General features: G+C 45.3%; 1 protein-coding gene across 1 annotated transcript; it reads left to right on the top strand.

Annotated features, from left to right (window-relative positions):
- The first annotated feature begins 22663 nt into the window (after window positions 1-22663).
- On the top strand, window positions 22664-136337 carry LOC144768085 (uncharacterized). The gene is made up of 6 exons (XM_078651472.1): window positions 22664-22929; window positions 113496-113614; window positions 114731-115096; window positions 118999-119150; window positions 121120-121229; window positions 133522-136337. Exons 1-6 carry the CDS (start codon window positions 22784-22786, stop codon window positions 133682-133684), a joined length of 1056 nt encoding a protein of 351 aa, XP_078507598.1. The 5' UTR covers window positions 22664-22783; the 3' UTR covers window positions 133685-136337.
- Window positions 136338-144179: the final 7842 nt, after the last annotated feature.

Here is a 144179-nt window from a genome sequence, read left to right as displayed (position 1 = left end):
TGTCCTGCGGAGCGCTCCGATGTTTGCTGTCGACCATTCTGCGGAGGTGCGAGGTGACGGAGAGTGCTCATTGCGAACCGTTCTGGTCGCCATTGGGGACTTGTGCTCCTCCGTGGCCGCTCTGTCCCACGAGACGATCGCGGATGACACCGAAACTGCCCGATCGCGCAAGGACTCAGTTCTGTTGGGCCCCCCTACGCTGGCCGTTTTTCCCGCTTTGCCCCAGGACTCTGTGGACCGTGGCCCATCCAGTGTCGTAGCCTGGAGGACACTATCTGGATCGCAGTGCGCGACGGAACCCGCCGCCATGGCGCGTCGCCCGCCAACGTTGGCGAGTTCGCCTGTGAATGTGCTCATATGCCCGTCCCCTACTGACTTGGCTGGAATTGTGACCCGACGGAGACAGCACGTATTTCTCGACCGTGTGAGCTGTGTGGCGACGTGGAACCTGAGGTGGACGGGGACTGGTCGAGCTGGGGCGAGTGTCATGGCGGCGTTGGATTGTGGTGGTTTGCGCTTTTCTGTTGTGCTCGCCGTGCAGATTTGTGGACTGGCTGGACTTATGATTTGTCCTGTGGATGGGCTGGTGCGATATGAGGGACCCGGAGTTACTGTTCGTAGAGGTCAAGGATGAGACTTATGTCCATTGCTTATGCTGGGGACTTGTGAGGTACCGGGGTCCGCCATTTTCTTGCATTGGGGGATGGGGCGGGATTAGGCGTTCTCCCTGACTACCGCCGTCTATGACTTGCTTTGTTGCTGATTGGTCAGTGTCTAGGGTTTCACGTCGCGGGGGGGGGCGGCTGAGGGAATGTGCAACTCTCCTCCTCCCTTCATTTTCTTTTCTTGCCTTTTTCTTTTCTCCCCTTTTTATAGCTCTCTTTCTCCTATATTTCGGGTTTTTGGTTGCTGGGCGACAGGCACGCTGCTGGGGGGTGGGCCGTAGCCGTTTGCAGAGGTGCAGGGTGGGGGGTTGGGGTTGGGGTGCTTTTTGTTCCGTTTTCTGTTTCTATGGCCCTTTTCGTTTTTCTCTATTTTTCGGTTGCACTTGATTCCCTTTCCTTTTTCTCCTTCTGGGTTAGGGACCAGTATGTCGGGTTATTGTTTGGACTTTTTGGACGGGGCTGGGACTGTTGCCGTTTCGTTTCTCCTGTTACTGGATTCGTCGGGGGGTGTGGGGGAGCGTCAGTCGGGAGTACCTAGGGTTGGTCTGCCTGCTTCTACTGGTTCCTCCTACTTGCTGTCGTCTCTGGCTTTGTACTTGCTTCTCTGCCGGCCCGACGACCGAATCTACCTCAGATCCCGTACCCGGTCCCCTCCCGTTTCCTTTTCTCTTTTCTTGTTAATGTACTGCACTGTGTCACGTCTTTATTGTGTATATCCTGGTTTATTTTCAACAAAAAAGAAAATTTAACCCTTTTCATCCTGTATTGTTCTCCTGTGTGTGCCGTATCAGTTTGGTTCTCGATTCTGCTGCCATGCCTCCGGGATGTTTGGCTGATTAGCTGTGTGCACCTTTTCGTAAAAAAGGTTTAAAAAAAAAAAAAAAAAAAAGTCTCCACATATCCACCAGTCCCAGTGCTTCCAGGAAGTCTTTAAATATGCGGTTAGACCTAGTAGTATCACGAGGAGGCTGTCGGTCTACAGTTGTGTTCAGTACTGCGTTGAAGTCGCCTCCAACTATCAGTTCTCCCTCTGGGAGTTCGAGCATTAGTTTACCCAGGTCCTGGAGAGCCTCTTGGTGTAGTGCTGGGGGAATGTAGACCGATAATATATTGTAAGGCTTGCCCTCCCATTGACAACTGATCACCGCAAAGCGCCCCCTGTCATCAGTCCAGGTGTGGTTGATCAGTAACGGAGCGCTTTTTTGGATGAGAATACCCACCCCGCGGGAGCCAGAGGAGAGCTCCGCGTGGGCGATCATCTTGAAGCCCCATCGATTAAGCACCCTGCAAGCTGTTCCTACTAGGTGTGTTTCTTGAAACAACGCCAAGGTGGGTGCTTTCCTCATTACATATTGGAGGACGAGTCCCCGTTTAATTTTATGTCCCAGCCCGTTTACATTCCACGAAACGATCGTTAGTGGGGGGATATCAGTGGTTGTGATTGGGGGTCGAGTGTCGAAGGGTCATGTTCAGCCATAGTTTCCGGGAAGTAAGTGTATTAGTGTCTTCTGGGTGAACCCTCGGACCGGGGTCTGGTACCTGTCAGAGCCTAGAGTGCCTTTTGAGGCTTGTATTGGTTTGTAGTTATGGCTTGTGTCATGTCGTGTTGACCGTGTTTGGGCATTCTTGTATGTTCGCTCCAGTCCGGTCTGTGTGTCTGAGTGTGTGATGCAGAACCAGTGCGTATATGGTGTGTGGAGAGGAAAAGCCAACCAAGTTAGGAACAAGAAACTAAAACTAGGTAAACTCAAAACATATAAATCCCAAACCCCGCACCCTGCCTCCCTGCCCGGCGGACAATAAACCTTCCACCTCCCCAACTGAGCAGAGTGCTTGTAGTCCCAACTGAGGAAAATTGTTCTTGGGGGTGAGACTTCTGTGTCCATTGCCGAGCCCTCCCCTCCGAGAGCGAACATGCAGTGTCAGTTGTAGCTAAAAGTCCTACATGCATGGATCTTTTCGTGCGTGACCAGAGTCTCACCATAGTTGGCCAGCCGCGATCCGCGGCTAAGCGTTTCATCCTGTCCCTGCGTGCCTTATAGATCGTATCTTATATAAAGAGGAGCGGGCGAATGACGTATTCCAAGAGAGCGGCTCCAAAGGGATGGGTAGTGGTACCAGTGTCCATACTGTGTCGTACTGTACTTATTCCGTATCTTCTGTTAGCTGGGGGCTTCTGTCCCCGTGGTTCCGGCGCATGTCGCGATTCCTGGGCCCTCTTGCTGGCCTCCATCCCTCCAGCCATTCCTGGGTCTCCTGCGGTGAGTCAAAGAACCATGTTTTACCTTCAGATTCCACACGCAATTTCGCTGGAAAAATCATCGAGTACTTGAGTTCCCGAGCACGTAATTCTTTCTTAACCTCCGTGAAGCTCAGTCGCTGCTGGGCTACTGCCGCCGTGTACTTGGGATAGAAGTGGATTGCCGAGTTACCGATTTTGAGCGGTGGGCGAGTGCGTGCTGCTTGTAAAATGGCGTCCCGGTCCCTAAAGTTGAAAATGCGGACTAGTATTGGGCGGGGTGGGGACCCGGGTTTTGGCTGTCCTCCAGGTACGCGGTGGGCCCGTTCCACCGAGAAATAGTTTGAGAGACCCTTGGGTTGTAGCTGTTTGTAGATGAGGTCCTCAACATAGAGGTCTAGGGCAGGGCCGCGTTCGGATTCCGGTACGCCAATCAGGCGTATATTATTACATCTCGAGCGACCTTCTTGATCGTCCAGCTTCGCTTTTAGCATGAGGTTGTCGGCTTCTAGTTTTTGGACTCTACGCTGCAGGTCAGATGTGTCCCCCACGAGGTCGGTAGTTGTTTTTTTGACCTCCACCATACGGTCCGACATTTTCGCAAAATCAGCTCTGATCAGGGAGACCTGTGTTGAGATCGTGCCCATTGAGGATTGCATTGTCTTCAGGGCCGCCATGATGTCATGAAGGGTGCCTTTTTCTGTGGTATTCGCGTCCCCCGTGGGTTGGGGAGGTGTCCGAGTAGGATCTCCCCTCCCAGTGTCCGGCGGATCCTTATGGTAGGCGTATTTCTCTAGTTTCGAGGCCTGCTGGCCTCTTGTTACCCTGCCACTCATCACGAAAGGCGCGTTGTTTGGAGTGTATATCTCCGTGTTCCCCAACACACCCCTGGCAAGCCTCTATCCTTCCTGTGGTCGGGAGCGCTGTGTGGAACGGCCGCAGTCTGCGTTACGCTGTTACTTATGCCCTTTGATTAGGCCCTCGAGGCAGGTAAATCCCGGTGCTTGTTAGGGCCTCCGGATAAAGTTCGAACCGTGTCGAGGTCGGTAGGGGCCCGAGACAAGGAGCTGCCGGCGGGACAATCTCTGGTCTGGCTTTTCCGGCCGGTGCCGTACGTTATTACCCCCCTCTGCCGCGCTCCCGTGCACTCGCTGGGGTTGCGCCGGTACCTTCAAGCGTTCTCCTGGCGTGCTTTGGAGCTCGTGTGAGTGAGGGCTCAGCCTGGGTAGAGTGCCCTGTTGGGAATTAGGCGACAAACACCTCCGCTCGCTTTTCTCTGGGTGCCGCTTACTTGCGGGAGATGACGGCCGTTGCAGTGCCGGAGTGTTGCTGGGTTCGTCCCGCACTCGAGTCCCCTGCCTCAGGTGCCAAATCAGGCCACGATGTTCCGCACGATGCGCTCCGGAGCTCGTGTGAGTGAGGGCTCAGCCTGGGTAGAGTGCCCGTTGGGAATTAGGCGATAGACACCTCCGCTCGCTTTTCTCTGGGTGCCGCTTACTTGCGGGAGATGACTGCCGCTGCAGTGCCGGAGCGTTGCTGGGTTCGTCCCGCACTCGAGTCCCCTGCTTCAGGCGCCAAATCAGGCCGCGGCGTTCTGCACGGTGTAGCGCCTCGGGAGAAGCACGCCGGGAGATGCGGATAACTGCCGAGTGTACAGGAGAGCTAAACGCTTTTGTTCATGCCGGGTGGCAACTGCAAAAAATGCGGATGAGTAGTCTGATTTGGAGAGGAAGGCTCTTTAGTCACAGAGATCTCTCAGAGTGCGGCCATCTTGGCTGTTGGCTAGCCACGCCCCCCCCATTGATTATAATTAAAAACATTTCTAGGTTGAGCAGTTTTATGCAAATAGTGATGACCAAAATGGTTATAGCAATACATTTCTTCATAATTTGATGAACCCTGTAAATAATCATGTTCTGTAAATGTTGCTGACTTAACTAAATCTGACATCATATCATTAATACTTTCAAAGTCCCAATCATCAGAGAATGTACTTGGTTTTACAAAGTCACTTAATGAAACCTTGAACTGATGTGGATATTTCAAGAGCTCAATCGGGCCATAGATTTCATAATCCGTTTTGTCCCATGCTACCCCACCGGGTATTGGATTGGCTGTGACATTCACTGATGATAGTTCTCTTTTCTCGATGTGAGATGACTTGTGTGGCTTTAGGACCAAGTTGATGTTCTGACTTGCTGTGTCCATTGTACTGTATTTTCCTTCAATGAATTTTCCCAAACAAAGAACCATGATGAGCCAAAGTAAGAGGAAAAGTACACCTAACACAATCCAAAATTCAATCCATGGAGAAATCAGATAGGTTTCTTTGTGTTGATGAAAGAGTTCAGTTACTTTGTTTTTTAAAGTTTTTGTCGCTGGCGTTTCTTCAGGTTCGCTTGGATCTTCAGAAAAGTTAACGAAATTGATGAAGTAGCCAGATGCAGTTCTGTCAATTGTTGGAATCGCTTCCGGATTTTCATTTGCTTTTAGATTTTTCGTTTCATTAGCATAGTCTGAGGCTACATCGTTGTAGACTGGTGTTTCTTGACGAACTGTTGCAATTTAGGTTTCAAGAGGCATAAGTTCCATGGCTTTGTTGCATAGTCCTTTTTTATTCACTGCAGGTTTATCAAATGTGATTAGTCTCTCAGTTTGAACCTCTTGTATTGTAGCAAATTTTGGTACTCTGCTATTTCTTGGGAGTCCACTGGGCCTACTACTTAGTATTGGCCACATGATTGTGGTTTTACCAGGTCGATGGATACAACTCGGTTCTCCTTTTTACCAGCAAGGGGCGGTAGTACAACTGATCTTGTTCCGCTGACAGCTAAGACAGGTACTGCTTTTCTGTAAGAAGGCCCAAATTCCTTCTTCACCGCGATCTTCTCTCTGACCAGATCCCCAATCTTTGGAATCCAGACAGGCCTTGCTGGGACAGGTGGTTTATCTTCAGTGGCTGTTGGCTGCTGTTTTAACTTTACGTTGCTCAGGCCTTTTCTTGTTTCATTTAAGTCCTGTAAAACAGCCAAACGATCTTTGATATCAAAGCATTTTTCTTCTACCACTGAAGTCTGACTATCAAGGTCCTGAATATGCATTCTAGTCCCGAACAATAGTTCGTACGGACTGAAACCTTTCAGAGAATATCTTGGCAGATTATTAAGACTACGTTGGACACTTGTTAAATGTTGCACCCACCCATTACCCGAACCTAATACCCTCGCCGTTATAGATTGCTTTATGTCCCGTTTTTTTCTTTCCACTACCGCATTTCCCTCAGGATGGAAGGGACAAGAGTACCGCAATGCAATGCCCATGCTGGTCATGGCCTCCTTGTAAGCCCTAGAGCTAAACGCAGGACCCTGGTCAGAATGTAGCATGCCAATTGCGTATGTGCCGATAAAGGCTCGCAAATCTTTTATAACAGATCTGGCGTCAGCCGAGCGCTGGTGTCTGCATTTTAAGTGAATCTAGTCTGAAATATTATTAATGGGACGCAATTTTCCTGTTGGATTTTTGCGTATAGATAGCCTTATGCTAACTACAAGAAGGGCCATGGCAATTCTCCGGTCGGTTCGCCACTGCGATCTCTGTTGCAGTTTGGACAGCTCATTGCAAATTTGTAATGTTGCAGGCTCATCCCGGGCCACCAGTATTCTGATTGTAATTCTTTCAGAGATTCCTTGATCACTTGGTGCCTTAGACCCAATCCCATGTGTGCGTCTGCTATTAAAAAGACTCTCCTGTTCGTGTTTGGAATTACTCTATCCCCCACTCCAGGGATTCGAGCAAAAGGAACGGAGTTTGCATCAATTATGTATGTATAATTGAGTGGATAGTTCACAGGTAGTGCTGCACAGTCGCCTTTTGAAGACGTTTTTACCGCCAGCATGGTTTCCCCGTCTATGTATTTTTCTGAACGCTTTTTTGTGGCTACGGAAGCCGGATTAGTTGCTTCCGCTGTGGCTGTGTCAGCCAATGAATTCCCTGCAACGTGAACGCCATCACGCTGATGACTCAGTGAATGTATCACGTGAGTCTTTCGTAGTTCTTTCTGCAAAAGAACTACCTGTTCCCAAAGCCTCTTATGCTTTATTGTGGCACCTGTGTCATCTTTGTAATCGTTTTGAACCCAGTTCTGCATGTCATTATTGTAACACTTGACGCAGTAATGCGAATTGCACACTATTAGTGTGGGGAATTCGCGATCGGCATATTCAAGCGCCATCTTTAAAGATCTTATTTCAGCTCGCTGAGTTGAGCAGTTTCTGAGTGATTCAGTTTTGGTGACTATTGGTCTGAATTTACCAAAGCACCAGCGACCTTTAACGATCGCGCACGCAGCGTTGTAGGATTTTTTTCTCTACATCGTAATGTTGTGCAAATCTGTCCATGTAGATTACACATGTGTACTGTTCGAGAGGCAGAATTTCGATTGGCAGAGGATATTCTTCTTCATATGTTAGATCTTTCAGTTTTTTCATTTTCGGGTCAAAATAGTATTTCACGTCTTCTGCAGCAAGAGAATTTTCCCATTGTATGCATTTTGGATCTAATGCCACAGCAGTTAAATTGCGTGGGCTTGTTAATGCCTCAAAGGCTGATTCTGCTGTTAAAACAGTTATCCTTCTCCCTTGGGCTTGGCTCTTTCTTTTGCTACAGCAGTTTGAACCGCATTTACAATATTTTCCGTAAGACTGAATGTCTTTTCAGCTTTTGTGTACAAATGTGATTTGTAAGCTATTGGTACTGTTTCTCCCTCATTAGAGGTCAGGTACGTGAATCCGCATCTTCCTGGGATGACTCGGATAACAAGGTTGCGTAAGTTTTCGCGAGTTTGTAATTTTGTTTTAGCTAACATGTCTGTTTGCAATGATCTCAAAATTTTTGTGTGTTTCTGAGTCCAATTGATTGGTTTAAATCAGGTTTTATTAATTCATAGAGAGGTTTAACCCTCTCTGCATAATTTAGAATGTAAGTTCTTCCGAAATTCAGGAAACCTAGTATTGATTGTAAGTTCTTCAGCGTTTTTGGTGCTTGGAGTACAGCGAACTTGTCTTTGGACTTGACGTGCTCTTCCCTGTGTTCTGACCGTCCTCTTCTTTCCGATTTCTGCGAGGAAGTCTGAAAAGATCGAGAGGGGCGTGTATCAATATCTTGATATCTATCAGGTTTTTTCATATTATCCCTATTTCTAAGGTTGTATCTTTTCTCAGAGGGCTCCCTCTGGGGAGACTTGTTTCCTCGGTCAGGAGATCTTTCTCTTCGTTGAGGAGACCTTCCTCTGGACTGGAATCTTTTCTCTTTGGGAGTGGATTGTTTATTACCATCCCAACTCTTTTTTGGAGTATTTAGATTATTTTTAATAAATATCTTTTCAGGATTTTCAGTTAGTTGGGGTTTTACTGGTTTCCCACCCAAACTATCTCTATCTAGTTCTTCATAGGATTTTTCTATGATTCTGGCAAGTTCAAATGGCTGTTCTGCTATATCTGTTTCTTTCAATTTCTGGAGGTAAGTTATATCCTCCGTTGCCAATTGAACTAACTCTCTATATCCCTTTGTTAATTCTTTTATTTTAACTAAGAGTTCTTCGCTCAACATTTTATCAATGTCTGGATGTGATGTGTAGCTGGCTAGAACCGGCCACGTTGCTCCTGGTCTACCTTGTGGACCGAGCCTGGTGATGTGATTTTGATGTTTTAGGGCGCCTCTAAACCAGAGCAGGTGCTCTTGGTAATTTAATGGGATTTCAACATCCTCGAAAGGAGTGTATACATCCGGAGGATCCTCTATTTTGTAATAGTGGAATTCGTGTGTTACAGCGTTTGCTGCTGGAAAGTTTATCCATGAATAGAATACCTCTGTCTGCCGATATTCATGGGCCTCTACCACGAGCATGACTGTACCACCTCGTGATGTCAGTCCATTTTCTATAAGTTTGAAAGTTATAGTTTTTCTTATGTTGACCAGAATGAGTATAGCATTCGGGTCATTCTGTTGGAGACTTGTGTCATCCGCTAGGAGTTGAGCTGCTATTCTAGCTTCCTCCCTTTCGTCTTCACTTTCCGTCATTTTTACTAACAGAAAGGATTTTGTTGCAGATCAAGTTTCAAGGAAACAAAGATTAGGTGCACAATATTTTGGAACACTGTATCCTTCAACGTTGACTAAACCAAAAACTATACATAGGAATCTCTTCCTACCAAGTTCCGGCGGATTTTAACCTTTTACCCACTCCAGACGTCTATTGGAGTTTTTACGGGAAAAGGGTCTGTGTGAAAAAGCACGACTGAGTTACTCTAACGTCTTGCGTTAGATTTATCGCCTTACCAAACGTTGGGCGCCATGTAGTGTAGTTCCTATATTCCCAATAGGCTCTGCGCATTGAATAATATAAACAGCAGTGTAGACGAAGGACTGAGGTCATCTAGGTCTCTACTGACTATATTAGACCTAAGGTTTGCCAGCTAGCTCAGAGGTCACTAGAAACTTTCTCGAATAAACAAGGAGGAGTTTAACTTCCCTGGATAGACAAGAAGGGATTAGCTTCTGACAACCATAAAACATGACAACTTTGCTCCCTGAGAATAAGAGTGTATCTCTAGAGTCGTGTGAAAACAATAGACAGTTATTTCACTCAGTCAAGTGTGCATACTTAGTTTCACCAGATTGCAGAGAATAGAGAGACAGGCGTTTTCAATAAAAGGTGTTATTTATTGAGCAGTCTTCTTTCTCATGCAAGAGAAATGAATTGCCACAATTGCAATACTTAGTATAAAGTAAAGTGCGTACAGTAAAAGGAGTATTATAAAATAATACTGTAAAAGCATGGATATGGTTTCTTAGCCATATGATACTTTAAAATAGATAAAATATATACATACAAATATACATTGACTAACGTACTCAACTGGTGCTTCTAAATACGCCTACCCCGGTGTACCTGACCTAAGCCTAATACGTGGGAAGGAGTAAGTAAGTAGCAGTTTAAGTTAAGTTGGTTTTGCCAAGAATCTGAATCAAGCTTTCTCTTAAAGGGTCTAGTCAGCTCCGTACCTGGGTAATAGAAAGCAGGAGGTCTGGTATCTCTCTCTCAGGACTCGATATCCCAGTAACCCGCGAGGGTATCTGGAAACACCAGAGCTGGATTTCTCGGCAGGAGAAAAGACAGCGTCTCTCTCAGTGCGTCAAAAGGGAGGGGCGGCGGCCGTGGGCTCTCGCATCAGCTGGGCTCTCGGGCAAGTAGATAGCCGCTCTGCTCCAAAACCACCGTGTGTTTGCTAAAGGCAACGTTGGTATATTTATACCTGAAAGGTACCGGGTTTGATGTAAGGTTGGACATAAGACGTCAATAAAGATGTCACTAAGAACTGGCCGTTCTTACAGTGCTCACAGGAGTTCTAGGACGAATCAAAACAAAAGCAATGGAGATTTCCCAGGTTGCTGGAGGCTTGGTTTGTTTAGAGAACTCGTTGTACTTTCTAGGAGTCCGGGGAAGTAGCCTTGCTTAATGTGGACTGCATGGGCTACGACTAAATATGGATATGATTCTTATGCCTTTATAAGGATATTATTTATTATAACCGTACAAGGGCATAAAATAGAAATATCGAAATAGGTTCCTAGATAGAAACACAATACCATGAGGCACAGGGTCAAGGCTGATTTGTATATGGCCAAGTCTAAATGGGGGTGGCATGGTGGGCAAAAGAATGATGGATTTAACCCAAATCTCTTGACTGGGGTGAATGCTTTGATTTGTTCAGCATTCCGTCCATCAATTGTTTGTCTTTTGCTTATTTAGGGTCTGCATGAAATATTTGACTTCTCTATTCACTTGAGGCCACTAGGGTGTGATGTGTCGATGTGTGATACCTAGTCATTCCATCAGATCTTTGAATTCCGACCCCTGAAATGGTGATCCATTGTCCGTTTTTATTTCCTCAGGCAGTCTGAAGAGAGTGCAAGCACTTTTTCCATCACTGGGGCCACATTTGTGAATGTCTTGAATTCCACCAATTCAACCACTGGGTACCTCGAATGGCTATCTACAATGGCCATTCTGATTCAACCCATCAGGGAAGCTCTAGGAGTCTATACGCACCTTGGCCCATGGCAGGGTGCATGCTTCTTCAGTGATGGCAGGCGCCGATGTTTCTTGGCTGTTGGTTATTTGACCAGCAGAACATTGTCGCACCAGGTCATCTACCACAGCTTCCAGACCTGGCAACCATATCTTTTCCAGCATCCGCGACTTCTTTTGGACTATTGGCCTGAGAAAATGGTCTGCGAACTGTGAAAGTGGCTCCAAAATGGAGTTAATACCTGAGACTCCTGGGCGATCTGGTGGAGCATCTCTGTTCTAGTCCTCAATACAGTCATATTTCTTCAGGCCTCTCCTGGAGATACAGTGTTGCCAACACTGAAACAGAACCACACCACGACACGCCACGCGCTCATGCCCCTCCTTTGGATTTGATTTCCCATTGGGTGGACCACCTTGATGATCGTTGCTGTTTCAGGCCTCTAGCGGGTTGCTAAAGCCTCACTGGGCTGTGTGTTGCAGTAGGGGGTGAGGCCGGCACTGACGCCGGCTGCTCCACAGTTGTCGAGAGCACCTTTGTTGCAGCACCGCACTCCGCTCTATCGGTGCTCAGCTACAAAGGCAGGAGTGTAGAATTTAACAAAATATCTACTTGTCCATGGGGCAGGTTGCTTAATAAATCTATTTGTCCTGTAACAATCTCATTTTATAAGAGCTCTGATATAGCCCCTCTGATTATGCCAGCGCTCATACCATAGTAATGTTTGAATACTTACAATCCCCTTATATTGCCACGTTTTTGCAGATCCACATACTGGGGCTGATGGTAGTGGTAAGCAATAGTACCAGGGTTAGAATGCCCTTTCGAGTCTGTGCAAACCTACTAACTTGCATGTTTTAAGGGTTTTCAACAACTCTTCACTGATCTTTTCCCATACTGAGAAATGTTGGAAATTTACTCCTGACAATGGCAGACATAAACCTTCAACCAGAGTTGGGGAAAAAGTGGTTGGAGAGAAAGTGAAATTGCAAACACTCAGATTTTCGCATAAGCAAAACTACACATGCATACTTGCTCATGCTAAAATGCAGTTCACAAATATTTTCTAGTACTATTTCTTGCCCTACTTCTGTAAATTCTTGGGAATTCACGATACCCATGTAGCTGCACTGAATGCAAGGACATATACCATGGGTGCACTTTTGAGACGTTCTATATTAATTGGGCCCCTAATTTGGTCTGGCGTTCACCAAGATCTTTTTAAAAAACAAATCTGTGTCTCTCTGTGTATTGGCTGGCTTCTGTGAGTGACAGCATTCTGCTCTTTCATAAGCAGCATATCGGCACACAAAGTAATTTTATTCAGTGCCAGTAACTACTATGGCAATGTGTGCTTTTTGAGACCAAAAGCTATTTTTGATTTTGTTTATGTTTGTTATAATGGTGAGGGCCCAGCAGCTCCTACACAAATATGGTTTTACAAAAACCATGGCAAAACAATTCAGACAGTGACAAAACTGAAAAGCTGACCACCAATTTCAGACCTACTGGCTTTGCCAATGCTTGTTTATTTTTGTTTCCCATAATCTTATTGAAACAGATTTTCATTATGGATTTTTGGGGGAAATACTGGCATGCATCAACACATGTTGTTAAATGATGCTGCAAAGAAATGGTACCTGAAATTTTACAGTAGTTTAGGGAAATGTTTTTTTTCCTGCTTTCATTTTTTTACGAACATTTTATTTTGAAAGAAAGATTTATCAATCTTGCTTTCAAGCTTCTGCAAATATCTGCATCAAATCAGAGAGCATTCTGGGAGCATTATACGTAGCCTCATATTGCTAAACACTTTTTTACTGGAACCACTGTCAGTAGTGCAGTCTGAGCTTACAACATTTACTTAGAGCGCTCACCCTAATAATAAAGGCTTTCAGTTAATGAACCATTAATACGAGTTTGAACAGCATTAACATTTGGACAAAAATATTACCTTAACTGCAGACAATGCCTTTCCCAAAATGTGGTACTGCAAACTGGCAGCCAAAGGGTGTGTGCTGCAGGGGGTTGGGCCTATTTGTCCCAAGGATAAAATACACATGAAAACGTGTTGCTCTTGACCCCCAAAAATATGTCCTGGGCGTTGGGCTATAGGAATTACACATCCTTGCAGGTTTGTGGTGAGTGACCCCTTTCCGCTCAGCCAAGCTGGCCGCACGATGTAGGGGATCAGTGGAGGCACAGACTTCCCGTCTTCCTGCAGTATGTTCCGGCAGGATTGTGGAGTCCAGTATCAAAAAATGTGGTCGCGGCAGCAAGCAAAACTTTTCATACAATTATAATAGCACAAAAACACAACACAAATTGAAATGTGGTAGTACATCCACTTCTGTGACTTTGTATTGTTCAAGGCTATCTGATGCAGTTCATTTCAAAGCATTTACAGATATGAGCGTTGCATTTGCTCAATGAGACAAAAGTGCAATATTTATACAGTGCTCTGGGTGACATAGGAAATAGGGATTGGTGATAGTGAGTTGACGTGTGGGAGGGGGACAAGGAAAGGTAGTGGTGACATATATACATCAACGTTGTTCGTTGTATACGCTTCCATTCATGATAAGAATGTTCCCAATAAAATACATAACTCAACAGGACCCAAACATTATTTTATGTGATGTCGCTAGAGTTTGTATTTCAAATGTAGTCGACGTTTCGACCCCTATGTTCAGGATAGATAGTGGTCCTTGAGGTGGGGTCTTCATCAGGACTGGGGGAGCACCTGTGGAAGGCAAACGCTGTGTGAGGGGGTATATTTGCAAAGGTGTGCGTGCTACTAGATAGATCAGGTATGAATACCTACGTTTAGGGATGACGGGGGACCAAATCCGCCATATTCAGTAAAGGTGTAGGGCTTGGAATCCCTGCAGGATTGTGGAGTCAGCAAATTAGCTCCGCACAGTTATCTGTCACCATTCAGGCACAGGAACTGCACCTCTACACCTAGGGTGATCGTTGCTTTCTCTAGAGCTACTTTAATTCTGCCCTCGTCGCCAATGTGATGGACAGACCATATTACTACATCGCCTGGGCCGTACCATACACTTGCGACATATAATGAACTTGCCAGCACTGCAGTGTACGGGTCAAGACCACGTGCGGTCTAGGTCCCTAGCCAGAGGATGTACATGCATATTGCATCCGGGGCATGGCAGCCACCGTGTAGGAAGTCCGGGTGGCTCACTACACATGGTAGAACAGGGTGGAGGGAGAAGAGACATTGAGATGTTACACATTCTGTAGGGTAAAGTCTTTGCCGAAAGTGGCGATGTAGGGGCTTGGGCAGGAGTAAGGCTGATGAGAGCACACACAGAAGTGAAAGCTGGGTGCAGTGTGAGCATGGCAGTGCAGTGGAATGGGGAGCAGGTTTGTGTATATAGTCACATGACAGTAAGCACTATATAAATCCAATGACAAATACAATTTAAGGTAGCCAAGAATCCCCAAGAAGGGGAGGGAGCTGTTCTTGGAGGTCAAACCCCGATGCCCCCTCTTTGCCCCCAGACTTAGCGACCTTCAAGGTAAACAAAGACGAAGGCCTTGCAATTTACATACAGCAAGTGCATAACTGCACTAACCTGTTACATAATTTGTGACCTATAGGTCACACGATCCCTGCAACATATTAACCCATGGTACCCGGTTCTCTATATGCAAAGCTGTGATCTGAAAATTACACACTTTGCCCTGCAGCCGGTGCATTATCCTTCTAAGCTGTTGATGTAAACCTGTGACCCAAGATTACACTTAAATGTCTTCGGGGCAGGGGGCCAATGGAAAAGGCCCCAAATTAAAAGGGATGTTGCAAGCCAGCATGTACAAGAGGGGGAGAGTGTGGGGGCAAAACAATACTGGCAAATACGGGCGAAGGAGGGACAGGGGGTTGCAGCGAGCCAACATGGACAACGAATGGAGGGATGCGGGAGGGTAGAGGGAAGCCACTCGGGAAAACAAACGGGGAAGGCAGGGTGGGGCAACAAACACAGGCAACAAAGAAAAGTGGGCAAGCTGACACAGGCAAGGGAGGGAGTCACGAACGGTGTTGGCAAGCCAACTCAGAAATTCAGTGGTGGGTGGAGGGCAAACCAACATGGACAACAGAAGGAAGGAGGGTGGGGGCAGGTCAACAGAGGGGGGTACACGGAGTGGGGAGAAGTACACAAGGGAGCCAGCTGAAAAAGACACACTGATAGTTGAATAGTTGGGGTTTGGTCTGTTTGGGCACCAGAGAGAACCCTACTACACTCTGGGTCTGGGATTGTTGAATAGACCGGGCCTATGACATGGGCTGTATGAATAAATAAAGGTTGGGCATCTGTGACATTTATTAAAAATGCAGTTATCCACTGAACTAGTGTCTGACTGACCGCAGTCTCCACAGCCTAACCACAAACATAACAGCAGAGTGATTAAATCCAGAGAAAAAATGCAGTGCCTATACTAATGAGACGAGGAAGGACACAAGTAATGCACCCATGGTCCAGTTTTATTTTTTTTATTTTTTGCAGAGTTTTATATAGCGCGACCTTCACCCGAATCGGATATCAGAGCGCTTTACATAGCACCAATAACATTACATGAGGACACACATTCATTTTTGTTAGGCACTGAGAGAGTAAGTGATTTGCCCAGAATCACATAATGTTTTAGCGTCATTAACGTCATTACCCAGTTCCCCCAGGTCCGAGGTCGAGCGCCCTAGCCGTTAGGCCAACTCCTCTCCCAGTTGAGGTACAAACACACAAAGAGGAAGGTAGCCTACAGCAGCTGACCAATAGGAAGCAAGAAAATGAGACTGACAAGGAAGCCAACGAATGGTAAGCAATAGGTGGTCTCTCAGCTCACTGATAGAAAACAAAATGTCTTGAAAGAGACGCACATGCACTGTCCAGGCAAGACCTAAAAAAACAAGAGAGCTGCTCTAGTAAACTTTCAATTAACGCCCCTATAGTCATTGACACTAAAACTTACTCCAGGATCCTACGGAATGAATTAGAAGAGTGGGTGGATGAAATGCAACCAATCCCCTTTGATCAAACTGGATTTACACATAAATGCTTTATTGTGGACAATATCGTTAACCTGCTTTCTAGCTTTTTAGGTAAGGCATCGGCCAAGGGGCAAGGTGAATGTGTGCTATAAAGAGTATTCACCACCTTCAACAGGGTGGATTGATATCTTCTGTGGGGATTTCAAACACTTTCTTAACCCCTTCCGTGCTGACGAGCTCGCTCACACGCGGGGCTAATTTCCCTGCTGTGCTGAGCGTTCTTAAAAACAGGCATGGTCATGACGAACGCAGCTCATCATGAGCACAGCACCACTGTGCAGCGTGACGAGCCGAGCTCATCACGAGCACCGTGGCACGACGCGCGCCCCCCAGCGCTGCGGAGGAATTAGCCCCGCTGCGAAGGTGCTAAGAGGCATTGGTTCTCTCACTCAGATGCTGGGTCAGAGTAAGGGTGGGGAATGGGACACATTTAGTGTATGGGCTTCAAGAAAAGAGGCCTACTTGTGCCCCAACTGTTCAGTTTCTATACTGCAGATTTCTGAAGTGCTCAACATATGACAAGAGCGTTACCACCCAAAATGTGGCCACCGGAAGTGGAGAACAAGTTTGAGGACAATCCATGGCTCAGCAGATTATATGATGATGTAGACAATTTTGAACTTGTTGCAACAGCAGGACACATCCTTTCATGATCTGTATTTAAAGCAATAATGACAACCCAGTTACTTTTAAGCTCCCGGGCCGTAGATTTGACAGAGCAGCAACATACGACACACACTGATTCATTAATCGGCTCATACAATATACTGACAAAACAACATCATTTAAAAGAGTCATTGAACGAAGAGTGAGGGCAAAAAATGTCCAGATGAGACTTCCTAGTGGTAAGCAGGGTAATAAGTAGAGTAACTGTAGGTTGTGCAGCAGTAAACTGAATCACTTGTGCGCTTCATTTGCTGCTGCCCGGTAATGTTAAATAAAACAAATGTATATGTCATCAATCAATTAGGGTTCTTAACCCGTTAACCGCAGCGAAAAATACGCTGCGGTGCGGGCGTTCTATTGCACGGACAGGGCTGCGTCAACCAACAGACGTGCGCAGCACTACGGAGGTAGTGCTTGTGACGGCCGTTGGCCGACGCGCTCAGCGAACGGGTTATAGAGCGCGGCTCATCACCTGCTAGAGTCTCAAGGACCCAGGGGGTGGGGGCAGAGGGGGGTTTTCTGCAGTTCAGTCGAAGAGCCAGGTGTTGAGGTCCTTCCTGAAGTGAGGCAGTGAGGGTAACTGCCTGAGATGTAGCGGTAGAGAGTTCCAGGACACGGCAGCGCGGTAGGAGAAGGATCTTCATCCAGCCTCGGTCTTGTGGGTCAGTGAGATGGTGGCCAGGGCCAGTCGGGCGGAGCGGAGATGTCTGGTGGGTGTGTAGAAGGAGAGGCGGTGGTGGAGGTATGCAGGTCCAGTGTTGTAGAGGGTTTTGTAGGTGTGCGAGGTAGGGTGACCAACCGTCCGTAGTCACGGACTGCCCATTATTTGGGCCTCTTGTCCGTTGTCCGCCAGGAAGTCTTTCACGGACGCCTTTTGTCTGTAATTCTGGCGCCTTTTGTCCGTAATTCTGGCGCCTTTTGTCCGTAATTCTGGCGTTGGTGCAAGCTGCCCCCCTGCAAGCAGCCTGAGAGTTCTCTAACTCTCACTGCAGGGGCCCAGCTCGCACTGCTGTGAACTGATAGGCCTGCAACAGCCCCTCTCTGCACTGATTGCTATCAGCCATTTTCATTCTGTTGTCTGCCTGATTGTCAAACACAGAATGATAATGGGACCCTCTGTATAGATACAGCATTTGCTGGGCTTCATCCTGCCAGAGTTCTTCATACAGTGAGGCGCGCCCCCCTTGGGGTCCGTGACTGCATTCCCAGAGGGTTGCAAATGCCTTAGCAAAGAAGTGTAAATGAAGACGGCCTGGAAGTGTGGCCTTTTTTATTGGCGCAATTCCAGGCGGTTTTCATTTACAGACTTGAAGTGTAAAATATACAACTAGTGCTATGGGGGCTGGGGTCATTTGGAGTGGTGGCAGGGTCAAAGAGGTGGCTGAGAAGAACAAACTATTTTGTAAGGACTTTATTTCATATGCAGTTATGTATGCAAAAAAGTAGCAAACACACAATGAAAGAAAAAATAAATTCAGGTTTAAACATCGTGTTATTCTGGCAAATCCCTTAATCTCCAGTGCCTGCAAACTAATGTGACCTTGTGTAATGTAATAGGTGCTCATGGCATTCGACGTCTGATATTAATCAGAAAATATTTCTACTATGTCACACCTGTAGGTACACTAAAAAAACCTGGAAGGGTCCAGAAATATACAAATGAAAAAAAATCCAAATTGGTATAACATACTTATATTTGTGAACAGTGTGGAAAATTCCACAAATGCATATGCTGGGGTCAGTTCCCCAAACTGATTTAAGTGTTCCTGAGCGTGTGTATGATGCAGGTGTCTCATCTCTCACACAAGGGACAGGATTCCTCTCCGTTAATAACAAGCTGTGCAGCCTGCAATAGATTTACTCAAAACACAGCTTTGATAGAACTGGCTCTGGTCTAATACCACGGAGGTAGTTCCTGTGGATGAGTGTTCTCAAGAAAATTTAAGAAACATAGAATCTTCGGTCAATTTTTCATTATTCGCCATAGTCCTTTCCCGATGCTGCAAAAGTGCTCCATTTTCCAAAGTCTTTTCCTTTCATTTTATTAGGGACTTTTGCAGAAGTGTACACCACACCCAGAGCGGGGACGGTGTCTTATTTTTTTGTTTTTAGACTAGGTGGGCTGCTTGCTCTTCTGCCACTGTAAAATGCTGACTCAGCAAATATAGAAGTCAATAGCAAAAGTTTTCCAAATATTTGCCCATTTTCACATGTTTTAAGCATATCTGATTTTAATTTATGATTTGCGACAGTGAGAGGTATGTGTGTTTGTGTTATTTTAGCAACTTGTGATGTCATTGCATTTATGTGACTTCCTACTCTGCATATGACGCGGGATGTGTGCGTGATGGTCTGTGTGTGTACGTGAGGGTGCATCTTTATGTGATTATGCATGATGTAGGGTGACTAACCATCCATAAATGTCATGGTCCGTCGTAATTTGGACCTCACGTCTGTTGTCCGCGAGGATCCCTTTTACGGACGCCTTTTGTATGCAATTTTGGGCATTGCAGAGAACAGCACTGTTCCCTGCATGAAGCCTCAACTCCCTGATGGGGCCTCCTCGCACCCCTCCTTGGAGCACAAGAGCAGCCCCACCCGCCCGTTGTCATTCTGTATGCGGCTGATTGGCACATACAGAATGACAATGGTCCAGTCTAGGTTGGTAAAGCATGGGGTGGCCTCCCCCAGGCTCTGTCTAGGGCAGAACATTCTGTCAGTCAGAAGAAATGTGCAAAAACGCCAATGTTGCTACTTGAGAACCCAGCTCAACAAAAGGAGCAGGTGAAAGAAGTTAAAAAGAAGGGGCTAGAGTTATTTCACAGTCTCGTCATTTTAGAACTAATGCATTTTCAATATTATATTCAAGGAAGCCAGATTGCTACTTTTTTATTTTATGCAACTAACAACCAATGACAAAGCCAATAGTTCTGGGATGTTGCAGGTGTAGCATTACTTGTTGTTATATATCTGGATACAATGACAGAAGAGGCGAAATACCAGTAAGCACAGATTTTTAGCTTACATGTTTTAAGCCACGGCCTTAATCACATCGAACACCCCCTTTGGAGAAACCCCAGGTATTTTCATCCCACTTAAAACCCTGGAAACAACACCATGTCACAGTCACCTCAGGTCCTGGCACTGAGCATCATGCATGACCCATGAATTTCATGTTTTCAGATTTCCTATGTACAGGGGCATAGGGAACCCTACCCCCACCCATTGCTTTAGAACTACAGCATGGGTGAAATTCTTGATGGTCCTCTTCTGTATGCATTTCTGCAGACAAAGGCTCAGCTCATAATTAATATGAAAAGGGTGGCTGGTGAGTAAATGGAGGGATGGGTGGATGGCTGGATAGATTAGTGAAAGGGTGAATGGATGAACAAAAGGGTGAATGGATGGATAATGAGAGAAAGGATGTATGGATGAGTGAGTGGAAAGATGGATGAGAGAAACAGTAAAAAGATGTAAGTATGGGTAGAAGGGTAGATCGATGGGTAGAAGGGTGGATGGATGGATGGATGAGTGAACGGGTGGGTGATGGGTGAGTTAATGGGTGGATGGAGGAGTGATGATGGATGGATTGATAAATTGATAAGTACAAGGGTGAATGGCTGAATAGATGAGTGAGCGGGTGGATGTAAGGATGGATGAGGGAGTGAAAGGGAGGGTAGATGGACAAATGGATGGATAGATGAGTGAAGGAGTAAAAGGGTGGATGGATGAATGATAGGGTCAATGGATGGATTCATGAATGGATGAGTAGATGGATGTGTGGAAGGAAGGATGGCTAAGTGAAAGGGCCGATAGAGGGAGAAAGGGAGGATAGATTGGCGACTGAAAGGGTGGAAGGATTAGTGACTGGGTGGATGGATGAGTGAGTGAAAGGATGGCTGGATGGGTGAAAGGATAAAAGGCTGGATGGATGAGTGAATGGATTGGTGGAAGAGTGGATGGATGAGTGTACTGATGAATAGAGTGATAGGATGGATGAATGGATTATGGATGGATGAGTGAAAGGGTGGATAGAGGGATGGATGGGTGAAATTATGGATAGAAGAATACATGATGGATAGGTTTACAAATGATTGAATATGTTTGGATATGGATAGGCTTACTTATAGTCTATCGCGCGACCTCCTCTGATGTGTCTGTAAAACTTACTTTTTGTCCCGAAGTTTTGTCCTGAATTTTGACCTCCTGTCCTGAATTTTTGTCCTGAATTTTGACCCTTTGTCCTGAATTTTTACTCTCACCGTCCTGAATTTGCACCCATGTCAGTTGGTCACCCTAGTGCGAGGGCACCTTGAAGGTGAATATTTTCTCATGAAATGTGTAAGGATGCCGCTAAGAAATGTTCTAAGTATCATATCAGAGTAAAGCTGTGAAGAAAAAAAATCTTCATTTAACTTTTTTCTAAATGTGTCAGAAATGTGAACTGATTGCTTTGCTTTTAATAAAATAAGTGTCAGCATTTTTAATGAAAAAGGACATAATGCACTTTTTGATAAAAACTACAATGGGCCTGTAGTAATGTACCTCTCTTGCGTAGCAGCTTGACTACCGAATTGTGGGGCATATTATCAAGGGGGTTTATCTCCGCTTTTTTGGCTTTAAAAGCCAAGAAAGCGGAGATAAAATTATCTCCCTATTACCTAGCTGTCGCTAACACCAGTTAGTGACAGCTAGAAGGAGATAGCGACGATCTTGGGCCCCACTTTGCATGTCAGTGATATTTATCACTAATGACATGCAAAGTGGGCGTGCCAAGATGTTAGCGACTGGAAACAGTCGCTAACATCGCTATCTCCTATTACCAACTTTTGGAGATATTCGCGCTAAGCGCGAATATCTCCAAAAGCTAACACCTGCCCTGAGCAGTTCTTAGCCATGTTATCCAATGGGAGGTGGATAACATGGCTAAGAGCATTAGCTCGGTAATGCATGAATATCGCTGACTTTTCAGCGATATTCATGCATTGCGGCCGTTTTTTATCGCATTTGCGATAAACCTTGTTAATACCAAGGTTTATCTGCGATAATTTCTGGCGATGCTTAGCGTTAAAAAATTCGTTGCTAAGCATCGTTAGCGATAAATATCGCTTAACATTGGTAATATGCCCCTGTATTTTTAGTACTAATATGGCCTGCCACTGCATGGGGATTCATGTAAATTAGCCAAGGTTTTATATATATGAAACATGCTGATGTACGGATGGTTTTAATTAATTACTGCACTGATTAATCTACAGCAGGTGCTTTAGCCCCCTAAGCTATTTTACTAGTTGTACTCCCGGTGATCGACGGGTGCACAGATACCTCTGCGGTTTGTGATTTAAGTCCCAGACTTTTTCGCTTGCTGTCGGTTTAGTTAGGGTCAGAGTGCACACATAGTGCACACGCACTCTCAGATAGGCGGGTTCTCACAGACTCCCTGCAGCGCATGGCACCGCAGCCCCCCCCCTGACTGAGGGCCTCTGATTCCACCCCTTTTCTGCCCACAAAGTTGTCGGTTCCCGGAGCATCATTTTTCCCATTTCCAGCACCGACGAGGAGAGGCAAACAACAAGCAAAGAAAATGTAACTTTAGGAGAGAAAGGCGGGAGGGGGAAATATTCAAAGAAACTTTCAGAGGGCAAATGGGACGTGATGGAAAAAGAAAGGAAGAAAGCAAATTAGGGGCATGAAAGAGAAGCAAGCATCGAGGGTGGGAAAAGAAAGGAAGAGAAGGAAAAAATAAGCATTACAAAAAATAGAAACGAGGGAGAAAGAAGAAACATGCAGACAAGGACAGAAGCGAAAGAGGCGGGGGGGGGGGTAAAGTGCCAGAAAGTAACCACTTTAGCAGGCAGCCGGAGGAAGCGCCTAACCTTGGGATGTTTGGACAACAGCGAGAAGACAAAAGCGCTCAGTGCGGGGACCATCGTGTCCCCGACTAAGTGTCAATCCGCTGCGGGCGGGCAGGGGGGGGCCTGGAGCCCCGCGCCCTCAGGGCGGGCCGGCAGCAGAGCAGCGGGCACAGGCTGGCACTGCGCGCAGGGCCTCCATGGAGTGGCGCGAGAAGAGCGAGCCCCGCACCGGCAAGCTGGACACCGACATCACCTACGCCGAGCTCAACTTCCTGCGGGCCTCGCGGCTCAACGTGGGGAGCATGAGCACCGACACCCCCGCCGTGCCGGCCAAGCCCACCATGTGAGTAGCAGCGCCCTCCCGCGGCGTGGGGGGCCCCGGGCCTACGGGCATAGGTGGGCACTGCTGTCTGCAGGGGAAGGGGGCAGAGTGCAGATGGGGAAGTTCAAAGTGCCTTTGGTGAGAGAAGTCAAAAGTGCTTGCAGTGAGAGAAGCAAGAGTGCCTGCAGTGAGTGAAGCCTAAGTGCTTACAGTGAGAAGTCAAAGTGCCTGCAATGAGAGAAGCAAGTGTGCCTGCAGCGAGAGAAGCCTAAGTGCTTACAGTGAGAAGTCAAAGTGCCTGTGGTGAGAGAAGTCAAAAGTCCCTGCAGTGAGACAAACCTAGGTGCTTCAAGTGGAAAGTCAAAGTGCCTGCAATGAGAGAAGTCAAAAGTGCCTGCAGTGAGACAAGCCTAAGTGCTTACAGTGAGAAGTCAAAGTGCTTGCAGTGAGAGTATTCAAAAGTGCCTGTGTTGAGAGAAGTCACTCTAAGTGCATGCAGTGAGAGAAGCCTAAGCTATTATAGTAAGTAGTCAAAATGCCTGCAGTGAGGAAAGTTACGTGCTTACTGTGACAGAAGTTTAAGTGCTTGCAGTGAGAACGATTACAGGTAGAGGGGGTTAAAAAGTGTTTATCTAGAGCGTCGAAGTGAAGTACGAAGAGTCAATGAGAAAAGAGAGGGGTCAAGGTGTTTACAGTGAGAAATGGCCAAAATGCAGCGAGAAAGAGTCCAGGAGAAAAGAGAGGTCGAAGTGCAGGGAGAGGGTTCACAGGGCTTCTAGTAGGAGGGGTGACCATGCTCACAGTGATAATGATTACCGTGCTCTCAGTTAGGAGTTAGAGTGTTCAGAGTGCAGAAGGGAGAGGAAAATAAGAGAAGGTTTAACGTGCTTCAAGTGACAGCGGGCGAAGTGCTGTGAGAAGGGGTAACGAGGAAAGACAAGGGTCAAAAAGTGGTACAGTGAGAAGAGGCAACGAGGAAAGATAGGGGGCACAGTGTTTACAGTGAGATGGCTCAGCGACAAAAGAGATAGTGCAAAGTGCTATAGTAAGAATGCTTATAGTGCCTCCAGTTAGAAGGGATCATAGTGTTCATCTTTAGAGTGCCGAAGTGAGAGGTGTGAAAGTGGCGTGAGAAGGGTCAACGAGAGAAGACGGTCAAAGTGTTTACAGTGAGACGGGTCAGCGAGAAAGAGAGGGATCAAAGTGTTTACAATTGAAGTCTCAAAGTGCAGTGAAAGTGCTTAAAAGGCCAACAGTAAAAGGGGTGCAAGAGGAGGCCAAAGTGAAGTGAGGGGTCAAAGTGCTCCCCTTGAGAGTGTCGAAGTCAGAGGTGTCAGGGTGCAGTGAGAAGGATCAGTCAGAAAAGAGAGGGGGGTTTACAGTGAGAGGGGTCGACGAGAAAAGAGAGGGGTTAGAGAGGAGAGAAGGGCAAAGTGTTAACAGTGAGAGAGTGAAAGTGACGTGAGAGGGGTTACAGCACTTACAGTTAGAGAGGGGGTCAAAGTGTTTTCTGCGAGAGTGTCAAAGTAAAATGAGGGGTAATAGTGCTTAGAGTGAGAGGCGTTAGAGTACTCCATATCCCCAACCCACTCGACGGTTTGTTTTTAATATTTCTTAAAAAAGCACATTAGCGCTATCTAGAACCATTTTACACAGCGCTGCATTCACTAATCCATCTCTGACTGATAAAAAGAATAACAGTGTTCGCCTCATTTTGCATGTACACACCTCTGTTGTGCCACACTACTACAAAATGACGTAACAGACGCATCATAGCGCTTCTTTTTTTACAGTATAGCATAGCCAGAAATCTATGCAAAAGGCAATACATCTCCTAAGTGAGACCTATTGCCTTTGCCAATGCTTGTTCCTTTATGCCTCCGAGGTCTTTCGCCGGGTTTATGGTACTGGCTCCTTGTAGGGCCACTTTGTGGCAGTGGTGGCTGCAGTAAGAGGCTGGTAGGTGGTAGGTGGCGGCTGTAGTGTGAGGGCAGTGGTGGTTGTGGTGAGAAGAGCTGTGGTCTGTGCACTGGGAGGTGGTTTTGTTGGTTACAGAGAGGAGAGATTCAGGTGTCTTGAGGCCTCAGCAGTATGTTTTTAAAATAAACTCCATAATTTCTTTGCCTGTATGTTGATGAATTATGTTATGTAAAACCAAAGGGGATGATGGACGGTGTGTTAAACACTCACCCCCAGTCACAGATCTGGGTTTAATCCATCATCGTTCTTTAGCTCACTCCGCCACCCCAGTTCAGACATGGCCATATGCAAATCAGTCTTGACCCTGTGCCTCATGGGAACAGTCCAGCCCGAACTGCCAAACCATGTCTTCCCTGCACCAGAAACAAGCATCCTGGGACCGGTTTCTGGCTAACGAGCCGCCATCAGCCAGGCTAGCTTGAATCCAGTGACAAAGTGAGCAAGGGACCCACACCTGAGCATACCCTGCCAACTTAGGGCGAACATACCCAGATCAGTTGACTGGGGGTGGGTGCTTGCAATGTTCAACACTCCGTCCATCATCCCCTTTGGTTTTGTTTGCCCTAAGTTGGCCGGGTATGCCCAGACGTGGGTCCCTTGCTCACTTTGCCACTGGATTCAAGCTAGCCTGGCTGATGACGGCTGATTAGCCAGAAACCGGTCCCAGGATGCTTGTTTCCAGTCCAGGGAAGACATGGCTTGGCAGTTCGGGCTGGACTGTTCCCATGAGGCACAGGGTCAGACTGATTTGCATATGGCCATGTCTGAACTGGGGTGGTGGAGTGGGCTAAAGAATGATGATGGATTCAACCCAGATCAGTTGACTGGGGGGCAAGCTTAAATAAAAAATGGTGAGGCGTGAAGGCGAACGACTCATTATAAATTCATGTGTGGGAGCATGACTGGTGCAGCACTTCTCTTTGCTGCCTACGAGCAGGAAAAGGAAGTACTTCCTTCCTGCTTGTGGAAGGCAACTCCAACCAATCCTGGAGCTGCTCTCATGCTGTGACAGTAGCTCCAGGATTGGTGGGAGCAGGCTCACCCAGGGCTTATTTTGCGGCTGGGTGCCTGTGCCAGCAATCCTAGACAGGCTGTTTCACAGCCTTTGGATTGCAGGGTACACAGAGAGCATGTCAGGCTGGCCGTCGCAAGCCGGTCGGCCAATCCGACATGCTCACTGTTGACCACAGTGCTGTCATCCTGCCTTTGCAGGATTCAGCCCCGCCCCCACCTTCGCGCTGTACACAGCACGAGCCGGTGCGGTGGCACATAAATGAAATGGCACTGACATGTCAGTTTATTTATTTGTGTTTGCCTGCTGTGTTCGCAGCAGGCGGGGTAACACTCCTCCACTCCTGAGGAGAAGCCTCCCATGTGTGTTTAGCCCTCTCCCAGAGCATGGACCAAGTACTTGTAAACATCCACTGCTCCTGTTTTTAAGACCATTTTAGGACCTACTTTTTTGTTTCTTTTTCTGCACTCTACATAGTTCTTATGCTTTTACCAGCTCAGTGTACTCCCAACAGCCCTCATGCCCCACCGAAAGATCACCCTCTCCCTTGTCACTGCTTTTCCCATTGTTGCTGCTTGTCCCCCCCCCTTCCTCTTCCCTTCCATCGCTGCTTGCACCCTTGCACCTCCTGGTGCTTGCCCCATACTCAGATCACTTCTCCCCTCTGCCGTCACAGCTTTCCCTTCGTTGCTGCTTTCTGTTTCCCCCACTCCACCTTCGGTCAGTCAGTCAGTCAGTCAGTCAGTCAAAAGCTTTTATTCGATATGCAAGATATCTTATAAGCACACTTACAATATATAATCATTTTCAATTTTACAAAAAGCATCACTTAAAGAAGTCAGTATAAAACACATTTAAAAGGGATAAAAGGACATGAAGTGTCCGCTAATAAATTAGCTAAACAGAATTAAATCGCTACTGACAATCTCTTACAACGAATAAGCCAAAACTGTTTTAAAAATTTTGCAATTCCACATACAATCGGGGGGGATGTGTCCGTGGTTAAGATGCGTAAAGCTGTTAAGTGACTACGTGTGCCCATATTTTGGCAAAGGGGCTTCAACCAAGTACCCCTAGGCCTTGCATAATCCGGGCATTCAAACAAGACATGCGCAACGGACTCTATCTTGCTCGGGCAACAAGCACAATTAGGGGACTTACGGGCCGGGGAGCTCCAGTTTGATACCAGTGCACCCAGATGAAGGGAACCAACTCTAAATTTAAAATAAAGTGCACGATCAAAGGGAAGGGTAATTAAATCCAAATAGGGTTCAAATGCCACAATGTCTTTAACAAGTAAAAAGGCGGCAGTAGACTTACAATGGTTCGAGTTTCTAATGAGGTGCTCGGCAGACCATTTCCAGAAAAGGGCCTTTACAACATCTTTCGGTGGGGCTGAACGTGATGACCAGTAGTCCCCCAAACCAATTTTCTCCATGAGATTTTTGGTGTCTATTAGCCATCTTATTTTTGCCCAGCCCCCCAGGCTCATAATTTCCCTCAGGCCGTCAGCGTAGGTTTTTAACTCTTCACCTCTCCAGATTCGGGTCCATAAAAGGAGAGGGCGAAGCAGAGCTTGATCTTTTATGCTTCTGCAGCCTGTGTCCAACAGCACTGGTACAGATGGAGTGCTCGGGGGGATGGCAATGATTGATTTCAGAAGCTTACTCTCAGCTGTCACCAGAGCGTCCAATAGGGAGTGGCCCCACAATTCTGCCCCGTACAAGGCTGATGTCACTACCTTGGTCTTGTAAATTTCAATTACCGGGGTAAGCGATCTCCTCGGTGAGGCCCGGTACTCCCTCATAAGAGCCCCTCCTACTCTCTTATGGTTAAGGACCATTTTGTCTATATGGTTTGCCCAGGACATTCTATCCGTAATCCGAATTCCGAGATAATCGAATTCGGATACTTTCTCTAGGGCAACAGAGTTAAGCATAGGTGGACGGCCCAGTTTCCGTGGAGGGTTTAAGACTAGATATTTGGTTTTGTCCACATTTATTATTAGCCCTTTAGCAGCACAAAACTCCTGGAAACGCGTTAACAATTTCTGGAGGCCTTGAGGAGTCTTCGAGATCAAAAGCGTGTCATCCGCAAAAAGCAGGGTGGGGATCCGGACTCCTCCGAGACAGGGGGCGTCGGCTGGTTCTTGTTGGAGATATTCCACCACCCCATTTACGTAAAGTGAAAATAGGGTGGGCGCCAGGACGCAGCCCTGTCTTACACCCCTAGACACCGGTATTTTTTCAGTGACCTCTCCGTTTTTACCCCAACGGACCTGTGCATAGGTATTGGTATGTAGGCTAATGAGGAGGGACAAGATATAAGGGGGTAATCCCAATTTGTGAAGTACCCTCCATAGTTCTTCCCGGGGGACTAGGTCAAAGGCAGTCTTCAGGTCTATAAAGGCCAAGTAAAGACTACCCTTGCCTAGATCCACCACCTTCCACCCCAAAAGTGCCAACCTAAACACCTGCTCTATTGTCCCCATTCCTGCCCGAAAGCCTGCCTGGAAATCTGATAGGATTTTATTCTCCTCCACCCAATGGAGGATCCTTCCAAGTATAGCTTTACCGGCTATCTTTTGGGTGGAGTCTATCAAACTAATTGGGCGGTAGTTCCCCGGGGTTTCCCTACACCCTTTTTTATAAATCGGGACCACCACTGCCCCTTTCCAAGATTCTGGTACTGCTCCTCCCTTCATGATGTCATTGAGGAGAGCAGAAATCACCCTTCCCCATTCTACTGGATATGCCCTCATAAGGTCCCCCGGGAGGCCATCTGGGCCCGCTGCCTTGCGGGGGGCTACCCACCCTATGACCCCCTCAATTTCTACAGGAGTGAAAAGATCATAGGCCTGGGGTTCAATTACTAATGAGAGGTTCGCCCCCATATTCAGGTCCCCGTCTGGAGAGAGGTATAACGCCCCAAAATGATTTACCCAATTTTGGGGCGGGATATTGCAGGGTCTCATAGTTACAGCGGGTTTATTCCGTGAACCTATAAGGTTCCAGAAAGCCCTTGTATCCCTACTTTTGCTCGCTAAGGGCAGATCTTCCCAGAACTTGTCTTCCCACTCCCTCCTAGCAGTTTTAAGGGCTTTGTTATAGGCCTTCCTTGCGTCCTGTATCTCACTGGGGGATTTATACTTTACTGCCTCAACTAATTTTGCCTTATAAACCCTACATGATTGGGTATACCATCCATCAGCGAGTTTTATAGATCTTTTATTACCCGGCTTACTAGAGTGTAGGGTGAACACATTAGTCAAGGCCTCTACCAGGGAGACAAAGAGCCCACTCGCTCTACCCACCCCTTCAAATGGGGACCCAAGGGTTGCCACTGCAAGGTTTAGGAGAGATGAAATTTCCCCTACCCTTGCCTCAGAGAGGACCAATTTCGCCCATTTTATTCTTCTACCGCAGCGGGAGACTTCGGACTCATCGGGGGGAGCAGGTACCGGGGTAATATATCCCATTCCTCTAGGGCGCCACCACTGGTCCATGTTTAGGGAAAGCGAGTTATGGTCGCTTTCAGTCGCAGGGACCATCAACATATCCCTTACATGGGTCCATAGGTGTACGTCTATTAACAAATAATCGATCCTTGAGGTGTGTCCAGGTCTATTATAAGTGTGGGCCCCCGCCCTGTCTGAGTTTGTCCTCCCGTTAGCTGCCCGTAAGTTTAAATCAAGACACAGGGAATATAGCTGGAGCGCCACTTCTGACCACCTCCTGATCGGAGAAATTTCCAATACAGGAATCCCCATCCTAGCATCCTCCTCATCTTGGTCATGGGCTACGTCCGAGCCCAAGGGCTCGAAAGTACAGTTCATGTCTCCTGCAACCAATGTACGCATCTTGTGAGGGGTATTTTTTAGGATGGTCTCAAGAAGAGATATTACAGAGGACTTCCGTCCACCCTTGGTCCCACGAGCATAGACATTATAGATATTTAGAACCAATCTCCCCCTTAGGTCTGTTAAGGTGATGTTTTGAATATCCGGGCAGCCAGTAGGAGACTCCTCTACTCTGCAATCTAGAGAGGCAGCAACCCAAATAAGGAGGCCGCCCAAGGGACGCCCTCTCCCTGATTCCGAAATTTGAGCGGGGACAGAATGAGAAGAGTATCCCACCCTATGGACCGGGGCCATACTCCATGTCTCTTGAAAAATACACACAGAGTGCTCATCAACCCAAGCAGCAAAATCCGGAAGAGCCAACTTTCTTGCAATCCCTGCGACATTCCAGCTGAAAACCTTGAAAGCTAGGTCCGTCACAGCTGGAATGTCTCTGGGTGCAAGAGTATTCCCGTCTATGGGCCTCGTCAAAGATAATTTAGGGGAGCAGGGGCAATGAATAAACTCCACCTTCTCCCTCCTATCTCTCCTTGCTCCCTCGCACTTCCTGTTGCTTGCTCCGTCCACAAATCACCCCCTTTCCCTACCTGCTTTAAACCCCCATTGTAGTCAGTTTTGTTCTAGTGAATGGTGATGTTCTGAATTTTAATGCCCTGTTAGTGTATAACTGACTTGCTGATTGGAGGATGTGTGCACGGCTGCTACTACTTGGCACTCGTGTAGTCTCTGTTTATTTTCTGCACATGTGGGTACTAGGTGTGTGCATGGTTACACGAAATGCCATCTTTCGGCAATGGTGTTTATAGCTGGAAAATCTGACCTCAAGGGAATTCGTTATGCATTAGCACAGGGCATGTCAGAGCTTCTAAAGTACCCGAGCCTTCTGCTGTCGTTGCATAGCCACATTTCTCCGGTGTGAAACCATTGAACTGTTCTTGTCTCAACTTGTTTCTTATTTCATAGGGTGGGACTTTATTTCTTCAAATTTCTCCCGCCAGGACACTTTTTTACTTTTTTTCACATTCACCAGTAGTGTTTCCATGCACCATTGTTGCTTAACTTGAATTCCCTCCAATTGAGCCAGCCTGAGTCTTATTGTCATGAAGGCCTGCCTGCCCCTCAGTTTCCCTGGCAAAAGTAGTCCTTTTAATGTGGTTGCCAATGCAATGTATTTCCTCATTTTCACTACTGTAAACCAGCCTAACACTGATTCTTTCTGTGTTTTTTGTGTACAGTTTTATGTAGCACCAACACCACCTGAAGGTATTGGAATGCTTTTAATTAGCACCAGTTCCTTTACACAAGGATACATTCATTTTTGTAGGCGCGGGGAGATTAAGGGATTTTTCCAGAATCAAGGATGTTAAACTGACGCTGAAACTCAAACCCGGTTTCCCAGCGCCATAGTTTGCAGCTCTGGCCCTTATGCCACATCATCTCTCTAGCCTCGGCCTCAGTTCCACATTTTGTGATTATGGGCAAATCACTTAATCTCTCCGTGGCTGCCTGCATTTGCTGTTGGTTACCCGTCCACCTCCTGCCCGTCACTGCTTGACCGTACTTAACTCGGTTGCACATATCCTCTCCTCCACTGACTCTGTTTTTCAAATTTTTGTGTGCAGTTTTATGTAGCGCCACCACCACCCATAGGTATTGGAGCTTTTTACATAAGCACCAGTTACTTCTTTTCTGCAGTTTCGTATAGCACCAACACCACCGGAAAGCATTGGAGAGCTTTACATTAGCACCAGTTACTTTACACAATGATGCATTTGTTTTTGTAGGTACAGCGAGATTGTGATTTTCCCAAAAGCAAGGATGTTAAGCCGACCCCAAACCGGATACCAGTTTCCTGGCTCCATACTTGGCATCTCTGGCCCTTACACTACATCCACTCCCGAAAGGATGCCATATCATCTCTCTAGTCTCGGCCTGAGCTCCACATTTTGTGATTACAGTTAAATAACTTAGGGCCATATTATCAACAAATAGCGATAATTATCACTAAATGAGCTTAGTGCATTTTTTTTTTCGCGGTGCATCGCCGGATATTATCGCAGAGATAACGTGCTATTAGCAACGTTTATCTCTAAAGCGATTACATTTCCAGCGATAGCGGCTCAATGCGTGAATATCGCTGGAAATCCAGCGATATTCAGGCATTATCGCTAATGGGGAGTTAACCTGAATATCCACCTCCCGCTGGATATACAGGTTAAGTCCGGGTCTGAGCAGGCGTTAGTTGCTAGCGATATTCGCGCTTAGCGCAAATTTTTTAATCGCTTCGCCTGCCTAGCTAATAGGCGATAGCTGTGTTAGCGACTGCTTTCAGTCGCTAACAGGTTGGGTACGCCCACTTTGCATGTCATTAGCGATAAATATTACTGACATGCAAAGCGGGCCCCAAACCTGTAGCTATCGCGTATAAGCTGTCGCTAACTGCTGTTAGCGATAGCTTGCTAATAGAGCGATAAAAATATTGCCACTTTAGCGGGAAAAAGTCCCTCTAAAGCGGCGATATGGCCCTTGAAAATATGCCCCCTTGTTTCTAAACACAAATAGCATTGGCAAAGTGAGTTGGTTTCGCCTTTGCGAAATCTATTGTTTCTAGGTCTCAACTAGACAGCACATACGCTGTCTCGAAGAGACGTGTTGTGTTCTATCTGTGGGCTTACAGCCCACCCCTTACCATTGGTAAACTTCAGCATCATTCTCATTTTCTTTTATTCCAATTGTCATGGCATGCAGGCGTCTTTCCCTCTGCTTGTGTTTGGCCCTGCCATAGCACATCCCAGTTTGCAGATCCATTTTTTTCTTTGTTTTCAAGCACTCCATAGGAGTACTTGTGTTTTCAGGCTGTCTCCCTTGTACACATGCCCACATGCAACTAAAATGCATTCACTTGTACATAAACAAATGCATTTCTTAAAAAGTTTTTAAAACACGAACAGCCCTTGTTTATTTGTAATTTTTTGCATGAGCTGATGGTAGCAGAGTGCTTAAGTGCTCGCCAGTTACATTCTACAAGGACACATCCATTTTTGTTGCTGATCCTGCTACAATTAAGGATTTTTTTTTACACTTTCATTGCTGCTTTTTCTTGCCCTCTCCTATCATTGCTTGCCCACCTCGCCATCTCCTCCTGCTTCCCTGCTTTACCCGTTCACCCACTACCTCCCTCGTCGCTGCTGCTTTTATAAATGTTATTTTTTTACACGATCCAATGGTATTGGAGCGCTTGTTCCGTCCTCCATCTTGCCATAGTGCTAACACCAGCAGATGCTTTTGGAGCACTTTAAGTGCTCACCAGTTGCAATACACAATGACGCATTCATTCTCGTACGCTGGTGGTAGCGTAAGTGATTTGTCCAGAATCACAAACTGTTAAGTCGACCCCGAAATTTGAACCAGGTCCCTCAGTTCCCCTGTCAATAGCTCTAACCGTTACGCCACACCCCCCCACTTCACTTCAAAGCTCCTCAACTGTTTCTCACTATCACTTCCACATTTGTTCGGTAAGATCCTGTCAACACAGAACAAGCATTGGCAAAGCCAATAGATCTAAGTGATGCTTGAGCTATTGGCCTTGACCTTATGAATGTCCTTTAGCCATGTTGTCTAGCAGCACATCTGCTGTTCAGCATGGCTGAAAGTCATGGAAAACAGTGCTATGAACTGGTCAGTGCAGGCCACGTTATAGCTCATTTTTGTGTTAGGAGGGGCAGGACAATAAACTCAACATGAGGGACAAAGAGTCTCAGCATTGGCTCAACATCCTATGATTCTGGGCCTTCAGTGACTTTTAGCCATGCTGAACAGCAGATGGGTGGATAGAAAGGCATTCACATTGACAAGGCCAATAGCTCGGGAATTGCAGAGACCTGTTGGCTTTGCCAATGCTTGTTTCATTTTGTTACCACCAACCTTTCAAGGGCAGGGATCTCGCTCACTCTCGTGAGCTTATTCAAGCCGGGAGCGTATGAGTGTGAGGGGCTTTCGTAGCGTAACTTCTCCCGAGCCATCCAGCTTTCCTGCCCCGCTGCTCTATATTTTAAATTATTTTTTTCAAATGTTCGTAAACATTGGTAACAGATGATTATCGATTGCCACTGCACATGCGTAAAACAGCAGATTTTTCATTTCCCATACGTCACCATGAGTTGCGCTGTTTTTCCCTAGTGAATGTGAACAATTATGGATATGTATGTAGTGGGAGCATGAAAACTGTACACTCTCCGTTTGGTTTATAGCTCCATATAGTTTAGATGAATATTTCACCAAACCAAGAAAGGGCCCGAATGACAGTCATACCATTACAATTGTGGGAATTTCAATTGAGCACTTTCACAACTGTGTGTGGACAAACTTTCCTGTTAGAAAACCCATAACATGAAAAACTAACTTTTTTAGGGACCCCACATAACCTTTGATCTATTTCGGCAATCTACTTCACATTGAACGTGCTTAAATTACACATTTTTAAAAAATACCTTTACAACGCATTCCATTACATTACATTGCATGTATGGTACGTATTGGATAGTGTAGGAGTAAAAATTACTATTCTTACTCCAGGGGGTGCAACAGTAGAGTAAGTGTTGGATAGTGTAGGGATAAAAATTACTATTCTAACTCCAGGGGGTGCAACAGTAGGGTAAGTGTTGGATGGTAATGGTATGCATTGTAATGGTATGCGTTGTAAATGACTGCGTTGTAATGAAATGAGTTGTAATGGATGTTGCGTTGTAAATTGCCCACTGAGCACCTTCTGTCTTCGGTTTGGTGAAAACTGCCCGTGGGGGCATGGAGCACAGTTATTATAGATGCAAAAAGTGAGGAATGAGCCTTAACTGGAGAAGTTTTACTTGGGTTAGTAAGAGTATGGGAAAGCATAGTATAGTGGAAAGAGAAGGGTGGTATCTGTTCTGTTATGATCAAATACCAGATATCCTTCCTATATTACTTCTGATAGAATTTGAGAGCCTATCAGAAGTGGTACACAATATTTTTCTAACCTGACTTACAGTACCCTTTCCATGCAAGACTGGGGGTGTCTCATTCCATGCAAATCATGGCCCTGTTGCGTCATGTGTTTTCCTGTTAGCTCCACTTGTTCTGTATTTGCAATAGTTACCAAAGGGCGTGTGTGCAACATGATACATGTCATTTGGTAAATGTTGCAATTCTAGAACAAGCTGTTCTATTGTTGTTGGAAGCTTTGAGCCAGAAAAAGCTTTTTAACCAAAAGCACTTTGCAAGCTGGAATGTATTTACCCCCAAATTATCAGTATGAAAATCCAAACTACAAGTTCCAGAAAGTAACATTTTGTTGTTGAAAAGCCATGTCTGGTTGAAGGTGTCACTCAGCGTGTATTACCTCTTGGTATTAGGAAACAGCAGTATCCAAGGGTGGAAATATCCCCTGGCCAGAGTACAACTTTTAAAGAAATATAAAAGGTTTTATGAAGGGTACATTGGCTGTGCCCAGTGCTGGCCTGCTGCTCAAGTGCTCATGGCTCCAGTAAGCTGGTGCCATTATCAGCCATGTCCCTGCTTCCTGCTTCAGCTCACGTCCTGTTGTGCTGCTGCGGACTCTCATGTGAGGCTGGGCTATGATGTGATTCTCAATGAGAAGAAAGACATAGTAAAGTTAAAGTACACTCACTAAGGCTGAAGCCCTCACTCTGGAGTTTGTGAGGGGAAAGGTGTGCGGACAGCCAAGCACAGTCCCTCTGTGACAGAAGAGGAACAAGTTTGCCCCATTACCTGCTTTTCTTTTCAGGCCTGGCATTAGCCAACACCTTTTGATTTTACTAAAATGATATGTATAATATACTTACGTACAGGGGCTTTAATCCATCTCTGTTCATCCATTGGTCTATTGTTGTGTCATTCAAATTTTGATTCCTCCCCCTACAGCATAGAGCATGGGGCAGTGGGTCAGCCTACTTCAGCAACTGTTAACTTCACATTGAGGGATTGCATTTTGCCCTTTCACAATGAACACATCCGTACTCATGGTAGTTGCAATCATCAGTGCCTGTGTTTTATTTTTACTTTATAATTACTTTAGTGTTGCCCTCTGTGTTTAGAGCCTGTGGTGATAGTAGGATGCGTTCTACCAGATGGGAGCACAGGCCACATTCCAGCTTTATCAGTCTCATGTTTCCTGCCAATGATGCTGTAAATTATTTTTAAGTCGAGCCTGAGCAGCACATGCGTTGCTCTGCGAGGCATGCTGTATTTGAGTATGGAATTAAAGCCCCACCCACTCTCTGCCCGTATTTGTCATTGGCTTGTGTCTTTGCCCTTTGTAAATGCTGGCTTCCGATTAGTTAATAGGCTTGTTAGTCCCTCCTTAGTACAGCCTTGTCTTCAATTGTAACCTCCCATGAGGACTCGCCCTTTTACTTCGGTTGTTACTCAGTATGTCTTTTTGAGTCTGTAAGCACTATTTTCTTAAATGAGTTTCTCCCACTGGAGGCACGACATGCTTTCCTGCGGCATTTAGTGTGCCATGCGCGCTTTAACTTTCCGAGCATCCCGGAACAATGGCGGCCACTTCTTTGAATAGGCCTCGCAGTTACAATAGTATGAGCTATTGGCATTGTAAATGACAATGCCTTTTATTTATGTGTTAAATGGCAAAACAGATAAACAAAAAGCATTGTCATTTACAATTCCAATAGCTTAAATTATCGCAAATGCGAGACCTATTGCACTGCAAATGCTTGTTAGGTTGAGCATTCGAGACCTCTTGTATATACTTTAGTATATACTTCTCTTGGGCTTAAAGCCATTCCCCCTGCTTTTCATTTGTCTGTATCAGTTTCCTTTATAAATCCATGCTTTCTAGTGGTCAGTCCTGTCTCTTTGTACCCTCCTTTTGCTCTTTCGTTCCTCCCACAGAGCAGGGACTGATTACGGTATGTTTACGCTTTGGTTCTATGTCAGTTCCTTGGGGGACTATTTTCTTCTTTCCTTCCTGCTCCTGATACACTGTGGGTGCTTGTTCAGCTCCAGGCTTGCAGCTGCATGCATTTTATTGCAGTATTCGTCCCTCCCACCTCCTCCCATGTCCCTGATATTCTTCAGCAGCCATACTGGTGTTGTTCTTCTTGCCCTGTGGCTCCTCAAACATCTGCTCCCACATTAAACCCTAACAAAAGACAGCTCCCAGGCTCGGCTTGTTTTCTTTTCTTTCTGGCCAGCCCAGCCCAGGCTGTTTTTGGAAGCCAGCACTCTGTATTTTCACTTTTCTGTAAAAAGGGCTGTAAATCTCATCTCATAGCTCACTGAAACTAGCAGAGGAGCCCAGTTGCCTCCGTCTGTGTCCGGCAGAGCGTGCTTCCAAGAGGGCAGATGGTCTGGAGAGCACCTCTCCTTGCCTCTTTCTACCATCTCTGTTGACGAAACTTGCAGGCACGCCGTGTTGGCATGCAGGCCTTTTAAATAACTGCAAAATAATTGGAAGGCTGGGGATTTTTTTAACGAAATGCATGCGTGTATTTTGTAGGGGTGGGCGGAATTTGCGTAATTGTGTTACGCACCTCTCAGCGAAACGCTAAAAAATCTCCTCGAACATGCAGAAATTCCGCGAACACGCGGGATTGCTTGTTCGCGATGCTTTTTTCGAATCAGTTGGGTCTGCATTTACATCTTGCTATTGGCCCTCTTCTACACGGCACAAGCGGGCTAATAGTTCTTATAGAGCTGTAAAGCCATGAATTTCTAGACACAGGCGGCGTGAGAACCTGTGAGGGGGGAGCAGGGGCGGCTCCAGGCCAATGGCGGCCCTGGGCGGGGAGCGTAGGTAGGGAGCCCTCGGAGGAACACACCAGTGCAGCACCAGCACAGCACCAGCTCCGAATCAGTGCACCACCACCAGTGCAGCACCAGCACAGCACAGCACCAGCTCCGAATCAGTGCACCACCACCAGTGCAGCACCAGCACACCACCACCTCAGCACCAGCACACCACCACCTCTGCATCAGTGCACCATCACCAGTGCAGTCCACCTCCCCACTAGCATAACACTACCTCAGCAGCAAACTCAGCATTAATGCAGCACCACTTCAGCATCAGCGCAGCACCACCTGAGCACCTGTGCAGCACCACCACCTCAGCAGGACTCAGAATCACTCAGCACCAGCACAGCATCCCTCAGCGCCACCACAGCATCAATCAGCACCAGAGTAGCATCACTCAACACCACCGCAGCACCACCACAGTGCCACCTCAGAATCAACACAGCGCCACTCTGCATCAGTGCACCACCACCAGTACAACACCAATTCAGCACCAGAACTCCCCCACAAATGCATCAGCACAGCACCACCTCAGCAGCAACTCAGCACTAACACTGCACCTGTGCCCCATCACCTCAGCACAAGTGCAGCACCACCTCAGTGTCACTCAGCACCACCTCCACAAAAGCACACCAACACCTCAGCATCAGTGCAGCACCACTTCAGCACAGCATCACTTCAGCATCAGCACAGCACTAGTGCAGCACCAACTGAGCATCAGCACAGCACCACTTTAGCACCAGTGCAGCACCACTTCAACATCAGCACTGCACCACTTCAGCACCAGCGGAGCACCACCTCAGATTTCAGCGCAGCATCACCTGTGCACATTACCAACTCTGCGTCACTCAGCACCACCTGAGCACCAGTTCAGCACTACCTGAGCACCAGCACAGAACCACCACCTCAGCATGACTCAGCACCACCTCAGCATAACTCAGCACCATTCAGCACCACCTCAGCATCACCTGAACCCCACAACAGCACTGCGTCCGCATCAGCACAGAATTAGCACAGCACCACCTCCTCATCAGTGCACCAACACCAGTGCAGCACCATCTCAGCATCAGCGCAGCACCATCTCAACATCAGCACAGCACCACCTCTGCATCAGTGCACCACCTCCAGCACAGCCTCAACTCAGCCCCAGCGCAGCCCCACCTTTGCATCAGCGCATCCCCAACTCAGCAGGAATTCAGCTTCAACGCAGCACCACTTCAACATTAGCTCAGTACCACGTCAGCATCAGTGTAGCATGATCTCGGCACAGCACCAACTCAGCATGACTCATCGCCACCTTAGCACCAATACCACAGCATCACTCAGCACCACCACAGGATCACTCAGCACCACCACAGCATCACTCAGCACCACCTCAGTATCACTCAGCACCACCTCAATATCACTCTGCACCACCTCAATAGCACTCAGCATCACCTGAGTATCACCTCCACACCAGCACACCACCACCTCAACATCACTCAGCACCACCTGAGTATCACCCAGCGTCACTTCTGCACCAGCACACCACCACCTCAGCATCACTCACCACCATCTCAGTCTGCCCTCGTGTCTAATTCAGGTACTATTTTCCAACCTCCACACTCCCGTTATGTCCCCCCTAACAAAAAAAGGCTATATCAAACGAGCCTTACAACAGGCAGTTGCCACTATTGCAAGGACAAGAAGACATTTTTTATGTTAATTTCTTTTTTTTTTAGGGTCATTCAGTTGTATATAATGTCTTCTTGGTTATATATATGGTAACAAAAATGCTTATAACACTTTTTTATTATAACTTTTCAACATGCTGCACAGCAGCCACAATGCTCTACAACATAGATTAAAGACATTGGCAAAGCTATCAGCTCCGGCTAAACAGGTATAAGCTCCCGAAGGCGAGACCTATCGGCAATGCCAATGCTTGTTAATTTGACTACTAGTGTTTCATAACAGATTGGGTCCATTTAAAATTGTTATGTATCCAGTCATTCTCTTTTTACTATGCATGCAGTACACACGCTAAAAGCTTCAATATTATACATGTGAATTCCTAAGCAGACAATTCTTCAGAACACATTTATTCTGGTCTCAATTTCCTCAATGCTTTTTAAGAAACTTTGCTCAAGAAGAAAATCAGCTTTCTCGTGTTTGCAACATTTGTAATGCTTTTTTACATTCATTTCCTCCTCCTTTCTTTGTTTCTTTGTTTTTCCTTCTCCCTTGCTTTCTCTCTTGCTTTTTTTCTTTCCGTACTTCTTTTCATTTTCTTTCTTTCTTTTCTGCTTTCTGTTCTTTTTTCCTTCTTCTTTCCCTCCGTTTTTTCCTTTCTATCCTTCTTTTTTCTTTCTTTGCCTCTTTCGTACCATTTTCCTTCTTTTTTCTGTCTTTCTTTCTTTCTTGCCTTCCTTGTGTTTCTTTCCTTCTTTTTTCTTTCTTTCCTTAATTTTCTCTCTCCTTCATTCTTTTTTCCTTTCATTCTTCTTTCCATCTTCCTATCCTTCCTTGCTATCTTTTGCACTTTCTTTTTTATTTCTTTCTCTCTTTCCTTCATTCTTTCTTTCCTTTCCCTTTCTTTCCTCCTTTCCATCTTTCATTTAATCTTTCTTGCCTTCTCTCTTACTTTCTTTCTTTCCTTCTTTCTCTTCTTCCTTCCTTCTTTCTTTTCTCTCTTTTCTCTATTTTGTCCTTCCATCCTTCTTTCATTCCAACTGTCCTTCCTTTTTTCCTTCTTGCCTATTTTCTCTCTGTCTTTCTTTTTTATTTACTTAACTCACCCCACAATGCTCAGTCTTGTTATCAATGATTTAATATCAGATGCTACGGTAATGTTATCAATGATGTCATAGAAGAAATCAAGAGTGATGTAATATGTGAGGTACTTAACACTGTGAGGGCTCAAGGTATTTTTACCTCAGGGAATGAGTTATGGTTACTTGGCATAACCATAACTGGTGAATTTCAGTGGTTTTGTTAATTTAAAACAGTATGTTTTAACTGATATTTTCACCTACTAAAGTGTCCCTTTAACCTTTGTTTTTTCAGTGAATTTAAATGTTTTTTTTTGGCTCAGAATGTTTTTATTGATTTTTACAAAGACGCATAACGTGAAGCTCAACCGATCTCTGTTGCAAGCGTAGATCATCAGGTAGCCAGAGATAATACACAGCTTCTTCACTAGTTCACAGCATGCCTCGTAATAGTTTCAGGCTCAAAAGTCCAGTGTTACAATGCATATCTTGCACACACTACATATGTGTGTTGCGCCCAAGTTCGATGATCGGAAGCTTACACTTTAAACACAACAACAACAATTAAACAGTTCTGTGGAACCCTGCGTATATAATCCTAAAGTGACTGGGGAGAGCATAGGATGGGCATTGTCCAACGCCCAGTGGGCCCAGGGGGCACTCTCCTTCTGGGCTGGGGAAGGGAAAGCAACCAAAGAAAGACACAAAAAGGGGGGGGCGGTCGCACATGGGAGGGGATCCAATAGCTCATGGGGCCCTGACTCCCAGGGGGGAAGCAGGACCGGACCCCGACCCGCAATGTCTGAAAGAGGTGAAGGGCCGGCAGCCTAGGGCCACAGGCAAAGAGAGGCAGTCCCTCAGACAGGTAACCCACCGAAGGACTCCAGATATAATCAAACCCCTTGCGGGTGTCCTCGCTAATATCCGTCATCCGCTCAAGAGCTAGGGCTCGCCATAGGCACGCATGCCTTTGGTTGAGAGAGGGGGGTCTGGTTTCTTCCAGGCTGCTGCCATCGCCATTTTAGCTTCCCCCAAACAGAGCCACATAATTGAGCGGTCCCCATGGGTCTGGTGCTTCAGACTGGGGTCTCGCAACCCTAAAAGAGCGTGCTCTAGGGAGTCCGGGATTGGGTAGCCCAGGATCTGTTTGATTTGGGAAATAATTTCCTTCCAGAAAGGTTGAATGGAGGGGCAATCCCACCAGATATGGCAAAAGTCACCCAGGAGCCCACATCCCTGTCTGAAGTGCTTGGAAAAGGGGTGTTTAGTTTCTGGGGGTGTAGATACCAATCAAACATGATTTTATAACGGGCCTCCCTCAAGAAGACCGATCAGTTGTATTTAGCAATGTCTTTATATAAGGAGCTCCACTGTTTCTCTGTTATGGGGGTACATACCAAAGCATTCCAAAACTCTCTATGTCACAGGGGCTGGGAGGGCCCCGCCGTGAGAAGGAGAGTGTATAAGAACGAGATGCAGCCCTTACTCATAGTGCCGTTCTGAAGTAATCTCTCTATTGGGAGCAGGTTCTTAGTCGCGGCCAGCCACCCCTGGGGATGGTGTATCCAGTGTTTTAAGTGGAAATAGTGGTATTCCTCTGGAGGTGGAAGTTTGAAGAGTGCAGCACAATCTACGAAGGTACGCAGTTCTCCTCGGAAGAGGTCAGACAACACGAGGCAACCACCCTCCCCCCATTTGTCAAAGGTACCTTCCTGTAGTGCTGGAGGAAAAGCGTCATTGAAGTGGATGGGGGTGTGTGGGGATGAGAAAGTCGTAAGGAGCAATATCTTGGTGACGGTGTCCCAAACTTTAAGAGTGGTGGCTGTGGGGGTGCTAAGGTAAGTATTATATGGCCTGCCTTGTTTTGGGTAGGTCCCAGATGGTTCTCCCCACTATTTGCCTATCCATATGGAGCCAGTGTTTATCTGGCGCTTTAAGGGACCATGCAGTCAATACCCAGAGTTGTGCGGCTCTGTAATATAAAAGGAAGTCGGGGAGGGAGAGCCTCACTCTAAGCTCGGCCTGGTCAAGAGTTGCTGGGATAAGCGGGCCCCATCCCCCTGCCAAATACATTTTGTCATCATCCTCTTTAGCTCTGCGAACAGGTCTCTGTCCACTGTGATCAGGAGACCCTGAAATAAATAGAGAAGTCGAGGTAGAACATTCATCTTGATCGCATATATTCTGCCTATCCAGGTTATATATGTGGAGCCCCATTTTTTTACGTTGGATTTGAGTTGCCGCAGCAGGGGGTGGAATTAGCTTTATTGAGGTCTGTTAATTTGGTGGTGATTTTAATGCTCAAGTAAGTGATTTCTTTATGGACACAGCGGAAAGGCAATGCCTCCGAAATGGCAGCCATCATCTCAAGGGGCATCCTCAAGTTAAGTAAGATATTATGCACGGGCCAGACGAAGTTAGGGCTTGGTTAGACCTTAGGGATCTACCTCAACTGTCTGAATCTGATAAGGAATATCTAGCTACTGGCATTTCGGAGGGGGAAATTAGAGAACAAATTAGGAAAATGAGTCGGGGCAAGGCTGCTGGCCCCGACGGGTTACCAATTGAAGTCTATTTAGGCTTTCTAGAGAGAGTTGTGCCGGTATTAAAAGTACTTTTTAATAAAATATTCCTACAATGTGAATGTATCCCCCCATCTTGGTCTGAAGCGACAGTATCACTGATCCCTAAACAAAATAAAGACCCTCAAAAAATTGAGTCGTATAGACCAATTCCGTTATTAAACTCTGATTTAAAGATTTTTTGGGGGATATTGGCCACCAGGATGGCCAAAATTATTAAAACAATCATACACCCTGATCAGAGAGGGTTTATACCAGGGAGGCAGCTCAATGAGCTTACTTTTCAGGTAATTGGAGCAATTGACTTTGCGGAGGAAAAGAAGTTGCCACTTACCATCAACGCAATTGACGCCGCTAAGTCATTTGACCAGGTTAACTGGGAGTATCTCTGGGAGACTATGAACAAGTTTGGTTTCCCACTTAATTTCACTGGAGCTGTTAAATCTCTCTATTTGAATCCCAGCGCAAAAGTTCTAGTCAATGCCCTAACGGAGTGGTTTAGTGTTTTTAGAGGCAACAGGCAGGGTTGCCCCCTGTCCCCCTTATTATTTAAAGTATATATTGAACCCTTTGTATGTGCACTTAGAATGGATCATATTATTATACCTATCAAAACTGCGGATCTGGAGCTTAAGCCCGCTCTATATGCAGACGATCTTCTTCTGTACACCTCAAATGATACAGATGCAATTCCCCGGTTATTTGAACTGGCTGAGGAATTCGGTAAAATCTCTGGTTATAAGATCAACAGAGAAAAAACTGATATAATGAGGTGGAACAGCTCGGGCACTATACAGGGGGCAAGGGAGCAGATGAGATATCTAGGGTTTAATCTAACTCAGAAATAGACAGATACACCTAAGATCAGTTGGGAGAAGGTATCTATGGAGGTCTGCAAGTTATTATTAAGAAGGGGAAGCCTGCCGTTGAACATTTATGAGAGAGTTAATCTCGTAAAAATGATGATTTTGCCCAAAATAACCTTTCTGTTCAACACAATTCCACTACCTTTTCATTTTAAGGATCTTGCTACTCTCTAAGGGAAGATCGGTTCCTTCATATGGGCAACAAAAACCCCCAGAAAAGCCTGGAAAAAACTAAGGAGAGGGTTGAAGATCGGAGGTTTGGCCTTACCTGATTTATTTTCCTACTGTCGTGCCTTCCATTTTAAGAATTTTAGAATATTAGCCAATAAATTAGTTTCTTCCTCGCAGGGCCTCTTATTTCGGGCAATGCTACATGATGTGCTGCAGGGGCAGGAATTTTTTCTTTTTAAATTTGGCGACCCCAAATTTTACATAAAAGTCTGCCTTAAGATTTTGCTGGCTGCACTTAAGAACTGGGGGTATATCAGGAGAGTTTTGGGGATATCGTATTACACTTCACAGGCTCCGATCTGGGATTCCTCCGGCACTCCTGATTGCCTCCTGGATCAATTGTGTCAGCCGCTCAAACTAGCTGGTATTACTGTGTGGGGTGACCTTTGTAAGAACTCACAACTCATGGATTGGGAGTCCCTTTCTAATTTGACAAACGGGACTTTAACAAGATTTAAGTTCTACCAGCTTTAAGCTTGGTGGGCAACACAATCCTGGGGCAATGAAGAAGATAGTATGCCCTTCGATTTCATTTCTAGAGCTGGCCTATGGAAACGTGAGGTTTCTTTCTGGTATAGAGCCCTCATTGGAGCAGGGGATTGTTTGGACGCCGAGTTGGAGAATCTTTGGGGCAATGCTCTTTCAGATAACGGAGAGGAGATACAGAAAATCTGGTGTGACTCCTTTACTATGTCCCAGACAGTGGTGAAACCAGCGAATCTTAGGAGGAACCATCTATATACTGCTTATAGAGTATACTGGACTCCAGGCAAACTATATAAGGTGACCACAAGGATATATTACTGCCCTAGATGTAAACACCAGGCTGCAGACGACCAACATATGTTCATGAGTTGCCCAAAGATTGCTCCATATTGGACTGACGTATGTGGCTTCTTGGAGGAGGTATTATTAAGGCCAATTGAAGTTAGCATCCGATTGGTTTTCTTTGGTCTACTGCCGGACTATTGTATGAGTACTCCTGCCTCAAAATGTATATTTAACGTAATAGTTATTGCCAGAAGGGAAATTTGTAGGGCATGGAAATCTGAGGTTCCACCCACATACGCCGATTGCCTCAAAAACATCATTATGACTAGCCAGTCGCCAGTGCCGCTCGTGAGAGGAGTTTCCTGCTGACTGAGCCTGTTCGTGTGGTCCCGCTACAGGAGTAGCATTGCCCTGGGACGTGTGTCAAATACTTTTGCCAGCGAGAGGAGGGAGGCGTGAGGCCGCAGAGGAGGTGAGAGGCGCGGCCCCGGGACTGCGAGGATCAGCTTGAAACACCTACAGCTGTGTCCTCTTCCCGGGGGAGCCGCGCCCCCTCCCAGTGCCCGCCCCCATCTGCCTGCTCTTTACTCCTCGCGGCCCCCGCTTCGCGGGTGCCGCTCGTGAGAGGAGTTTCCTGCTGACTGAGCCTGTTCGTGTGGTCCCGCTACAGGAGTAGCATTGCCCTGGGACGTGTGTCAAATACTTTTGCCAGCGAGAGGAGGGAGGCGTGAGGCCGCAGAGGAGGTGAGAGGCGCGGCCCCGGGACTGCGAGGATCAGCTTGAAACACCTACAGCTGTGTCCTCTTCCCGGGGGAGCCGCGCCCCCTCCCAGTGCCCGCCCCCATCTGCCTGCTCTTTACTCCTCGCGGCCCCCGCTTCGCGGGTGCCGCTCGTGAGAGGAGTTTCCTGCTGACTGAGCCTGTTCGTGTGGTCCCGCTACAGGAGTAGCATTGCCCTGGGACGTGTGTCAAATACTTTTGCCAGCGAGAGGAGGGAGGCGTGAGGCCGCAGAGGAGGTGAGAGGCGCGGCCCCGGGACTGCGAGGATCAGCTTGAAACACCTACAGCTGTGTCCTCTTCCCGGGGGAGCCGCGCCCCCTCCCAGTGCCCGCCCCCATCTGCCTGCTCTTTACTCCTCGCGGCCCCCGCTTCGCGGGTGCCGCTCGTGAGAGGAGTTTCCTGCTGACTGAGCCTGTTCGTGTGGTCCCGCTACAGGAGTAGCATTGCCCTGGGACGTGTGTCAAATACTTTTGCCAGCGAGAGGAGGGAGGCGTGAGGCCGCAGAGGAGGTGAGAGGCGCGGCCCCGGGACTGCGAGGATCAGCTTGAAACACCTACAGCTGTGTCCTCTTCCCGGGGGAGCCGCGCCCCCTCCCAGTGCCACGCCCCCTTGGGAACCCTTCTATATGAGAAAGGGCTCGACCGCGGACCGCGGGACGCGCGCGGGAGGCAGCCCGGGGCTAAGCCCGGGCAAAGGGCGGGCCCTCTGTGGCCCTCCGGGGACCAACGGAGCCGGGCCGGGGCCACACTCTTTAGTCCATCTTTGTTCCAGTTATTTATACATGTGAGTGTGAATCCTATGCTCAACGTAATTTTAGTAACTACCACTACAGGAATTCACTATGCCTCCCAAACCTGTTACTATGGACAATTTCTTAATTAAAAAGGTAGCACAGATTAATAGCAACAGAAGGGCGTCCCTGGGGCTGGAGCTCCCTTTATCAAACCCTCCTGAGCTTCCAGTCACCGTTGTAGATATTCCTTTGGAGGAGCCTCCTGCTCCCATGCGTAAAGCTACGACGGTAGTTGCTTTAATCCATGCGGGTGCGAATGATGAGGTTTCTAACACCCAAGGGGTAGTTAAAGGCTCCTGTGAACCACAGGAGTCTGCTACAAAGGTTCCTTCACGAATCTTTAGGAAAGCGCGTGTGAGGCGCAGGGGTAAGCAAAGGAAATGTAATAACACAACTAAACAAGGAGGGGGGGTAATGTTTGGCCCTATATCAGCGTGTTTTGAACCTAGACTGTGTAAAACAGGAGAAAAAGGGGTTGTTATCACATCTGAATGCCCTACAGATTCTCTGCTACTTATTGATTTGTCATCTTCAGGGGTCGTTGATAATATTGTAGGGTGTTCCCATGACCAAACTATAATTAATAAGCTCCCTTTGTCCAGTACACCTACCAGTTCTCCTGTATTGGACCTACTTACTGGGAATGATACTGTTAGGCTATCGGGCTCCCCTAGACTCCCTATTGATCCATCTCTTATGTCCCCTACAACCTCCCCTACTATAACTAACAGTTTAAAAAGGGGAGGTGAGCCACTGGGAAACCGTGCAAATAAAATTAGAAAAGGGGCTGTTTGTGTGCCTTCGAAACAAGGTGGTCAAACTTTAGAAGGGGAGGTGGCTATGATGGCCAAAATTGCAGAACTTTTTAAGGGAGCGATGCAACCACTCGTAGATAAGATAACGACATTGTGTGCTCAATTAGATCAAACTCAGAAGAAGGTTGAACATAATTCCCTCCTTCTACTGGATTTGGCAAAGGGGATAGGAAAACTTAAAATAAATCCTTTGGAAAATTCTAAGGTCAACCCTCCTGTGAAATCTATCCTAAAAGGGCCCCCTTTGTCATTAGCACCTATAACACCAACAGTAAAAAAGCCAGTACTGCAACAAAAACAGAGTTCAGTACAAAAGGGTGTAAGAGCAGGGAGTCCTGCAATTACGATAATCACTCCAGCCCCAGAGATGGCTATACCCCAACAGGTGGCGCCGGTAATCAATGAACAACCAACTAAACAAGGGGACACCTTAAATCAAGTCGGTAGTAAGGATCTGTTAATGACCAAGCTAAGTAAAGGTAACCATCCGACAACTGCCCCCACTAAAAATAAAATTAATCGTGTCGTGGACTTAACCCCTGAATCTGCCCCTTTTGTCATTGTTATGGGAGGGGTCCCAGAACTCCCCGAAGGCAAACGGGAAGATCACGGAGCACTACGGAATAAGGTTGTTTTTTGGCTCCGTGATAATAGACCGCTGCCCGCTTCAATAAATGGCGAAATTTTAAGCCTAAGGCGTGCTAACTGGGTCGGGGTTAGGCCCAAGGACAAAAATGGTGATGTTATAATCATCAATTTTAAGGATTATAGGGCAGTGAGGCACATTGGGGATTGGTTCGATGCTAGTAGCAGTGGCTCTATCTCCACGCATCTTCTTTCCTATTTCTATCCCTATGCACCCCCAAAAAGTTTTACTAATCGGGGGAGGGACAGGCAGCTTCTTAAGAAGCCAGTACGTCAACACTGGTTTGAAAATGCAAGACTGTGGGATAGGCCAGGGGGTAACCTGCCTATGCAGGCTACTCCTGGTTACGTTAGTGGTCAAGGCCCTCCTCTTTATATTGAGAGACCAGAGGACTTTTATCGTAGGAATGATTATCAGGTTTATCAAAACCCACCTACTATGAATCACTATCCACCCTATTTCGGACCTAATGTTACCCAAGGGAGACTAGGGAATAATGGAGGACCCCTGCCACCATTGTATAGTCTACCGGTCCAAAACCGTTATCATATCTTGTCGGGTTTGGACGGTGTAGATTGACAGCGAGCTCAGACTCTTACGGAATCTGTGGCTGAGGAACAGCTTTCATGCCCAATTCTTCAAGTCTCTACTAGGGGTAGGGTATCTTCTAGTAGTACTGAGGCTCCCATTGATTTATCCCATGATTCTCCTACATTAAATAAGACAACCACCTCGGATGGGTTAACAGCTTCTGACAATGTTTTCCCGGAACAGTTGCAGCTACTTGGAGGAGATACTAATGGGCCTACAGAGCAGATAGGGAATGGTTCGTTACAGGTGAAGAGTGACCTGTGTCAATTGCTCTTCTGGAACGTAGCCGGGCTGAGACAAAAAATCTGCAATCCAGCATGGGATTCCATAATAAGTGGGCAGGATATAGTGGCCCTCCAAGAAACATGGACTCAGGACCCAATCCACGTAAATGGCTATAGGACTTTCTTTACCCCAGCTATTGGAGGACATTTTGGAAGGGCTAAAGGAGGTTTGATTACGTTTATTTCAAACAACCTTAAAATCAAACAGGCCCATCATTTTTCACTTTCCAATTACTTCCAGATCATAGTCTTAAGAGACCTAAAAGGAGCAAAGATTATTGTTATTAATTTTTATAACAATATTCCGAGGGAAGAAATCGTGGTTGCAATGAAGCAACTCAGGGAGGAAGTTCAGGTAGAGGTAGACAAAAATAATAGAGAATTTGTAATTTTATGGGGGGGAGATTTTAACTGCCCACTCTGTCCTAAAGGTAGACAGGGACTATGTGGTCTAATGATAGATAGAGATACGAATCTGACCCATTTCGACCATAATCTAATGGGGGATTTGCTGAACGAAATATTATTTACGTTTGACTTAGGGTTTGCAAATGAAATAGCACTAAAACCCACTCCCTTTATTCCCACTTTTTTTGGTAGAGGTTTGTCGTCAACTATTGATTTTATTATCATCTCCAGTAGTCTTAATCATAGAGCGGTGGAGGCTACAAATATTCCATTGCCCTTAAGTGACCATTTTCCGCAATGCCTTATGGTAGTTGATTTGTTCCCAGACCCATCTACGGCCGCGCCTCTTGTTGAGGCAGCGGTTGATGTGGTTCTTGGGAGACAAAATGGATACTCACTTAAGTGGAGCAAAATAGTCCCCGTAATGTTCTTTAAGAAACTCTGGGAGGCATGCTCTACTAGCTTTTTGATTTGTTTGGGAAATGATGCGAGTAGTGATCAAATTATTGAACATTTTGGTATCATTGCCGCAAATATAAAAAGTAGTTTAAGGGTGGAGTCAAAGCGTAGTGGTAAGGGGTGTAAGAGCTGGTTTAATAATGAATGTACTAGGGCGCTGAAAAATTTAAAGCATGCAGTTCACAGGAGCCCAAGAGACCTAGGCGAAATAAGAACATGCAGGTCACTATATAACCAGGCTCTTAAAGAAAGGAAAATTGTGCTTAATAAGGAGGCACTAGATTCACTTTGTGAGGCCTCACAATCCAAAAATTCTGCTGCTTTTTGGAAAGTAATTAATACACCTTTTCCGTATGAAACCCACACTGCGCGAATTGAGATTGCAATAAATGAGGACAATTGGGTGGATCATTTTTCAAATCTTTATATGGCTCAGGATGATAATCAAGGAGGTGCACCCCAGACCAGTTTGGATTTACAAACTAGGCCTAATTTGATTATTACACTTGACGAGGTTCTGCTTGCCTTAAAGGCAACTAAGGGAGGAAAGGCAGCTGGGCCCGATGGGATACCGGCTGACCTTTTCAAAGCCAATTCTGAAATCTGGGCCCCTATTTTAGTACAAGTTTTTAATGCAGCATTGGCAAGTGGCTTAAAAGATTCCTGGTTCACCTCTGTCATTGTCCCCATTTACAAGAAGGGGGATAGAAACAGCTGTGCCTGTTATAGGCCTATCTCCCTTCTTGATTCCTCAATAAAAATCTTGGGTCGAATAGTGTTGGCAAGACTTCAAAGTTGGGCGGAAGATAACGAAGTTTTGAGCGACTTGCAATTTGGCTTTCAAAAAGGGATTGGTACAACTGAGCAAGGCCTAAATTTAATGTTGTTACAGCATAAGTATATAAGGATTAAGTCGGAACGCTTGTATTTTATTTTTGTGGATCTCTCATCTGCGTTCGACTGTGTGTCGCACTCCAAATTATGGGCAGTAATGAAAGGTATGGGAGTGGACAATAGTATCATTTGTTTCTTGAGGGAATTGTATAATGGAGCCACTGCGTCTGTTCGCTACGGTAGAGGGGGGGAATGCTCCAGAAAATTTAGTGTGGGTCGTGGAGTACGTCAAGGTTGTGTGCTGGCACCTTTTCTTTTCCTCCTCTACATTAACGGGCTTGAGCATCATCTGCTACATGAGTGCGGGGATATGCCCAGGGTCGGGAGGAGGGCAATCCCTGCGCTCATGTATGCGGATGATGCTGTGCTCATGGCACGCACACCGCAGGCTCTGCAAAAGCTAGTAACAAGCTTTGAGAAGTTTATGCTGAATCTAGATTTGCAAGTTAATTGTAGCAAAACATTTACAATGAACTGTGGCCCCAAATCAAGTAAACCAATGAAAAGAATGTTTTTAAACAAACTTCCACTAGATAATACCCCAACCTTTTCTTATTTGGGCATTTTATTTCATGAGTCAGGTTCATGGACATGTGCAATCAAGGCCAGAACTCTTTTATTTATGAAAACGATCATGGCTTTAAAGAACTTTGTTAGAAAACTGGGCAGGAAACCAATAAAAGAACTATTAACTATATATAAAGCAACATGCTTATCTGTGGCTATGTACGGCTCAGGTTTGTGGGGGTACGCAAATGTTGATCCTATCCAGGTTGTGGAAAATAAGTTTTTGAAGGAAGTCCTTGTAGTCCCACAGTCTGTTGCCACATTTAATTGTCACGCCGAATTGGGTTTATCTCATATATCAGATATTATCAAAATTCAACCCATCTTACTATGGCACAGGGTTTGGACTACAAACGAGTGTACCATGAACCGGGCTCTGTTACAGGACACCCTTCGCCTGGAGCATGTGGAGAGATCACAATGGTTGGGATATGTTAAGTGCTTCCTAACTGATTTGGGGTGCTTCTCTTATTTTCTGGATCCATCTACAATGGACAGCATCTCAAGGAGCACATTGAAAGCCCTCTGCCTGGACCATCTTGAGGATAAGAGGAGGAGAGTTGAAATCTTGAAACACTCTGTACAATCCCACCACCCTACTCTATGTGAGACTAAGACTGTACAGCCATACCTTTCCCTGCCCATTTCAAACTATGATCGTTTTCTTTTAACTCGTTTTAGATTTTGTATATATTTTAGACTGGTGTCCTTTCCTACTATGAACCTATGGACCCGCATTTTGCCCACTTGCCCATGTGATGGCTTTTCACAACAATCGGACATTCATATCCTTTTCTTTTGCAAATTTTATAGAGCCTCTCGTATTGAAATTATTGTCCCTTTTCTAAAAAAAATGAATCTTACCAATCACCGCTCAGCTTTTTTAGATCTCCAGAGAATGGATATGGTTTTAACTGTAACTGTGGTCTTAAAATTTTTAAAAACTGTGTTTCATTTACGGAAACAAATGGATAGAGTAATGGTTTAAACTTTTAATTTATTGATCTCCCTCACTGAACATTTATTTTTAGAGTTGCATTCACTGTAGCCTGTTGTATTTGTTTGTTCCTTTTATGGTTATTTGTATTTTAACCGAATAAAGTTTTGAAACTGAAACTGAAACTGACTAGCCAGTCAGATATGGCCTGCGATGAATCTAGTACCAATAAGATCTGGACAGCTTTAGAGGCCTGGAGGAAGAACTAATATTGGTCCGAAGATTATGCCAGAGGTTTGTTGTCCGGTCCTCCCTAGTAACTTGTAGTCTGTCTATTCTGGCGAATGGGAGTGGGACCAGGAGACAGCCTTACCTCTGGGCGAACCCTGTTTGCCTGGCACAGACATCCAGGGCGGCTAACGAATATGTTTGTGTGGAAGGCGCAGAGGGATCCCATCTAGAGTTTACTTGTTCTGGTGGCATGTATGAGGACAAAAAAAATTAAGAAAAAAAGAAAAAAAAAGTTAAGTAAGAAAGATTTAGAGAGGTTCACTTCAAAACCCGCTACTTTCTCAAAATTATTAAGTTCGGCCTGTATAGCCGGCAGGGTGGTATGAGGGTCAGTGATAGGTAGCAGGACATCATCAGTAAAGAGCAAAATATTATGCTCGTCTGCCCCGAATTTGATTCCGTGAATTTCAGGGTTGGCTCTTATCCGCTCTCCGAATGGGTCAATACAGAGGGCGAAGAGCATGGGTGACAAGGGGCAACCCTGTCTTATGCCCCTTGATAGTTTTACAAAAGTCTGAGGCTTCTCCATTGACCAGAACTTGGGACTTGGGAGAGTGATAGTTAGACTTCACCATGCCCATGAACGCTTCACTGAACCCAAATCGGCACAGAGTGTGCGTTAAGAAGGGCCAGTCAACCCAGTCGAAGGCCTTCTCTGTGTCTAAAGAGAGCAGGGCCGCCGGGATGTGCTTCATCTGTACTTTGTCTATTAAGTGCAGTATCCTGCGCAGGTTATCATGGGTCTGCCATCCCTTGATGAACCCTGACTGGTCTGGGTGGATCAATGTAGGTAGAATGTTTTCCAACCTGCTGGCTAAAATCTTAGAGTATAATTTGGCATGAGATTTAATAGCACTATAGGCCTGTAGGAGGCGCACAGTTGGTGATTTTTCCCTGCTTTGGGGATTACAGTGATTAAAGCTTCCCCCATGGATGGGGATACTTGCTGGGAAGTTGCTATTGCAATACAAAATGCCATCAGCTTGGCAGTGAGTTCAGACGCGAATGTTCTGTGTTAAGTCTGTCTTAAATCTGTCTTAAGTCAAACTTAAGTCAAACTTAAGACAAATTCCGAACTTTACTACTACTAAATGCCTTCTGTGAATACCAAAAGTAGTAGGACAGACTTAAGACAAACGTAAGACAAACTTAAGACAACCTTTGGACAGACTTAAGACAGACTGAAGACAAAATCCTAACTTTACTACTACTAAATGCCTTCTGTGAATACCAAAAGTAGTAAGTTTAGGATTTTGTCTTAAGTTAGTTCTGTGAATCGGGCCCAGTGTGCCTTTCAAATGTTCACCTCCTCTGGGCTCGTGTCCCTCGTGCCAGGCAGCTCTCCCTGTGGAGTCAGCCACAGGCCAGGATCTCTTGTGTCTTGTCGGGCCGCGCTGGACGCCATCTCAGGGCCTGATGTAACTAGAGGGGCTCCCCCCAGGTTCCTGGCTGTAGGCCCAGAGATGAGTCTGTGAAGATTGCCCAGTGAGCCTCCAACCCTCGCAGCTCAAAGGGCGAGCTCCCACCTGGGTCCTTGTTGCTACATTGCACCTTCCGTCCCCTGGGTCACAGGAGCCTGGCTCTGGCGATGTAGTCTGGGGCAGGATTGGCCTTTCATATTCGGTCTAGGAGCCTTGCTTTGGAGGATTGCGGATCAGGATAGAGCCAATGCCTCCTCATGTGTCGCTTATTTGCTTCTTGCTTATGGTAATGGCAGAGGGTTTTTCAAATTGTCGCCTCCTCTGGGCTCGCGTCACTCATGCCAGGCAGCTCTCCCTGTGAAGTCAGCCACAGGATAGGGCCTCTCGTATCTTGTTGTGACGTCTGGGCGCCATCTTGGGGCCAGGCAGTGTCTGATGTAATCAGAGTGGCTCCCCCCAAGGCTTCTGCCTTTGGGCCCAGAGAAGAGTCTGTATCGAGTGCTCAAGGAGGCCCCCATCCTCACAGCTCAAAGGGCGCGATCTCACCTGGGTCCTTGTTGCCACGGTGAGCCTTCTGTCTTCTCAGACTCACCGATCAAGGGAGTCCCGACGGCCTGCTTGCAGCCTGGGTGGTGCCCCTTCAAGCTTCCTCCTTAGTCATCTGCTCCCAGGGGGGTGGGAGGTAGTGGGGGCAGCGCAGTATGGGGAACACAATGCCGATCACTCATCTTCCCCCGTGGTCCAGGAGAGTCAGCTCAGCCGCGCCGATCCGCGCTAGGCAGGCACCGCCACCGTCTTGGGTGCAACGCTACTCCTCGCCTCAGCCTCGGACGGCACCAGAAAGCTGTTGTTCCACCTGCTTTTGGGAGCCCAAAAGGTGTCCTCTGTTTACAGCGCACCCCGCAGCAGAGTTACGGGAGAAGTTCGTGGCAGTGGGCGCGCTGCAGCATCTGTAATCGCAGAGCCCAGAGCGGAGCCGATCTGGATCACGTCTGCACGGCTTTGATTGTTGGCCACGCCCCCTTAGACTTTTTTAATAAAATGTAAAGTAAGACATTATTACAATTCTTAACTCACATGTAACATTAACCTTTGTTTTTTTCTCACTGCATTTCAATTTCTTAATTTTTTTTATGTATCTAACATGTTCATACCCATGCGTGGCGTGGGGTTGGGTCCAGAACCTTGCAGATACCCAACCCCCGCCGTGCTCAGCAGTAGTTTGGGTGTAAGGTCTGGCCTTCACCCAAATCCCCACAGGCCTCAATCTCCCAGCGACACATGGCCTTTAGCCGTGGGAGGTTGGGTGCTTGTACCCAACGGCTTGCAGACACCCAGCCATCACCGCGCATGGTTGATGGCTGTATGTAGCAAGTAATTGGGTGTCTAACACCCTGCCACACACCGTGGCCGTACACAGCAAGGGGGGGGTGCAGGGATTGGCCTGCAGCCTAGGTATGCACCCAACCCACACGTAGGCACCCAGAGGCCATGCGCAGCGTGGTGATGGACACAGGGCCAGGGGCGCCCAACCCTTTTGCCGCTCATAGCTGACTCCATCATGTAACAATTTAATGGGTGTAATTTTGAGTAAGGCAAACCTTCTGGCTTTGTGAAAGTATCAGAACACAAAAAGGTGGGAGACCTATTGGCTTTATCACGGGGTCGTACAAAAGGGGGTGGTGATGGACGGAGCATCTGAACCAATCAAACACTCACACCCAGTCAACAGATCTGGGTTTAATCCATCACCATTCTTTAGCCCACTCTGCCACCCCAGTTCAGACATGGCTATATGCAAATCAGTCTGACCCTTTGCCTCATGGGAACAGTCCAGCCCGAACTGCCAAGCCATGCCTTCCCTGGACCGGAAACAAGCTTCCGAGGACCGGTTTCTGGCATTTCAGCCGTCTTCAGCCCGGCTTGCTTGAATCCAGTGGCAAAGTGAGCAAGGGACTCACGTCTGAGCATACCCTGCCAACTTATGGTGAACAAAGTGGTACAAAAGGGGGTGGTGATGGACGGAGCATCTGAACCAATCAAACACTCGCACCCAGTCAACAGATCTGGGTTTAATCCATCACCGTTCTTTAGCCCACTCTGCCACCCCAGTTCAGACATGGCCATATGCAAATCAGTCTGACCCTGTGCCTCATGGGAACAGTTCAGCCCGAACTGCCAAGCCATGCCTTCCCTGGACCGGAAACAAGCTTCCGAGGACCGGTTTCTGGCATTTCAGCCGTCTTCAGCCCGGCTTGCTTGAATCCAGTGGCAAAGTGAGCAAGGGACTCACGTCTGAGCATACCCTGCCAACTTATGGCGAACAAAGTGGTACAAAAGGGGGTGGTGATGGATGGAGCATCTGAACCAATCAAACACTCGCACCTAGTCAACAGATCTGGGTTTAATCCATCACTGTTCTTTAGCCCACTCTGCCACCCCAGTTCAGACATGGCCATATGCAAATCAGTCTGACCCTGTGCCTTATGGGAACAGAAGTCAAAATATAATTCCCTTTGGCCGAATTACCGTAAACACACAAGTTCTTACAGACAAACACATGGACTCACCAATATCAAATTGTAACAAGGAAGCAATATAAACAATTAAAAAAAATATTAATAAAAGTGAAAACACTCTAATAAAAGTAAATCTTAGACAATTTATTGACATACATTATATTTTGTTAAAAAATGGGAAACACATACAGGATGGAACACTATATAATAAATAAATTCAACATTCCAATAAAAAGGAGCTACGGGAAAGGACTAAATTCCAACAAAACAATTATTTAGAATTTTCCTTAATTTCTTATTCCAGTTTTGCTCCTTGAGCATCGACGCGTTTCGGCGGTATATTTAATGTCTGACCGCCTTCATCAGGACAACTGTAATAAATGTTTCCCAATGGTTCTGAAAATTCAAATAAAACCAAACTTAGTTGTTCATAATAATAACAACATATCATATTATTAAAAAAACATAATGTATACACATTTCTACATCCCTAAACATATATTAAACATTGCTTCCAGGTTACACTAAACAGACAAAACATTTTATAGCAGCATCATATTATATGTATATATATACACAAATCCAAGTCATAAACAGTGTACTTCATTTCGTTTGATCACATGGGTGTGTTCCTCTTGTTGACTATATCTAGTACAGCCTATATTAATTATGCACAGTGCTGTAGTCACAGAGCCAGCAGTATAACTCTACATTGGTACTATCAACTTTTATTAGAGTGTTTTCACTTTTATTAATATTTTTTTTAATTGTTTATATTGCTTCCTTGTTATAATTTGATATTGGTGAGTCCATGTGTTTGTCTGTAAGAACTTGTGTGTTTACGGTAATTCGCCCAAAGGGAATTATATTTTGACTTGTGTCAATTGTGGAACCCTATCCCTTTGGTTTCGGGGTCCCTCTCTCTTTTATTAGAGAGCCTCATGGGAACAGTCCAGCCCGAGCTGCCAAGCCATGCCTTCCCTGGACCGGAAACAAGCTTCCGAGGACCGGTTTCTGGCATTTCAGCCGTCTTCAGCCCGGCTTGCTTGAATCCAGTGGCAAAGTGAGCAAGGGACTCACGTCTGAGCATACCCTGCCAACTTATGGCGAACAAAGTGGTACAAAAGGGGGTGGTGATGGACGGAACATCTGAACCAATCAAACACTCGCATCCAGTCAACAGATCTGGGTTTAATCCATCACCGTTCATTAGCCCACTCTGCCAAGCCAGTTCAGACATGGCCATATGCAAATCAGTCTGACCCTGTGCCTCATGGGAACAGTCCAGCCCGAACTGCCAAGCCATGCATTCCCTGGACCGGAAACAAGCTTCCGAGGACCGGTTTCTGGCATTTCAGCCGTCTTCAGCCCGGCTTGCCTGAATCCAGTGGCAAAGTGAGCAAGGGACTCACGTCCGAGCATACCCTGCCAACTTATGGCGAACAAAGTGGTACAAAAGGGGGTGGTGATGGACGGAGCATCTGAACCAATCAAACACTCGCACCCAGTCAACAGATCTGGGTTTAATCCATCACCGTTCTTTAGCCCACTCTGCCACCCCAGTTCAGACATGGCCATATGCAAATCAGTCTGACCCTGTGCCTCATGGGAACAGTCCAGCTCGAACTGCCAAGCCATGCCTTCCCTGGACCGGAAACAAGCTTCCGAGGACCGGTTTCTGGCATTTCAGCCGTCTTCAGCCCGGCTTGCTTGAATCCAGTGGCACAGTGAGCAAGGGACTCACGTCTGAGCATACCCTGCCAACTTATGGTGAACAAAGTGGTACAAAAGGGGGTGGTGATGGACGGAGCATCTGAACCAATCAAACACTCGCACCCAGTCAACAGATCTGGGTTTAATCCATCACCGTACTTTAGCCCACTCTGCCACCCCAGTTTAGACATGGCCATATGCAATTCAGTCTGACCCTGTGCCTCATGGGAACAGTCCAGCCCGAACTGCCAAGCCATGCCTTCCCTGGACCGGAAACAAGCTTCCGAGGACCGGTTTCTGGCATTTCAGCCGTCTTCAGCCCGGCTTGCTTGAATCCAGTGGCAAAGTGAGCAAGGGACTCACGTCTGAGCATACCCTGCCAATTTATGGCGAACAAAGTGGTACAAAAGGGGGTGGTGATGGACGGAGCATCTTAACCAATCAAACACTCGCACCCAGTCAACAGATCTGGGTTTAATCCATCACCGTTCTTTAGCCCACTCTGCCACCCCAGTTCAGACAAGGCCATATGCAAATCAGTCTGACCCTGTGCCTCATGGGAACAGTCCAGCCTGAACTGCCAAGCCATGCCTTCCCTGGACCGGAAGCAAGCTTCCGAGGACCGGTTTCTGGCATTTCAGCCGTCTTCAGCCCGGCTTGCTTGAATCCAGTGGCAAAGTGAGCAAGGGACTCACGTCTGAGCATACCCTGCCAACTTATGGCAAACAAAGTGGTACAAAAGGGGGTGGTGATGGACGGAGCATCTGAACCAATCAAACACTCGCTCCCAGTTAACAGATCTGGGTTTAATCCATCACCATTCTTTAGCCCACTCTGCCACCCCAGTTCAGACATGGCCATATGCAAATCAATCTGACCCTGTGCCTCATGGGAACAGTCCAGCCCGAACTGCCAAGCCATGCCTTCCCTGGACCGGAAACAAGCTTCCGAGGACCGGTTTCTGGCATTTCAGCCGTCTTCAGCCCGGCTTGCTTGAATCCAGTGGCAAAGTGAGTAAGGGACTCACGTCTGAGCATACCCTGCCAACTTATGGCGAACAAAGTGGTACAAAAGGGGGTGGTGATGGACGGAGCATCTGAACCAATCAAACACCCGCACCCAGTCAACAGATCTGGGTTTAATCCATCACCGTTCTTTAGCTCACTCTGCCACCCAAGTTCAGACATGGCCATATGCAAATCAGTCTGACCCTGTGCCTCATGGGAACAGTCCAGCCCGAACTGGGGTCAGCACATCAACATATAAAAAGCAAACCCATTGGCTATGACAAAGACTCACCCATACCTATAATCATATGTATATTTTATAAGATTACTGTTAGAAGGGGCGATCCCAGAGGGCCAGTCTATGCTCTCCGAACCACTCCGTGACCCACCTCTCCCACCAATACTGCAGAGTCTTAACGTGAGGTCCTCGCCGGGGAGGACTTCGAGTCTAGGATCGTACACACTGAGCTCACACCACACTTACGGACGGAAACCACACCGTAGATTTCAATAAGCAAGTTCTTTATCAACAGTAAAAGGAATCAGCATTCGTATTTACAAACGGTCGAGGGATCGTAAAGTCTCAGAAATTCGGGAAGGGGAAAGCGGGACAGTCTGAGTCTTTAGGCCAGTACGAAATGTACCCTGCGCACGGCTCTCAATCCCCGAGCCAGGGGATACGAAAGATGATGATTGTACTGGCTGCTTCACTCACTTCGGGTTGAACCAGATCGTGTCGGTAGCGTTGATGGTCCAGCCGGACCAGAGTACTCCTCGAGCCGCAACGAGGTCAGCAGGGCTCGATCCGGAGGTAAGTTCTTGAGGAGCCGCGATCACGTCAGCAGGGCTCAGGATGTTCCACGAAGGTCTTTAGTGTTCAAGATCGAGCCGTGACGAGGTCAGCAGGGCTCCGGTGTTCCAGTTCCGTCTTTACGAGGATGAGCCGCAACAGCGTCAGCAGGGCTCCGATGTTCTAGTTCTGTCTTTACGAGGATGAGCCGCGACAGCGTCAGCAGGGCTCGAAGAGTTCGAACGTTCAGCTTTCCCCAAGGTTCAGCCGCGATCAGATCAGCAAGGCTCTCTTGTCCAGGATACAACTGCCCGCTAGTTCTTGGGCGGGCCTTGATATAGTCCATTGGCCCTTTGATGTCCGGACCCTCGCAGGCGGAGGTCTTAGGCCTTGGGGGCTGGTCGTTGGAGAGGTCCGTTGGTCGGCCCTTTGATCCTTTTGAAGATGCGTCCAGAAATTCCCAGACGCCCAGCAGGGTCTGGAGCCAGCTCTCGGGGAGGCCAGAGGTGCGATCGAAACTGGCCCACAGGGGAAGGCCAGAGGTGTGGGAGAATCCAGTCTCTCAGGGGAGGCCGCAGGTGCAATCGAAACTCCCTGCCTTATCTCACTCAGGGAGCCCTTTACGCCCCAGCCGGGCCTGGCGCGTCTGGAGCCTAAGTTTCGCTGGGGCCGGGGTCAGGCAAGGCCCCGGGAGTCAGGGACCTCGGGAAGGGAAGATTGCGGCCGGGGTCCCTGTGGGGTGATGCAGGTTCTGGGCGCCCGGTGCCGGGAAGGAGGACGGTGGAATGCAGGGCTGGTCGTCCGTTGGTGGGGTCGGCAGGGAGCGGGTTGACAGGGAACGGGACAACCAGGGGTTTCTAACGGGATGCTGAGGAATGGGAGGGGACCACGCCACGAGGCCAGGTCCAACAATTACACATTCAATGTTTAATAGTAATGATTTTAAAAAAATATTTTCAAGAAAGTGCTCAAAAAACATATGGTAAGCTGTTGGACTTGGCCCTTTTCCCAAAATGTTTCGCCTTTCACCCTCCTATTTCAGGATGTCTCCCCCATGGTAGGAAAACTGTTTAGGCCATGTGTGGTATGAGATGCCCTGTTTAATATGAAAATGTAAGGCAATGGTGCGTGCACTGATTAACCCCCCATTGTGGTAATGCACCCTGGTGAAATGCTGTATTTAAAATGGATGCCATGGCTATGTGTGGTGCCATCTGACTGTGGTAGGTTAGCGGTCCAGTTGTCTGGTACCCAGCCATCCCAGCATTTGGAGGGAAAGACTGGCACCCAGGGTGCTCTACTCCTCCCCCTGAGCCAGTTAGAACTAGTTCACCTGAGAATTCTAGAAGGCTCTGGCACTGCCTGGAAGGTGGGGTGAGGGGCATATAAATAAGGGGGCTGTGCCACCATGTGCTGAGTCAGAGCAGGGACAGGAACGTGAGGGGACCTGCTGCCAGGGAATACCGCCACTTGGGCCTGTGTGCTGGACCCTGCACCTAACTACCACCCCTCTGCTGTCCCCAGGGCTAGTGGAAGCCCCACTGCAGGAGTTCAGGCTGCTGTGTAGGAGGAGGGCCACGCTACAGTAGAGGATGGTGAAAGCCTACCACCCTGTTTTGATGAGTTTCCACTAACTGTTGACTTGGCCCAGTAGTGCCTGCTGCTCTGCCACCCGGCCCCCTGAAGAAGGATGGCCCCCCTAGGTCCCTGAGGCTGGTGGGACCTGGCGCCACGCAAGCGCTGCACCTGAAAGCGCCTGAAGAGGATAGCGCTATATTGGGGCTGGACTGGACCCCCCCCAGGAGGTGAGGAGCGCTACCCTGGGGCCTCGGAGGATTGCTGTGGGACTGTCTACCCCCCCTAAGTGCTATAACCCCAGAGCGCTGTGCCTATAAAGTGCTGTGTGCGGGAAACGCTGTGCAACGAGGAACACCAGAGAGGGGGGCTCCCAGGAGAGGGAGAGCCCCCATCCGCCCCAGACCTGCCCGAAGATGCCAGCGGAGTCCCGTGGGCTGAAACCGGCAGCCCGGAGCGAGGAGCAGAGTCGAGGAGCCCGGTGAGTGGGGCCGTGTGGGGGACTGCCAGAGGCTTATTAGGAGCTGGGAGAGGGAGAGGGCAACGGGGCACACGGTCGGTGTTTGCCCCCCTTTAGCGTCCGTGTGACATTCCAGCTGCCCCACCTGGTAGTGGGCAGCTGCAACGCGCCACCTCTGTTGCCTTGGAGCCCCGTGGGGCTTCCCCTACGAACCAAGCTACAGGACCCGAGGAGCCCAAAAGTCAGCCCATTGCCCAGCAAGTTAAGGGGTGATGTCCCCTTCGTGACTCGGATGTGGGAGCTGCATGTTTGAGAAGTTACTAGCACTTACTCACCTATACAATCATTGACACAAGCACACACTCATCCATACAGGCATGCTCACATTCCCTCACTCACCCATAGTCACTAACACCCACTCACTCATCAATACACGTATGCATCCAGTCACTCACCCATACAGCCACTCACACACCCCATCACTAAACTTTACATATCTCTCACATACCCCCTCACTCACCCATACACTCCAGAGACAACCACTCATTTACCCATGTAGTCGTTCACACACACTAACACATGATACAGCCACTCACCCACCCATACAGCCATTCACATTGCCACTCACTCACCCACACATCCACCCACTCACTTATAAAGCCTCTCACACACCTATACAGCTAGTCACACAGCTGTATGCGTGAGTGAGTGGCTATGTGAGAGAGAATTTCTCTGGTTTTGTTTTTGTGAAATCTGAGCCTAACTATAACGTCCTTATAACCTTTGTTTTTTTCAGTGATACATATATATATTACCTACTGGCGGTCGCCAGTAGGTATATATAGTTAGGATTTTTTCTCTATGGGATTTTTGAAAATTCTATGTCTAATAACTTTGGCGTTTGTGGACGGAATTGGCTGAAATTTTCAGGAAAATGGAACATTTTGTTTCTGAGCAGCCCCTGAAAATGTGGGGGGGTTTCGTCAAGGGGGGGCCGAGAAAAAAGGGGGGTCCCAAAACGTGTTTTTAACATTGAGTTTTCCATAGGGCGGTTGGCCTCACTTTTAGCCCGAACGGCTGAATGGATTTGCACGAAACTTGGCAAAATTGTAGGGACTGGTAGCCCGATGTGCCTTTGCTAGGTCTCAATATATGTGCTCCAGTGGATTTTGAGAAATTAACGTTCAAAAAAAGATATATATCTGTAACAGCGGACCGGGCAGCGCTCCAGTTCGCGTACTTTTGACGTTACGGAGCTTTCTGAAGCGAAGCTGATTGGTTCTCCGGCGTCTGTAAACATTCCAAACAGTCCGTAGCGGCCGCCATCTTGTCTCTCGGTAGGATCGAGAGACAAGAGGAGGCCAAAGCGAAGGGGCAAATGACCATAAGGGGGCATAGTAGATCCTCCCTGACCCCCTAGGTTTGATGTGGAGGTTTTAAAAGGGCCCCGCGGGGCAAAAAAATAAATAATAATAATCGAACGGCTGAATGGATTTGCACGAAACTTGGTAAAATTGTAGGGACTGGTAGCCCGATGTGCCTTTGCTAGGTCTCAATATATGTGCTCCAGTGGATTTTGAGAAATTAACGTTCAAAAAAAGATATATATCTGTAACAGCGCTCCGCTTCGCGTACTTTTCGCGTTACAGAGCTTTGCGAAGCTGATTGGTTCTCCGGCGTCTGTAAACATTCCAAACAGTCCGTAGCGGCCGCCATCTTGTCTCTCGGTAGGATCGAGAGACAAGAGGAGGCCAAAGCGAAGGGGCAAATGACCATAAGGGGGCATAGTAGATCCTCCCAGACCTCTTAGGTTTGATGTACCATTTTGCCAAGTTTGGTGTAATTCCGTTCAGCCATTCAGGCTGTAGACGTATCTAAATGTCCTATGGAAAATTGCATGGGGAAAACACATTTGAAAGTGTTGAAATTTAGAACCAATTAAAATGTTACTTTGGTTTTGTATTTGTGTGTGATGAAAGTTAATTGGTTATGTATATATCTAAAATGAGAGGAAACCACAGCCATTTTGTGATACTACTGTCTGAGGTACATTTGTGAGGAATTTTTGGTGCTCAATTTCTGGTGTTTGATTTACACAGTACTAACACTTCTCCTACTTTTAAAAAGGTGAGTTGTTAATTTGTAAGGGGAACTATGTTGTACACTTTAAGATAATTTGAAAAATGTTTTCTGTTATTTATTTACAGTCCTTCTGTTATACTAAATACTTGATAAAGTTAGTTTTATATTATGTATTACTAAAAACGATAAATGAAAGTGATTATTTTTTTCTGCAATTTACAGCAAGCAATTTCAAAATAAAATGGATCACAATGAAGAGACCGTGGCAATTTCTTTTGAATTATCCACTACATTTATTGAAATTGACAGCACCAATAATGAAATATTCTCACAAGGAGGGGATGACTTGAATGATTTTTTTGATCAATCTCTTGATGGCGAATTTATCGAATGTTTGGAGACCACAGAGTTACAAGAATCATCATTGCAGACTTTTCATGAGGAGATTCCTGATGAGATGATTGAAGAGGAAATTCCTGATGAGGACATGTTACTAGTTCTTTCAAATTATGAAAATTCAGAAGAATACATTTATATTTAGAAATCAAAAATTGTTTGAGACATTATTCATTTTTATTTTTAATTTATGAGGTTGTAGCGAAGTGATTGTAGTATAAAATTAGACTTATAGTATAGAGTGCAACATTTTTATGTTACATGGTAAGTTTACTCATATTTACTTCTCTTCTCCCACTATATTATCTCCAATTTGTATTTGACATCTCTTCTTCATCTCCGGCCTCCTTTCTCTCACTGTCTGTCTCTGATGCATCCTATCGCTGCCATTTTGTGTAATTACAGAAGAGAGTAAAATAAAATAGTTCGGAACGTGAAAAGGGGGCAAAGTAGAGTACCCCTCACCCCCTAGGCCTTCTCAGGCGGTCCCAAAAGGATCAGTTCCTGCTTTCCTGAGAGATTATGGTATGAGTTCCATATACCACAATAACTTGCATTACAACATGCAAGATATCTATCTCCTATTACCAACTTTTGGAGATATTCGCGCTAAGCGCGAATATCTCCAAAAACTAACACCTGCCCTGAGCAGTTCTTAGCCATGTCATCCAATGGGAGGTGGATAACATGGCTAAGAGCATTAGCTCGGTAATGCATGAATATCGCTGACTTTTTAGCGATATTCATGCATTGCGGCCGTTTTTTATCGCATTTGCGATAAACCTTGATAATAGCAAGGTTTATCTGCGATAATTTCTGACGATGCTTAGCGGTAAAAAATTCGTTGCTAAGCATCGTTAGCGATAAATATCGCTTAACTTTGGTAATATGCACCAACGTCTGTTAAGGTTCGATTCGAAGGAAATGAGGAAGTGTTGAAAAACATTGTCTGCGCCATCTTGCCTTTTTTCAAATGCCACACTTTTGTCGTGCACGGCAGCCATTTTAGATGCCTTGACCAGACCCACTCTCTGCACGCTGTCGATCCGTAGCATGGCACCCCACCCTCGCAAGCATCTTCCCCAGGCACTGGTCACCCCCGCTCTCTGTCTTATGCATGGGCAATAAACCTCCCCCCATCTGCGCTGCTCTTCCCTCAGAATCACACTCTGTGCCCGCCCGACACCTCCCTTTCGCCCTATTCACTACCGCACCCTCTGACACTCCTCTTCCTCTGTGTCCGATTGTCCAGGCTGGTCCCAGGCTATCAGCTAGCCCTGCAGATGTAGTTTATGGCCCCAGCTGTAAAGAATCACCCCTCTTCAAAGGAGTTATAGTAGATCAAGGCCCACACCCGATGAGATCCGTCACACCACACGCGTTCCTACTATCTGAAAACCATCCTGTATTGTGATTGGGGAGGGGACCGAGCCTGAAGCGGAAGATTCCAGGGATGACTCTTTGTACATCAAAGTTTTTACAATTATGTGTCACATTAAAAATATATAGCACTCCAACAAAGTAGTAGGAATATAAAACTTTAATAACTTATAAATATATACAACAAAACAAAAACAGTAAAAACATTTAAACATTTTTAGGGAAAAAGAAGGAACAATGGTCAGTAGCGGTCGGTTGTGCGAATAGTCCCAAGGCAGCACAACGTCCAGATTTCTGGACGGCACCCAGGTGATGTTGCCTGGGTGCCGCACTGATTTGGGTATCCGGCGTGGGGCGTCCCGGGGGGTGGGTCGTCAGTAGCGGTCTGTTGTGCGAATAGTTCCAAGGCAGCAGAACACGCTGAAATCTGGATGGCACCAAGGTGATGTCCAGTAAGTTGCCGCCCACCAAATAACGGCGTGGGGCGCCGCGGGGGGGGGGAGGCAGTCCAAAGTTCCGTTGAAAGGGCAAAGGAAAGGATCGGTGGTTTGAACCATCAGTCAAAAAGGGGAGGGGGTGCAACAATTTTTCCTACCGGGTCACACTGTGCTTTCACCGGAACTGAGGTCTGCAGGATTCTAGTCATTCAAACTGAGGCTGGCGCCAGCATGGGAGCGCCGACGTCCCGCGGCTACAGTTTCGTCACTCCACGGGCGATCATGGCAGTCATTCCCCATCGGGGGTGTCTGCGGGGGTCGGGGACTCCCGCGGCTCCTCTAGAATCTTCAAGGTCGTGGAGGACTATGGTGGTGGAGTCAACCAGTGACCGGGCCATTTCTTTATGCTGGGCCCGCTCTTGCCAGGTCTACCGCCATTTTGAGAGTTCGGTAGCTACCGGCGATCGCGGGGTCAAGTGAGCGGACGGGCTCCACCCTGCCGGGCGAGACGTTGCAGCATCGCCACAGTGGAAGAACCCTTTTCCGGGCGCCTGGAGCGCTGAGGGTGCAGCTGGGAAGCCTCCACCTGGGGAGGCGGGAGAGGCCTGTTCGCACCGTCTCTCCCACCCAGTGCACCCCACGGCGTCTCGCTTGACATTTGTTATGGCCGGACCAGGCGATGAGGACGAGGGGGGGGGGGGGTCGGAGGCATGTGCAAGACATCCCCCCCCAGTGTTGTCGCAGCCATTATAAAAGAAAGAAGAAATGTCCCGTCCGTCTTTGGGCCGGACCTCCGGTGGATGGCGGCCGGACGCCCTTTGCTCTGGCCCCATGAACGGGTTCCTTGGCTCATCCGGTGGGGCAGGCCTTGGTGTGTGGTGCCTCTCCTGGGCCTTTCGTGCAGTGGCCTCTCCACTCCCAGGCCCTCCATGGATGCTGGCCCAGACTGGGAGAGAGAGGGTCTAACCTGCAATTCTCCAGGGTTACCGCCATACGGGCCGGATCCCGTCGGCCTCGGCCTCTGGTTGATGGTGGCCGGACTGGGAGAGAGAGGGGAGGGTCGAGGACACAGACATTCCCCCCCTTGCAACTCTCCAGGGTTGTCGTAGCAATCCCCCTGGACGGGTGCCATTGGCCTCGGCCTTTCCTCCGGCTACACCCTACGTGATGATCTTCTGCCGACGGTTGGCAGCAGGACCCGCCTTATATGTGTTGCTTCCGGCTGGGCGTAGCCGGAAACCTGTTGCACTTTGGAAGTTTCCAGAATGGGGCGGATGTCTGCTGACTTGTATCTTTCCCAGTTTGCTGTTATTTGGCCGTGGCAGGCGGTGGGACAGACACGTTTTGGGGCAGTGAGGGGCGATGAAGCCTCGTTGCCTTGTGGCCGTTGCAATGTCACACTTGGTTTCTCTTACTGTTTTCAGGTTTCTTATTACGGGCTTACTTCTAACGTTTCTTGTTTCTAGGACAATAATAGGTTTTATCATTACGTATTGTTATCGTTTCTTTGTTTGTTATTTAATAAAAAGTTCATCAGTGGCCTACTGATTTTCGTTTTCCTATTCCTTTCTTTCCAGGTTGTTTCATGCTAAAGTTTCTGTTAACAGGATACAGTGATCACTTCGTTATTATTGCATATGTCCTTTTCACTAGGGGTGCTCTCTGGTCGGGCCAGATGACCTATCTCTAGTAAATGGTCCGGGTGAAACAGGTGCATCAATCAGTGGGGAGTAGATAGGCATGACAGATTACAACGGGGGAGAAAGGTCGGCATTACCTACCCTTTCAGTACTTGCAAAGATTTTCCTACGTTTATTTGCAAACAGGGAATACCTCCAAAAAGAACCAATTCCCAAACAGTCAATGTTCGGGCAAACAATCAATCAATGAGGAACGAAATAGGCACGACGTGTTAAAGGTTTGCGTTACCTACCCTTCACTATCTGCAAAGGGAGAGAGAATATTCCTATTCTTCCTCGTTTGCAGGCAGAGAAGATCCTTAAGAGAACCAACTTCGAACAATTCAATGCTCGATTCAAACAATCAACAAGGGGTACTGTGAACACAAATGAACGCCGCTTATGTACATACACATTGCTATTTTGAACAGGTTGTTCCTAATGTTTCTATTTTAGCGAGGTCAAAAAGAGATCCCATTAGTGGCCTACTGATTTTGCTCGATTCCTTTTGTTTTTTTACACGATTTTTCGCTATCTGCAAAGACTAAACAGAGTATTGCGACTCTGTGCTTGTTTGTAAATAGAGAATGAACCAAAGAGAACCAATTCTAAAACAGTAAATGCTTGGATAACAATCAATCAAATGGAGAGAGAAGCAGGCACGACGGATTACAACGGGGGCAAAGGCCTGCGTTAACTACCCTTCACTATCTGCAAAGAGAGAGTACTCCTAATAGAAATGAGGGGGGGGGCAGCATTCAAAGCAGATCAGTGTGCATAAACACGAAAATGTTTTTTCTTACCACGTACTTGACATTCGACAGCTTATGATATTTGCTATTAAAAAACCATTGAAATTCACTGAAAAAACATAGGTTATAGACCATATATAGTTAGGAATTAGCATTTACAAAACCTTGAAAATTCACTGAAAAAACCATAGGTTATAGACCATATATAGTTAGGAATTAGCATTTACAAAACCTTGAAAATTCACTGAAAAAACCATAGGTTATAGACCATATATAGTTAGGAATTAGCATTTAAAAAAAACTTTTTTTACTCACACAAAACCATTGAAATTCATATATAGTTAGTAGTACTAACTATATATCGCGCACCCGCAATCCACTGCTGATCATGTCACATATTACATCATTCATGACATGGTCAGTGACATCACTGATGACATCACTGATGACATCACTGATGACATCTCAAATGACATCACTGATGACATCACTGATGACATCTCAAATGACATCACTGATGACATCACTGATGACAACATCCAGTGACTGTGTATTTCTGTAAAGTTAAAATATGTCTTACATATTGAAGAATGAGTGGATGTAGAAGTGTCTGGATGAAGGATTTAGTAGGTGCATGACTGACTGTATGAGTGAGTGGTTAAATGTGTCTCACTGAGTGCATGGGTTAGTGACTGAACTGTGTTAATTTGTGCATCATTATGTTTGTTGTTCTGTAAACTGCTGCATGTGTTGATCAGTAGCTATATGAGTAAGTATATGGGTTATTGATTGGTTGCTCAAGTATTTGTATGGGAGACTGAGTGTGTGTGTGGGTGGCTGGGAGGTGTATGACTGTGCATAGATGTGTGAGCAGTTGATTCACTAGATGTATGGGTTCAAAAGTGCATGTGGAAACAGCTGTATGGGTGGTTGACTGTGTGCATCAGTGCATTGGTGAGTGAATGGATATCTCAGTGCTACATGTCAAAGTAAGTACATATGTAAAACATAGTACATGTGAGAGTTGGCATATATAAATAACTGTGCATAAGAGCCAGTGAATGTGTGAGTGACTGTATGGATGATTGTGAACTTGTATCAGGGATTGTAAAAGAGAGTAAATATGTGTTAGTATATGTTTGAATAAGTAAGGTGTGTATAGCTGTATAGTTGAGGAAATGGAGGTGTAATTGATTCTTTGTATGACTGACTAGGTGTGTAAGTAACTCCATGGATGAGTGACAGTCTGTGAGTGTCTGTTTACACTGAGTGTATCTAAGGTTATATTAGAGTCTGAAGAGGTTCATCGTATTATCACATGAATGATGTCATCAGTGATGTGATCAGTAATGTCAAATGAGATGTCATCAGTGATGTCATTTGAGATGTCATCAGTGATGTCATCAGTGATGTCATTTGAGATGTCATCAGTGATGTCATCAGTGATGTCACTGACCATGTCATGAATGATGTAATATGTGACATGATCAGCAGTGGATTGCGGGTGCGCGATATATAGTTTGTACTACTAACTATATATGGAATTTCAAAGGTTTTGTGTGAGTAAAAAAAGGTTTTTTAAATGCTAATTCCTAACTATATATGGTCTATAACCTATGGTTTTTTCAGTGAAAATATATATATATATATATATATATATATATATATATATATATATATATATATATATATATATATATTTGCCACCAAAGTAATCCCGTTACCGAGGGCACACTTCTCACAGCTGGTGCGAGTGTCAGGGACGGGCATTCCCTGTAATTAATGAGCCACCAAATCGAATTATACTCGCACTCCACCAGGATGTTTTCTAAAGCAGGTTTATTGTTAACCAACGCGTTTCGATCTTTCGATCTTGCTCACGGTTACAAAACCTTTTTACCAGGATATTCATACTAGCATTATTATGATGCATTATGGTGCTGGTAGTTACATTTGCAATTTCATCATTTAGCTCATATTTCCGGCAAAAACATGGTTGCATGCAAAATACTGGTCTTGGTCAATGTATGCGTATATAGTTTTTCACATGTATAAATTGCGCTTCTTATGCCCACAGATATGTAATCTCTTAGTGAGATACATTCTGTTTCCATACCACTTGCAATTTACGTGTAATTGCATGGTCTTCATCAAAGTTAATATACTTTACATTTATAAGTATAGCGCGGTGTATTGTTGTGTAGGGACTAAGTGCCCTGATTCAAAATATATTTATACTTTCTACATTTTAGACCTTTATATCTCATTTCCAACCAGAGTGTCTATTCGAATGTTCAGATTAGTCAAAGGTGCACATAAAGTTCTTCATCGCCATTTAATCCTCCAGGGATTTTTGTTTTAAATCGAATGATTAGTCTTGACTCTAATCTACGTAGGGTCATCAGTCTATTTCCACCTCTCTCTTTTATTGGAACTGTTGCTAATCCACAGTATGTCATATCCTTCCATGTTTTCTTCTCTTTTGCATGGGTTAACATGTGCTTAGCCATAGCATAACTTAAGTTGCAGTTCTCAATGGCTCGGATATGTTCCAGTATCCTTTTTTGTAAAGGACAGATGGTGCTTCCGATGTACCTTTTACCACAAAAGCATTGCAATAAGTACACCACATGTGTTGTTTTACACGTGATAGTACTTTCCACTACGAAGAGTTTTCCTTTCGGATCCTTTATTTTGGATAAGTTACGTCCAACTTGGCAAGCTTTGCATTGCATGCATTTTGTAAAGCCCTGTCGTTTCCCATCTAGCCAATTTTTGGTCTTTTTCTTCTCTTCAAAGTGGCTATTGACCAGTTTGTCCTGTAAGGAGGGTGCCTTTCTGAATGTCATTTTAGGAAACTGGACAAGTTCTTTTCCTATGTCCGGATCTTTTTGCAAGACATGCCAATATTTTTGTAGTGTTTTCCGTATTTTATGGCTTTCTTTTGAGTAGGTCAATATCATTCTGATTGGTTCTTTCAATTTTTTTCCAGTTTTTATTTCTTGTTGCGGTATCAATGTTTCAATTCGATTCTTTTTTCTTGCTCTTTGTTCTCCTCGGTCTATATCACATTTTTTGTATCCCCTGTTGCTGAATCTGTTTGCAGTTTCTTTGAATTTCTTGTTCATTTCAATCTCATTGGAACAATTCCTCTTCATCCTGATGAATTCACCGTACGGTATATTCTTTTTTAACTTTCAGGATGAAAACTTCGTCCATGTAACATGCTATTCGTAGCTGTTGTTTTTCTGTAGACAGTGGTTTCAAGTTGACCTTTATGGACGTAGACTTTGGTGTCCAAAAATACCACTTCACTTGTGCTTATATTGTGAGTGAATTTCAATCCTATTTCGTTCTTATTCAGGATTTCCATGTATGCCAGAAATTCATCATTTGGTCCATTCCATATCAAGAATAAGTCATCAATAAATCGAAGCCAGAGAATTACTCTGGCAGTGAATTGGTCGTTTCCTTCTCTCCAAGCCACCAATTTCTCCCACCATCCCATCACTAGGTTGGCGTAGCTTGGAGAGAAGGAAACTCCCATTGCTGTCCTACAGATTTGGGTGTAGTGTACCTTGTTAAAAAGAAAGACATTGTTGGTAAGGCACATCTCTACCATTTCGATAAGCATGTCACAATGTTTTAATTGGTCTAGAGGTTTTTGTTTCAGGAAATATTTTACTGCTGTCAGCCCCAGTTCGTGATTTATAGAGGTGTAAAGAGATACAACATCTATGGTTGCCAGCCGGTAACCATCCATCCATTCAATGTTCATCAGATTTCTGAGGAAATCTCCCGTGTCTTTAATATATGATGGTAAGGTGAGCACAATGGGGGCTAAAAAATGATCAATGTAGATGGCGACATTCTCATACAGAGAAATCGGTCTCCCAGGGGGTTTGTTTAATGTCTTATGGACTTTCGGGAGAAAGTATATCGTTGGGGTGATCGGGGTTTGGTTGTTGAGGAACTGCACTTCGTTATCATTTAATAGACCCGAATCCTGCCAGTGTTTCAATCGGATTTCTAAGTCTATTGCCATTTCATTGATTGGATTCTTTTTCAGCCTTTTATAGTTCTTCGTGTCCATTAGTTGGCGCATCGCACCGTGAGCAAGATCGAAAGATTGAAACGCGTTGGTTAACAATAAACCTGCTTTAGAAAACATCCTGGTGGAGTGCGAGTATAATTCGATTTGGTGGCTCATATATATATATATATATATATATATATATATATATATATATATATATATATATATATATATATATATATATATATATATATATATATATATATTTTTTTTTTTTGTCAAGGGTGAGGGGGGTTTGAAATAAATATTTTTTCAACTGAATATACGTGTGCTTGCCGTTTATCGACCAAGATTGGCTGATTGTGCTACTATCTATACTACTATTATAAAGGAAGAACTTTAAACCTTTGAGGCGGGTAAACTCGGGAACCACAGCGCCAATCCACACACCCGATACATCGTTGAAATGTTCAGGGTGTGCAGAAGGACATAGGCTATATAAATGTAAAAAATATACGTTATTTTAAAAATGTACGAGAAAAAAAAAGTAGTCCCATGGAAGTAGCACCGGCCGCGACATGTGTGCTGACATCAGGAGCGCGGGGAGGAGCGACGTCCAGGAGCGCGAGGAAGAGCGGCGGACATGAGCACGGGGAGGAGCAGCGGACAGGGGGGGGAGGAGCGGTGAGGAGCGGCGGACAGGCTGGGAGGAGCGGCAGACAAGCGGGGAGGAGAGGGGAGGAGAGGGGAGGAGTGGCGAGGAGCGGCGGACCGGTGAACTTAGGAGGGCGGGGAGGTGCGACGGATGAGGTAAGGGTCCGGGGGACCCACGGACAATGTCGGGGCGGGCGGGGGCCCTGAAGCCAAGGTCGGGACGGGCTGCTACTCCGGGGGACCCACGGACAATGTCGGGGCGGGCAGTGGGCCAGGGCGGGCGGGGGCCCTGAAGCCTGATTGCTCCCGGACAAGGTCGGGACGGGCTGCTAGTATATATATATATATATATATATATATATATATACATAAATAACAAGAGATTTGCGGAAGCCAATTCACAGTTACACATCTGCATTTATTTTTCATTATAAAGTGGCTGCATGTTTATAGGCACACCTTGATCACAGGAATAGAGGTTTGCAATCACAAGGCTCAGGTGCATTAAATTTATTTCACCATGTGACCAAAGCAAAATCATAAAACATCCCCAGATGCATCTGTATTATCATCCTGATATATATATATATTCACTGAAAAAACCATAGGTTATAGACCATATATAGTTAGGAATTAGCATTTACAAAACCTTGAAAATTCACTGAAAAAACCATAGGTTATAGACCATATATAGTTAGGAATTAGCATTTACAAAACCTTATTTTACTCACACAAAACCATTGAAATTCGCATATATAGTTAGTTGCACTAACTATATATCGCGCACCCGCAATCCACTGCTGATCATGTCACATATTACATCATTCATGACATGGTCAGTGACATCACTGATGACATCACTGATGACATCTCAAATGACAGTTTATTGGAGGAAAATTCACCACACGCCATCCTCGACCTGGGCGAAGAAATGGATTTTTTAGTCGAGGCCCACATGCAATCGTTAGGTCCGCGGACGCGGTCACGGAACGCAGGAAGAGGAAAAACACAAGGCGCAGGGTAAGAAGACAACGTGCAAAAACCATTGCTGCCGCAAAAAAAGAAATGGTTCAAAAAGAAAAACAACAAACAATGATTAATGCAAGCACCATTATCAATTTATCTGACACAACTTTAACTATGGCTGAGCAACAAATACTCAAGTTGGGTCTTAATTTTTGTCCTGAGAGCTCATTTGACTATACCAATACAAGAGCTGATGTCTTTCTATACATTCGTAAATTAAAACTGAAGAAGTTTTATGCCATCAAATCCAAATCCAACACGAATTCATCTACAACTACTGGGGCAGCCAATGTTATTGATGTACCCCCATTGGTTCAAGCAAGTGACGCCAGAACTCTCATAACGCTATGCAATTTGAATAGCGGAGCAGCCCCACCAATGTCCAACACTGATGTCCCTGATACACAGTGAGTTGCGGGAGATCGACATTCCACAAAGGGGTGCTGGTGAAAGCCCCTTCAAACCAAAAAGCAAATTTGTCACCGTCATGCCAAAGGACGCAGTGGACATTTATCATGATTGTATAATTGAGGATTTGAAAAAACTTAACAAACAAATCCACACCAGAAAAGATATGACCAGTTTTCAAACCAAGCAATACAACAACTTAATGGCCAAACTTTCCAAAAATCAAGAGGTTATCGTGAATTCTTCCGATAAAGGAGGCAACATTGTTTTGTGGCAAAAAGATCAATACATCAAAGAAGCTAAACGACAACTAGAAAACGCCAATTGTTATGTAAAAAGCAATGGCGTTGAGTATAAGCACGCTAAAGACAATGTTAAAAAGATGCTGTTATCGTTTAAAAGAAACAATTTAATTACAGCTACTGAATGTGCTTTTCTTTTGGTGGAGCATCCGGTTATGCCACATATGTATCTTATTCCCAAGGTGCATAAAATGCTAAATCCAACACCGGGGAGACCCATCATCTCGGCGATCAGAAGTATGGGTGAGAACATTTCACGTTACATTGACTTTTATTTACAGGAGCATGTCCAATCGCTGCCAAGTTACATCAAAGATACAGGGGACTTTTTGACCAAATTAGAGTCAATACAATGGCAAGAAAATTGGTGTATCATTACTTTGGACATTGAGTCTTTGTACACCTGCATCAAACATACGCAAGGTATTGAGGCAATTAGACATTTTCTGGGACACAAATCCTGTGCTTATTATAGTCATAACAAAATGATATGTGACTTGGTGCAATGGTGCCTCAACAACAACTATTTTCTGTTTGGAAAAGATATTTGGAGACAAATACGCGGTGTTGCCATGGGATCCTGCTTCTCCATCAGCTACGCGTGCTTGCACGTGGGGCTGTGGGAGGAGCAGGACCTGACTGGTATTCCTGGTTTTGAACGCATCAAGTATTGGATGCGTTTTATTGATGATATTTTCTGCATATGGGAGGGTGATGTAAATAGTGCTCAAGTATTTGTCAACGCACTCAATACCAATCATTTCAATTTATTTTTTACATCTAACATCAGTACTACATCTGCTGAATTTCTTGATGTTCACATCAATATCAATGGTGACATGATTGGCACATCTTTACACAGGAAACCCACTGCTGGCAACAGTATATTACATGCCAGCAGTGGTCATCCACAGCATGTCATAACTAGCATTCCTCTTGGCGAATTGTTACGTTTTTTTTTTTTAAATCTGTTTATTGATTTTCAAAACAAGTAAGTACAACCATCAGAAATGGTAATACAACAAACACCAGTACATTCCCGCATCCGTCATCCCAACATACATTTTATAAAATGAGACATTATTATAATCTGTACCAAGTACTAGGTAAAATTGAGTTAGTGCACAAATTTCACAAATTAGACCTGAAATAAAATGGTGCTGATAACATTAGGTTTCACGGAGTGTCCAAGGATTCTACACTTTGCAAATAGTTCGTAAAATAAGACCAGTAGTCTTTCGGTCTAGACCTTGCTGGTAGCTCTTCCTCATAAGTTAGCAATTGAGTCTTGCAGTGCGCTAGATCTTTTAGCCACTGTTTCGTGTTCGGTACTCTTGTGCCACCCCAACATTGTGAAATTTGCCTTTTAGCTAACAGCAGGGAGATTGCACAATACTTACGTTTCCCTGCTTTGACCCCAGTTTGTAGACCCAGGAGACACAGTTTTATAGTGCAGTCAAATTCTATTCCCACCATGTTCCGAAGAATTGCAATCACTTGCCCCCAATAGTCCTGTATTTGCGGGCATGACCAAGCCAGGTGGATGAAGTCTGCGTCCTGTTCCCCACATCGTTTACATTTAGCATCTTCCCGTAGCCCAAACTTGTGTAGCCGTGATGGGGTGTGATATGATTGATGGAGGTACTTTAGGTGTAGAATGCGTAAATTGCCATTCGGACTGAGTAGTTTGATCAGTGTGCACGTGGCGTACCATTCTTTCTCAGTTAGTGGGTCTGAGAGGGACTCATTCCAGCGCTCCCAGGCTCTGTTAGATGTGAAAGGGATCTCATTCTGGGCCAGCTTGTAAAGGCGGGAAACCAGGTGTGCTGCGTTTGAGGTGGTGAGTACGTACTGCAGTGTGTCTAGACTGGGGGGCTCTGCCGGGTAGTTCGGGTATAAATCACGCACTGCTCTTTGTAACCTATAATACGTAAAGCGGAACAGTGCGGTTTGATTGCTGATATAAGACAAATCGTCCACGTTTCTGAATACGCCATCCTGATAGAGATCTCCAAATGTGGCAATACCGGCCTGTTTTAGAAGACCCATACCTACTTGTTCATTAGTGACAGAAATCTGGGGGTGGTAGTGTAACGGCAGCGCTGGTTCGTAGAGTGGTGTTTTGTGCGTTAGGCGGCCAATTGAGCCCCAAGCAGCTATTGTTGTGTCCACTGTGTTAATATCCGCTGCGTGCAACGGTGGACGCTTATGCGTGATCATCGCGGTCAGCGGTGTCGGAGAGGCGTCCCCCTCTTCCACCGCCGTGTGTGTAAGATAAGGGACTGTGTGATACCAGTATGTTACATACTGCGCTTGAGCACAGAGGTAGTACAGGTAAAAGTCAGGTACACAGAATCCACCTCTTTCATAGGGTAAAGTCAAAGTTCGTAAATCTATGCGAGCTTGCTTACCCGCCCAGATGAGTCTGAGAACCATCTAGGTGATATTTTTGAACACTGCTTTCGGGGGTGTAATCGGTATGTTGTTAAACAGATACAGGAGCTTGGGGAGGATATTCATTTTAGTTATGGCTATACGGTCAGCTAGTGACAGTGGGAGTTGTATCCATCGGTCAATTTGCCTATTCAGTTTATCCAGTACTCTGCCATAGTTTGTACGAATAACTTCTTCTGGGTCCCTGCTGTACCAAATCCCCAAATACCGGACCGGGTCTGTTTGCCAATCTAATGGGAAATCTGTGGGGTGTCGCTTCGTGGTGTCTGTAAGAGGGATAATTACCGATTTGTCCCAATTGATCTGTAAACCCGAGTGCCCGCCAAATTTTATATACTCGCGCAATATGGGGTTCATATTCTGTTCGGGATCTCTAATGTATAACAGCATGTCATCAGCATACATAGAAATGTGTAATGGACGACCCGGGAAGTGTAATGCGGAGTGGTTATATGATTGTCTGATAATGCATGCTAGTGGTTCCAACGCGAGCGCAAATAATAATGGGGACAGAGGACAACCCTGCCGTGTTCCTCGGCCTATGGGGAAGGGGCTTGAAATATAACCATTGACCCGGACCCTGGCTACAGGGTTCGTGTACAGGAGCGTTACCCATGTTACAAACCGTGGTGGGAAGCCTATGCGTTGGAGTATTGCAATCAGGTACGGCCATTCAATTGAGTCAAACGCTTTGGCAGCATCTAGCATAACCGCCACCGCTTTAGTGTTAGGAGTTAAATAGTGGGAGAGTGCGAACAAGGTCCTAGTATTGTGGGAGGTCGCTTTGGTGGGTATGAACCCTGCTTGGTCCGGCAGTATCAAATTAGTCATTAGGGGCTGTAGTCTGACCGCCAGCAATTTGGCTAGTATCTTTGAGTCGACGTTTAGTAGTGATAGGGGCCGGTAGGAGTCGCAGCATTCTGGGTCTTTGTTGGGTTTCAGTAGGGTTATGAGTACAGCTTCTCGTAGTGATGGTGGGAGTGTGGCTTGATCAAATGCATTCCCAAACATGGCAACTAGGTGTGGCCCCAATGTGTCAGCGTATGTTTTATAAAATTCGCAGGTGAACCCGTCAGGGCCGGGTGCTTTGCCATTAGGTAAGGAGCGAATGACGTCTTTAACCTCTTCTACTGTAATTGGCATCGCTAGGTATTCACATTGCCTATCCGATAACCAGGCAATGGCTGTATCGTTCAAATAGGCTAGTGTTTCTTCCTTGGGCGGTGTGGGTTTGGAGGTGTACAGTGTGCTATAGTTATCTACAAAGGTACGTAATATGTCTTCGGGTTGTGTCAGTGGAATGCCCGTGGAGTCCCTGATCTGTGTTATGGTTTGGTGGGGTTTCCCTTCACAAATTTTCGATGCAAGTATGCGGCCTGGTCTCCCACCCTCTCCATATTGTTTGGCTACTGGTCGTTTGGTGACATACTTCAGCTCATCAGTGGCATATGTTTGATGTTCAGTGAGTGCCTTCCTCAGTTCCCCCAATACAGTAACATCCTGTGTCCTATCATATTCCATTTCAAGCGTTCTTATCTTCACTTCACACTTCTTAATTTGATCTCTTATGTCTCGCAGTATCCCCACTTTGGTGCTAATACAAACCCCTCTAAGTGTCACCTTAAAGGCCTCCCAAAGTATGCCTGGGTCTTCGACCGATGCCATATTAAATTGGAAGTATTCTGTGACAGCCGTCGCTATTTTGTCCGCGTATAAGGGGTCTAAAAGTGCTTTGGCGTTAAAGCGCCAACTGAATGGCGGGGGTGTATACTGTGGAATCCGGACCTGCAACTTGATTGGATTGTGATCAGATACAGTCCTGGGGAGTACAGAGATGTTGTCAGTCCACAGCAAGACCCCATCTGACCCCAACCAGTAGTCTATCCTGGACCAGCTGCTGTGCATGGCATTCATGTGGGTGGCAGCAGTCTTATCTGGGTTCCTGGCCCTCCAGATATCCTGTAAGGGGAAAGTGGACATCATGTCTTGAATCTTAGCTCTTGCTTGTCTATGTGGTTCAACGGTAGTGCCAGAACGGTCTAGGGTGTCATTCAATGCGACATTAAGGTCCCCCCCCCATATGATGTACGTGTTGGTGAATTCCAAATTCTATTCCATAGCTCCTGAAAAAATTCGGGTGAGTCCACATTAGGTCCATAAACATTCACTAATGTGAGGGGTTGGCCACGCAATAGGCCAGACACGATGACGTATCTACCGTTGGGGTCTGAGATGAACCTTTCAACTCTGTAGTTAACACCCTTCCTGACCAGTGTCATAACCCCTCTTGAGTAGGATGAATATGAGGATGAGTAGCATGATTCGGCCCACCGTGACCCAATCTTTCTATACATAGTTGGGGCTACATGTGTCTCTTGCAATAATGCAATGTCAATGTGGTGCCTATCCAGACTTGCAAATATTTGTCTAGTTTTTTTGGGGTTAACGATACCCCGTACATTCCATGTCAACAAGTTCAGCTCATTAGTGTTAGCCATTACTCAACTGTGAAATGACACATAACCACATACGTTTCAGCTGAAGAGTTGGAAGTGCATAACTCATCATCAGACAGTGACAGAGATCCATGGTACATATTTGGAACTGTTTTCGGGAATTAGCAATGCATCTCAAACATACTGGTGTTGTAGGTTTAACTAAACCCCAACTGGTCCCACACCCACCCACATCAGCAACCCAAATTTGCTGAAGCCATGTCCCTTTAAAAACTTCACCAATAACCATAACTTTGGGGAACTCCCATGTGGAGGTCCGCCGGAGTCGCACGTTCACCATCCTACTCAAAGGATGGGGGCAGATCATAATCTAATAATGCATAGTGTAGGTTGAAATTGTAGCGAACTATCCAGCCACAAGTGGATAGGAATTCGTCTGCACAAGTGTAATTGCTAAGTCTTCAACAGAGAATGTGTGCCTGTGTCCCCAAGTCACATCAGCGTTACCACTTCTTGCGGCGAGTAATGCAGCCAATGTCTCATAGTGTGGTAATCAAGAGTACATCTGCAGGAGCTGTGCCTTTAGTTCAGCGTGTCGTGTTCATATGCCCCACAGATCCCGACTGGCACGATATTGTCTATGTGTCCATGGCCCCTGGATGTGCAGAGGTTCGTAGGCAGCCAGAGTTAGTCTGGCGGGAAGTCATGCCGTAAGGCATCCAGTGATAGATATAGTGTACATCACATTATCTAGTGCAGTATGTCGCCACCTTACCTTACTCTGTGTCTGTTGCGTTCTCTTTGCGGTTCACCTTTTTACACTTTGTCGTCACAGTTTTTATGAAGTCCGTGGCCGCCTTAGGGGTCGTAAGGATAATCGATTTCTCCTCCCATGTGACTTTAAGTCGCGCCGGGTACAGCATGGCATATGGTATCTGCAGGTCACGTAGTTTGGCCTTGGCGGTGCTGAATTCTTTTCTCGCCTGTTGCACTGCATACGTGTGATCTGGAAAAAAGTCCAGTTTGTTACCTTGATGGGTGATGGCGCCTTTCTCTCTAGCTAGCCGTAGTATGGTATCTCGATCTCTGTAGTTTATGGGACGAGGCGTTGCACCAGTCGGTGGTTTCGGCGCCAAAGACCTGTGAGCCCTTTCGACGATAAACACAGAGGACATAGAACTTTCACCAAAGATATCTTTGCATAGCTGTTCGATATAAGACTCCATGCGTCCCGTGTTGGTCGTCTCGGGAAGGCCTGCGATGCGTATGTTGTTTCGACGCGATCGCGCTTCCAATTCCTCCGCCTTCCCCTTGATTACTTCCAGTACCTTCTCCATGCCTGTACATTTAGTGGTGGTGGCATGAGCGTCATCTTCCACCGTGGATATGCGTTTCTCCGCGTCATCCAGTCTCTCCCCATGCTGCTCCATCCGTGCATGCATTCTATCCATGCGACCAGTCAGACTGTCCAGTTTACCATTAATATCTTGGAGGTTGTTGTTAATAGCCGCGAGAATGTCCGCCATGTTGTTTCCTCCCAAATTGCCATTCGTCGCCTCCTCGTCCACTGTTTCCACTGGACCCTTCGGGGTCTTCCGCGCCTCAAAGCTGAGTTTGGATTGCTGCCTTTCAGGTTTGCCCATGATTGTTGAGCTCGGACGCGCAACACACGAAGGTCGTTGTGACGGTGTATTCTGGAGATCACCTGCGATAGGTGTTCGGGTTTGTCTAGTGGGAAGAGTGGTCGGTGGTCCCCTTCCCGGCTTTTCTTGGGACCGTGTAGAAGCGATGATCCAGTCGGGCGGGGTGGAGACGCACTGGGATCACCTGATCAGGAATGTAGGTGCAGGATGCAGCATGTGGTTGACAGCAAGTCGCGTCACGTCGTTCATGTATCAGAACACAAGTTGGACCACAGGGGTGACCGGGTAACGTGCTGACTCGAGTCTTCTCCGCCCCCGCGAACAGTGGGACGTCGATGCGTGGTGGCGGCAATGCAGCCCACTCTCAAGTACTGGCTTACTGGGGACTAAACACTGGTCCCTGGAAGCGGATGGATCTGGGCTTCCAGTTTACGGGAGTAGACAGGGCAGCATGGCGAGCGGCGAGGGCGGCGGGTCCTATATGTCGGTGCCTAGAGCCACTTTCCAGGTTTCGCGGTATTTTAACTCCCCCTAGTGTCATGAGGGGGTGGGTGGCAGAGCGACATCCGCGGTGTTGGTGGCTTGCTGGTGTAGGGATAGTGCGCGATTTTCCGAAGTCTAGACTGAGTTGTGCATATTATCCGGTGTAGTCGCATCTATCCCCGACTTGTTGCTCGGGTAGAGGGCTCGCCATCTTGCATGCATTCGCCTGGATGCCGCTGTTAATTAGGTGACAAACTCAGCTGTGGTGAATGCTCAGAGGCAAGAATCGTGCTATTGTTAAGCTAACAGTGGGGTAAAAGACCCGTGACACACTCCCACCCTTTGGATCTCTGTTCCTGGCGATAACCGTTAATGTTCTCCGTTACGTCTCTCACAACGCCGCCATCTTGTGTGTAGGAACGCGTTATAACTGTCCCATGGAGACACGAAAACGGCACAATCTAGTGTGACGGTCTGCGCTCGCTGCGTCGCTGGTGTCTCTTACCGCTCATTTACCCTGTGCAGGGCATTGCCTGAGCCATCGGTCGTGTATGCGCCCCGTAGCCAGTTGCAGCGTAAGGGTCACTGTCGGATACTGTGACAGGGCGCCATGTTAGCTTTGGGCTCTCGTTCCCTACCGGAGCTGTTAGCGCCGAGGAGAGTGCTTGCAGCGAGCGTCTGAGTCGTCCCGATTGTTCCCAAGAAGTTTATATATCCTACCATATGGCTCAAGTTGTTTGACGTGCAGTTTTGACAACCTTTAAACGCGGTTGCATGATCCTCCCGGCGGAGCTGCTTTGTCAGGCAGCCATCCCGCTGTGCGCCCCCTAGCGCCTCCGGCGAATTGTTACGTTTAAAAAGAATTTGCAACACACAAGAGAAGTTTGAGGAAGGAGCCGTTATGATGTTAGCCAGACTCTGGGCAAGGGGATACAGCAAAGCTGTTTATCCCATGCATTAGAAAAGAGTAGGGCAAGATCAAGAGTCTCCTTACTGACACCTAAACATCCTGACAGCAATGCCAATGCAGACACGACTCGGTTAATAACCACATACAGCAGACAGCACCGCAAAATAAAATCCATAACTAACAAACACTGGGCAGTCTTAAAAACGGATGGTGTTTTACGTGATATGACCCCAGATAGACCAGTGATCACATTCAGGCGAGCATTTAGCATGCACAGCAAGCTGGTCAAATCCAGCCCTGAATTACCTGGAGTCCATCAATGGTTTGGAGGCAAAGGCTTCCACAAATGTTCCTCATGTCGAGCATGTAAATTTGGGCAGAACATCACCCATTACCGCACTCCTTTCTCTGACACAGAAATACCAATTCATGGCAATTACAACTGCCGAACAGAGTTTGCGGTTCACGTCCTGTCGTGCACCTGCGGACTGCGCTATGTGGGTAGTACCGGTGCCCAGGTGCATGTCAGGATACTGCAGCACTTACGTGCTATTGTAAACCACGATAGTGCTTATCCGGTGGCGCGTCATTTCAACAGCAGACACAACAGGGATCTGTCGTGTCTTACATACTATGTCATTGATGCTGTTGCTCCACTCAGACGCGGTGGTGACCGCGACAAACTATTACGCCGACTGGAAACTCGGTACATTATCAAGCTCGACAGCAAACAACCCAATGGGTTGAACGCGACTGAGGATATGTACAACTTTTTGTAGAAATGTTGATCTAGCGCACACACTCTATAATGGGCACATGCAACACAAGATAGGTTTCTGCTGCTACATCATCAAATACAGAGTGTTGACATATATATACGTTTTGAACACTATGTAATCCACAATAGTGCACCTATTTTAGGTGATCTGCAGTCCGATTTTTGTTTCTGAATTGGCTGTTCAGGTTTTCTGAACAAGGCAGTCTTTTAAATAATCATTGGTCTAAAAGAAATTTCTTTAGGTGGTTCATTTACACTGTGAATATAGTTGAGCACTTTTTTTCACTTTTTGTACATACATTTTTTTTAATAAAATTATTTTTTGTAAATAGTCCTCAAATATTTATGTGATATAAAGTTTGCTATATATAAATTTTAAATAAATATATAGGACTGTAGCTCAACATCATGGTTATACACTGAGGTGCATCTTGGTGACATATTTTCCCTTTTTTTCACAAGTTCTGCCAAGCTCTGTATCAATTTTCAACGGTACTATGATCAAATTTAACACTAAAACCTGTATTTAATGCCTTATATACTTTTGTATTGTTCTATTTTTGATTGTAACTGATTTAGTTGTGAATTATGCATTCAAGCATATCATTTGAATAATCGCTATATGGACAATCTTTTATGCATTTGTGCAGTTAAGATATGCAAAGTTTTTTAAAGTATTTGTACATCAAGATACAGAAATTTGCAAGAATTGGTGTTTAACATGATGAAATGAACACCAGGCATTAATTTTTGCTACGCGGTTTTAAATGTGTTCAATGCTACTGCAGCTGGCAATGTCAAATGTGTACTGTGGCTTTAAATTGTTCATTACAGGCTGTAGGCTGAACTATGTGATGCACGTGTGGTAGGTGTGGCCCATAGGTGGGGTCAGAACTGCAAACATAAAAGAAAACTCCAAATAAGAAATGTGGTGTGTGAACAAGAGTACGTTAGTACTCGAAACGTTACATTTTTGAAAGGCTTGTGAATTAAATACAACTTGCCTGGATATCGTGGGGTCTGCCTCTTCTTTCGCCGCTTGTGTGTGGAGGTTTGAAGATTACGTGATATATATATATAACATTTCTATGGCAAAATGAAACCCCTCATTTTGTTCCTTTGCAAATTAAATGTTTTAAGTGTTAACACTTTATTCCAATCAAGATGACTTCAGGTGTGCCATACTTTTGTCATAAGTAAGACTGTTAGCGCTCTAGTTGTTCTTTAGAACACTCTGGGACATTCTGTCACTGGGCTATAGTTGGGCTACATCTGGCTGATATTTGGGCTACATTTGTTTTTTTTTGTCTCTGGTGGGCATCTTTGGGCTACATTGGGCTACATTGGGCTACATTTGGGCTCTAACATATATATAGCCCAATGTAGCCCAATATATATTTTTCAAAGTTAATTTTCGTAAAAACCACTGGAGCATATATCTTGAGACATAGCAAAGGCACATCGGGCTACCAGTCCCTAAAATTTTGCCAAGTTTTGTGGAAATCCATTCAGCCGTTCGAGCTAAAAGTGAGTCCAACCGCCCTATGGAAAACTCAATGTTAAAAACACGTTTTGGGACCCCCCTTTTTTCTCGGCCCCCGCTTGACGAAACCCCCCCCCCCAAACTTTCAGGGGACGCTCAGAAACAAAATGTGTCATTTTCCTGAAAATTTCAGCCAATTCCGTCCATCAACGCCAAAGTTATTCAACATAGAATTTTCAGAAATCCTTATTCAAAAAAATCCTAACTATATATACCTACTGGCGACCGCCAGTAGGTAATATATATATATATGTCGCAACCTCCGTCTGGTGAAGCCGCCGCCCCACCACTACCAATCTTTCAGCAGCTCCTTGTCGAGGACGAAAAAGAACAAACCCTTCGTAAGTGAATTCAGTGGTTTATTTCATAAAATGAACCCAGCAAGTCCGCATGACGCGTTTCGCCTCCAACACGAGGCTTGGTCACATGATAGCGTCGCGGAAGTAAGACAGGATATTTAAACATTTACAACGGGAGGAAAAGGAGGAGTCAAGTGACCTCCATCCTGTGCTTTTTCAGTTAAATCTTGGTTCCCCAGTAAAGTGCAAATTGGCAAGTGTAAAAAATAGAGGGCATAGTGCCCAATGCCATTGGGTAAAGACAATTCAAATCATTAGCTCCGATCAGACCATATTTCATGCAAGGTTGTTAACACACGTAATACTGTACATCAAACAACTCAATATATATACACATACATCTGATTATATATACATATAAAAATAGTTGCTATCAAAAATATATACTGTATAAATATAAAATTGCAAAAATATACATATGTTATAGATATTTACATTTTCGAATAATTTCATAATGTTTACATTTCCCAAGTATCTAATGGAAAAATTTTAAAATATATGCTTCCATTTTATCTGTACCTGTATATGTATGTTTATCAAATTGTTGATCGGAACCCTATTAGCATATCATATTGACCAGCAACCATAATTCGATTATACTAATCAATTAAATATTATACCCATTGGTGTTATTATTGCTTATTCTATAGCCATTTGCCATAATCCTAACTCCACAGGAGCTGCTCCCAATCAGTTGTATATCCTGTAAATGACCCACACCTTACAGTGTCTACCAACATAATCTGTGAAAAATCAAAAATCTCCAAAAGAAAAAAAACTATTTCTTTTAAAATCTATTCAGTTTAGTTAAGTCAATAGGGGGAAGGACCAGATCTAAAAAATCCTACCACTACCCCTGTGGGCCCACAGGGCACCATTTTCCCACATCCAACAAGACCCACTTTCACATTATCATTGTACTATTATCAGAGAATTCCAAAGATTCGTATCCCAAAGCAAGAAACTGAAATATATACGGCAACAGAAAAAACTAGAATAGATCTATGGGCACTGCAGGCAAGTGTGCAAATCTTCACTTGCGTTCATGCCGTTCGGAGTCTTACTATCTAATTCCAGTATATATCTGGTCTCCAGAACTCTTAGCTTGGCATTTCTATCACCTCCTCGCTTCAGAGGGGGGACACAGTCAATGGCATTGTATTGTAAAGAGGCTGCATCACTGTTGTGCATGGCTTCAAAGTGGCGAGCCACTGGATAGCTCTGATCTCTCCCCACAATTGCCCTGATATGTTGAAGGACGCGTTTATGCACGGGCAACCGAGTGCTCCCTACGTACCGGAGGGCACAAGGGCATTGCAGTACATATACTGCAAAGTCTGTTTTGCACGACATCCTTTTCCTGATTTTTACTGGCTCTTGCCTGAAAGGTACATTATACTGCGTTTTACTGTCACTGGGCTATAGTTGGGCTACATCTGGCTGATATTTGGGCTACATTTGTTTTTTTTTGTCTCTGGTGGGCATCTTTGGGCTACATTGGGCTACATTGGGCTACATTTGGGCTCTAACATATATATAGCCCAATGTAGCCCAATATATATTTTTCAAAGTTAATTTTCGTAAAAACCACTGGAGCATATATCTTGAGACATAGCAAAGGCACATCGGGCTACCAGTCCCTACAATTTTGCCAAGTTTTGTGGAAATCCATTCAGCCGTTTGAGCTAAAAGTGAGTCCAACCGCCCTATGGAAAACTCAATGTTAAAAACACGTTTTGGGACCCCCCTTTTTTCTCGGCCCCCGCTTGACGAAACCCCCCCCAAACTTTCAGGGGACGCTCAGAAACAAAATGTGTCATTTTCCTGAGAAATTTCAGCCAATTCCGTCCATCAACGCCAAAGTTATTCAACATAGAATTTTCAGAAATCCCTATTCAAAAAAATCCTAACTATATATACCTACTGGCGACCGCCAGTAGGTAATATATATATATATATATATATATATATATATATATATATATACTACCAGCTCGTCCCGACGTTGTCCGGGTATGAATTGCTGCCGGCCAGTAGTATATTGTTTTGTAGGATTTCGTTTTGATAGCATTTCTTATCTGTGACAGGCCTGTGAAACGCTCCGATTCACAGTGCACTGCTGATGCACTTAGGAGTGCGCGTTCAGTAGTGTGTGAACTCGAGTTTCCCTACTTTATTTTTCCTTGCAATATTATATAGCGCGAACTCGCCAACATGGCATATGAGCACAATTTACATTACAGAAGAACACATTCATTTGTGGTAGGCACGGGGAGACAAAGCGATTTGCCTGGAATCACAGGATGTTGAGCTGATGCCGAGATTCGAACGTAGCTCCCCAGCTCTAAAGTTCGCAATTCTAGAACTTGTGGCGGGAGGTGTGTCTAAAAGTGTATGTCGGTGCTGGCCATCAATGAGAGAGACCTGTGCATTTTTCAAATGGGTGGTGAAAAAATATGAGTATGTTGCTGGAGATGTGGGCCGCCGTGCCACCAATGTACTTACCGGGGAAGGGTAAACACCCATTATTCCGCAACTTTCTTTCCGCATACCATCACTCCGCATACTTTCATTACGAAAGTACCATGACTCCGCAATGCCATTATAACGCATGGCATTACATTTTATATACTTTTATCACGCATACATTTACAACGAAATTCGTTGTAAATGCATGAATGGTAAAAGCATGGGTTTTTTTAATGTTTGGATAAGGTAAGTATGGGTATAGGGGTATATGTTTTGGGGTGTTTGGGTATTTTAAGGGTTCAGATATAGTTTTGGGTTTTGGGGTACATGATAGTTTTAGGGTTTAGGGATAGGTATGGGTTTTGGGGTACAGGGGTATTTTTAGGGTTCAGGGCTAGGTTTGGGTTTTGGGGTATAGGGTTTTTTTAGGGTTCAGGGGTAGGTTTGTGTTTTGGGGTACAGGGGTATTTTAAGGGTTTAGGGCTAGGTTTGGGTTTTGGGGTACAGGGGTATTTTAGGGTTCAGGGCTAGATTTGGGTTTTGGGGTACAGGAGTATTTTAGGGTTCGGGCGTAGGTTTGGGTTTTGGGGTACAGGGTTATTTTTAGGGTTCAGGGCTAGGTTTGGGTTTTGGAGTACAGGGGTATTTTTAGGGTTCAGGGGTAGGTTTGGGTTTTGGGGTACAGGGGTATTTTAAGGGTTCAGGGCTAGGTTTGGGTTTTGGGGTACAGGGTTATTTTAGGGTTCAGGGGCGGGTTTTGAGGTACAGTGGTATTTTTAGGGTTTAGGGATAGGTTTGGGTTTGGGGTACAGGGTATATTTATAGGGTTAAGATGGGTTAGTGTTTAAGGGTGTTGGGGTATTTTAAGGAGTAAGGGTGGGTTATGAATATGGGGTGCAGGGGTATTTAAAGGGAGCAGGGTGGGTTTAGCACACGATATGAGACATGGCATGAAGGGCGGAACGTACCACACGCCCCCAGCATTTGTCACGCCTCCAGCACACGCCCACAGCACAACGCAGACACGCCCACAAGGGACTACTTTGCCGGCACGGTTCTTTTACCTTTTAAATGTATATGGTGGGCGTCTGCATAGCCTATGTCCTTCTGCTGCAACTGCCCTTTCCAACGCTATATTGGGTGTTGTGATTGGTGCTGTGGTTCCTGAGATTACCCGCCTCAAAGGTTTGGGCTCTCTCTTTATTATATTAGTATAGATATATATATATATACTAGCAGCCCGTCCTGACCTTGTCTGGGAGCAATCAGGCTTCAGGGCCCCCGCCCGCCCCGGCCCCCTGCCCGCCCCGACATTGTCCGTGGGTCCCCCGGAGTAGCAGCCCGTCTTGACCTTGGCTTCAGGGCCCCCTGCCCGCCCCGACATTGTCCGTGGGTCCCCCGGAGCCTTACCTGGAGTGGTGTGTCTCACTGGTAGTGAAGTGGTGTGGCTCACTGGTTAGAGGCGGCAGACCCGTAAGCAGAGAACGGCCCGGGACCAGGGTCCAATTCCCGATGCGGCAGGGTCGTGGACCAGGGTCAAAACGGACTTGATAATTCTCGTCTCGGTGCCTACTCTAACCAGGGAACACACTCGGCAACTCTGGGCATTAAGCTTGCCTCATCTCTACAACGGCCCCCCACAGACGCCGGGGATGCCTGGTTTCACCTTGGAGATACCCAGAAAGGGACCATCTCACAGGGAAAACCAGGACGGGTTCCCCAGCGGTCTTCAGCACCAGGATACTCCATGGAGTCGCAGTGCGCTTTACAAGTACAACCACATTTACATTTACCTCATCCGCCGCTCCTCGCCGCTCCTCCCTGCTTGTCCGCCGCTCCTCCCAGCCTGTCCGCCGTTCCTCACTGCTCCTCCCCGCCTGTCCGATGCTCCTCCCCGCGCTCATGTCCGGCGCTCCTGGATGTCGCTCCTCCCCGCGCTGCTGATGTCAGCACGCACGTCGCGGCCGGCGCTACTTCCATGGGACTACTTTTTTTTTCGCATACATTTTTAAAATAACGTATATTTTTTACATTTATATAGCCTATGTCCTTCTGCACACCCTGAAAATTTCAACGATGTATCGGGTGTGTGGATTGGCGCTGTGGTTCCCGAGTTTACCCGCCTCAAAGGTTTAAAGTTCTTCCTTTATAATAGTAGTATAGATTTCCACGCCAGTATTCTTTGAAATCTTGCTTCCCCTTCCTCTGTTTTCTACCTCATTTAGTAGGAAATTTGTCTCTATTAGTTAAATAATCACTGCTAATGCCTGTTCCAGACTACAGGCCATAAATTTGAATCCTACCAAGGCCAACACAACCTTCCATCCTTCCGAGGACAGTCAACTGAGAACCATGAAATCTGTGAAAAGAAGAACTCATTGATAACAGCACTTTAAAATGACAAAATGGTGGTATGGATAGCTAAATAAAAATAAGTTGGCATTATTTTCTCTCCCACAATCTCCTGTAAGGGGTTGAGCAGATTCTCCAAGGGCCCTCAACTCAGTGCCATATATAATAATGCTTTGTGAATGAGCGACTGTCACTACCAGTGTGCCCAAAATTCTTCAATGGGTGGCCCCATGCAGCCCAAAGACTAATGACGATCTCGATCTCGATATTGATATGGGAGACTCGGGTGTACCATATCACATTCTGTAGGGCAATCATTTTGCACTACGCCACTGGCTTTCCTCTCAGTGTAATTGTGTTGTGGGCTAATCTCCCATCACTGCTCAGTGGTCTGAGAAGATTAGTCCTTCCTGCTCAGTTGCAGCAGGGGGGGCGAGCAACAGCTGTGACTGCATGTTAGAGTCTGTGGTTTGCAGTATAACCCCCACACACAGAAAAGTGACAGGAAATAGCGGTAACACCTCTGCTGCTACAGACGGGCATTATGAAGATCACACAGTGCTATAGTGTACACCTGGACAGTGAATTTCGACCATGAAAATGTTTTCTTTGCCCCAATTTCTGCTGGAAATCAAAATGTCCGGGGAGCAAGTGGGACATAAATGTTCATACATTTAAACATGCGCATAGCTGCCTGAAGAGTACTAATTCATTAGGCCCAGGGCAGAACCAGTTAATTATAATCTGGGTTAATTGAACTATGTGGCGGGGACGATCATGCCTCAGAGTTGACTTCATTTGATGGCAAGAAAAGGCAAACTATGCAGCATAATGCATCGCATTTTGTGATAGTATTACTTCGTTATTACAATTCTTAACACTGTCTGCGCGTCGGTTTTACTTCATTAATACAAGTTTAACACCCTGATATAGCAATATTCAAGAGAAAGGTGACCAGTCAAACTTTGTGAGGGGCCTTCCATTGCACTGCAACTTATAACCACACTTTTAGTCACTGTTGATCGGTGTCAGCTACAAACAAAACATTCTTTTTGTTAAAATCTTCAATTATGCAGCAGTTGACGGATAATGTGGCAAATGTGGCAAACGACACGAAAATAGCATGAGTGCAGTGACCGTGATTATAAGCACTTGCACAGGAAGTCTCTCCTCAGACCCCCAAAACGCGAAAAGAGGTGTGCAGAGGGAGGCCTAGCTACGAACCTTACCCGAGTTTTGGAAAAAGAACAGCGAAGCACGTCTTTTCCTAGAAGCAAAACTCATGTGCTCTACTCCCATTCTTGTAGTGTTGGGTCAGGTAAGAGCAATCAGTGGTTAGATGACTGTATCTACAAATCATTAACGTGTCCTACACATTTCTTCTTGCGCCATGAGTACTGCATACATTCAAACGGAGCTCCCGGTCTCTGCAGGAACCAACAACACGTCATTAATAATTACGGCGCAGAGGCACAGCACTGAAGTCTCCTACACATTTCTTCTTGCGCCATGAGTACTGCATAAGTTCAAACGGCGCTCCCGGTCTCTGCGAGAACCAACAACACGTCATTAATAATTAGAGCGCAGAGGCACAGCACTAATGTCAGCACACACGTCGCGGCCGGCGCTACTTCCATGGGACTACTATTTTTTTCTCGTACATTTTTTAAATAACGTATATTTTTTAAATGTATATAGCCTATATCCATCTGCACACCCTGACAATTTCAACGATGTAGCGGGTGTGTGGATTGGCGCTGTGGTTCCCGAGTTTACCCGCCTCAAAGGTTCAAAGTTCTTCCTTTATAATAGTAATATATATATATATATATATATATATATATATATATGAAAAGCAAACGCCCAGGAGCTTGGGATTCGCATGTTTGAGCGTGCGAACGACAGCCTGCCTGCTTTCTATCGTGACTCACTCAGAGTAATGAACATTTGTACAATTGGAAATTGATGACAGAACTTACTAAAAGGAGATTCTATCTGTTTTGCAGGACCCCATCTCCCACAATGCACCAAGGAACAATGCAATCGAGACACGCCCCTGTAGGGCGGGGATGGGAATAAAACTACTTGAATGAAAATGCAAAGAGGAATCTGTTGTGAATTTTATACTGCCCAAGAAGAAGGGGCTGTTGGCCCTGAAACGCGTAGGCACCTTGAACCACTACAAGACAAAAGCAAACAGGTTGCATGGAAAGGCCGGAGGGCAGAGCGAGGTTGTGTTCTTTCCCAAGCTCCTGGGCGTATACTTTTCATATTTACACACGGCCGCCCCGGCCGTGGGGAAAGGAACCATTGATACCTGGAAAAAACGCCAGCTGCCAGCTATCTGAGGCTGTAGTCAGATACAAATCTGGACGTTCACAGCACCACGCTCAAACATGCGAACGACAGCCTGCCTGCTTTCTATCGTGACTCACTCAGAGTAATGAACATTTGTACAATTGGAAATTGATGATAGAACTTACTAAAAGGAGATTCTATCTGTTTTGCAGGACCCCATCTCCCACAATGCACCAAGGGACAATGCAATCGAGACACGCCCCTGTAGGGCGGGGATGGGAATAAAACTACTTGAATGAAAATGCAAACAGGAATCTGTTGTGAATTTTATACTGCTCAAGAAGAAGGGGCTGTTGGCCCTGAAATGCGTAGGCACCTTGAACCACTACACGACAAAAGCAAACAGGTTGCATGGAAAGGCCGGAGGGCAGAGCGAGGTCGTGTTCTTTCCCAAGCTCCTGGGCGTTTGCTTTTCATATTTACACACGGCCGCCCCGGCCATGGGGAAAGGAACCATCGATACCTGGAAAAAACGCCAGCTGCCAGCTATCTGAGGCTGTAGTCAGATACAAATCTGGACGTTCACAGCACCACGCTCAAAAATGCGAACGACAGCCTGCCTGCTTTCTATCGTGACTCACTCAGAGTAATGAACATTTGTACAATTGGAAATTGATGACAGAACTTACTAAAAGGAGATTCTATCTGTTTTGCAGGACCCCATCTCCCACAATGCACCAAGGGACAATGCAATCGAGACACGCCCCTGTAGGGCGGGGATGGGAATAAAACTACTTGAATGAAAATGCAAACAGGAATCTGTTGTGAATTTTCTACTGCCCAAGAAGAAGGGATTGTTGGCCCTGAAACGCGTAGGCACCTTGAACCACTACACGACAAAAGGCCGGAGGGCAGAGCGAGGTCGTGTTCTTTCCCAAGCTCCTGGGCGTTTGCTTTTCATATATATATATATATATATATATATATATATATATATATATGAGAAACAGGTTTGCCCATGTAAAAACGCCAACACGCAGGGAAGTTTGGTTCCATTCTTTAATGTGGACTGCAGGCATATCGTGCTCTCTCCTTCAGTTCATACCAAGCCAAACATGTTTCGGGAGCACTCTGCCCTTGATCACTGGCTGAAGCACAAGTCCCCGGCAGCTTGCACACACTTCTTGAAACATGCTAGAAAAGATATAGAAATCTTACATATCAAGATAAAAGAAATGGAAGATCAAATTCAAGGACAAGGAGAGAGTGAAGAAACTATAAAAAATCTACGCCAGAACATGGATAAAAACCTAGACAGACATGACAGTGAAATACAAGACAGAAAGCAACGCAAGTTTAAGCGTGATGAAGCGGACTTTGAAAATGGGACTATTTTTACTTTTGCCAAACGCTTTGAAACACTCAAATTACAACATCAGGCGGGACCATCAAATGCACAATATGACACTACTCTCAGTGAAACTGAGTCCGAAGTAAGTGAGGGGGAACAAACCAAAGTGCCACCCAAAAGGCTTACTTTTTTAGAGGAGATGGAGATGCTCCACAAAGATCAACAGACCCCAAAAACACGGGGAAGGGGACGTGGCAGTATCAGAACAAGAGGAGGTGGAAGGGGTCAAGTGACAAACCCTATGCAAGGAGGAAAACCCGGAGAGGCCGCAAATCAAAGATACCCTCTTCGCAACAGGACATTCAAAAAATAAATAAAGCCATCAAACCTGACTCGAAGTTAATTATCAATCTATCTAATTACAAACTGACAACAACGGAAGAGACCCTTCTGAGCAAAGGCTTGACTTTTTGCCCTGATAAACACCATGATGAAGTTGAAACCAGAATCGACATTTACAAATATGTTCGAAAACTTAAGCTTAAGAAATTCTTTTCCAAGAACAAACGAGGAGAAGAATCTCCAACAGCAAGTGAGAACGCTCTAGACAATCACCAGAAAACTTTGTAGTTGCGGATGCAACCAGCTTACAAATTGCGTTCGAATTATCTCATCAAATGGAGCAAACTGACTTAACCAACACTCAAGTACTTTCTCAAATGGGCCACATGATAGGAGCACATCCTAAGACAAACCTTAAGAACAAATCTAAATTCTGTCCTGTCCTATACCCGGGCAACCACATAGACGTGTTTCATGATCTGGTTGTGGCAGAACTGGAGACAATGAAAAACACCACCGACAAGAGAAAATGTAACCAAAAATGAACGCATTGCATTAAACAATCTCCAGTCAAATCCAATGATAGAAATAAAGCCAGCAGACAAAGGAGGAAACATCGTGATCCTAAACAAGATTGTTTACTTGGAAGAAGCCTATCGCCAACTAAATAACGGAACCAACTACAAAGTATTAGAGCACAATCCAACTGTGGATATGACAAGGGCACTACACAAACGCATTGAAACATGGCAAGAAAATGGCCTAATAAGTAAGGAAGAAAAAAAATGTTTGACAGTCAATCATCCTATAATGCCAACAATTTATTTTCTTCTGAAAATACACAAGACTCTAATAAAACCACCTGCACGTCCAATAATATCAAGCTGCGGATCACTGTGCGAGAATGTAGCCTCCTATGTGGATCACTTTTTGGCTCCAATAGTGCCTACTCTAAGTTCATTTATTAAAGACACTGGAGACTTCCTTAGAATCATCATGGGAGTGGAATGGCAACCAGAGTACTGGCTGGCAACAATAGATGTTGTGCCGTTATACACTTCGATCCAACATGATATAGGCATGAATGCAACAAAGTACTTCCTAAATCAGAGACCAATATCCGAATTGAGACACACCAACATGCTACTGGACATGGTGTCCTTCTGTCTGGAAAATAACGTCTTCATCTTTGACAAAAAGATCTACACACAAATCTGCGGCTGTGCCATGGGGGTTTCCTTCTCTCCAAGCTATGCCAATCTCACCATGGGTTGGTGGGAGAAGAACATAGCTTGGAGAGAAGAAAACGAGCCATACACCACGGATGTGGTTATATGGCTCAGATTTATAGATGATCTGTTCCTCCTCTGGAAGGGTACTAAACAAAAACTTACAGAATAAATTGAAATTCTGAATGTGAATGAAGTGGGACTACAATTCACATCAAACATCCAAAAAAAGGAAATAGAGTTTCTTGACACAAAGATCTATATCAAAAATAATAAATTGGAAACAACTGTATTCAGAAAAAAAACATCTACGAATAGTGTGTTGCATGGAACAAGTTTCCATCCTGTCTCACTCAAACAAAGCATCCCCTATTGGGAGTTTCTACGAATGAAACGCAATTGCTCTGAAGAGACTGAAATGGAAAACAAGTTTAAAGAAACTAAAGACCGTTTCTCCAAGCGAGGATATAAACAATCAGACATAACTAAAGGCGAACAAAAAGCAAGAGCAAAAACGAGAGCAGACACTTTGATACCAAAAAACAAATCTAAAAAGAACACAGATGAAGAAAAACCACGAATGATTCTAACTTTTTCAAAGGAAAGTTACAAAATCCGCTAAATTCTGTCCAAATACTGGAATGTACTAAAAAAGGACACTGAGATAGGAATGTTAATTGGTGACAGACCTTTAATCTCTTATCGTAAAGCTCCTTCTATTCAAGACACGCTAGTTAACAGCCATTTTAAAAAAGCAAAAACCCTGAGCTGGCTAGAGAAACAACAACTTGGATTCAGCAAGTGCCTAACATGCAAGGCATGTACAATTGGCCAGAACATGAAAACCCTAACAGATCCAAAGGGAAGAACCTTTGAAATAAAAGACAAGATAACATGTGAATCACAATTCGTGGTTTATCAAATTGAGTGCTTCTGCGGCAAAAAATACATTGGCTCAACAATTTGCCCACTCAAAAAGAGAATACTCGAACACACCAGAGCCATTCAAAATAATGATATGAGTTATGCGACAGCTAAACATCTCAAGACCCACCCTGGAAAAACCTGGAAAAATATGAGATATGCTGGAATCGCCATGGTGGGGGAGAACGAAAGAGGTGGTGATCGAGTTACGAGACTCAGACGCCTTGAATCTAAATTAATTATTAGGTTCAAAACTAGAAACCCGTGGGGTCTTAACATGGACGAAGAACTTTATGTACACTTATAATTTTGATGAACTGAATTTTTCCAATTATAGACAATCAATCTTTGTTTCTTGAACATTTATCCTCATGACTGATCTAAGTGCAATATATCTGACAAATAATAATAGAAGTTTTATCCTTGCGCTGTGCTAGCTGTCGATCAAAGCATTCAACGACACAACTGGAATACGAGGCACTCAGCCAAAACTATTACAGATAACTTAAATAGGGTCTAGGGCACTCAGCCAGTAATTGTAACTCCAAATGGACACTCAGTCCTGAACTAGATCCTTGCAACAACTTGCGCTTTGCAATATTGCAAAATGCTCAACAACAAATACATTGAGACGCTATGACACTATGCCATATGCCCCAGCGCAACTTGTATAACAATCCATCATAACCTTCCAGTTGGCCGCGAAAATGCCGCGATCCGGCTTGTAACAGTGCATTGTTAGTTAAAAAAGTAACTACGAATTGTAAAACCTAAAAACTACTGAACCCACAATCCATCATAACAGCTAAGTGGAGTTTGCATGTATTTAAGGTAAACACAAATGATGGACACGTGTTTGTTAACCGTGATCAAGGACAGTCTGCTTGTCCGAAACGCGTAGGTGGGGAACCTACAGAAAATAAATCTATAAGTCAACACAATCGAGGTAGTGTGCGGCGTCTTCTTTGAAGAATCTTTGTTGAAAACATTGTCTTGCGAGGGTGTCCTGAACCAGCACCAGCCATTGTTGCTCCTCTCATCTCGGGACATTTGCTTCCACACATATATATATATATATATATATATATATATATATATATATATATATATATATATATATATATATATATATATATATATATTTCCAACAAAACGATCCTTCCGCAATAGGAGCGCTTACCAGTGTGTGCTCGCCCCAGGGCTGGATCAAAGCCCGAATTTCAATTATCACCACAAAAATGGGCAGCACAACCGGATACTTCAGGAAGTTTTTATTTTTCACAACACAACACCCCACCGACGCGTTTCAGCCTCACGGCTTTTCTCACGGTCAGCAAGTCCCTTCTTACTTTCCAGTTATATACTGCCCCACGCTAGCCTTAAGGTGGCATTGTGGGATACGTAGTTCTTACTGATTAAAAAAATGATTATTCATTTCAACAGACAAAAGGACTGGTGTGTTCACATATGTCCATGTGTAGTACATAGCGTCCCGTATGCATTTCGCTTAGGGCATACACTTTCAAAATTATCTTCAAAAGGTTTGATTTTGACTGCATATAGCCTTAATTGTATTGGGTATAGTACCCATATTCACAATGTTATCTGGTCGGTTAAACGCATTTTTTCCTACTCCAGATGTATGTGGAGATCTTCTCCAAAGTTCATCCCTTTGGGATGCTTGGTGCGAAAGCGAACAATGAGACGTGATTCCATTTGTCGAAGAAGTCGAGTTGTGTCTCCTCCTCTCTCTGGTTTTGTGAGCATTTTTAGTCCATAGTAGCTCATTGCTCGCCAGTCACCATTTTGACAAGTGTTCAAGTGTTTGGCTGTAGCATACAGCATGTTGGAATTTTTTACAGCGCGGATATGCTCCAGTATCCTCTTTTTCAGCATACAGGTGGTGCATCCTATATACTTCATCCCACATCTGCATTCGATGACATATACCACATTCTTTGATGTGCATGTGATATATTGTTTAATAGGCATGTTTTTAACATCCGGTTCCACCACACTCTTCATTCTCTTCCCTATTTTGCAAGCTTTACATGAGGTGCAGGGTTTAAAACCTATATTTTGTTCTGTCCACCATTTTGGTTGTTGCTTGATTTGGAAAAAACTTTTCACCAGTAAGTTTTGCAGAGATGTATTTTTTCTGTATGTGATGGAAGGATGTTCGCCAGCCATTGTGCCTATATCCGGATCACTGGTGATAAGATGCCAATATTTTTTCATTTTCTTGGCAATTATTCCGCTCTCCTTGCTATACATCGTGACAAATCTTGGAGGATCTTTGTCATGAGGGGGTTTGGGTTTTTCAATCAACGTTTCTGCTCTGCTGATCTTATCCACTTTCTTTTTACAATTCTTCAGGACATAGTTTTTGTATCCCCTTGACTGGAATCTCGCTGTGCTTTGTTGTATATGCTTTTCTGCATCTTCTGGATTTGAACAGTTTCTTTTCAGACGTACGAACTCCCCATATGGGATGCTTTTCACTAGTGTTTTGGGATGAAAACTGGTGCCGTGTAGCACACTGTTAGTGGCAGTCTTTTTGCGGAACAGAGTTGTTTCAAGTTTACCATTGGAGATATAGACCTTGGTATCTAAGAAATCTATTTCTCTCTTGTTAGTTGCACAGGTGAATTGTAGACCAACCTCATTATTGTTTAGTCTGGTGAAGTATCTTTGAAATAGTTCATCACTTCCCTTCCAGATCAGGAAAAGGTCGTCGATATATCTGACCCATAAAATTATGCGATCCAATTCCTCCTGGTAGTTGTCGTTCCAAGCAATTGTTTTTTCCCACCATCCCATGGTGACATTGGCATAATTTGGGGAAAATGAAATCCCCATGGCCGTACCACACTCTTGTCTGTACAGATCGTTGTTAAAAAGAAACACATTGTTCTTGAGACATAGCTCTATCAGATTGAGTAGCATTGATGTGTGGTCAAGTTCTTTAATGCTTCGTTGTTGCAGAAAGTATTTACAAGCTTGTAGACCCACGTTATGTCTAATTGATGTATATAACGACACAGCGTCAATTGTCACTAAGAGATAGTCCGGATCCCAAGTTACATTCATTAATGTTCTAAGGAAGTCTCCAGTATCTTTTAAATACGATGGCATGCTTTGGGCGATTGGTGCAAGAAAGGTATCGACATACCGTGAAACATTTTCATATATTGAGCTGCATGAGGAGACAATTGGTCTCCCTGGTGGATTGATCAGTGTCTTATGGATCTTGGGTAAAAAATAAATGCATGGCGTGATTGGATGTTCCGTTGTCATAAATTTCTTTTCTTCCTCATTTATTAACCCTTTTGCATAGCAGCTTTGGAGTAATTCTTTTAAATCCGATGTCATATTGGGAATTGGATTAGATTGAAGTTTGCTATAATGATGTTCAATATTAAGCTGTCTCTCAGCCTCTTTGATGTACTCACTAGTGTCTATAATAACATGGGAATATCGTTATTATGGACACTAGTGAGTACATCAAAGAGGCTGAGAGACAGCTTAATATTGAACATCATTCAATCTAATCCAATTCCCAAGATGACATCGGATTTAAAAGAATGTGCATGAATGAATAGAATTAGCCTTTGTAAACCCTTCACCGACAGAAATATAGAAAATTAGTGCAATAAGAAACTGGTCGATTTAATGAGAATTGGTTTTTGAAAATTAACAATCAGGATGAATTAGCCCATTCAGGGCAACATTGTAAATATCGTGTATATAGCATGTAAATATCTGACTAATTATTTTTTGTTAGTCTGCCTAATGTTATCTTATGTTGACCAGTATGAATATTGCTTTGGAATTTAGTTTTATAATTACGAATTGAGTATTTCACCATTCAAAGATGGCGCTCATGAATTGACGAAAATTGTCCGGGAGGCGGCAAGTGGCATTTTTGGAGGGTGACCGGGGCCTCAGGCACGGGACGCCTCACAGGCAATTGACACAGCCCAAACAGTACTCAAAACCAAATACCCTCTACTCGAAAGACTATATGAGCGACAAACGAGAAAGTGGTGGGAGGCTACCTCGCTGCAACACTATGTGGAGGTAAAGCGGGTCCCACGCGGTCTCCGTATTTACACAATTCCAGCTTACGAAAATCCGGATCCGGAACTACTAAGCCAATGGGCTGAATATACAGCACATTCCTCAGAAGGCATGCTGATACTCCTTATCAAGTTTGCCTGGAAAGATAGAGAGAGGGCATTACAGGATATCGATACACTGGAAAAAGAGATCGTGGAACTGACGGATCAGGAGCAACTAGATAAAGAGAAAGAGTCCATGAAAAAAAGACTCACTGGCTACGAAAAAAAGATACAATTGAGAAAACAACAGAAGTTCGAACGCGATGCTCGCGATTACGAACAAGGAAGGATACTAACATTTGCACGCAAATACGACGCACCGCGCCGGGATCTGAGGGCAAGGCGACAAAGACCACAAGTATCTAGAGAAACCTCGGAATCCGAAGTCACAAGCGCGGAGCAGTCTGAAGAAGAGAGAACAAGTGCTGGCCAAGAGACTGGGCCAATATGCGAACCACCTTCTTTTCGCGAGGAATGCGATCTAATCCGCCAGAATTGGCTGAGGGATGGAAAAAAGCGCCCCCCGGACCAATCTACAGTCGCAAGCGGAGACGCATCACGAGGCGCGGTGGGTGGAGACAGAGGGAGAGGTACCAGAAAGTTGAGGAACCGGCAGGCCAAGACCAAGAGGAACTAAGGGAGGACTTAAATGTAATTAACCTCACACCACGAACCCTTACAGTGAATGAAGAAAGCATCCTGAAGCTAGGACTTACATTCTGTCCAACGGGCCGCTATGAATATGCACAGACCCGCATAGACTTGTTCCTATTTGTCCGGAAACTAAAGCTCTGGAAGTACTTTAAACAAAAGGCACTCAGAGAAGAGACTTCAATTTCACCGCGGGTGAACGGTACAGCCCAACCAGATCCAACTGAGATGAGTATCAGTGACCTTGAGGGCATGGCTGTACTGGAGGACCTGTTAGAAGAAAGCGGTTCTCAGAACATCTTACCGATAGATGTAGTTGGGAGAGGCACATCTATAGGCATAACCCAAATAGGTGAACAAAGCACTTTCAAACCGACCTCTCGTTTTCTCCCACAAACACCAACTGATGCAGTGGATGTTTTTTCGGAAGCAGTCAGTCACGACTTACAAGATCTATCTAAATTTGAAGAAGAACAGAAGGGGAACATCAAGTGGAATCTCTCATTCCAACAGAGAGAAGCCATCTTTAACCTTGAACAGGACGACTCAATAGTGATAAAGCCTTCGGATAAAGGCGGAAACGTGGTTATCCAGAGTCGTGAAAATTACTGCAAGGAAGCCCTACGTCAACTTCAGGACCGCAATAACTACGTGCCAGCAACTGAAAAAGAATACTTGGAAAGTATCAGGAGCTATCATTCCCTCATTGAAAACTGGTATGGGAAGGGAATACTCGGAAGGGAGGAGTATCTTTTCTTGCAGAATAAACAGCCAAGACTACCTAGTTTTTACCACCTCCCAAAAATACATAAGGATGCCACACAACCACCAGGGAGACCAATTGTGTCATCCATTGGAGGATTGACCGAGAATATGTCGAAATTTATTGACTCTTTCTTGGCCCCATGGGTAGCTCAGTTGAGCTCATACACGAAAGACACCAAGGATTTCCTTAGACAGATACAAGATGTGGAGTGGGAGGATGATCTGGTGATGATAACAATGGATATTTCTAGTCTCTATACGAGCATCAGTCACCATGATGGTATTGCAGCTGTTAGGACCTTCTTGAACCTACGACCGGCCCGCTACCTGGAGCACAGCAGAATGATCTTGGACTTCATGTCTTTCTGCTTGAATAATAACATCTTTGTTTTTCAGAATCAACGATATAGACAAGTCAGGGGGACTGCTATGGGTACCTGCATCGCCCCCAGCTACGCGAATTTATTCGTGGGCTGGTGGGAGAAGCAGGTAGCCTGGGCAGATGACAAAACTGATTGGGTCGACAGGATAATATGCTGGAGAAGGTATATCGATGACCTTTTTCTCATTTGGAGAGGGTCAGAATCTTCAGCAATGGAGTATATAAGGGTCCTCAATCAGAATAATTTGAACCTGCAATTTACGTACCACATGAGTAAGACTGAAGTGAGCTTTTTAGACTTAAGGGTCTTTGTTGATTCTGGCACTATCCAAACTGCCCTCTTAGAAAAGAGACGGCAGGAAATTCTGTCCTCCATGGGTGGAGCAGCCACCCAGCCTCCCTAGTTAAAAGTATTAAAACTGTTGAGGATTAAGCGCAACAGTTCTCTGGAGAAAGACTTCACGGAGGCCGCATGCAGAAGCACGAAATGCTTCAAAGCACGCGGTTATTCGGGAACTACACTCCAACAAGCTGAAGAAAAGGTGAAAGCAATTGATAGGAAAACCCTGTTGTCTGACAAGAGGACTGTAACAACCAAAGGTGGAAGTGGCATCATCAGATTGATAACGTACTATTCGGTGGCAGCGAATAGAGTTCGAGCCATTATGTCTAAGAACTGGGAAATTCTTAAATCTGATCCCGTAATAGGAAAAGATTTACAAAAACACCCCCATGATAACTTTCAGAAGAATAAGATCGCTGAAAGACAGGCTGGTCTCAAGCCACCTTGCAAAAGAAAAGCCTAAAGGGGACCTCCATGCCATGCATGGGTCATACCCATGTGGGAAATGCAAGGCATGTAGTAATAGTCAGAGGGTATTAACCTACCATGTGCCACATAAAGATTCTAAGATCAGGATTGGCAAGTTTATTACTTGCTCAACCACATTTGTGGTCTACTGTCTAACGTGCCCCTGCGGACTTCAGTACGTGGGGAGCACCACTAAGGCAGTGAAGCTACGGGTCCTAGAGCACCAACGGGCCATTATGAACAAGGATGAGAGTTATCCGATGGCCCGACACTTCGCCTCTCATCACAATAGTGATAGGACCCTACTAAGCTTCTTTAGCTTGGATTGTGTCCCGCAAGATATAAGGGGTGGGGATCTGAAACGGAATCTTAGGCGGTTGGAGTCTAGATACATTGTAGATCTCCAAACTAAGTCACCTGGAGGTCTTAATGCAGGGGAGGAGCTTCTATCACACCTTTAAGTAGCAATGATTGACAGCATATGGGCTGAATAGTGTCATTACCTGAGAATGTATTATTTTATGTATAGTTAAGAAATTTTTGTTGGTGATTGGGGTTTGACCTTTATGATGAACTGGAGACATGTAGTTAATTTAACATCGTGGTGTATGGGATATGGAGGTATATTATTTACAGTACACTTAGTGGGCCATTCAGGCCATAATCATCAAAGTATTCACCATAGGTCTAAATGAATAGAATTAGCCTTTGTAAACCCTTCACCGACAGAAATATAGAAAATTAGTGCAATAAGAAACTGGTCGATTTAATGAGAATTGTTTTTTGAAAATTAACAATCACGATGAATTAGCCCATTCAGGGCAACATTGTAAATATCGTGTATATAGAATGTAAATATCTGACTAATTATTTTTTGTTAGTCTGCCTAATGTTATCTTATGTTGACCAGTATGAATATTGCTTTGGAATTTAGTTTTATAATTACGAATTGAGTATTTCACTATTCAAAGATGGCGCTCATGAATTGACGAAAATTGTCCATTGTTTGTTTCAATGGCAATGCCTTATTTCAACTTCCGCCTTGCCGTCGCCAGCTGACACTGACGAAGGCAAGTGCTGAAACGCGTCTGTTGGATTATATTTGTGCTCAATAAACTTATAAATAAGTTTAACCTGCTGCGAGTGCTGGTTCCTGTTGGTTTCTCTTTTGGAACTGCGGAGCTCTGAATATATATATATATATATATATATATATATATATATATATATATATATATATATATATATATTACCTACTGGCGGTCGCCAGTAGGTATATATAGTTAGGATTTTTTTGAATAGGGATTTCTGAAAATTCTATGTTGAATAACTTTGGCGTTGATGGACGGAATTGGCTGAAATGTTCAGGAAAATGGCACATTTTGTTTCTGAGCGTCCCCTGAAAGTTTGGGGGGGTTTCGTCAAGCGGGGGCCTAGAAAAAAGGGGGGTCCCAAAACGTGTTTTTAACATTGAGTTTTCCATAGGGCGGTTGGACTCACTTTTAGCTCGAACGGCTGAATGGATTTCCACAAAACTTGGCAAAATTGTAGGGACTGGTAGCCCGATGTGCCTTTGCTATGTCTCAAGATATATGCTCCAGTGGTTTTTACGAAAATTAACTTTGAAAAATATATATTGGGCTACATTGGGCTATATATATGTTAGAGCCCAAATGTAGCCCAATGTAGCCCAATGTAGCCCAAAGATGGCCACCAGAGACAAAAAAAAAAAAAATGTAGCCCAAATATCAGCCAGATGTAGCCCAACTATAGCCCAGTGGCAGAATGTCCCAGAGTGTTCTAAAGAACAACTAGAGCGCTAACAGTCTTATTATGACAAAAGTATGGCACACCTGAAGTCATCTTGATTGGAATAAAGTGTTAACACTTAAAACATTTAATTTGCAAAGGAACAAAATGAGGGGTTTCATTTTGCCATAGAAATGTTATATATATATATATATATATATATATATATATATATATATATATATATATATATATATTACCTACTGGCGGTCGCCAGTAGGTATATATATATATATATATATAGGTATATATAGTTAGGATTTTTTTGAATAGGGATTTCTGAAAATTCTATGTTGAATAACCTGGACTCCGTGTAGGTATCGGGGAGAGGGAGCAGATTATCTGCTGACAGGATTGCCCAGCAAAGGATTCATTTCGCCAGAGAATACCCGCGACGCAATGGGAGTGGCAGTAAGGAGAGCATTACTTAATGCCAACTATGGGACATTGTACCTTGTGTTGAACTCTGAACAGGCTGCTTTCACATAGCGGGATTGTTAATGGCATCCAAGCACCCCATACCACGAAAGCGATAAAGCACTTGCCGGTTGACATCTTCCCTGTCCGCTTTCTATGGCTACAACATCCAGCCAATGGGGTTCGCTGGCAGGACTTATGAAGAAAAGTCCCGCGAAAAACTGTCATTTTGAATCACACAGCAGACAGCCGGCACTGATGAGGCAACCGCCGAAACGCGTCTGCCAAGGGCTGCGAGAGTGTGAGCTGCGCGCTACTGTAATGCTGTGACCTGGTGGCATTAAATTCAAGTTGGGCATCCTAGCATGTGTCGGACTCGTTCTTACACTGGGCGAGATTGGAGGAGTATATATATATATATATATATATATATATATTACCTACTGGCGGTCGCCAGTAGGTATATATAGTTAGGATTTTTTTTAATAGGGATTTCTGAAAATTCTATGTTGAATAACTTTGGCGTTGATGGACGGAATTGGCGGAAATTTTCAGGAAAATGACACATTTAGTTTCTGAGCGTCCCCTGAAAGTTTGGGGGGGTTTCGTCAAGCGGGGGCCGAGAAAAAAGGGGGTCCCAAAACGTGTTTTTAACATTGAGTTTTCCATAGGGCGGTTGGACTCACTTTTAGCTCGAACGGCTGAATGGATTTCTATGAAACTTGGCAAAATTGTAGAGACTGTTTGCCCGATGTGCCTTTGCTAGGTCTCAAGATATGTGCTCCAGTGGATTTTTAGAAATTAACGTTCAAAAAAATATATATATCTGTGACAGCGTCCCGGTTAGCGCCCCGGTTCACGTACCAGACGCGTAACGGAACTTCGCGAGGAGAAGCGGATTGGCTCTCCGGTGACTCTCAACATTCTAAACAGTCCGGAGCGGCCGCCATCTTGTCTCTCGGTAGGATCGAGAGACAAGAGGTGGAAATAAACGAAGGGGGAAATGAATGAAAGGGGCAAGGTAGACCCCTCCTGACCCCCTAGGATTGATGTGGGGGCTATTAAAGGGCCCCGCAGGGCAAAAAAATAAAATACATTTTTTTTCGCGGTGGAAGCGCTACCCAGTGCGCGAACCGGGTAGCTCACCGGTAGCGTAACGGGAGTCCGCCATCTTGTGTTTCGGACGAATTTAGTCACAAGATGGAGGATAAACAATGTTGGGAATGGGTATAAGGGGGCACGGGAGACATATCCTGACCCCCTAGGTTTTCTGAGGGTGGCTGAGGAGACCCATATATGTAAAAAAAAAAACCTTTTTTTTCACATTTTCGCACGGTTAGCGCCCGGTCCGCGCACCGGGTAGCGTTCCGGAAAGCGTAACAAGGGGAAAACCAAGGGAAATAGTAAAATAATATTTTAGAGTGCTTTGAGGTAGGGTAGCTCTGAATAGAGCTGTTGTGTTGTGTGGGTGATGTAAGTACCAACATGTAGGTACCAATGAAGAGTCTAAAATTCAATGTACACCGTCTCTTCTGTAGATATTTTGTATGTTCTAATATGGGTTATTTAAATGTAAATGTGTGGAAAAGCACTTCATGCTTTAAAGCAATTGTATTTTTGAACTGATTGTTCTTTCCTCTTAGTCCGCCTCTTTGTTTTTTTTTCCCACACTCTTCTTCAGCATGATAGTTGATAAATTCGTTCCCTCAAAAAATTTATATACATAAAAAAATTATATTAAATACACATAAAATATATTTTTCCTTTAATAGAAGAATACATTTTACAGCTTTTGATATTTGCTATTAAAAAACCATTGAAATTCACTGAAAAAACCATAGGTTATAGACCATATATAGTTAGGAATTAGCATTTACAAAACCTTGAAAATTCACTGAAAAAACCATAGGTTATAGACCATATATAGTTAGGAATTAGCATTTACAAAACCTTATTTTACTCACACAAAACCATTGAAATTCGCATATATAGTTAGTTGCACTAACTATATATCGCGCACCCGCAATCCACTGCTGATCATGTCACATATTACATCATTCATGACATGGTCAGTGACATCACTGATGACATCACTGATGACATCTCAAATATATATCCCCAAACGCCAGTTCACACATCCAGGGAACTTCCTCAATAGAGTGCACTGAATGAGTAAAGTTGAGTTGACACTGACGGAGGCGGAAACGCTGAAACGAGTTTGTCAACTTTTGCAGAAACGACAAAATAAATACAAAATATGCTCTTACACCGCGTATGAGTGCACTCTATTGAGGAAGTTCCCTGGATGTGTGAAGTGGAGTTTTGGGATTTGATGGCATGCTGAGGATGCACCCGTAGCATTGAGGAGCAATGGCTGGTGAACTGTGCGTTGTGATATATATATATATGCAGCAACTGAGCAATTAAATATCGTTTGGATTATGATTCACGGAGTCAGCGCCTCATTTTGATGCAAAGTTTGGTTTGGATGTAATATATATATATATATATATATATATATATGTATATATATATATATATATATATATATATATATATATATATATATATATACTACCTACTGGCGGTCGCCAGTAGGTAGTTATAGTTAGGATTGATTTCCATAGGGAAATCGCAACATTCTATTTGGAATAACTTTGGCGCCGGTTGAGGAATCGGCCTGAAGTTTTCAGCAACTTTGCCTCGCGGCTCTCCGCTCCTTCCCTGAAAGTTTGGGGGTCATTCGTCAAGCGGGGGCCGATATAAAAGGGGGGTCCCATAACGTGTTTTCCCCATGTTAATTTCCATAGGGCGGTCGGTCGCACTTTTAGCTCGAACGGCTGAATGGATTTTCACCAAACTTGGCAAAATTGTAGGGACTAGTAGCCCGATGTGCCTTTGTTATGTCTCAAGATATGTGCTCCATAGGATTTTGAGTAATTTAGGTTAAAAAAATGTATATATCTATAGCCGCGCCCCGGTACGCGCACCGGGGAGCGCTCCGGGCGCGCCACGCGACTTGCGCACGGGAAGCTGATTGGCTCTCGGGTGTCTGTAAACATTCGAAACAGTCCGGAGCGGCCGCCATCTTGTGTCTCGGTCCGAGACACAAGAGGTGGCTAAAAACAAAAGGGGGAAATGACCAAAAGGGGGCAGGGTACACCCCCCCTAACCCCCTAGGTTTGATGTGGGGGCCATAAAAGGGTCCCGCGGGACAATTCTTTTTTTTTTTTTTCGATTTTCACGGGGGGAACGCCCGGTACGCGCCCCGGGGAGCGTACCAGTACGCGTACCCTGCAGAAAAAAGATTGACAGAGATTCTTTAAACTATGTTTATTTTTATAAATTAAAGGTAGTTCTAAAAAGAACTGTTTTTTTATTCTTTTTGTTGTTTTATATTTTTTTATTGTTTTTTGGAACATTTTTTATTTTTTGGGGCTTTTCTGAAGTTTTATATTTTTTTTGTATTTTTTAAGGGGAATTCTAAAGGGCTCAACAGGAGCAAAAAAAAAGGCGGAAAAAATCAATGTTTCTTTGGGCACTTGTGGTTATCCCAAGCAAGGTTAATAAGTGGGATGCTTTGCTGTCCATAGCATATTGTTTTGCCACAAAAAATACAAACCATTTTTAAATTGTGAAACTTTCTTTGTATGGTGGAGCACATTTCCCTAACTTCCGGTCCCGATGGGGTGGGATCATCAGTTTGGGAGGTGCTGGCAAAAGATTGGACAGGGTTTCTGGCCAGTTCCCTGATCTCTGCCCTAGCATAGTAATTTGGATGCCTGCGTTGCAAATGAGATGTCATCAGTGATGTCATTTGAGATGTCATCAGTGATGTCACTGACCATGTCATGCATGATGTAATATGTGACATCATCAGCAGTGGATTGCGGGTGCGCGAAATATAGTTAGTACAACTAACTATATAGGAGCAATTTCAATGGTTTTTTAAATGCTAATTCCTAACTACATAAGGCCTGAAACTTATGGTTTTTTAAGTGAATTTGCAAGGGTTTTAAAATGCTAATTCCTAACTATATAAGGCCTGAAACCTATGGTTTTTAAGTGAATTTGCAAGGTTTTTTAAATGCTAATTCCTAACTATATAAGTCCTGAAACCTATGGTTTTTTAAGTGAATTTGCAAGGTTTTTTAAATGCTAATTCCTAACTATATAAGGCTTGAAACCTATGGTTTTTTCAGTGAATTTGCAAGGTTTTTTAAATGCTAATTCCTAATTATATCAGGCGTGAAACCTATATTTTTTTTCAATAAATTTCAAAGGTTTTGTAAATGCTAATTCTATTAGCGGATAACGGTTATATATGTTATTATCCTTCTGGGACCACCTGAGCAGCCATCTTGTTTCTCAGGAGAAGTGAGGCACAAGTGAGCACAAAACAAGAGTGGAAAACGCAAAAATGGGGCAGGGTTGAGACCCCCTGACCCCCTAGCCCTTCTCAGGGGGTCCCAGAAGGACCACCAAGTGCAAAAAAATTATTTTATTTTTTTTAATCGTGGGGTACGCGTACGGTGCGCGTACCCCGCGATTCTTTTTTTTTTTTTGCCCTTGGGGGTCCTTTTGGGACCCCCTGAGAAGGGCTAGAGGGTTGGGGGGTCTCTACCCTGCCCCCTTTTCGTGTTTTCCACTCTTGTTTTGGGCTCTCTTGTGCCGCAGTTCTCCTGAAAAACAAGATGGTGGCCAACACTTCCTGGTTTGGACAGTTTGGAATGTTGACAGTCGACTGCAAGCCAATCAGAAACTCGCTCGCGCACGTAAGGGTACGCGCACGTACGCATACGGTACGCGTACCGTATGCATACGGTGCGCGTACGGTGAGCGCATATAGATATATAATTTGATCAAATTCAATTTTCTCAACAACTACTGGAGGGATTTTCACCAAACATAGAAAAGGCACTACTGCATACCTGTCCCTACCATTTTGCCAAGTTTGGTGTAATTCCGCTCAGCCGTTCGGGCTGTAGCCGTTTCTAATGGTCCCTATGGAAATTAACATGGGGATAACAAGTTTTGGGACCCCCCCCTTTCGGCCCCGCTTGACAAATCCCCCCAAAACTTTCAGGGAAGGAGCAGAGCAGAGCTGGCCAAAATTCTGGAAAATTACACACAGATTCCTCAATCGGCGCCAAAGTTATTTCCAATAGAATGTTGAGCGCATATAGATATATAATTTGCTCAAATTCATTTTCTCAACAACTACTGGAGGGATTTTCACCTAATATAGAAAAGGCACTACTGCATATCTGTCCCTACCATTTTGCCAAGTTTGGTGTAATTTCGTTCAGCCGTTCGGGCTGTAGCCGTGTCTAAAGGTCCCATAGAAAATGCCATTTGAAAAATTTCCAATTCAATTTTCTCAAGAACTACTGGAGGGATTTACACCAAACATACAAAAGGCTCTGCTGCATACCAGTCCCTACCATTTTGCCAAATCTGGTATAATTCAGTTCAGCCGTTAGAGCTGTAGCCTTGTCAGAATGTCCCTATGGAAATGAACATGGGGAAAACACGTTTTGGGATCCCCCTTTTTTCTCGGCCCCCGCTTGACGAATCCTCCCGAAACTTTCGGGGAAGGAGCGGAGCACAGCAAGGCAAATTTAAGGAAAATTACAGGCAGATCCCTCAATCAGCGCCAAAGTTATTCTCAATAGAATGTTCGGAATTTTCTATGGTAACTAGGTCCTAACTATATATACCTACCGGCGACCGCCAGTAGGTAATAAATATATTCAGCTGTTATAGTTATATTTATCTCAAATAATTATAACGTGCGCGGCCCCCATGCAGTTTTCTAATCAATATTTTCACTGCAATTGTTGCAGTGATATTATCAATGATGTAATAGAAGATGTCATGAGTGATGTAATATGTAGGGAAATTAGCAGTGCATGACAAAGTTGTGAGGTATAGTTACCTTGTGGCACGAGTTATAGTTACTTGAGACAAATATAACTTCAGAATTTCTATGGTTTTGTGTGTGTAAACTTTTAACCTAACTATAACGTGTGTGGGCCTGTAAGTGGGGGGTGGGAGTGGCTATGTGGGTAGTTGTGTGAATGGCTGTGTGGGTGTGTGAGTGGTTTTGTGGTTCTGTGGGTGTGTGATTGCCTGCATGGGTGCGTGAGTGGATATGAGAATGGTGGTGTGAGTGTATAAGTGTTTGTGCAAGGGTTTGTGTGAGTGGGTGTGTGAGTGGCTGTATTGGTGTGAGTGTTTGTGTGGGCGTGATTGTGGTTGTGTGAGTGAGTATGTGAGTAGGTTTTTGGGTCTGTGATTGGGTGTATACGTGTTTTTTAATTGGGGTCTGGCTCCAGAGATCCACTCGAATATGTGAGGATCCGGGTCGATCCGTGTATCCTTGTGTGCTTAAAATAAATGTTTTGGACAATTTCTTGCCCATGGGGGGTCCCTCACAGACCCTTCCATCAGTCCCATGTTGTCAAGGTACCTCCCTATGGGCAATCTTGGTCTTGGGGACCGTATCCTCCCCATGGCTGTACGTTTGAAAAAATTGCAGAGGAGAGCTGTGCGGCCGCACTCCTGAGGCTTTTATGAGCCCCAGGGACCACCACCTCCTCAGGGCTTCATTAAAAAAAATGGATGGGGGCTACACAAACCCACGTCCCTTTCTCTGGTGCTTTAATATAAAAGCAAAAGGGGGGCCGCATGGACCCCCTACATTGGCCTTTAAGGGTCCCGTGGACCTCCTCCTCCCTGGGACCACAGAAACAATTTATAGAGCAAAGTGTGCCAGGTGGCCGACTGTCTGGTACATTTACAGCCCAGGGGACCACCACCTTCCTGTGGCGGCTGTGCAATAAGTAAGGCGGGTGGTCGCACAGCCCCCCCTCCTGGGCTGTTATCAGCCATGGGGCTGACCACTACCCCGTGGCAGGCCCTTCAAGCAAAAAGGAGGAGGCCTATCTCCTGGAGCCACTAATGGCCCTGGGTACTGCCACCCCCCATGGCCTGCTTCTTTTGTCCTGGGATGCCTAACCCTAGGACATAGCTGTTTGCTATCACTTTGCCGGAGCTTTGACAGCTTTGCGAGAGCAAACAGTAAATCCACTCCCGGCGGGCAGGAGCAGTAAAACTGCTCCTGCTCGTTTGGAGCAGACTTTTCATCTGTTTTCCTTCCCGCTGCAAATGCAGGGAGTAGCATTTTCTGCTGCTCCCCACATGCTGGAGCAATGCCAACCCCCATCCCCTCGCCTTCCCCCTGGAGGCGGTGAACTATCAGGGACCATGGGGGGATTGAGGCTCTCTGGCAGGCGTTGCTGCTTTATAGGAATGTAGGATATTGGGAATGCACCATGGAGCTCATGTTTCCTCCAACAAAGTGGAGCTTGATCTGATATGGACTGTACACACAGGGGCCCGCAGGGTTGCGGTGTGAAATCCGGAAATGAGGGGCAGGGACATGGGGAATGTAAACAGAGCAGCACTCTCACCTCAGATGGACGCACCAGGACGTACTCAGGCTTGGACATCCCCTCCAGCAGCAACGGGACCCAATGGCCCCCCAGCAACGGTCAAGTACCGGGGAACACAGGCCCGATTGAGTATTTGTTCTTCAGCATAATAGATTTGGTAGCAAAAAAAATAACCTCTAAAATATAAATATCAAAATCTATACCTTACAAAAATCCTAAAAAATCCGGCCTTCACCTAATCTCACTTTGAAGCAAAGTTAAAAGTTTATTAACTCAGAGCTATATTATGTGGCCAGGGAGTTTGGTTGGATATAGGCTTGAAATCCAGTTCACAATGTTTGAAGGAAGATATTTAGTTGAGGCCAAGATGTTGGCTACCTATATTTTGAAATCAAGTTTTTGCATAAGATATTTTTGTAGTCTGTGTTTTCCTATGCAACCAAATGTTTCAATGTCCCTTTCCCATTAATTCGACCTGTAAGCATTCCAATTGAGGGACATGAGTGTTTCTTCGAACCAGTGTAATGTAAGGAGCCTGCTATATTGTGAAGGGGAGTCATTTGGAAATAGCAGGCCTAGTCTGTTCTTGTGAAATAATACCTGCTTGTGTCTTCTCTCTCAGGATCTGCAGGACTTTCACCCCCTCGGGTTTCCGGACCCACCTGAAGCGGTGGCTACTGCTGGGCTTTCTCTTGATCGTGCTTCTGCTGCTGGCCTTGAGTGCCACACTTCTGTGCCTTTGTGAGTACAAGTGCATCCTTACTTTAAAGGCAGAATGCCAGCATAGAGCTGGGAACCCTCGCTGGTGATTAGCTGCGCTATACAAATAAATCAATCAATCAATCAATCATAACATTTGTAAAGCGCACTATTCACCCGTGAGGGTCTCAAGGTGCTTGGGGGAGGGGTGCTGCTACTGTTTGAATAGCCAGGTCTTGAGTAGCCTCCTGAAGGTAAGTAGGTCCTGGGTCTGCCGTAGGAGGATGGGAAGGTTGTTCCAAGTTTTGGCAGAGAGGTGGGAGAACGATCTGCCGCCGGTGGTCAATCTTTACGATGCGGGGGACGGTGGCGAGGGCGAGGTCAGCGGAGCGGAGTTGGCGGTTCGGGGTGTAGAGGGTTAGTCGTCTGTTGAGGTATGTCGTTCCGGTGTTGTGGAGTGCCTTGTGTGCGTGGGTGAGGATCTTGAAGGTGATCCTCTTGTTGACGGGGAGCCAGGCAGTGCAATCTACTGATTGGTTGATTGGTAAAGAAACAAGACCACACTATGATCAATACAAGCTGTCCCCAATAATACATTGCTGGAGTGTCATACTTCTGTGCCTTTTGGAGTACAAGTGCATCTTTACTATATAAGCAGTATGCTGGCATAGAGCTGGGTACCCTCACGGGTGATTAGCTGCGCTATACAAATCGACTGATTGATTGATTGAAGCCACAAGACCACGCAGTGATAAATACAAGCGACCCCAATAATGCATTGCTGGAGTGGGACACTGGTACCTCAATAATGCATTGCTGGAGTGGGACACTGATACCCCAATAATGCATTGCTGGAGTGGGATACTGGTACATAACACAGTCTAACATACATGCAGGTTCAGATCAAGAATCATAGGCAGAGCCACAAAAAATAGATCCTGAAGTACGCCAAACAGCAGGTACATACTCACACCCACTCAACAGTTGACTGGTGACAATATGAAGTCAGCAACCGTGTGCACACAATCATGCGCATGCCCATTAGTAACATATTATAGGTAGGGCTTGCACTCTGGAGTCTCCATAAACATTTCCTAAGCCTCCACTGATATTCGCAAGTTGATCAAAAGTTATTCTTTCTCTGTATCCTCTTCATAGACCTGCAGGTGTCCGCCCGCTTGGCACAGGATTCTGTAGAGCTTGATAAACTCCGAGCCAATGGTACCCGCTGCCTAAAGGAGCTGGAGTTTGAGCGGGCAGAGCTGGATGAGGCAGAGCGCAACCGGTCATCCCTGGAGCAGGAGTGCCGGGAGCTGCAGGAGCAGACCCTTCCTGCCATGCTGGCCAGCCATAAGCAATTCCAGATGGAGGTGGAGGTTGAACGCGAGCAGAAGAAGCGCCTTCTTCAGCACTACGTCATGGTGAACGAAGAATGCAAGGACATGCGGGAAAACAACCTCTTCCTGTCCAAGAATAGCTCTCTCTATCGCAGCTGCAACAAGACCGTGGACCCTGAAGACCCTAGTAAGCTATGGGGACATATCTAAAGTTAAAGGGGTGGGTCCTTAATATGTGGACTATGGGTAGAGGCCTTCAGAGTTCCAGGAACACTTTTCTGAATACTAATCTGAAGGATTTGCACAGCACCAGATCTACATGGACTTGCTTATCCTAGGCTCAATTTAAGGAATAGCCACTGAGATCCATTAAATAACTGCAATGTCTCTGTTGACATGTGAGTGTGGTGGCCACCATATTGTCTGACTGAAGAAAGAAAGGAGCAACCAAAGCAGGTGCAAATCAAAGCCAGAAACACATACGGTCAATATCCCTGTTGAAATATGACCATAGTATCAAACCCAAAAATATTGCCTTGGCACAGGTAATAACTTCAAACCTATACTTACCTGGCGATATTTCGAGAGTTGTTATTCTAGTTCTGATATAGTTGTAGGTCGATGTCTCGGGAGTCGATTTTGTGGTATACAGCCCATTCCAGGGAACGAACAAACTTCAGTAGAGTGAGTACCGTATATGTTAACTGACACTCTTACACCATTTGCTACCACGTAGGAAAGTAGTTTTACAAGGCAATAGCCAGACTCCAATTATAAGGGTAAACACTGATATCCGTAGGCAGCAGAACTAACAGAAGTGCAGTTGCAAGCACTTTGGGTCATATTTATGGCGAAGTGACGGCGTGCAGGACAGCAAGCCCCCTTGCTGCACTGCACTTCACTGCGTCACTGGGAAAGGGCAGGGATGAGCAATATTTAAGGCATATGGTGCATTCCCGTGCTCTCCCCCTGCGCTGGCGCAATGGGCTGCCTAGCGCCAAAGCAGGCACCCTTGCACCATGCAAGGTTGCCTGTGTTGCATGCAGGATTGTTTTTGTGCAGGAATTGGCACCTTGCCGCACAAAAGAGGCATATTCCTCTTATCTATGTGTGCTGCAGAATGTAGCACATATATAAAGAGGAAGTAACGAGGAGAAATAAAAATATTTCTCCACATTACGCGTATCTTTTTGGAGCATTCCCAGGTTTGGTAAATTTGGAAATGCAACAAAACCATGGGAGTTGCATGGGAATAACCACACAACGCCCATGGATCACCTCCCTTGCGCAGAGTACCGCAACGCAGTGATTGCCGATGCGTTGCATTACTTCAGATTTTTTAAGCCATTCAGAGATACGCAAAGTGGATTTGCGTTGCTTAAAAAAATCAGACTCAGAGGTTTGCATCACACGTGTACCACATTGTGTGGTGCACAGAGTGCTTAATTTAAGCCGGTGGTTTCTGGTGCTCAGCACCAGCACTTAATTGTCAGCACTGGTGCCTCTGACAGTCTGCCACAAGGTGGCACTGTCTGGCTAATTTAGAGATGGCCGGAACAACAGTTAATAATTAACTCAATATACATTAAAAATGAATATGACCTGCCACCCAAGCCATTCTTACAGCTTTGGGAGCCTGAAATAGTTAAATTGTCACACTTGTAGGAGTGTGAATGTTAGTACTTGTATTGTTACTGTCATTGGCAGGGTTACAGGGGCAATGTGTGGTGCAAAGTGCAGTGGCCTCCTGACGAGAGCCCTGACTTTTATTTTTGTGCAAATTAAGCACTGGCTGCAAGCATGACGCCAACCTCTCGTACATATGCGCCTTTGTTTTTATGTAAGAGATGGGCACAGCTGCTGTCTGCTCACAACACCTCAAGGTTAGCCATAGGTGACAACTGCTACTAAATTCTGTAAACAAACATTATTAAAATGTCACCATCAGCAACAGTGTCCTCACTCCCTGCGCTGACTCAAAGACCGGAAGGTGGCAAGCAGAGGATTATACATCCCTTTTCAGCTCGGCCAGGGTTGGGGCAGGAGGCTAACATTACAAGAAATCTACACAGGATGAAATCATAAGAAACACCAGGGAAGCCTAGGACTTTAATAGGCCAGAAGGGAGGTATCGAGTGTAGGGAAAATACAGTTCTCCCTTCCCAGTCCCTTATCTCTAACAATCACCAACAAAAGGCATTCCAGAGTGTTCCTTTGTTTGATGATGTCTCATTGGGTTTTCAGATGTATTGTGACATCATTCGCTCTGATGGTGGTTCTTTACATCAATAAACTTAAATCTGTTTATGCGGTGCTTTAAATGGGCTGGTACTCATAGGTACTCCGTGCCTACACTTTTTAATATGGAATGGTAGAGTACCTGCACTTCTTAGTAGGGTTCTAATACTTTTAATAGTAGAGTACCTGTACTTCTGAGTATCAAACCAGTACTTTGAGATACTGCGTACCTACACTTTTATATTTACATTTCAATCACTGTGTTTATGAAACATGACTAAGATTCTTTGGAAATCAAACTGAAAGTGCTGCCATGGCATGCTCAATTCAATTCAAGTTATTGGGAATACAGTCAGGACCGGACTGGGATACCAAAGCAGCCCTGGCAATTTTGTAGGCCCAGCCTGCCTCCCCCCCACTGTAGGCCCAGCCTGCCTCCTCCCCTGGGGGGGTACAAGTGTGAAGCACTGCTGCTTTTGTTACTGGGGGCCGATATTGCAGCAACACTGCAAAACAAGCCCCAGTGACAAAACCATCACCCGCCACTACAAAACCGGCCCCCACCCTTCCAGCCTCTTGGGACACCGCCCGATGCCTGCTATGGCCAGGCCAGCCCTGAATACAGTAGTCACCCAGAATCTGAAATGTAAAAATTCCCCATAGGTCCAAGAACCCCGAAAGTCACGATGTAGTGAAGACAGCCGTCCTGTGTGCTTCATATCTCTGAAATGATTACCAGATTCTTTAGACGATAACTAGTTTGGCCCTATTTTTTACATTTCAGGTGGCAGGGACATGAACGTTGAGCGCAAGCCCAGTGGTGTGATCGAGGGACATCTTAAAGATTTGTGGGACCCCTGTTCGAACAGCTTTGATTTTATGATCCAGTTTCAGCTTTTCCATGCCCTCTTTGGCCAGGTCACTGACAGTGCTCAGGCACACTCCTCCAAATTCTAAATGTGTTTAGATCTAATATTCAGGGATAGTGATATGTGTTTTCAATATTGTGACACAGCAGGCGCTCACCAATATTACTGCAAATAATCTTTGTGACACCCTCTCATTTGTTATATGTGAGGCTCTGTTTTGATCTAAAAGAACTTTTTTTTATGGATGTTGCATAAAACAAACTCATTTTTCTGCAAAATGTCTTTAAATAGACTCTCATACATCACCCACATTAAAATGAATTAAAGGGAAAGGGTTCTTAAGATAATCGGTTTAAGAATTATTCAAGGTCACCAGGGCAACTCTCCGAGCAGAACAGTGCTGGCTGTGTCAGGGTGGCCCATTTAAGGACGGGGCCCTGGGCCAGAGACCACTTTGCCCATGCCTTAAGACGTCTCTGGTGTGATCAGATTTTAGACTGACTGCATCCACTTGTGGTTGCTGTGGGCTTTGTATGAGGCATTGATATAGCAAATGATACCTCGCAGAGAAACAAAAGGCCCTTACAAGAACCAGCCTTTTGGGGAGGACTCCTTAAACTGTAGCATTGTGTTTGCTTATTTCTAAGCATCACTTCAAGTCCTTTTGTTGCTTTGAACCCTATATACCCTATATAGCTAAATCTCTGGAGGTGCCATTATACTCACAGCACAGTAAAGGCGAACATTATCAAAACCTGGTCCAGAGTTTAGTGTAGCGCAAGGTTAGACCTCGATGTCACAAGGGAGTGCGCTATATAAATATTGCTAAGATTACATGAATACTTTTATTTCAATTCTCTTGGAGGCAAGGGGATTCGCAAGGAGATGCTGTATGGGGTTCTACGGTCGTCAATACCACTCTTAGCATGTTCTATCAGTGTTTCTTCTTAATAGCTCTTTTTCTCCTGTGCTTCCTTTCCAGGTGGCAAGTGCATCTTCTGTCCAGAAGGTTGGGTCGTCTTTGGCCCCCGTTGCTACCTGTACTCGCCATTAGAGCAGAACTGGGAATCCAGTGAACGCAGCTGCCGCGAGCTGGATGGCCACTTAGCCATTATTCGCAGCCATGACCACGTGGTGAGAGGATCTGTAATACACACCTGGGGACGGGCTTTCAAGATTTAACACATACAAACTCCACTCTGCTGGGATGTGTTTATAAGAGGAAAAACACTCTGGCCCTTGCCTCAAGGCAACAGCAAGTCAGTTTGTTTATCTATAGGGCACACAGCAAGATGAAAATTCCTATAACGCCACTTGTGACGCAAAGATGCTAGCTGAGGGGTAACGATTTTGGCTTGCATAATGCAGAAGCAGTATCACAGAAGCGTGGATGTATGACATTACAACGCATGCTTTTACCACGCATGCCTTTACATCGCAGTTTTTACAACGCATGCTGTTACAACGCATAGCGCTAAGGGGTGCTGGATAGTGAATAGTTTAATTTACTATTCCAACTCCAGTCCCCGTGGATAGTAGGGAAGGTGTTGGATAGCAAATTAAATCTATTTCCTATCCTAGAGCGCCCCCCAGCGCAATGCGTTGTAATGACATGCGTTGTAATAGTTGCGTCGTGAAGGCACTGCGTGGTAAAAGTTGCGTTGTAAAGGATGTTCCCCCAGAAGCGTAGTTATAAATTTCATTTTCTTAGGATTCAGTGAATTTGGCTACTCTCACATAACACACAAAATATGAAGCATAATGTTGTATCTAATGTCTTCCTGCTGCTGAGCAGCAGGAAAACATAAGATACAACACATAACAAAACAGAATTTTGCCACAAGGACATCCGGTGCAGTTGTCACAACAACAAGCACATACCAGACAATAGGAAGACCAGTGTGCAGACAGTCAGGTGTCAGCTAATTAAAATGTATAATTTCTAACAAATGTCTAGTAGGTGTAATGATGTATAAATGACATCATAATGTGAGATGTAAAAGAATGTCAAAGATAAAGAATGTTCAGGGGGCATTCATTGGATGTACCAGGACAGATATGGAAGCTGATTTACAAGCTCCATTAAAGGGATATTAATTAATTATATTTATTGTGTCTAATGTATTTCTTTACAGTAGGCCTCTATCATGCAATGTGTAGGACATGCTCTTGGACGGAGTAAGACAAAGGGGTATATGTACAAGCCCCTAACACCACCCAGTGTCACTTTTTTTGACGCTCCGGCGGCGGTATGCCCTGCACCATATTCACAAAGTGGCGTTAAGCCACTTTTTATGGCTTAATGCAGCTTTGTAAATATGGTACCCTTTCACCCAGGTATCGGCGTGAAAGTGGTGTGCAATGGGTGTTGCTGTGGGCGTTCCACCCCAACACCCATTGGTTTTTTACGCTGCCCCAGGTTTACAAGGATGTGTAAATCCGTGGCAGCCCCAAAAAACCAAGGCCATGCACGAGGTTAGAATGGCACACGGGGATAAATGCTTTTATTTATCCTCGTTTTTGCTTTTTTTGTGTGCCGCATTCTGCAGCACACATAGAAGAGCAAAATGCCATTAATGATTTTTTATCTGCAGGAAGGTGTCCCTTCCTGCACATAAACAAACATTAAATAATGACGATTTGCTGCTTCTATGTGTGCAGCACACATAGAAGTAACAAATAGCCATTATTGATTGTTTTATGTGTAGGAAGGGGCACCTTCCTGCACATAAAACAATAATTTCCAGCAACTCACGCACCCTTGCACTATGGTGCAAGGGTGCCTGCGTTGGCACAAGGCAGCTAATCATAGCTCTAGCGCTATGGAAAACACAGGGGTGTGCCCTATTGTAGTAAATACAGGGCATCCCTGCATTTTGAAAATGTTGGAGCGTGGCGCTGCCAAATTTGTCACAGCTCCGCCCTCCGACAGTTTGTTGTACATATGCCCCAAGATGAGAACTTCGACTTCTCAACACGGAGAGACAGAACTTGAGCTAGCTGCACTTCCTCCTTTGTACCACAGAACGTTCATCAACAGCTCTTGTCGCAGTATACCCTTCCTCCTATACATCGGTCTTTGTCTCTTCTGCTTCTCCCACAGAAGTTCCTGGCAGATCTGATCAGTTCTACTACCTGGGTTGGCCTTTCGGACAAGGACATAGAAAATGACTGGCGCTGGGTGGACGGAACTCCTTATAGCTCGACACCAAAGTAAGTGAGGATCTGAGCTATCTCAGATGTTGCTGCACCGCACTCCTCCACTCCACATTTATTCGTCTTGTGACACTACAAAAATCCTTATAAAACATTTAAACGGCATCCCTTTCCTTCTTTTTCTCTCTTTACTAGTCAGTGATGTCTGCAGTTTGTTGGTTGCCAAGGAGTCCTTTGCTCTCCCATGACATTTACTTTGCTCCTGCCTCTCCAACAACTTATCTGACACCTCTTTCATGTTTCTCTCCAATACAGTCAAGGTTGCTTACTCTCCTGTCTTGACCTCTTGTCACATTCTTTCTCTTCTGGCATAATGTGGGTTGACTAGTAGAGCTACCAGGCAAATTTGTTTGAGGAGTCTAGGGTCCTCTGGCCCAATATTAAAATACTTCCCATCATGTTAATGTCTTTGAAAGGTTAGTGGTGATATAATAGAATCAGATAAGGAAGGCAGAGGATGGCATGTGACTTTCTCAACCACAGACCTACTGGTAATATAAGAGGCTTAGGTTCACCATGAAACCACCCACACCTGTCTGCCTCTGTTTGTTACCAATCACCTTCAAAACAATTAATTGTATTACCTGTGACCAGAGTAGAATCATCTTTGCTATGTTGACATTAAGAGAGATAATGAAGGATAAACAGTGTAAAAATACTTCCTTCTGAACTGCCAAAGTCATCCCCGTCAAGCCCTAATGCATCTTCATCGAATTGTGTAATTGTTACAATTAAAACACTTCTGAAGCCGCCAACATTCAATGATTTAGATAACGTGCATGTTCACCCAGAAGGGCATCTTGGCACTGGATAACAGATGTGTAGTCTTGATAATCATTTTATCAAATTATGGCAGGATGGAAATCTGACTTGAGCTACAAGGATTTGAACCTGTGATCATAAGGTCAAACATGGATGCTAGCAGAAAATGCAGGAATCCTCTAAGCCACCATACCTAGCGGATGTAAAGCCATCCCACAAGTCAACCAGAACCTTTTGAACTACACTTGCAACACCAATGCACGGGTGGCCAGTCTCCTGATGACTCACAGATACAAAAACCTAGTCAGTAAGAATCCAGTGCCCGAACAATCATCTTTATGAAGCCAACCTACTAATGACCCAACATGACCCAACAAGACCCAAATGACCCAATCCTCTTGAGACCAATTCACAAAGGGTTAATCAACTAATAAGATAAAACTATGAAAGTTTTTTATTAGGCACCTAACATCTGATGGATTTTCCTATAAAGCCAAACTCAAAGGACCCAATAATTAAATGAGTTTTCCACATCCGGCTATCCATCAGCTGGTCTCTCCTGTTCCCTCTTTGTTGGTACCCTGCTACTAAGGCCCTCTTTATGAATTGTGATATTTCACCCAGCGAGCGTAATGAATATTTCTGCATTTCTCCATATCCACAACCAGCCGTACACAGTAGCAATATGTTTAAGTAACCTTAGACCCAGGTGCAGAGATACAGAAAACGAGATAAAAGAGCAACACTGGATATTGCCTCTCCAACTCTGCACTCTCCTTGGCACTTACATCTGTGTAGTAGTGTTTACTAAAGACAAGATCAATATTTTCAGTGGGTTCTCACCATATGGAACCATCCATCTCTTCAATTGCAGATATATTCATTCAGAGTCTTTCTGTGTCACAGGCTATCTGTGTTTTGTGGGAACACTTACTTCTGAAACTAGAGCACAAATAATTATTTGTTAAACTAATGTTTTTCAGACCTTTGACATAACTCTATATCTCCTTGCTTGCAAGACATCCATCTGTTTTGTGGTGATGATCCACATTCCAGGTTGTCTTTTCATAAGTTGTACCAATACAAGCATTCATCTGAATTATGTAGCTCACATTGATACCACTCAATCACTTCATTAAGACCAGTCACTGCCTTAACTATAATAATATGTGGTTTGGGAATACAACAAAGGTCTTTGAGGGTAAAAAAAGGATCCAGTCCATTCCCTCATGTAGTGAAGCCCCCAAAAATTGCCAGCAAAAAATATTTTTCAATATTTCTCCTAAGTCTCTCAGAGACCATACTTCAACTATTGAAGTTCATATGAAACATGACTTAATCCTGTAGAACAGTTCTCGGTACTCGCATTCCCTTTTCAAACATGCTTTCGATGAAACATCTTCTAACTCGAAGGCTTCAGCAAGAGGGATCTCGCAAAGATGTCATGAATCACAAGGAAACTTATACTCAACAAGTTTGAGATGTCCGCCACCATGTCCAACAACCACAACTATTGAGAGTTCCACAAACTTATGGAATAGGGTTTCTGATCAGGGACCAGTGGGTAGTGCATTCTTTAGAGATGTGAACTCTTTACCAAGTGGTTCAATACTCCAGGACCACTGCCAGCCTTTCCTTCGCTTGAATAATCTTAGTGCGAGTCATTTTGGGCTATGACACTCATGCGCCCGACGAGCACTTCTAGAAGGTAAGCTAGACATCATGACCCATTAACAGGCACCTGTAATTATTGCAATCCTCCTACAGAGTGGCCAAACACCTTCCAACAGGTTGGATGCAAGTTGTTCCTCCGGTGAGAAGGCCTGGTACTAATCAGCACCGCACACGTGTTCCACTGCACCTGATGCAAAAGGGTTTCTTACGACATGAAGATGCTTTCATGGACGACAGCATTTCTTATTGCCATTGCATTAACAAAGAACATAAGCAAACACCAAGCCTTTGGCGCCCCTGAACCTTACACTATTTTTAGACCAGTCAAGATGGTAGTCAAGACCCACTCCTCTTTTGTTTTAAGGGAGTTGACCTAATATGAGTTAAATGAGGAGATTTATCTCCCAATCTGTCAGATGCCACTCTGGATGCACAGGACAGTGATGGGCTATTGGACCTCAACTATGGCAGGCTAGACCTGCAGGTCGAGTAACTTCAATAATCTACTCGGTCTACACCATGTACTTCCCCCGTAAACTGGTCTCAAATTGTATGATCATTGGCAAATATTTTATTTTACAGAGTCGCCTTTTTCTTCAATCTCATATATGAGTGCACCTTCAAATATGTGAGTTCTGCTGTAGAAAACAAAACTGCAGAACTACTGTACAAAACAAAACTATTTTCTGTTGCACTTCTGCTGTACAAAACAAAACTATTTCCTTTGATTAAATAGACTAAATGTTTGCTTCAGGTGTAATTCGACTCTAGCCCACATATATGGCACACATGATTCCTGACTTGCCTCTCAGTTTACTGATCGCATTGCCATCAGGCTGGGGCAGGAGTGTTTCTCAGTCATGTTTAAACAATCACTTTTAATAAATATATTACTGTGGCATGATGTGGTAGAGCACTGTCATTTATAGACTGTAAATTTCCAAGAAATATCCCAAAATCTTCCCCCTACCATGGAGCTTTACTGATAAAACTATATAGTGTATTAGCAATAATCTGTGAAATTGGGTTTTAGAAAACATATTATTCATTTTGCACATCACCAAGTAAAGTGTTCTGATTTCCTTTTCATCCTATTAAAATATTTCTTCATCACACAGAAGTACAAAAAATGGGCTTTCACAACTACTGAAATATATTTTGAAATGTATGTACCATTAACTTAGTAGCTATTTAAATGTGTGTTAGGAAATCTGATACCCTACAGCCTTTCATTTCACACTATTGTGATGTTGTACACAGTCTAGTAGTTGGGATGGGAGGAGTTTCGGGGTTGGGGGAAGAGGCGGAGCAATTACAGGAAAGGGGCAGATAGTGTAGGGACAGGAACGTGCATGGAAGCAAAGAATAAAGCTCCTACAAACATATTCATTTGTATGTCGTTATTGCAGCCACGACATGACAACTGGCGACGAGGGTGGGATGGGAAGTTAATCATCCCCAGAACCCAAGAAGAAGCGTCCTGTCCCTGGGCACCCCAAAGAAAGGAAAGTTCCTCTGCAGGACACGTGTGCCCCGATGAAGCCGCCGCCTACAGCCCTAGGCCAGCGGTAAATGAGCTGCTCCATGATCTGGCGATCGTGTAGAGCCCCCAGTGGAACAGTGCGAGTGCAGCGCTGCCTTTCGGGCACCCGACACGATAATTCGCGCCAAAAAGAAAGTCGCGAGTGCGCCCTGCAGATTGTGCCCACAGAGAAGATACTGAGAGCCCACCTCACTCCTCCCGAAGTGCCCTGAAGGAGTGGGGAGGGTCCGACGAAGCCAGTGACCCCCTCGGAGGCGCCGGAAGAAAGTGCCGACATCGGGTCTCACCCCCGATGCGTGAGGAACGGCACGCGGCAGACGAAAGAACCCGGAGCTCGCTCCTGGCCTACCTGGATGGTGAAAGTGGCCTGGATGTGGAAGCTGAGCTGCAAATTCCTGCTGTTTGAACGAGAGACTCTCGGTGAGTGTCCAATGAGACCGAGTGAGCTGCAGAATGAATGAAGAGTCAAGCCTCGTGGGTGATATGTGGCGGCCATCTTAGAGTCAGGCAGCTGTGCAGGACATCCCCTGTGAAGTACATGAGCGGCCATTTTGAAGTCAGGCATCCCAAGTTTGAGGCTAGGACAAGCATTGAAAAAAACAAACAAGCATTGAGGAATGCAAAACAAGCACTGGTGAGTGCAAGGATAAATAATAATAATTGCCAAACAAGCACTGGTGAGTGTAAAGGACAAGTAGTGACAAAGCCCAAGACAAGCATTGGCGAGTGCAAGTGAAAAAAAAAAAAGAGGGGAATAAAGGTGACAGTTGCAGACACAAGCAGTGAGCAGTGCAAAAGCGAGCACCATTCAGAACACGAGTGTGTTGTTAACGCGTCAGTCCAGCCATGTCGAATTCACCCACTCGAAACGGAGGTGGTGCAGCAGCGGCCGTGGTTGCCCCTGTCGCGCCCATCATCTCACATCTACGCCCCCCGGAACCATTGACCCTGGTGGCGGGCGGAAGCATGGGTCCTCGGTGGCAGGAGTGGCTGGAAGATTTTGAAGATTACCTAGAAGGGTCGAAAGTCACAGGAGACAGAGACAAGCTAATTGAACTCCGCAATCTTGTTGGCAAAGAGATTGGGAAAGTGATCAAAGAACTACCGACAGATGACAAAGGGACTTATGATAAAGTACATGATGCACTCAACAGAAAGTTTGTGCACAAAAGAAATGTGGTCTATGAGAGGTACGTGTTTCATCAGGCACGTCAAGACAAAGAGGAAATGATGAGCACTTTCATCTCACGACTGCGTCGACTGTCGCAGTATTGCAATTTTGACTCCTTTTCAACTGAAGATGCCATCCGATTGAGAGTCATCGATGGCTGTCATTCAGAGACCCTTCGCAGGCGACTGCTGAGAAAGAGTCATGACCTCGACGAGATTGAGGAGTTGACGAGAGTACACGACCAGGCAGAAGAGCACGCAAAAACCATGGAGACAGGGCGGGGCGACAAAAAGGAGCAAGCATATTGGACTCAAAGCTCTGGCCCTCAGAGAAGATCCAGCGACCATCAGAGAAGGCCTCGTCCAGCATCTAGACACACACATCGGAGTCATCTTCGCCACGAATCAAGAAGGAGAGAAAAGAGATCGAGCTACACCAAGAAGCCAGAACGTCCAAGGAAATGTTATCGATGTGGGTACGATTTCCCACATACAGACACTTGTCCAGCAATGGGACAACAGTGCCGGAAATGTGGGCGCATGAACCATTTCGAAGCCATGTGTGGAGTGTACAGCATGGAGAGAAAGAGTGAGAAAACCAGATCTCGGACGGACGAAAGGCGACACCACGCAAAGGCTGTGCAAGACAGGGCAGTGTCGTCTTCTGGCTCGTCACATTCCAGCAGAGAATCTCACAGATCCCATTGGACCAGAAGGTCATTGTCAAGGGAATCGAGGTCAAATTCTCCAGAGACGACGTACACGGATGAATATGTATGCATGGTGGCTGACCCGGATCAACTAAAAAGGTATCCTCCGCTGGATATTGAAGTGGGGACTCATGCCACCAAATTTGTACTTGTCAGTGGGGCATCATTAAACTACATGCCCGTGACTGAATACAACAAGATGAGACCGCAGCCCGTGTTGAGTCCTGCACATGTCAGAGCGTTCACCTGGATGGTGAAAAAACCACTTCCCTGTCTGGGCAAGTTCGCAACGACGCTCAAACATGAATCCACAGCAGTACAAGCATATATTCACATCATTGAGGGACCGGAGGCTGATTGTCTCCTCAGTTTACCCACGGCGGAGAGACTCAGACTGGTTGAAATACTGTACCGAGTACATGACAATCCAGACATTGTCCGGAAGTTTCCCAAGCTCTTCAATGGACTCGGCAAGATGAACAAGTGCCTGATTCGCCTACACATAAACGACCAAGTGCGACCTATTGCTCAACACCCACGGCGAGTACCTTTCCACCTTCAGCAGGCAGTGGAGGACGAGATTCAGGAACTGCTTCAAGCGGACATTATCGAAAAAACGGAAGGCCCCACACCATGGGTGTCCCCAGTTGTAATCGTCCCCAAAAAGGGTACCCCTGAGAAAGTGAGATTGTGTGTAGACATGAGGCTTCCCAACACAGCAATAGAACGGGAGCGACATCCAGGGCCTCACCTGAGCGACATGATAGCGGCATTGAATGGAGCCAGGGTGTTCTCAAAGTTAGATCTCAACAAGGGATACCATTAGTTGGAGTTACATGAAAAATCAAGATACATTACAACATTTGCAACTCATCTGGGCCTATTTCGCTACAAAAGACTGAGCTTCGGAATTTCTTTCGCAGCGGAAATCTTTCAAGAGGTGATACGCCAAACCATCAGGCATATCCCGAACTCCCTGAACTACAGTGACGATATACTGGTGTATGGATCAAACACACAAGAGCATGATCAAGCCCTGGATCGAGTGTGTCATGCTCTCCTGGAAGCGAATCTAACGTTGAACAAAGACAAGTGTGAGTTCCACCAGTCAACGCTCAAGTTCTTTGGTCACGTATTTTCAGGGGCTGGAATGAAGCCTGACCCCGAGAAAGTGACTGCGCTTAACATCACCAAGAGCCCTCAAGATGTCAGCGATGTCAGATCATTCCTGGGCATGGCCAGCTACTGCTCCAGATACATCAAGGGCTATGCAACAATCAGTCACCCTCTTCGTGCCCTTACGAAACAGGGACAACCGTTTGTGTGGAGCCGCCCGTGCGTGCGGGCTTTCCAAGAAATCAAGCAAACAGTGGACTCAGCGGACAATCTGGCCTATTTCAACACCAAAAGGAAGACGGAGATAACGGTGGATGCCAGTCCAGTAGGTCTGGGTGCCATTTTAGCTCAATATGACAACGACACTGAGCGACGCCACATCGTGGCATATGCCAGCCGCAGCCTCTCCGACACCGAGAAGGCCTATTCTCAGCCTGAGAGGGAGAGCCTAGCGGTCGTGTGGGCATGTGAACATTTCCATGTGTTCATCTTTGGCAAACATTTCACCACGATTACGGATCACCAGGCCCTTGTCATCATTTTCGGCAATCCCAAGGCCAAGATGCCGCCCCGCATTGAAAGATGGGGTCTGAGATTGCAGGAGTACACATTCACCATCATTCACAAACCCGGGAAGGGTGAGAATCCGGCGGACTACATGTCCAGACACCCCCAGGCATCCCATGAATCACACTCATCGATGGCTGAAGAATACATACACTTTGTGGTAGGTGTAGCCCGACCACCCGCAGTTCCCCTAGAAGCAATCAAGGATGCTACGGCGCAGGACAACATCCTTCAGAAAGTAATGCGCCGACTGCGCACACATCGCTGGAGACATGAGAGCGAGGACGAAATGAGAGACTCACAAATACGTCAGGAAATGCAAGCCTTCCGACATGTCAGTGACGAGCTGTCAACCACCTCAGAGGGGCTCCTGCTGAGGGACCATCGGATCGTCATCCCGAGGCAGCTACGTCAAGGAGTGGTTAACCTGGCGCATGAAGGTCATAGAGGAGTGGTTGCCACCAAGAGAACATTAAGGGAGAGAGTCTGGTTCCCGCAACTAGATCAAATAGTTGAGTCCACCTTGAAAGACTGTCCCCAATGTCAACTGGTGAACTCAGGAGAGCCTCCAGCTCCTCTTCAAATGACTCCATTGCCGGAAGGGGTATGGCAGGAACTCGCCATGGACTTCTATGGTCCCCTCCAATCAGGCCGGTATGTGGTGGCTATCATGGATGAATACTCAAGATTCCCAATAGCTCAATTTGTGTCGTCCACCAATGCTTCCAGCACAATTGCTGTATTGGACGAAGTATTTGCCGCATGGGGCGTTCCCAAGGAACTCAAAACAGACAATGGTCCTCCTTTCAATAGCCATGAATTCAGTGAATTTGCAAAGCATCTAAACTTTCGACATAGAAAGGTTACACCGTTGTGGCCCCAAGCCAATTGCACCATTGAGAGATTCATGGCCACCCTGAAAAAGACCTTTCAACAGGCCACGCTAGAAAAGAAAGACTTACAAGTGGCTCTGAACGAAGTTTTAAGAGCGTATCGAACCACTCCACACGCCACCACCGGAAAATGCCCTGCCACACTCATGCTAGCGCGACCCATCAGGACAAGGATCCCTACGTGGGAAGGAGCTCTGGCACCGGTGTCCCCAACACGCACTCAACCAGAAACAGCCAGGGCTGACATTGCGGAGAAGAGCAGGATGAAAGCATATGCAGACGCCAGACGGCGTGCCAAGTCTCCCTCCTTGCAAACAGGAGATTGTGTGGTGGTTAAACAAGAGCAGACCAAGAAAACGGATTGTCGGTTCAAAGACGAACCTCTAATTGTTACTCAGCATAAAGGCACCATGATTACTGCTGAGTCTGAGCAGAGAAGGATTACCCGAAACGTGTCCCATTTTCAGAAATGCACACCAGGTATGAAAGAAACACTTGAGAGACACAGCGCAACGAGATGTTGGCGGATCAAGTCAACCAAGTCCAACCCTGAGACTTGACCGGTCACAGGAAAATGCACTGACAGACGCTGGAACACATCTCAGACCACGAAGAGACATAATCAAGCCAAAGAGATTGATTGAGGAAATGGACTAGAAGCAGTTCAAGTTCTTTTGTTAACAAGGGGGGAGATGTGATGTTGTACACAGTCTAGTAGTTGGGATGGGAGGAGTTTCGGGATTGTGGGGAAGAGGCGGAGCAATAACAGGAAAGGGGCAGATAGTGTAGGGACAGGAACGTGCATGGAAGCAAAGCATAAAGCTCCTACAAACATATTAATTTGTATGTCGTTATTGCAGCCACGACATGACAACTATGTACAGCAGATCAGACAGTTCACTTTACAAAATCCTGAAACTCTGCAGTCAGAGAAGGAAAAACAATTGTAAACTGACTACTGACCTCTGTCTTTGAAAACCGAGCAATTTTTTGATAAAAAAAACTAGATTTAAAGGCATCTTTATTTCTCCTTCACTTTCTGACTGAACAGAACACATGTTCTTTGTCAACAGTAATACCTAAAAATAACTCGACCCGATACAATCTGACTAGCCATAGCAAGTGGGCGAGTAGCTTTTGCAAGGACTGTATGGCGGTTGTGGTTGTTTGACTCTGATGTTCCATGGTCCATCCTAAAATGACTCTGCCAACTGGGCCAAGTATAACTCCTTCAGTAACTTATTCTCAGTAGTATTGCTAAAGAGCAGTTATTGGCTTCTCAGGGAGGCAGTGTGGTGGTGCCCGAGTGTAGGGCACAACACTCACACAACTGCGTAATAAACAAATGTGTAACCCAGTGCTTGTATTTATAAGAAAGTTCTTCAATGCACACTAGAGTAATACTACACACTTACACAGCCAAATAAAATGTAATGTCGCTGGGTGCTATTAGGCAGTGCTGTAACACCTTCTGCAGTCAGGCTGTAGATGCAGTAAAGAGACAGCAACTATCCATGTAGTCCAGCTCACACTTTCCATCACTAGTGAAAGGGACCTCATCCTCCCTGTGATGTTGGATCCATGAGCAGATTTCAGTGTCACCCATCTCCAGGCCTTTCAAACTACCCTCTCCTCCTACATGGGCATCACGTCGACTGTCCTTAAGTGTTTTATCCACTTTCTTCTCTCAGTATCAAAGAGACTTAACTCCAGGTTCTTTTTGAGGTTCCACCTGCACATCTTCAATACCCATTCATCCCATACTAGGTGCTCCTAAGTGCTTGGCTGACCATTCGTAACATTACAACCTATGAATACACAGGTGGTACCCAGCTCCACCTCAGTGTGTCATCAGCACATCATTCGCCACCTCAGTTCCTTACTTCGTCACAGAGGCCTAGATTTACTAAGTATTACGCAAGCGCTTGTGCAGCACAGCGGAATTTCTGCCAGGGCAAAACATTAGTAAATAACCCCCAAGGGCCCGATTCACAGAACTAATCTGTGACAAAATCCTAAACCTACTACTTTTGGTATTCACAGAAGGCATTTAGTAGTAGTAAAGTTAGGATTTTGTCTTAAGTTTGACTTAAGTTTGACTTAAGACAGACTTAAGACAGACTTAAGATAAACTTAATACAGACTTAAGTCAAAGTCCTAACTTTACTACTACTAAATGCCTTCTGTGAATACCAAAAGTAATAAGTTTAGAATTTTGTCTCAGATTAGTTCTGTGAATCGGGCCCCAAGAATTTACCAAGGCGTGTTCAATTCTATCTATGACATATTACCCAGAGGGTTTCACCTTTCATTTAGAACCCATGTCATTAAGAAAGCAAATTCATTTTGAAACCAGTGGAGCCTCCAATAGAAAGTAAAATCTGTCTTCACGCTATCCAACTTTTGCAAAACCTTTGAAGCTTTCATGCTGTTTCACAATGACAGCGGAAAACCCCTGGTGTTTCAGCCATGAGTGGACCTCCTCACTAAGGGCCATATGTATCAACATTCCGTTTTGCGATTCCTAAATAGCGATTTTTAAGGAATCGCTATTTAGGAATCGCACAATGGAATGTATGTACAAAATCGCTTCTTTTTAGCGATTCCTTAATATTCCTTAATTGCGATTAGCAAATTGCTAATCGCAATTAAGGAATAATTTCCCATTCATTTCTATGGGCCAGGAGGCCCATAGGAATGAAGGGGAAATTTGCGATTCGCAATTTGCTAATCGCAAATTGTGAATATTTTCAAGGGTGCAGGGGTGTCCAAAGGACACCCTGTTGCACCCCTGAAATCTGCATGGGTGCACAAGTGGCGCACATACATGCCCTAAGGGCATGTCTGTGTGTCACATGGCACTTTGAAAAATGAAAAATAAATTATTTTGGAAGGAATTCGCAACTTACCACCAACCAGAAGTTGGTGGTAATTTGCGATTCCTTAAGGCCAATTTGCTATTTTTCTTGCTTCTTACATTGCATTTAAGGAATCGCAAAATATGCGATTCCTTAAATGCAATCGCAAAATAAGGAATCGCAGATTTTGCGATTCCTTATTCTGAACCACGTTTTGTTTAATACATACCATTTAGAAAATTCGTATTCGCAAAGGCCAAAATTCTGCGAATTTCGGCCTTTGCGAATACGAATTTGCTTGATACATATCGCCCTAAATACCATGAACACACCCCTCCATACTGCCCTACCTTATCACTGGCTTCAGAAAATCTAAACACTTTAAACCTATCCACACAGTTCTGCACCATGCTTGCATTGCCAGCCCACATGAAATAAAATATGTGTTGCATCACCTAGAAAGATCTTGATCCAAAGAAACCAGATTATGGTTGTGCACTCTCAAACAGCCCTCTCAGCTTCACCGATTTTTAAATCTGGAGAGTAAGGAAGGAATCATAAAAAGTAATATTTCAGATGTGAAGCTAGGCTCTGGAATGACTTACCCCCACACCTAAGATTGTACTCCCCTTTTATGCAGTTCAGGAAGTATCTAAACATTAATGTTTCTGCAGATTTACCTGTCCCACCACTTACTTCCTCAACCAATGCCCACCAACTCACATTGATTGATCTATACGCGTTGGTTGTCAAATAACCGAAAGATCTCCAACAGTGTTTCTGATCAGAACTGACCAAGGTGCTGTGTCATGGTGTCACCATATTGTTCCACAACATGCACACTGAGACACAGCTGTAATTCCTGTCTTTGAAGCACATTTATTTGTGTACCTTACACCATCCTCATCACATTCCTGTCTCATTGCATGTAGAAAGTGTGGTCATAGAGGAAAAGTTTTGAACAAGTCAGTGTCTGTACAACTTTTTCTTTTCTAGGTTTTGGCCCCGGAGCCAGCCGGACAATGTGGGTAATGAAGACTGCGTTACCCTCTCTGCGGATATGTCCTGGAATGATGACAAGTGCTGGTGGCTGTACAGGAGCGTGTGTGAGAAGCTCGCCAGCGTGCTTTATATTAAGTCCGGGCACATCAACTCTTAGAGTCCCAACACCTGTTGCCGCTCGGCCAACGCTCTGGAAAAAATAACCCTAGGTGGTCAACACCCCCTGTCCTGTCTGGAACAATAGCACCTAATAAAAAGACTCTGGCTACTCTGCCTAACAACTTCTCCACCCTGCTGAAAAAGACTTTGCCATGCTGCTGAAAAATACTCACCACTACCCTGCTAATAATAGATATGCCACCCTTCAAGAAAGCAATAAAAAAGCTCTATGTCCACAGCAAGAAACCAACCGCAGGATCCGCCACAGTACAATAGTACAAAACAACAGTACTGACAAAGGCCCAGATGCATCAAAGGAAAATCAGGTCGCAAAGGGGCAGATTCTCAGAATCTGCCCCTTTGCGACCGGTATTTTTGCATTTGGGATGCATAATCTCAAATGCAAAAATCGCAATTTAAGGAATCTCTAAATTGAGATTCCTTAAATTGCGATTGCATTTAAGGAATCCCAAATTGAGATTCCTCAAATGCAATGCAACAAAGTAAAAAAAATTAGCGATTTCGCTAATAGGGGGAGCAAATTACCATGAAGTTGAACTTCATGGTAATTTGCAAAAACTTAGAAAAATGCACTTTTGTGCATTTTTCAAAGTTTCATGTGTGCGCATCATATGTGCACAGATTAATTTCAGGGGTGCAACAGGGTGTTCTTTGGACACCCCTACACCCTTGAAATTGCATTCTCAATTTGCGATTCCTATGGGCCTCTAGGCCCATAGGAATGAATGGGGAGGTATTCCTTAATTGCGATTCGCAATTTGTGAGTCGCAATTAAGGAATTTTAAGTAATCGCTATTTTTTACGCGAGTTCTTCATGCATAGCATTTTGCTATTCCTTATTAGCGAATCCTTATTTTTCGCTAATAAGGAATCGCAAAAAGAAGGCTTGATGCATCTGGGGGAAAGTTACTAAGGAAGTGAGCCATCACCCATTCCAACAAACAACTCCCTCTGCGACACTGCTAAACAAGACTGTGCACCGTCCTACTGACTTGACTCCCTTTTACAATGCCCAGCAAGTGTCCCTCTACAGCAGAACCCACAGATATTGGGATCTTCGCTGTGTACTTAGTAAGGCTCACAAAACCCCATTTGATAAAACACCAACTCCTACTCACCCTACCATTCAAGATCTGGCTCATTAGAGCTCTGCATCGCCCCAGTGTGAATCCTGAAAACCATAATGTAACAACCACAACAAATTAAAGTCCCTTCCACCCAGCTGAAAATGCCCTCGCCATCCACTTCACCCCAGCCAGAAAACACCCATGTTGAACCTGAAAACTTGCAAACATGACTTCCAAGCATTGAACAAGACCCCACCAAAACACATTCCTATGTTGTACATACTACAGATACTGTAAATTTAAAAAGCTCCCCTCCACCAAACCACAAAGGGTGCAAGTTACTTTTCTGACAAACGCCCTGCTGACAAGCCCACTGACCAATTCTCCATGCCTTGCTGATGACATGCGAAATCCTGACGCTCACCCCGAACAAGGCTCTCTTCTCTGACGCTTAAGCTAGGCTAAGCTGCTGTTAGTGAATCTCTTCAGCACCAGCAAACCTGCCAAGGCTGGAGAATGGGTCTCCCCTAATATGGGGTAAAATGTAAATTGATACTTGTATAGCGCACTACTCACCTGCAAGGGTCTCAAGGCACTTGTACGAATACCGCTGTGGAACCCATCCTGGCTTTCCCTGTGAGGTGTCCACTCCTGGGCACCCCCAAGGTAGAGGCCAGGCATCCTTAGCGTTGTGGGGGCCGTTGTGGAGATTAAGCAAGCTATTGCCCAGAGTTGCAGAGTGGGACCCATGATTGGAATAGGCACCGAGGCGAGAATTATCAGGTCAGTGGAATTTTTGAGCTCAAGACCTGCCGAGGCGGGGAATTGAACCCTGGTCCCGGGCTAGACCTCTGCATCAGGGTCTGCCACTCTAACCATTGAGCCACACTTCTCCACAGAATGTAATGCTTACCCACACAGCCATTCAGGGCTTTACCCAGCCGAACAAGACTGCTCAACCATTGGCTGAGCAGGAGTCCCTAAAAGCACATTGAGAAAGATTACTCACTACATTAGGACACCTTGTTACCCACAGAGGCCAAACAATTAACCACCTTCTCGCAGAAGGCCCTAATGCGCGGAGTAAGGCTATCCACATTGTTGAGCGAAACTATACCTACCAACCCCAGAGACCCCTCTCAAAAGCTACACCGCTGGCTGGAAAGGAAATGTGAGCAAGAAAATGTTGGAGCATTTGAGGACCACCTTCAGGATAATCCTGCCTCTCGGGAGGTCAATACGGACAAGTTTGTGACCTCAGACTTGCACCGGTGATGCTTACTCTAGAGTGTCTGGTTAATTCTTCAGCATATCTCCCTGAATTAAGGTAGTTAGTTCTCTTCTTTCCCTTTGACCTGTAGCAATTAGCTATAATAACCTTCTAATAAGTCATGAAAAATTGTATTTTCTCAGAAAATGTGTCCTCCTGCTAGAGTTGCTGCTGTTCAATTATATAAGAATACATTAAAGACACATTTCTGTTAAAAAGCAGTACTGTTTAAGCTCTCTTATTTTTTTAACTTCAGTTGTCTATATTTTATAAAAATCATTTTGAACACTTGACTTTGCCATTGCTTTATTTGTTAGTTCTTCTTGAATGCTTGGTTCATGTCACAAAGGTGCTAAAGGGGAGAGGATGTAGCCTTAGGGCTAGAGCAGTCAGCTTTGAAGCTGGGGGAACCCGGTTCGAGTCTCGGCAACGATGCTTAACATCCTGTGATTCTGGGCAAATCAATTAGGGGCATATTATCAAGAACGGCGTTAAAATTATCGCCGCTTTAGCGGCAGGAAACTGCAGCGAAAGCGGCGATAATGGGCTTGATAATATGCCCTTGTGAATTCCCATAGAAGCCCAGGTTCACACCAAGACATGTTTTGTCTGTGTGCAAGGGAAGAGTCACCTCTCAAAATGCCAGGTTTTATGCCTTATAAGGACTGTCAAACAAATGTCTGTGACAGATCATAATCAGGTTTGCCTGTGGTCGGACCACGACTCTAAGGCCTTTAGTGACTGTGCATCAATGACCCCCAAAGGCCATATGAGACCTCAAGACAAAACTATGTCGCCAAGCACCAGAAGACTCTGTAAATGTAAATGTAGTATACTTGTAAAGCGCACAGCTGCCCCAGCAACGGGGCGTCCCGGCGCAGTATAACGTTGTGGAACCCTTCCTGGCTCTCCCTGTGAGATGCCCATCCTGGGCACCCCCGGGGTGAAGCCAGGCATCCTAGTGTTGTTGGGGCCGTTGTGGAGATTAAGCAAGCTATTGCCCAGAGTTGCAGCGTGGGACCCATGGTTAGATTAGGCGTCGAGGCGAGAATTATCGAGTCCGCGGACATTGAGCCCAAGACCCTGCCGCGTCGGGAATTGAACCCTGGTCCCGGACCTGACCTCTGCTTCAGGGTCTGCCGCTTCTAACCAGTGAGCCACACTTCTTCTTTTGTGGCGCAAAATTGAAGGGTCTAATTGAAGGGCCACTCCCAGTTCTGTTCCCGGTCCAGAACTCACAGGAGTTGATCCCAAGGTTGGTCACTGTCCTCACAAAACTTAAAACCTGTCCTTTTGAGGGGTGATATTTCCCTTGAACACAGAAAAAAATAAGGTCAATTGTCTCAAAGAGATGATGGTAGGTCCGGATTCGCATCTGGTGGCATGGAAATAAGGGAACCCATGTCAGTGCATAGGAGTGACACCTATACAGGTTGGGGAATCTGCAGTTAGGTAGAGTTTCCGCAAGAAAGAGCGTTCCTGAAGCTAAGTAACTTGTTCCTTAAGCTCCCACTGGTGTTTGGTGTTTTGTGCCACTATATCCTCTTCAGGTGAACAGATTATTTTTCATCTAATACAAATAGAAATGAGTAATGTTTCCCTGGCATATAATGGCAGCACCCTCATATAGGTTGTATCTAAAATAGACATTTGTCTGTGTTGAATTGTTGTATTAATCAGGTAGTTATTATGGAACTTCAGCTATGTCAGTTAATGAGATGACTTCAGCATTAAGGTCATGTGACTACTTCCTGGGAAGATTCAGGGTTAACGTGCATACAATATCACTTCCCGTGATGTCATTAAGGTCAAAGGATGTGTGATGTCACTTTTGCTACTTTGAAGCAAATCAATGTTATCACCGTGCGTGCCTATTAAAGTGAAATTTTGACAAAATTCTTTTTGGCGCATTCCTTGTAACTCTGTGTCCTACAGAGCCTTTTGATCAATGTGAATGTATGTGGTTGGCAGACCACCAAGGATGCGCTCCTTTAACTTGAAACTAGTGCGTTTCTTCACTCACACATTCTAATGTTTCATTATGATTATTTTCCAAAGAACAGTTGAACCAATTACTCATGAGTTCATGAAACATAAGTTTGACGATTATATTTGTTCTTTAATCAGGTTAACATCTTTGTTTGCAATTCATTTGCGTTGCAGAAAAATTAATTTCAATCATGAATATATTTTCAATTATGTCCAATGCATTTCGGGTTTAAGAAAACACTTCGTCAGCGGCCTTTTTCGCTGCCGCTGCCTGTACAAAGATGTTAACCTGATTAAAGAACAAATATAATCGTCAAACTTATGTTTCATGAACTCATGATTAATTGGTTCAACTGTTCTTTGGAAAATAATCATAATGAAACATTAGAATGTGTGAGTGAAGAAACGCACTAGTTTCAAGTTAACCCCTTCGCTGTGGCGGCTATTCCGCCGCAGCGCTAAGGGGGTGGGGCGGCCGCGCGGCGGTTCCGTGCTTGTGACGGAACCGCTCCGTCACGGCTCGCGGGTGAGCTGTGCTTGTGACGGAACGGTTCCGTCACGGCCCCGCCCGTTCTTTAGAACGTTAGCGCAGGCGCGGAATTCGGCCGTGACGGAACCATTCCGTCACCAGCACAGCCCACCCGTGGCTCGTGACGGAACGGTTCCGTCACGAGCGTCGAAGAGGTTAAAGGAGCGCATCCTTTGTGGTCTGCCAACCACATACATTCACTTTTGCTACTTTTGGCATATTAATAAATGAATGCCCATGTTGTTTATTTCTTCTCTAAACCCTGTCTCATATGTCATTTTAGCTTGAAGCACTCTGGATAGGCGACTGCCACTGAATCTGCATCACTTCTACATTGAGGGCCCTGTTTCAACACCTTTCCTTTCTTCTTATTGGTGCAAAATGTACTTCATGACATATTATAGAAGTAGTGGAAAGGTTTCTAGTTTGCCTGAACTTTCTTCGAACTTTTCTATAGCAGAGTGTGATAAGGTCCCCCCAACTATATAGTAAGCTCTTTGCCCTCTCTACTTCAGCCCCACAGACCTCACTGAGTTTCCAGCTGATATAATCTTTTCAGTTCTCCCCTGTGTCCATCCCAAGCCTTTTAGGTCTGACATGATAGCACATCTTTCTGCAAGAACTGCTGTTACTACATAAGGAGATGCAATGAGGGGGTGTTTACCAAAAATTAAGGTAAGCTAAGGGTTGTTTGGTGTATTATTTTAACTTGCCTGGAGTGCTTGCGTTGGATTAAATGAGGACTATTTTACATTACAAAAGTACCCACTATCTTCACGCTGTCATATTGACACCTTTATCTACATGCAATTTATACATAATGCATTATTTTTTCCATTTCGGCATCCATTTTATACATGGCTTTGTAAGCGCTCATTTGCCAGCCTGACCTTAAGATGGCTGCCCCAGAGGCATGTCCATTTGCAGATCCTCGTATTGTAGATCAACCAACTAACAACATTGACCATTTACAGTGTGGGTCAAGTGAGTGTAGTTAGCTTAGAGATCTCTCTGAGAATACTGCCATAAAGGAATGTTAACACTACACACTTCTTCATCACTCACCCCATCTTTAGGGTCAGTTGTGGTCTGCTGGCACTGATGTGGCCAATGAACTGTGAAACCTCCTTATCTCACTCTTCCCATCAGTTGCATGATGGAGCATTCTGAAAGCACGCACATAGCACTGAGAACTGGTGGGCTGTGTTTCTGCAAACTTGTTGGAGGTATGTATTATATATTTAACAGCATTACAGCCTGTGCCAAATGAGCAGTTCAGAGTACACGGGGGCAGATTTATGATGACTGGCGCATCCCCAGGGATGCGCCAGTCATCCTGCGCCACTGCTCCGCCACCCATGGTGCGCCGCATTTACAATGCGGCGCACCATGGGGCAAAAACGGCACAGATGCGTGACGCATCTGTGCCGTAAAGGTGGCGCATTGCTGGAGCTGCGTCGCAAGCGCAACGCAGCTCCAGCAAGGCTCGGGGGTGCCCCATCTCCACAATGCTGCGTCAAGACCTACGCCTGCTTCAAGCAGGCGCAGGGTTTTGACGCAGCATTGTCCTGAAAGTGACTGAGAGAAATCTCATAGATTTCACTCAGCCACTTTTAGGAGGCGTTCCTGCGCCGGAACACCCCTCCCCCCCCTGCGCAGGAACGCCTCCTTATGGCGCAGGGCTTTACAACGTGACGCATCTCCTAGATGCGTCACGTTGTAAATAGGGTGCATTGTTTGCGTCGCCGTTGCGTCAAATAAAGTGACGCACCGGCGGCGCAAGGCCTTCATAAATCTGCCCCTTAGACACCACAGGGATGGTGACAAAGTGGAGTAAGTCCCCACTTTAGAAAACAGGCAAAATAGTACTTCAATGTATAGTACCACGTTCATGTTAGAAACTCGATAGATCATGACACAGTAGTAGACGTCCAGTTGCTTGTGGATGGGGTCAATACGGAGTAGTGGGGGAAGAGGGACAGGGGGTTGGTAGGCATACACTGTCCAATGTACCTCGAGGTGAGCAGCTCAATTATGCTCTCTGTGATTAGTCGAGAGCAACTCCAAGTCCAAAGACTCCTGTGGGGCTTTCCTCCCAGTTTCGTACATTTGATACTGGCCTGGCATATTGTAAGATCAGTATTGGATCTGAAGCATCTTGTGGGGAATTTGTGGTGGCCAACTTTTGAAGGCCTCATTAACTTGTTCAAGAAGGCATGACAAGGGCCAGGGCAGCTGTTTCAGGAATAATATTGTTTCCTTTATAGGTACATACTTTAGCAAAAGTGCCAAATTAATACCTGGCCTATATTTCTTTAGTGTGTTGAAGCTGCGTTGCTATTTTTTTTTTAGTTTTATATAGCGCAAACTAGACCCGTGGATATCAGGTATCAGAGCGCTTTACACAAGCGCCAGTTGCGTTACACAAGGACACATTCATTTTTGTTAGGTACAGGGAGAATAAGTGATTTACCCCAAATCACAGGATGTTGAGCGTCGTTCCGGAGGCTCGAACTCGGTTACTCAGCCTTGAGGCCGACTGCTCTAGCCGTAAGGCTAAATCCTCTCCCCTACGTTAAGGAATTTAAGTGATAGCTGAGACAAAGCAAGCCACTGCCAGCAAATTAAAGAGTGATGGCAGGCACTAGTATTAGGCCAACCCATGAAGGGTGGCATGGCTCCAAAGCCAATATTGGTAACCCATGATCAAACTTGTTGATCTGGCCACCGATTTACCAGTCCTGCACTTCACCCTAGGATGGAGATCCCAGAATCTCTTGCCTCTTACCAAGGAATGGCAATGGACAGGAATAGACAATTCCCTTAAATGGAAAAGGGGATGTTAGAATGCAACCCATTTCAAATGGCTGCTTAAAATTTGGTGTCCCTTCCTCTTGGCACAAGCTGCATGGACCTCCTGTAAACACAGTGTGCAAACACAGGTCCCGGACAGGCTATATGGCACATGCATAGGACCTCAGTCAATGCAGATACCCCTGTGCAGCCTATTGTGTTGGGCAGAATCGTTCACGTGTCATGCCTTGGATAAGGCTCTTACTAACACGTAACTGATCCTTCCCCAATGCTTGATTTGAACCAGTGGTTGCAGGTGGGGCCCACCAGAACTCGTTTTTGGGGACCAGGATTTGCTTTTTTATTCAACAGACTGATCCACAACAAAAGAGCGGCAGAAAAGGGCGAAGGAAAGTGGAAGAGAAAGGCGAAAAACAGTGACAAAGGGAAAAAAGTAGGGATGAAAAGGAACCTGCAGAGGTGAGATAAATGAAGAGGGAGTTTAGGATGGTGGATGAAAAAGCTGTGAGAGGAACCAGGACTAGACAGCCTTAGCATTCGGCAACCAAAGCATGGAGCAGCACCAGCAGTGGGTGTCAGTGAAAAACCTTTGGCCCTTTCCCATCCTCACTAGTCTTTCATCAGCAGGCCTGATGCTCCTTCCCCGTGTGGGGGTCTAAAGGTCAGTCGTCCTTTGGGAGAGGAGGAAGAGTGAGAATTGGGGTACAAGGGAAGGCCATGAAGTGAAAAGAGAAAGGAAAAGACAGAGGTAGAAAGAACATGAGGAGAGAGAAACACTGGTAATACAGAAAAAAAAGATAGAAGGTAGAGGATCGCGATGGATACACCAGAGAAAATGAAAGTAAGTACAGGAGACAAAAAGAATGTGTGGTTTAAGGAAGAAAAATGGGTGAGGGGTAGGGGAACAAGGAAAAAGAAAGAAAAAAGGGTAAATGGAGAGAGTTGTGACTAGAAATCTCTTAAGATGGAGCTGTCGATGAAAGCACTTCTAAATCTTGTAATACGATTAATATGTTACAGCAGTACTACTAAGGGGCCGATTCCGATTAGGTAAAATCCCCTACGAATCGCCGGAGCGTTTTTTCCGTACGAATCGTACTCCTTCAACGTCCCCTTACGTACGAGCAAGTACGATCCGAGCCCAACGCAGATCTGCGTAGGAATTGTCTGAAAGACCATATGACTCAAGATTCCGTACGAATTGCATTCGGAACACGCAGTACGCGACGTTCGTACGGATCGAAACAGCTTTTTACGAACCAGCAAGTACGATTCGTCGGGACGACACTCTGTACGACTCTTTTTCGACGGGACTTTATAACATCCGTAAAAGCATATTTCGACTCGAACCGCGTGCGTAACGGACCCCCCCCCCCCGGTACGCTAGTGCACCCCATGATCGCAGGGTACGGTGCGAACTGATACGGTGCATCAGGGTACGGAGCGTAGGGGTACGGTACATCGGGGTACGGTGCATGGGTTTACGGAGCGTAGGTGTACGGTGTGTAGGTGTACGGTGCGTAGGGGTGCAGAGCATAAGGGTACGGTGCGTACCCCCATGATCGCAGGGGTACGGTGCGTATGTGAATGTGTGGTTCTCCGTACGAATTGCTCATTCGTCGCTTTCCGTATGAATCACGTTCTCGGTCCCCGGTCCAGATCGTATTTGGCGGGTCGTACGGCATGTTTACGAATCATACGGTTCACTGTGCGACTCTATGTTGTACGGATTTGACCTTGTTTTCGTACGGTTTGCAATGATTAGGACGTATTTTTTAACTATGGATCGTACTACGCGATTCGGTCGGATTTGTACGATTCGTACAGAAACGGCTACGAATATGAATCGTCGTACGGATTAGTTTCCCGAATCGGAATTGACCCCTAAATGTACTACAAAATGCTATTCTTCAATATCTTTCATTAATTTAAATATATTAAATGAAATAAAAACATTTCTTCTAAAGTTTCTATTTAAAAATAAATTCCCACCTAAAGAAAAAAAATCTTAATTTTATTTTGCATTAAGAAATATTAAAAGTGATGTATTTCATATCAAAAAAGTTGTTTAATTATATAGCAATAAAACTGAATGTTACAATAATTCTTAAATTCAAAAAAGGTTGTTAAAATATTTTATACTTAAATAATACATGTTTTATGTTTAGATATGTTTTTTACTTTAAATTATGTTTAGTTATATATTTTACTTATTTTAAATAAAATAAAATCCCATAGGAAATAAATTTAAATTAAATTAAGTCCCCGCCTTCATTATTCTGTATGGTTGGCCATATGTGATGCTGGAATTACGACTGTTTCTTTTTGGCAGTAGTAACATACTTTCGTAAATTTGGCTCAGCCACCTGTTTCAGGGGAAGGAGACATGCAAGTATTCTTTTGATTAAGTTTACACTCCGATTTTGTTTATAGCCCAAAGTAGTAAAGTTATTCAAAAGTGTAAGAGTAAACTTACATGTATAACTTACAACTGTAAATTACCTTTGTGAATGTCATCACCAATAAGGGGGTGACTTGAGAGAACGGCTTTGGTTTAATCATTTGGTAAGAGGACTTTTTTAGAGGCCAGAGCCATCCAGTATTTACGCGACTCTTTTGAATCAAATGATGGTGGTAACCCTTTGCAAATGGGAAGGGGTCCACAGGGGACCCCTTACTCTTTGTGAATGGTAGTACAAACATTTTCTCAGAGCAGATGGACCACTGCTTGCTCTTAAAAAATGAAAATTAAATTTTTAATCTTTCTTTTTTACACGCACCCCTTTTCTTTTAAGGAAAACGG

Source organism: Lissotriton helveticus, chromosome 7 (assembly GCF_964261635.1).
Source record: "Lissotriton helveticus chromosome 7, aLisHel1.1, whole genome shotgun sequence".
Taxonomy (NCBI): domain Eukaryota; kingdom Metazoa; phylum Chordata; class Amphibia; order Caudata; family Salamandridae; genus Lissotriton; species Lissotriton helveticus.
The sequence above is the reverse complement of the archived record's forward strand: the minus strand, read 5'-3'. Positions and strand labels throughout refer to the sequence as shown.

Bases quoted from the DNA above. Each gene is read 5' to 3' on its own strand.
- LOC144768085 (XM_078651472.1), top strand. From the start codon at position 22,784: ATGGAGTGGCGCGAGAAGAGCGAGCCCCGCACCGGCAAGCTGGACACC. The intron at 113,615-114,730 runs GTGAGTACAAGT...TCCTCTTCATAG, and splicing joins TGCCACACTTCTGTGCCTTT to ACCTGCAGGTGTCCGCCCGC. The intron at 121,230-133,521 runs GTAAGTGAGGAT...TTTCTTTTCTAG, and splicing joins CCTTATAGCTCGACACCAAA to GTTTTGGCCCCGGAGCCAGC.